This window comes from Neopsephotus bourkii, unplaced genomic scaffold, assembly GCF_033783945.1.
Source record: "Neopsephotus bourkii isolate Nb327-2 ecotype Australia unplaced genomic scaffold, CSIRO-AGI_Nbou_v1 NB_768, whole genome shotgun sequence".
Taxonomy (NCBI): domain Eukaryota; kingdom Metazoa; phylum Chordata; class Aves; order Psittaciformes; family Psittacidae; genus Neopsephotus; species Neopsephotus bourkii.
Genome location: NW_026901264.1, coordinates 1,845,001 through 1,975,027, shown reverse-complemented (window position 1 = coordinate 1,975,027; position 130,027 = coordinate 1,845,001). Strand labels below are relative to the sequence as shown.

Below are 130,027 nucleotides of genomic sequence, written 5' to 3'. Positions count from 1 at the left end.
AAATGAATCTATGCACCGAGCGGGAGGTTTCTTCTCTCCCCCTCTTCTTGTTCCCCCCCCCCCCCCCCCCCTTTTTTTTTTTCCTTTTTTTCTGGCAAGGAGCATCCCCACAGATCCAGAGAAAGCCGATTTGGTGGGAGCTCTCCGCAGAAGACGGCCATTTAAATTCTTTTCTCCCCTTAAAGCTAAAAGGCGAATATAATGGTAAGGGTGAGGAAGGGTGTGAAGACCTAGGGGCTGCCTTTAAATGCCCAGTTACAGTTGCAGCTGAATGGGTTTTTTGTTAAAGGTCATAAGATTAGAGAGGTGTTAACCTTTAGGTGCGAAATGCACAGATTCCATCAGTACCAAGTACATTGTGGGTCTGACTTGCAGTCAAACGCGGTTTTAACCTGATCATTAGATTTATGGGTAGGTTACGCCCAGCCAGGGTAAGTCCCTGGGGACTGCCAAGAGCTCTTCCTGTAGCCCGGGACAGTCCTAGCCCCATGGCCAGGTCCCCACCGGTTCTCCAAGGATGCAGAACCACAGAGTGGTTTGGGGTAGAAGGGACCTTAAAGCTCCAACTCCCTGCCATGGGGAGGGACACCTTCCACTAGACCAGCCTGCTAAAAGCCCCGTCCAATCTGGCCTTAAACACTGCTAGGGATGGGGCAGCCACAGCTTCTCTGGGCAACCTGAGCTAGTGCCTCACCACCCTCACAGGGAAGAGCTTCTGCCTGAGATCTCATCTCAATCTCCCCTCTGTCAGGTTAAAGCCCCTTTTTCTGTCCTTACAGGCACTTGTCAAAAGTCCCTCTCCAGATTTCTTGTCATCCCTTTTAGGCACTGGAAGCTGCTCTAAGGTCTCCATGTAGGAGCAAACCTCAAGCTGCTCCCTGGTGGCTAAACCAGCTCTCAACCCAGGGCTTTGAGATCTTGCAGAGGAAAGCCAGTTTTTGGTAGCACTGAAATACATGTTAAAAAAAAATAATCCAAAACCAAATAAGTATGGGGTTTCTTATAGCCAACGATAGTTTTAAACCACTACAATAATTTAACTCCAGCAAAACATAATACAAAGCCAGGAATAACATTGTGTTCACTCAGCTTAGTTGGAAATCAAAGCAAGCAAAACTAGGTATCACTAAACCAAACCTTGCAAAGTGATACTTCACCTTCCATTTCTTGTATTTCCCTTTTTGTTCCATCTATGCGCATAAATCTGCATAGCCTCCATTCAACTGAACAGTTTTCCCCTGCAAAGAGCAGGGACTCTAAGGCAAAGATTCACCTCATCATACTTTGCCTCTCTCAGTTAATTAAGTCCAAATAATGAAGAGGCTGTAAAATCTTTCGAGTGGTAATTACCTGTTATCTTCCTCCTGTGAGATGCCTCAGGCTCATCCTGCTATTTATTAGCTCTACTGTACACTTTTTGATGAGCTTGCTTTCAATTGCCTTAACCCATGTAAGGCACAGGATGGCCCTTGTATTTTCCGATCATTGTCAAAGTCTGGTATCCTCATTGTAAGAAGTAGTCGGTTCCCAGAGAGATTTAACTCTTTCAGTGGAGACCACTGTCAATAACAGAGAATTAAAAGAAATGGGGATCAGGTGGGGGGAAAACAGAAGCATCTGGAGGAAATTTCTGCACCACTGGTCAGGCATTCATGCTCCTAACAGCTATTTAACCCATACATACATGTTTCTTCATTTGTCCGGACATTTGCCTTAACCACAGGGCATCATTTCAATACAGGGCATAACCACCACAGGTTTGAACCTCCACTTCACAATGGGACAGGCCTTAAAACAAAACCCAAACCACATGGGTGTTGGAACAAGATGATCTTAAAGGCCTTTCCAAACCTACACATTCTATGATTCTATGATTCCATATTTAATGAAAAATAAGTAGGTGCTATTTATAGCTCTAAAAATATTTCCATTATTTACCCATGTGCAATCAAGTCCAGGATGTTTTTTTCTGGTGCCACAGTAAGCAACAGACTTAGCCTAGCCCAGTCACTAAACACCTTTCTGTTCATTTAAGACTATACCTGTCCTTACACTGCAAATAAAATAAAAATATCTTTTTGAACTAGTGGTGCTCAAAAGTGGATTAAGAGCAGTAGTTTATTCTAACTGTACAAATACATAATAAGTAGGGTTAGCACTGAGAACAAATAAGCCTCCTTAAATCCATGCTGGCTCTGTGCAAGGAGAGCTGCAGGAACAGCACAGAATCGTTCTTTAGAGAAATCCAAGCACTTCTGGGGTTAGCAACCTTTATCTCAGTCTTGGAACAAAGCTAAGACGGGTGATGGGCAGTGGCTGTGGGACACAGAGGCAGGAACAGCAGCAGATCCTGACTGTGAGCAGAATGTGCCAGCAGCGCTGATACCAGGTAGAGCAGGTCATGGAGATGGACAAAGACCCACATATGGAGGGACATTGAATCACAGCACATTCTGAGGGGAGGTTCACCTGTACAATGGTGCAAAGTTGTTTACCTTGAAAAGTGGGGAAGTTTTGGAGCGCACAGTCTCATTGTTCATCCATAATGCATCAACTCAGTGAAATTTGAATATCATAGAATCCTAGAATGGTTTATGTTGGAAGGCATCTCAAAGCTCACCCAGTTCCAACCCCCTGCCATGGGCAGGGACACCTTCCACTAAGACCAAATTGCTCAAAGCCCCATCCAACCTGGCTTTGATATTCTATATTAGAAAGATTAACAGTCTAAACAACACTATCTGAAAAGGGTAATTCTCCCAACTGTGGTACCTTGGTCACTTGTTAGTATGTGAACATACCACACTAAGGTTTGAACTCCTGATCAGAACTTTGGAAAGAAACTGTCACAACTATCACAGAGAGAAAGCTGATTTTCTAGGCAGATGCTCTCTGGGAGGAGACTGTAAGCATCACACAGAAAATGCTCCAGATTGTAGCAGATAATCAGTCCAGTTCAACACTCACTGCCTTATTCACTTTCGACTGTTAGGTCAAAACAAGCAAGAATGAAAACTTGTGACATGCACCTCTGTGAGGCCAGGAGTCAGCAACACTGACTACATGGTCCCATTTTAAGAACAAATCCCCCCACATAGTAAAAAGACTAATGTAACTACTTCAGTATTTCACAAGGAGTCGTGATAGTCATCGGATTTCAGATTGAGAAAAATAATAAATAAAAAAAAAAAGCCTTAAACTGTTTTTTCACAATAAATTCTTGGTTCATTTAAGCCAGAGTGCTTCACATTTAATTTCTTTTCCCCTCTTTCACTATGAAAGGGGAAATCTCCCAGTACATAGTGAATTGGGTATGGTGATTGTTATACAGAGATACAAAAACTGTGACCACTCTGTCAGCATCAGCAAATCCCACACTTTACCTTGCAGAATGCCAGATAAAGAAATCCACCTGTTCAGTGTTGGTAAGTCAACCCAGTGTTCGAGCACAAACCTAAATCAGCAAGGGCATTGCAGGACATTCATAGGAGCAGTGAACTTTTAAGGTCATAGGTGAAATCTAACATTATTTTGGATGAAGAATAAGTGCAAATTTCCAGCTACAGCTTCTCTCACTGAGACACTCATTTGGAAGACATCAGTAGCAACTCCCTTTTATGAACCCAAACTGGTCCTGGTGTACTTGAAACAGCACTGTGGGAATATACTGGTGGAAACACTTCAACTAATCACATCCTCCTTAGCAGACTTACACCACAGGCCCAGACAGAGTCCCTATTCTGGAATTTAAGCCTTGGGTACGAGAGAGCAGGGTATGCCAATGTTCTGGCAGCTGGGAACCGCACTGTGTTTGAGAAGCAGAAGATAGAGATATATTACATAGCCACTTTTCAGCTCCATTACACCATCAGATGGCTCAAAGGGGCTGGCATCACAGCGGAGAATCTGGTTTACAGCTTGTACACATGTGGCTGCTATTCAAAGCCTTCTCAGCTGTTAGACAAAGCTACATAATCTTGTAATGTCTGCACTTTATACGAAGCACAGACCTACAATCTGGAATCCCACAGTGCTTTTTCTGGTCATCCTGAGCTAGACTTGAATCGTAGCATACTTGCAACTTGAATCCTGAGGAGAACTCCACAATATTTGCAATAAACCCCCCTTACATTACAAGTACTATGTACTCCCCAGGACAATCTGTGTGTTCCGTTTAGGGTATTTGATTTAAAACAAAGACACTGAATTTCTAAAAAATAGTTAGAAAAGTCAAGAAAACTTCTAGCAGTTTATCTATTGAATATTCCAGGTTTAAGCATTCCCTTGGGCATAAATCTCCAAGTAATTATGGTAACACTGCTCTCCTATGGTACAAGACTGATTGTTTAAATGACCATTTTGTTAAATCCTATGGTTTACCTTATGAAATTCTGGGTATTTCCAACACTGAGATCCACATAATAACTTGGTCATATGAGAAGTGATGGAAAGTGATCCTCTATCTAATGTGATGGAAAACTGAAGCCAGATTTCAGTGTCAAGATCATTTCTTAGCAAGCTTCCCAGCTCACTCCTGCACTTGTCAGCAACATGCTAAAAGATGCAAAAAAAAGATCACTAGAGGTATTTCAATAGCCAGTGTCTCCTGAGTACATTTTCCATTTAATTGCTCTTTACCCTTTCCTAATAAAACCACATTCATCTTGGACACTCATGTTCTCTCATCACATGGCAAAGAACCTGCTAAAAGACAGCTAAATATCATCGTTCCTCTTCTGCAGCTAAAGAAGCAGACAGATCCAGCACAGACAGACAGTGGATGGAACTGGAGGAGAGAGGAACCTACTGAGGTTCTCTTAGTCTGGGCTAAAAGAATTTATGTAGGTAACTTTAAAAGCTATTAGCCATCTCAATTGCATGGGTATAAAGTATTGTAATGCTAGCAGCCAAGGTTTCAACACATTTAAGGAATTAAATGCTCCCCACCCCTCCAAAAAACTCTGTTAGGCTTAACCAAAAGAAAAACTGGTACAAACCCCTGCCTATGAATCAGTCCTTATTATGTATTTTCATGGTCTCTATAAACATGACGCTGCAATAGAACTATGCCACAAGGTCACCATTCCATCCTATGCTCTCCAAATTGCATCATACTGCTATAAAACCTTCCTCAAACCCCTAGCATTTTCACCACCTTGGCATTAAACGTCTCCTTTCCAAAGCAGCAATTCATTTTTCTTTGTCCTTTGCACAGAACATACCACACAGACACCAGTGATTAGCTCTACGTCCAAAAATAGCTGGTTGTTATCAAGGAGCAATGTGAATCAACATAACAGGAGTATTCAGAAAAAAAAACAAACCAACAACTGAATCTATTCCAGCAGCAAATTCAGCCCTTAATAACATGTTTTAACTTGGTCAGCCCTGAATTCATCAGGCAGTTGGACTAGGTGATCACTGTAGGTCCCTTTCAAGTGAAATAGTCCATTCTATTCTATACAGATCCTGAGATCAGGTAATAAATCACCTTGAATTCAAAACACAAGACCAAAGCAGTCTCACCTTTGTCCGAGGTAACAGCTGACTAACTAGGCTGGTTATATACAAAGAAGTCAGTAATATTCTACAGTTGAAAGACAGAATTCATCCCAGAAAGGGATATGAAGCCACCTAAAAGCAGTTTCAAAGTCATGCTTTGGGCAGGCAAGAGGGACTATAAATTTCCCCCAACAGATGAATGCTTCAAAATCCAGTATGGAAAACAGGTGAGCCTTAACAAAAGAACAGATGAACAAAGAGACCAGATCCTCAGGGCTGTGGAAACCAGGAGTGGAAACACACACAGTGTAGATTTCACAGCTCCTAGAGGTGATCAGACCCTTTCCCCTACGAGGCTCCCTGCCTAAGCAACTCACCATGGATTCACCTCAGATTCTCTGGATTTGGGCAAAGCCCATTCTTGCTGCTCTATGCATCACAGGCATGGAAGATAAATTGTTCCTTTCCTTCTCTTTGGAGGTTTGTGAGCTTTTTTTCGAGTAATATTTAACGCTTCACTTCCCTTATTCTTGCCTACTTTGAGATAAATAACCTCAGTCTGTTAATTGCTTCCTTAGCAATCAGCTTTTCTAGGTCTCTAAACACATTTATCCACACTCACTGCAGTTGTTCCACCTTTTCCCAAAATATCATGTCCCATGACACACATCTCTAGCTACACAGAATGGTGGATGGTATGTATATACTACATAGTTAAGTTATATAAACAAGCTCATCCCCTAATTCTTTTAGAGACTTGCCTTTTAAAAACTCATGTATGAAGAACAAGTCAGAAAACTAAGGTGTATATTTTCAGTTAGAACTTAGCAGATTCACAAGCAAATCATTTACTGTGTTTTGGGTCCATGCCAGCCATGTGCATTGCAGCTACCAGTTCACATATTATACACACACAAAAAAAAAAAAAATTGAAATATCACATATTTGAAGCATAGTTCTCATAGTTTATCAATATGGTTGCCCTTGTTATTGCATTCTTCATTTTACTATAGCTATATCTTATGAGCTTTACTTTTTCTATGAGGTTTTATTCTAAAGGCAGAAGAATCTTGCTTGGTACCATGTGTGTGACTGGCACCACTGGATCAGTGTGTAATACAGTGACAGATTACATCTTTTTCATCTTTTGCATACCTCTGCGTATGTGTTCTCTTTTTCAGGTGCTGTAAAAGCTAAAGAAACTTGTGAAACACAGTCAAATATTCATAACCAGCGATCTTTATACACAATACTTTCAAAAGTAGTTATGGTATTTCAGTCCCAACTTCCAATTACTCTTATGGGAGATACTTCTAACATTTGAATAAATGTCTCAACTCAAAAAGCATCATTTAATACACTTCTGTTCCATGGCAAGATAAAATGAAGGGGCTGTAATTACTTTCAGTCCCCCTTGCACAGTTTCTTCTAAGAAAACAAGATTATCACACCAAATTCTGCTTTGTTGAAGACTGCACATTAAGGACTTTGCTGAAACATAGCATCTGAGCATCTCCAGATATCCTTACTGCAGAACAGTAGCTTTTTGGATAACAGGCTTCAAGCAGAGTGGCTCATCAAGAGACACTACAAGCATTTCTCTCCTCCCCTCATCCCCTTAAATTGTTTTGCTCTGCTGCTTTGAGACTAACCTCTCAGTTCTCTTCCAGTTGACCACAAAATCTGAGGGAAACCTGTAATTCACACACCTGCATTGTGACAGTAACATTTCTCTTGCAACCCTAAACACATCCCTCTCTAATTGTAATTGGGCAAGTGGATAGAAAAGACATTTAGTAAGATGATAAGGCCTGGAAGAGACTTTTTGACAGTGGAAATGTTTGGTTTTCAGTTCTGCCATCTCCCCATGGGTGAGGGATATGGCCAGGTGAGGAGATGAGGTGGGTAGCCTCACTTGAGCTGTCACCATTCCTGTCCCCAGAGAAGAAATGAACATGGGGCCATTCAAAATAGCCTCTTGCATGGTATAGCAACCTACATGGTCAACCAGCAGAGACAGTTTATGCCTGCACAAATGTATGCAATATATCCACCTGGACAAACCAATTACTTTAGTGTCAGCATTCTCATCTATCCTATGTCAGAGGAAATTTTTCAGAGCAGCGGTCGTTACTTTGCCAGAATTGTTACAAACCAGATGACACAGACATCTTCGATCTAGAGAATGGCCTCTGCCTCTTGCTATCCAATTTGCTCGTCTTTGAGGAAGACATCATTACTCAACTTGGAGCAATAACATTTAGACAGACAAATGAAACTGATTTTGAAAGCTGGAGACTTTAACCTGGAGAATTCCATAGAACTTGGCCAGACATTCCTTTCTCCAACTTCCTGCTGGGACTGACAATTCTGAGTGCTTTCACTTCAGATGAAGTAAACAACTCTGCTTGGACTGTAGCACAGGCAAATTCCAAGTATCACACGGCCCTCATCCTGAGGAAAAGCAAGAACCCCCAGAGAAAGTGAAGGAGCACACAAACACATACACATCAATGCAGTTTTGATCAAGACAAATACAATTTAGGAACACGTGTCAGATACAGGAAAAACCAAAACCAAAACAGACTGGAAAAGAACATACAGTCCAAGGAGGTGTAGCAAAAAGGTCTGTGGGATAGAACTGATTCTTCTGCAGAGACAATGATTTAGATTAGACATTAGGCAGAAGTTCTTGCCTGTGAGGGTGCTGAGGCGCTGGCACAGGTTGCCCAGAGAAGCTGTGGCTGCCCCATCCCTGGCAGTGTTCAAGGCCAGGTTGGATGTGGCTTGGAGCAACCTGGTCTAGTGGAAGGTGTCCCTGCCCGTGGTAGGGGTTGGAACTGGATGAGCTTTAAGGTCCCTTCTAACCCAAACCATTCTGTGATTCTATGATCTGAAAACTACCAGCAGCTCATGATATCAGCTAACAGAGCTAGTGCTCAAACGGGGCTGACCCAGGATCTTTTGACCCAGCAATATCATCAAGAACTACTGCAAATCTCAGATTTAGATAACAACAAGCAAGAGGACCTCACATATGGCTTCCCCTCAGACACCCCCAGGCAAGAGAGAGAGGCATATGTGCATACATAGTATTTACTTTTGCTGCGGTTACCACTGAACATACTGAGCCTAGAAGCTTGTATGTGGAACCAGAATGCTAACAACACCTATGGCAAGTTTTTAGATTCCTTTCTAATCCCACACAATCAGAGGAAAGAAAGCAAGTGCAAACTGCAATCCGGAAGATGTTCTACAGAAGATGAAGTGTCATCTGCACGATCTGTCTGGCCTTTCATCAGATCCACGCGTAACCCTCTGTAAAAATACTCCAGGTAATGGCTCATCCTCTCCCTTCTGTTTCCACGCTGCTGAACATGAAAAATAGCTTTGCAGTGTAAGCTGCAACAGGCTGGCAGGGAGTGGAGAGGAAAAAGAAATGAGACTTGAAGAGGTATCTGTTAAGTACAGGAAAACATTATAAGATCTGGTGGTGTTTTCCTAAACCACACAGAATTCTAAGTTAAGATAAATACTCCACCAAGCACCAGGTAGGTATTTTATTACCTTTTATTAACTTTCCCTACAATCTGCATTTCATTACCAGCTAGGCTTATGCATCTCCTTCCTTAATTCTGCTGAAGTTCCAGAGCAAAGGTAAATTACACTTGGCTAACTCCATCTAAGATTTTATTCTGTATAGGAGGCAGGGAATAGCATGTAGAGCTGAGGCAATTTGGGTAGATACTGCGTATTTAAAGTACTTTATGCAAAAAAGGACATGATAGATCTTCATGCCATACCCTCTCTGGTTCTCCATAGTAATGCATAGTAAACGTCAAACAATAATCAAACAGTTTGACTCCAGACCACTTCTCTTCTTCCCCCAAATAATTAAAGCTGCACGTCTAATCAAGCAAATGCAGATGGGCAATCTGAAAATACATATTTGTCTTCTTTCAAAGGATCAGTACACTTCAGTGTTTTAAGAATACAGCTGTCAACAACAGGATTTGCTGAAAACCATGCTGACCAGCAACAACCTACTAAACCCAAGATCTACAGGACTGGTAATATATTAGCTGGGCTTCTGTTTTGCTTGCACTGATACTACAAGATGCACAAACATGTGCAGTTATGAAAACATTCAAGACAATGGTCCCAGAGAAGCAATTGCAAAACTGAGGAAAACCAATCATTTTCTGGCAGGCATATCAAAGAGTAATGTTGTAGCAAAACCCCATTAAACTCAAGTATATTAAATGCGTTTTCCTAACTCTGTAGACTATCCAGACAATTCCTTGCTAGGAATAAACCACGTTCACAGAGAAACAAGGAGACTGTCGTAACAGCTCAGCCATTTCTTGCTTATTCCACTGACTGAAGCGAGGGTTTCAAATAGCAACTGCAAAAGCACACTACAAGATGATCTTACAGTGTTGTTTTTGCTAAGGTTTTTCTGTTGACAGCTCTCTTACCCACTTCCTTCAATAATGTCTCAATTACTTTAGAAGTAATTAACTGTCACACGGATGAATAAGTCAAGCATGAAACATCTGACTGAAAACAATAGTTGTGTGTGAAAAACATAAAATTCCATTAAGGGATGGGCTGAGCCACAACCGTAACTCCATGATATAGTCCTTAGCCAGATGTTGCACCAACGTTTTAACTTTAGGGTTGACTAAACCAATGGGTTAAAAGATAATCTGAAAGCTATGAAAAACCAAGACTTTACTACCACCCTTATAGCACACTCATCTACCTGTAGTTTTCGTTGGCTTTTTTCTTTTATAATATAGGAAGAAGAGAAAAAGCATGACATCCTTCAAATATTAAAACATAAATCAAGTTATTGGAAAGAAATAATATTCAGGAAGTCTGTTTTAGAGAAAACAATCTCAAACTATCTTTCACCTAAGACACTACAAAGGGGCCTTCACTTAGGCTTTTCAGAAAGGCAAACTCTTGTAAAAAATAAAACTGTTTCATCAGAGCAATAATCAAAAAATAAAATTAGAATCACTAGTTACTTCAGAAAATGTTTATCAGAGCTGAATAATTTGACAGCTAAAGAAAGAGCTTGCCATTTTTACCTCAACACCATCTGTTTCTGACAGCATTATCCCTCCTTGACATGTGCCTATTTGCACAAACCCATTCTCCTTCCACTTTCCTCAGATAGCAGTGTGTTCCCTGCTGCTCTCTGTTGCTGTTTCCAAGAGATGTTGGTTTCTTCTAAGTGACAAGTAAAAAAGATTTGGGCTACTCATCTCGAGCTAGGTTGCGCAATCCAGGGTCATCGCCATATGGTACCCTAAATGTGGTCAAAATGACATGCAAACCCATTGCAAGGACATTATTCCTACTAGGGATGCTGCACAATATTTGTTACTCTCTAAGCTAAATCTCTCTGGGGGGTCTACTTAGGTATAAACAGCTCTCAATGCTCTAAACACACAATGCTTAGTAAATTAACATGAATGCCTATATAAATATGAGGCAAGAAACCTGAGTTTCCTACTGTATCTTCTCTGTGTATGCCTTTGCATTAATTCACAAGCAGCTATAACATCCAAGTTGCAGAGAAGTCCTCCCCTTCACATCCAATTTTCCAGTTGAATAGATTTTCTTCCAAGAACGTCCAGTGCTGTGACAGTAGTCAATATTATTAAGAAATTCCCTCCCTTCAGTGCTTGTCTCTTTGCATAACCCATCAGAAGGTTTAATCAAAGTTCAATTCTACTTACTGAATCCTACTTGTATTTCAGGCTTAATTACCCAAACCATTATTACCCAAACAGGATCAACGCTCCTTCAGTGGAGCTTTCTTTTGCGGTATGTGCCAGCTGGGACCTGCAGTTCTCTGCCATGTCCCCCATCAGCTTACCTTTCTTTCCTGCCGCCCTGGAGCATCTTTTATCCAGACAGACTGCAACACTCAGGAAAATAGAAGGCAGTTCAACTTAGTAATTCTTTACAAGATTGACTTTTTAATGAAAACTACTGCTAACAGCAGTACTGGAGATGACAGTACAGAAGAGCTAAGCAACTGTATATTAATTTGTTTGGATAGTACTGGACTAACTGCATGAAGAGTTTTTTATTGTTAAAAAATATAGGTCATTAAATATATACTGTGAATACCACCTGCTAAAGTAGAAAAATATTTAAGCCAGGTGTGATGATACAGAGAGCATACATTGAATCATAAAACCCCAGACTGGTTTGAGTTGGAAGGGACCTTAAAGCTCATCCAGTCCCAGCCCCTTGCCATGGGCAGGGACACCTTCCACTGGACCAGGTTGCTCCAAGGCCCGTCCAACTTGGCCTTGAGCACTGCCAGGGATGGGGAAGCCACAGCTTCTCTGGGCAACCTGTGCCAGCGCCTCAGCACCCTCACAGGGAAGAACTTATGCCTAAGATCTTATCTCCATGTTCTCTCTGTCAGTTTAAAACTATTTTCCTTTGTCCTCAGCACAGATTATATTCTGGTAACATCGCATCATGTCCTGAGATGGATTTTTACCAGTGGAAATTTCCCAAGAGTGGATATCTTTTAAATACTTGAATCACCCACATCCTTGTTACTCAATTCACATTACTATTGTGTACAGATGCAATCTCCCCCAGTAAGTCACTTGGGATAAATGTGTTTCTTCTATAGACGATAACATGCCTCAAGACGATAGAGTGGTAAAAAAACAAAAACATGAGAAAATGGGCATCCTCAGCTTCACCTGGCTCTTTGGAAGGAAAACAAATAATTTGAAATGCCTCCCAGCCACCATGTAAAGCAGGATTATTTTAGCATCTGCCAACTGAATCCGAGGAGAACAATTCTGTTTTGGTTGTGGCTCTCACTTGTGATACGCTAACTTCAGTTCCTTTGTTTTCCATGGGACGTATTTGCTCTCCCTCTCTTTCCACTCATGTTTTTAGTAGTACCCAAGTGGAAAATGGAATTACCGTGTTGAGTAAGCTTTATTCCTCTTTAATTTGTTATGGCTGTCATTAAGAGCCTTTTATTTTACTTTGGCTAACTGTTAGAGGAACAATATCAATCTATAAATTGATTGTTCCATGGTGCAGTTCTTCCATGGAGCAAGTCTTTTTCATTTATCCCGGAGGAGTCCAGAGAGTGCTGGAACCCAAAGGCATTAGTAAGTAAAAAAAGGAGTAACACTCTTGCCATTCAAAAAGGGATATAAGTGAAGTTTGTCTCTATTTCAATACATATAAAGTAGCAAAGTAGATAAAAATTCAGAATCAGTTGATAGACATTAGGGAGCAGATTATTACTTACAGATTCATGTATTGAGAAAACATATAATGGAGCCTTTGGAAACATTCCACTAACAAAACTCAATTTCTACATGCACAGTACCTCACTAGCATGAAGAAGGAGAAACCAGGGTTTCTCCTTGTCCTTTCTGTCTTTGCTGCTCAACAATACCATTAGAAATACTGCTTTTAACTGTGAAGTTAATTATCTACTTATGAATTTTATAAAAGGTAAAAAATATATCAAGCAGTAGGTGTTTAAACTCTTACTAACCTGGAAAACTGAACCATCTTCAGGGTCTCTGTCCAGCTATATAAATGGAACTCAAACTAACTGCTTTTTAAACTGATTTAAAACACATAAGCTCTTCTGCAGATTTATCTGCAGTGATCATACTATAAAATGCTAGGGTTTCTCTGTGTGTTCCCTTGTTTTCTTATGTAATTCAGTATTTGTCTTTTAACTGGTCGTCACTCTTAGACCAGCATTAACATCTGGCAATACCTGTACAAACAGAACAGCATCAAATCTGTCATTTCTTTCAGAGTTTGCATATTAACAGATATGCCCATGATTTTATTTATAGTTGCCTTGAAAAACTCTTAGATGCCATTATTGTGCTGCTAATCAATGTTGTAAAAGCAGTAGCAAACTGTACCTCCAATTTGGTTTCTAAAAATAAAATCATCATCATTTTAGTCTTCCACAAGTCTTTGGTTTCAACTCTTCAGCTTCCAACTCCCCTTCTAGTAAGGGTATATATGGGCTCTTTCTACTTCTTTCAGGAAGTCAGTCCTAGCTAGGCTGTGACATTCTACTGACCTTGGTAAATATAGATCTCTGCATTTTTTTTCTTCTTCAAATAATTTAAATCAGGGATAGAAAATGTTAAGAGTCATTACTACAGGGAACTCCAGGTGCTATTAAACAGATAGAAGAGAAACATCCTTGAAAATAAATAATACAAAGTTTAAAAAACTTACTGGCAGCCTACCTGTTTTAGTTAGATGCTCTATCTCCCCAGCCAGCCTTCCGAACCCTCTGTAGAGCTTTATCTATTTGAATTTGAGATTTTGCTTTTACCTGTATCACAGAAGCTGAATCTATCTCACTAAAGCACACCCCACAGGTCAGATTTTAGAGAATTTACAGGGTCAAATTAAGGTGCACACAAAAAAATCCTATCAGAGACCCTATCATGATGCACAGCAAAGAGACATTCAGTAATGGAGGACAAGGAGCTTCTAGGTTTGCCCTCACTTAGCTGCTCTCTGATGGGCAGAACCAGGAAAACAGTTGTACAGCTTCACTAGCTAAACATTTAAAAGCTCTGCAGAAGACAAGGAAGATTCATGTAAGTACCAGATCACAGAAAGGGGAAAACTCCTGTAGTTTGGCATCTAATAGGTGCGGCTGTTAACATCTCAACTCTTTTCAGGTGGGGCTAACAATCTTCAAGTAGGCATTGGGCACAGATTTGCAAGCAGGAGGAGGCAGGGTCAACCTTCAGTTTTATCTGAATATTAAAAGAACTTTTACGAATCACTAGTCAATCTTAACACCTTCAACCTTGGCCTACGTATAATGTAAATTACTTCAGCTGAATAAAGATTGATAACTGATAGTTTAGAATATTCCTTGCAAAGAAGGTTAACTATTGGATTAAACATTAAAAACTTCTGCACATTCAACCCTCTTCAGAACTCTAGGACTTGATTATTAAGCATGACAAAAACATACTTTCATGCCAAAAAATCATTTATAGCCAAACCAGCATTTTTTTCTTAATGATTTCTTGTTCAAGAGAGTAAGGTAGAAATGATTACAGGATATTAAAGATAATTCAAGAGGATCACAACTACAGTGATTAATCTATACTTGTATTTTTCTAGAAAAAACTAGTTTAACTACAAAACATTCAGTGAATACAATGTGCATTCATAACCAGTGTCATTAGTATACAGTATTTTGGAAATGCAGGGTGCAAACTGGAAAATTTCAGTTTGCCCCCAGTATGGGTGTATGATCATATATGGGTATATAAGACATATATGTATACACACTTCCATGACACTGCTAGTATCTACCATGCACATTCCTTGGTTTTGCAAATAAAGACTCTTTCTCATTACATGTATAGTTGCCATCTACAATTTAGGGCAGGCAAATTTTTATCCTTTTGGAAACCAGACATGCTACAACCACCATGTATTCGTTTGCCTTTTACTGCATGCAAAAGTTTCACAAAATTAATGTATAAAATGAATTAAAGGTCCTAAATTAAAGGATATTTTCTTTCTGCACATGAAATTACACACCTTAAGCAAGGTACTTCAACATTTCGTATTACTTCATGCATCTGACTACAGACCTGAAATTACCAATCTGTGTATTAATTTTTTCTTGATACAAAGAAACACATCATAGGCACATCCTAGAAACACATCATAGACCAAATCAGATTTTTCAGTGTGCTTTAGTAGTTCTCCATTCGCAACAACCCTTTTATGTACCTGTCTTACTGCATCTGCCTCCCTGTTTCTGCCGTGCCTGCAAATCAAGCACACTCCGGGCACTGCCGATTGCTGAAGCAAAGCTTTAACTTGTACACAGTCTGTTGCACCTCTCAAGAATAATCTGCACAGTCAATATTTAGAACAGAAGAAGCAGCAGTGAGAAGAGGAGCAGTTTAACATGGGAGGGAGAGACTTCAGATAACAGGAGTAAGGGTCACCAGAAATAAGGGAAGGCTGTCAGGGCACATGAGAAGTTCACGTAAAATAAAAGCCAACAAAAAACCTAGAAGAGGCAAAACCCCAAGGCCAGGGACAAGAGATATGTGCTCTGAAATACAGCCAACAGCAAAAAGCTCTGCATATCATGTCAGACAAGAAACAGGAGGGGAAGAATGAGTCATGTAAGCAAACAGCAGCCAACCACCAGCCGTAGGGGATGGCATCTGCATTGAAAACTCTATCTACACATACCAGTACAGAGAGGAAAGAGAGTTAGGAGAAGAAAGACCTCAAGGAGAGAGAGGAAGGAAATAAATGCCATATTTTAATTTCAAAGCTAGTGAAAAACCTAACGTATAGGATATACCAATTTGGTATTTCTTACGGGAAACAATCACAGATTTTGTCACATAAAGAGTTGCTACTGAGATACATGCTGTGAGGTAGATCAGCTCAATTTATATGAGCTGGTGTAGCAGACACATAGGATCAGATGATAAGTGAAAATCAGACTCTGTACAATTTACGCCTTTCTGCTATGAACACAGAGGCAGACACTAAGTACCATGCAGCCACTCACTCACTCTCGTCTTCCTCATCAGACTAAAGCCAAACCAGCATCTACCAGCTCCTAGGAAGAAAATTAACTCTATCCCAGCCTAAACCAGAATAAAGTAATAAATGTGGGTCTGAAACGATGACTTTCCCAGTTGTTAAAAACTATTAAAAAACCTGATACACAAATAACTGACAAACAGCCGTGTTTCTACAACTGGGTTGTATCATCATATAATAAAAGGAATTTAAAGAGAATGTGTAGGGAGCAAATGTCCTTGAAGGTACAGAAGTGGGTTAGGGTATTGTAACTGCAGGTAAGAGGATAGGGAAGTTGAAGACGGGTTAGCAGAAGGGATAGAACACCCAGTACAGATAAACCTGCATGATTCTCCTCACCCTCCCTAGGAGGAAAACACCCAAGAATAGCAGAGTTTGCTTTTCCGCAGCAACGAGTTGTAGCTGTTTCATTAAACAGGTCAGACATTAAGTATCTGCACAAGTACTTGATGACATCACCTGGAGTCTGCATGCACCAGAGGTAGCTGGAAGAGAATTTATCACTACCATCTGGAAAGAGAAACGTTCTCCTAACATTACCTGTTGGAGCCAAGCCAGGGGGGGCCACGAAGGTGATCCAAGGGCTGGAGCAGCTCTGATGGAGACAGGCTGAGAGGGCTAGGCTTGTTCAGCCTGGAGAAGAGAAGGCTCCAGGGGCACCTAAGAGCAGCTTCCAGTGCCTAAAAGGGCTGACAAGAAATGTGGAGAGGGGCTTTTGACAAGGGCCTGTAGGGACAGGACAAGGGGGAATGGCTTTAACCTGACAGAGGGGAGACTGAGATGAGCTCTTAGGCAGAAGTTCTTCCCTGTGAGGGTGCTGAGGCGCTGGCACAGGTTGTCCAGAGAAGCTGTGGCTGCCCCATCCCTGGCAGTGTTCAAGGCCAGGTTGGATGGGGCTTGAAGCAACCTGGTCTACTGGAAGGTGTCCCTGCCCATGGCAAGGGGTTGGAACTGGATGAGCATTAAGGTCCCTTCCAAGCCAAACCAGTCTAGGATTATATGAACTATGCAGAATGCACAACTGTATTTACAGCGATTGTCACACTATTGTTTTTTGTTTATTTGGGTTTTTTTTATTGTTGCTTTTGTTTGGGTTTTTTTTATTGTTGTTGTTGGTTTTGTCTTTTTTTTTTTTTTTTTAACATTAGTTTCAGGTTATTTGCACCTTTGTCCACATGCTTTAGAATAAGGGATCACTTTTTGCATGAAGTACTGCTCTCTCTCACAGGAGAAATTCAGGGGTATTTCTAGTCAAAGCATTTACTTTCCACTTTTCTGCCTCTGATTCAGTATTAGAGTCCCTTTAAAAGAGTATTGATTGATCACATTTCCTACAACATTTAATTCTCAGAATTACCATTAGGAATCATAAATAACTGATTGTGCTGTCAGATAAGCCTCATACTATTCAACTGCTAGGGTGAGAAACGCCACTTAGAATTGATGGGCTATTTCTACAGGCTGCTGTGTGATGCTGCCTATTAGATCAATTCCCACTCATGTATTTTAAAGTTCTTTGAAACTACAATGCCTTTATCAAAAGCCCCTCCTCAGGCTTTACACCACTTGAGGTCTTCTCAGGACATTGTCTTTTGATTAAATGATACCAAATCCTCTCTTCTGATGCAGTTTGGGGGGGGTGTTCTTCATTTAACTCTTTTACAAAATAAAAGCTAGCATTCACAGTTTTCTTTTACACATTTTCAACCTTTTTTCCATTTTATGCCCTCTTACTGAAGGCTATACAAAATCTGTAGAAGCACTGAAAAACTGAAGTTAGAAGGGACCTTGACAAGACCATCTAGTCCAAGACTAGTATGTCAGAGCATTAGTGACACTAAACAGACATGAAGCTCCCACAGTCAACTACCCATCAGATGATCAAAACCAGATGCAGATTCTTCCAGCTTTTGGCTCTTATAGTACTGATAACACCATAAGAGAATTTCATTTTGTCAATATCCTGTGATTTTACAGGCAATAGACAAAATTATCAGTCCAACCCCTAGCCTGAATATTTATTGTCCAGTGACAATAACTCCATCGCAAACTCCATTTTTAGCCCAATGGTAACTGCTGCCACTTCATCTGCAAGGTCAATTTTTATAGAGTTGAACAGTCTGAGTTTCAAGATAACCACACTCAAGCATTTTAAGAAGTGAAGATGCTCAATGTATTTTCAAAAGGAACAGATGTCACCGAGACAGAAAAATGTTAGCAGACCACCAAGCCTAAAACACATCATCTCTATCACTGTGTTCCTATTAAGCTCCATATGTGAGTTGAGCTCTTGAGTATCTAGGTGTTAACCAGGACATTTAAGCACCTATAGGTAATTCCGTAGTTTTCCCTCAGGAAAGAATCCCCACCTCACCTCCCAAAATAAGGAAATTATTTGGATGCAAATGAGGAAACCACATGTTTACACAAGGGAGGATAAAAGCAGTGTAAGATGAAATACAAATCCACAACTCTTTCCAGTTAAAAATACAGTAGCACTGTAGCAACTGTCACTTCCCTGTTCAACGCTGGCTTCACTGTATGAAATTAAGTGCTGCTTTGCAGAAGAATTTCAGCTTTCAGAATACAAGGTTCCAATTTTCTGTCAAATTGCTATTAATATAGCTAACACTCCTCTTTAGCTAGGCAAAAAAATATTTCACCCCATTATACAATATACAATTAGCTAAGCTTTGTTTAGCAGGTTTCCGTCTCAACTTCACCCTTCAAAAAAGGCCCTAACAATTTTAACAGCAGTTCAAAGTTCACTAGTGAAATGCTGCTGTTTCTGCTTCTTGAAATAACTTTTGAAACCACTTTTCACACAAATATACAATACAAGCACATAAACTGCAAAGTGTTACACTTACTTCCAACTCTTCTGCAGTTTCAAATGTAGAAACATCACAACACATGCATCAATCCTTGGTTGTTCTTAGTCTGTTTCTGGAAGCAGCTAAATCAAATCCACCATTTCAGCAACTCCTTCACACTACTTATCCTAAAGCTAATACATATTTCCATGCTCCGGTAGGCTAGTACATGAAAAACTAGCCACAAATAAATGAGCCATCAGTGGAGAGAGAGAATAATTTCCAATTACAAAGAAAACAAGGAAACTGGCAACTGTGTTATACCACATACTCGGTTCATTTATTTAGATAAATGTAACTGAAGAGTGATACAACTTTTTAATTATAGAAGTGTAATAAAAATAAAGTTTTTGTTCCTGCAATCCTGCAGTTGGAATTCCACACTTATTCTCACTGGGACCTTCTGGCTACTGTTGACGTGCACTGGCATCTCAACTTAGGTTCTTCTCAAAAATAAAATAAATCACAAAAGGATTTCGCCAGCTGAAGAAAAAAGAATATTGAGATACTGTATTTATTATTCCTCACAGCAAGACTTTAACCCAATTTTTGTCACCTAGTAGACTCGTGTAAACAAAACCATCTTTCTTGCCTTCTCCACATCATGTGAAACACAGCAGAATCTGATTCTGTAGTCTCCACATCTACATTGGATGCAAAAGCATCCAAACATTTCTCCCTACATTCTAGATAAGCTTTGCATATTCTTGTGTGTGTGTGTACATACACAAACCCTTGAGTTTATAATTTTGGGATAGTTAGAACTCTAACATTTAAATTTAACATTGATATCTGAACATAATTTTCACTGAAGGCTGTAGGTCTGCTGTGTGTCCTTCATGGAGAGGGTTATAAAGAGGGACCGTGGATCCTTTCTGTTCTTGCGGACTGTTATTTTTCCTCTCAGGGCTTCTCCTGCAGAAGTAAAAAGGAAATATTTAGGCTATGCTTACATTACTGAACCATGCACAGCAACAGTAAAGATGCATTACATTCCCTTATGTTGCATGAGACACTGCTCCCAATTAATCAGAATTAAACTACTCTATAAAGGTTTCCTTGATATTTTCTAAGCTCTATATCGAGTTTCCCTTGATATTTTCTAAGCTCTAAGGTCCTGACAGCAAATGTAAGTCTAACTAACTGCAGTTAAATCTGGTGAGGTGCTGAGTTACATCTGATGCTTTACTTCTCAGATGACCTACCCAAAGCACACCAGTTATTTTATTTGTGACTGGGGAAAACCTCTGTATTCCTCGGGTACATTAACCTCTCTTCAAATCTGGTTGTGCTGGATCTGCACATCACTACACACCCAGCTAGACAGGTACTAAGGGCTGTTGTACTATTTCCCTCCACCTTCTGATCATCAAATATCAATTAATTTTCTCATGAAATGATATAGAATATCTTTAAGTTGTTCAACTTCAGATTTCCACCCACAAAATAAGCAAATTAGCAATAAGGAAACAGTATAGAAAAAGCAAAATTGCTACTCTGTGATACTTAATACTGCACTCTTCCTTTGCTGAGCTCCTTAATTTAAATGGATCACTACTACTGAGCAAAACTAAGTAACCACAAAAACCTATTCCAAAATACATGAGGAGAAAAATCAAACCTACCATGCTGGCTTAAGAGAACTTGTGTATGATCTCTAAGAAGAGATGTTTTACTTCTCACACAGAAGACAGGAGACTATTTGTGGATCTCCAAGTCCAATTTAATGAACTAGCAGTATATTTTATTGTCATGCTAACATACTCAATGAGGAAGATGTGAAAAGCCTTTACAGCCATGCAACCTTCTGTAACTTTATACAGGACTAAACAAAGGGATAAAGAACCCATTTCTCCACAGGCACAGCAGTTACTAATTTCTCTCTCCCCCTGCATCTAAAAAACCTTATAAGAAGAAGATAGCAGAAAACTAGATTTCCAGATATTAGGAGCTCCAGGAACTGATTCATGCTGTATACATTTAAGGCAAACTTGTAAGTTTGCATCTGTCATGTAAAAGTGACACAAACTGAAATCCATTAGGAATTCCAACGAGTCGTAAGAGTTTACTATTTGCATATTTGAAAACCTGATCTAAAAAGCAGTTTTGAGACACCAAGTTTTCAACAAGGCTCTTGATTTCCAGATATTGAAGGAGCTACTTAAATTAACAATATTCATATTTTTGAGTATTAAGCACAAGTTTACTGAGAAGGCTGAACAGGAGGACATGAAAGAGAATTTTTTTTTATTTTTTTTTTTCCAGCTTTCATCTGCTTCTCTTAACCCCCTTTCCCACTGGGTTCAAATTTCATAAATTTCCTAAACCATCTACAACTGACATCCTTGCCTCTAAACTGCAGAGACATCAATTTCACAGATGGACCATTCGGTGGATAAAGAACTGGCTGGATGGTCGCACACAAAGAGTTGTGGTCAATGGCTCCATGTCCAGCTGGAGACCAGTAACGAGTGGTGTCCCTCTGTTGGGACCGATCTTGTTTAACACCTTCGTCGCTGACATGGACAGTGGGATTGAGTGCGCCCTCAGCAAGTTTGCCGATGACACCAAGCTGTGTGGTTCGGTTGATACGCTGGAGGGAAGGAATGCCATCCAGAGGGACCTTGAAATGCTTGTGAGGTGGGCTGATGCCAACCTCATGAAGTTTGACCATGACAAGTGCAAGGTCCAACACCTGGGTCGGAGCAATCCCAGGCACAGCTACAGCCTGGGCAGAGAAGAGATTCAGAGCAGCCCTGCAGAGAAGGACTTGGGGGTGTTGGTCAAGGAGAAACTTAACGTGAGCTGGCAGCGTGCACTCACAGCCCAGAAAGCCAACCGTATCCTGGGCTGCATCAAAAGGAGCGTGACCAGCAGGTTGAAGGAGGTGATCCTGCCCCTTTATTCTCCTTCTCGTGAGACCTCACTTCGAGTACTGTGTGCAGTTCTGGTGCCCTCAACATAAAAAGGACATGGAACTGTTGGAACAAGTCCAGAGAAGGGCCATGAGGACGATCAGGGGACTGGAGCACCTCCCATATGAAGACAGGCTGAGAAAGTTGGGGCTGTTCAGCCTGGAAAAGAGAAGGCTGCATGGAGACCTCATAGCAGCCTTCCAGTATCTGAAGGGGGCTTATAAGGATGCTGGGAAGGGACTCTTAATTAGGGACTGTAGTGATAGGACAAGGGGTAATGGGTTAAAACTTAAACAGGGGAAGTTTAGATTGGATATAAGGAAGAAATTATTTACTGTAAGGGTGGTGAGGCACTGGAATGGGTTGCCCAGGGAAGTTGTGAATGCTTCATCCCTCTGGCAGTGTTCAAGGCCAGGCTGGACAGAGCCTTGGGGACATGGTCTAGTGTGAGGAGTTCCTGCCCATGACAGCGGGGGTTGGAACTAGATGATCTTAAGGTCCTTTCCAACCCTAACTATTCTATGATTCTATATTGCAAGGAAATATTACCTATAGAGGCTTTTCAGTCTTGTTTTTAATGAGCCTGCCAAGTGGTATCTCTTATTTTCACAATGCTTTTTGTGAAGATTGATGCTTGTAGTTACTAGTGAAAAATAATCTCAATTTATTTTCAGTCCTTAATAAGAGCTGCACATTAAGTTATATTTGCAAATATGTAGGAAGCCCCACTGCTGAGCCTTTTCATACCGTCATTTTAAAACCACAAGAATTACATCTCAACAGATGATTTTACTAAACAAATTATAGGACATGATCTCCATCTATAGTTCTAAGTTCTCTGCTACTCTTCCCTTACGCCTCGCTTGCCTCAGTCATCTGTGTCCCACACACTAGCCACATCCACTATTACTACTTTTCCATCTCACTGGATCCAAAGTATTTCCCAGTTGTTCATTACTTACCATGATTTTAAAAACCACTGTTATGTTCTGTTAAAAAGCTGAAACTTTTTCAACATTCTTATTGCAAAAATGAAAACAAACAGCAATTTGTAACCTTGCTGGTTTCAAATTCTCTAAGAATTTTAGAATTCTCCATCTACAAACAGTAAACTGACAGATTATAAGTAACGCATGCAGGACTTTTTGTCTGAGGCTGAAGTCTAAACATTGAAAAAAGCTTTTCAACAAAAATAGCTGGTACGAATACTGTATTAAAAAAACCCAAACATTTTCTTTGATTTTTTTTCCCCTCATGATTTAACCATTAGCTGGAGATTCTGCTTCAATTCCTGTGCAGCTTGATTATTTGAACACAATAAATTGCATAAGAATTGCAAAAAATGGTCTCACAGGTTATTTAAACAGAGATTTGACAGACAGAAGGATGAGGTATGGAAAAAAAGGCATTATAGCTTCTGCGTAGCTGGGAAGTTTAACCTAGTTTTAACATACAGATTTTCAGAACTGCTACAAGAAGTACTATTTGATCTCTTAACCTCCTATGATAATAATTTCTAAACTTTTTTTTTTGTTGTTGTTTTTTTTAAAATGTTAACTCAGTAAGACTAAAGAGCCTCTGAGAACTAAAATTCCATGACTTAAATTAATCCATACTTCAATCTTAGCATTTAAAACATTAACAATAAATGAAGTAAAAATCTACTTGCAGAAATTATAGTTGACTTTATAGAACAGAACCCTCAGATGCTGTTTGAAAAGGCAGCCAATGAAACAAAGCATTCAATTTTTCTCAGCTTTTTTTTCTTTTTTCCTGGAACCCCATTAACTCTGCCTTTCTAAACCATCTTTTCTGAGGGCCGAAGCAAACAACAGCAGTGCAATCAAGGCACAGAAAGGCAGTTCAGAACAATTAATCAATGTCACGTAGATAGAAAATGACTGATGTTTTTTCACCACTGCTGTCCTGTGAGCTGCCTGGAGGAAGCTGGTGCTGGGACTCAGCTGCATCACCTTGCTCTTATCACGCTCAGTTGAATGCAAGTAAACCACACATTGCCACTGCAGTTTGATTAGGACAAAACTGAATCCATTACAATCCCCTTCCTGCATTTTGATTATCCCTTAGGGAGACCTGAAATTTGTCCCCCAAAAGAGAAAAAGACAAAAAGGTTTAGCAGAACTGCTGCTCAAGCTTTCTAGCACAGGAAAAAATGCATCTCTGTGTCTGGACTGACCCACTGCAAATACTGCATGGCTAATGACATGCTCTACAGTACACCCTATACAACTGCTCTGGACAATATAGTTTATTTTGGTTCCTTTACCATCAGTAAAACTGCAAGCAATTGCACCTTTCACTATGCTTGTGCAGTATGCAGGGCAAGCCTGCGGTCTGTGAGCTAAGACACCCCTCATTGCAAGACCCTATCACTAAGATGCTGTTTAGGCCAAACTGATCGTATTTTTTCAGTCTTTAACTTGATTCATCTGGAAGGATTTGACCAAACCCAAAGATTTCATGCAGTCTCCTTGCACACGTATCCACAATGTCTACTTACAGCTCAAAATGATTCATGGCAACAAACTTGCGATGTGAAGAACTACCCTGCCTTTCAATACAACTTGCTGTCTCCTCCCTCTTTGATTATGAAAAGGACTGAAAGAGCTACTGAAGGAGGCCAGCATTCAAGATCTTCCAAGGTTTCCTTCTTTTCCTGTGGAAGAGCTTTATGAAGCTGAGACAAGTAGTAACATGGTACTCAAAGAATTCTTTATGCTGAACCGTGTTGAAATTTAAGAACCTTACGAAAGATCTCACTGGAATTATTCCCAAGGGACCTGCTAGAAAACTGCAGTGGATTTGAGGCTAAAGACACCTTAACTACTGACTACTGGTAAGAGATATCTTTACAAATGCTTCAGAATGTACTGTGATAGTCTTCCATGCCTTCAGTTACACATCAGTAAGCTCTGACACCGCTCTTTACAATAAGGTTGTCCTCATTTGAGGCTGACAATTTAAACACTATCTACATCTCCAGTCTCGTTTAAACTAACTGGACCCCCTAACTTTATGCAACACTGAGGTCCAGCATGCAACTGTAAAAAATCCCAAGTCTCAAAAGCATTACTCTGGAAGAGTTAGCTAGAAAGTAGTTTTCCTATACCATCTACTGAAAAAGAAAAATGAAAGATAGAAATTATCTGTGATGGGATCATGGGCATTTCCCTTAAACTCAATAATTTATTCTTAATCCTCCCATTCATCTTCTTAAACTATAAGCACCTGCAGTTGTACACAGACTGCCACCTTCCTATTTGGCCACTTCTAACTGAATCCCCAACACAATGAAATCCAATGAGCAGTTTCCTTATGAAGCTGTAATCACTGCCTTTTGGTATTATCCACCTGATCTGTGACATCCTTCTTCCATCGGCTGCCTACTTTCATAAATTAGGCATCTCCCTGCCAACTCCCTACTGTTGCATCAGTCTTCACCCTCTTTGAAACTACGCTGGGGTTCTACCTTTTCCTTTCATGCTCTGAGTACTGGCATGTTTCAACACCCCAAGACAAACTCTGAATTAGGCTGCTGCAGAGTCTATAGAGCCAGCTGAGTAAGGTAGGAGAGCTAGCTAAGATAATGTGCACACACTGCAAATGACCAAGATTCCCAGCCTAGCTCAGGTACGAGAAATAGCTGCCACAGGGAATGGTGAAGGCCATAGTCCTCCACGTATAGCTGCAACAGCCCAGCTCACTCACCTTGAACTAATCTTAATTCACTACTTTTTGCAGTAGAAATCCTAAACTGTATAGTCTTGTCCCAATCTTCCTCTCTGCAGCTGTGACAGAATACTGACAAAACTAGATTGTTGCTGCTGTATGATTTGTATTTCCCTTTCAGTTGCAGAACTTGCAAAGGGGGCACAGAGAATGGCATAAGAAGTTCTCCTGTCAGATACAGAACGTCTTTTATCTTTCAATGCAATAGAACAGCCATGGGAAGAGATTCTCTCAATTTAGTGTCTGAAATACATACTGTTTCCGAAAAGTCATCAGGATGATTTTAAGGTGCAGATTTCAAAAGATACACTTTAAAACATGGAAGATTTAGTGTGATCTCAAAATCCAAGTTTTAACAACTATTAGATTTTAAAATCGAGCATCACTTTCGGAGGTATCGTTTGTAAATAAACAAGTGACAGCATTTTATAGACACCATGTCACAGCTGTAGACAGGCAAAACAAGACACTAAAATCTCAATCTGGAAACAAATTACTCAACTGGGATGCACAATACTGAAGTATTTCAGTATAAGATCAAAACATTCAGACAGAGTAGCTGTTATCCTACTTTTAACAATGCTTTCTAGGTAGACAAATTAACATTTTACGTTTTGCAAATTCACAAACAGCTCTATTATGGAGACTGGGGAGTTAAAAGATAATGAAGGATTTTACAGGGGCTTAGTCATGTGAGCTCTACCTCAGTTTTGCTGTGCAAGCACCTTTTAGCATCATAGAAAATAAAATCAAGGTTTTATTTCCACTGCAAGGCAGTATCAAGAATACAAAATGCTGACAATATGCTGTTTTACTGCTAGCAGAATCTGCTTGCATAAAGATCTGGGTTTTAACTTAATTCACTGTTACTGAAAAGATTCTGTAGGCCCTTTAAAATAATTTCGGAAAGCATTTCATTTATTCAGCAAATGCTTGAGACTATCAAATGAGAATGCTATTCTGTATATAGTTTTTCATCTATCTAACTTAGCAGGAATATTTCAACAAACAACAAAAGGAAAATACATGTTTGGACCATTAATAAGAAAAAGATAATGCTTTGGCATCTCAGCTTCAATTTTCAAAACAAAGACATATTCAAGCTATTAAAAAGGCTGCTTAAGTAAAGTCTTGTACTCTGCAGAAAGTCTACAATTCAAAACTCATGTCTGAGAAAACAATTTTTATGGCAATAAAGTATCACCTTCCTTCCTTCTCCAGTTTCTTCATTTTTACTGCTTGCTAAGCAGTTAAGAGCATATCCAACATGCTGATGCTATTTTGTTCCACTTCACTGTACACCAGCTTCAAGTCTCTCTTCCGTGAGAAAGAAAACCAATTTTGCAGAATACATGAGTAGAAACAGACTATCTCCTCCTCCCCCTACAAAATCTAAACTAAACCAACAGAAATTATCCATTAAAACATATATATGTTTTAATATACAAATATATAAATTTTAATATAGAAAACTGTCTACCATAGCTGGGCATCAAGCTGATATTCAGCGGCAAATTAAGAAGTATTAATTAGGTGAAACTTCCATTGCCTCTCTCCAGATCTTTGGACCTAGATTAAATCTTTCCTATTGCAACCCACTGAATTTGCAAACATTGCACATCCAGTGCAGGCTGCGGAAGGAATGGTAAAGGAGGGAAGATAACTTGCAAATCCCATCCTTTGGCTTCTAACAGCTTCATTTTATTGTTAGAATAGAGATCAGAACATTCACTCTTTTTTATGGCTGAGAAAACAGATCTATTTTTACAACAAGTAACCTGGCATCAAGCAGCTGAGAAAATTAGCTAGTTCACAATGCAGCATAAAATCATTTTGACATGCATAAAGGAGTCAGGTTTGGATATCTGTAAGCTCAACCTCTTCAACAGAGCAAATCCAAATTCAATCAGTGTTTTAGCACCACTGCAGGCATATCCCCCAAAGCTATAAAGCATCTGATAGAGACTTTGAAGTCAGCCTTACTATTTTACTCAGAATTAGAAATCCAAGGGAGTAATTTTTCTTTACTGGGGAAAAACCCAGGGCCATGTCTGAAAGATGCTTTCAAGATAAGAAAACATTTCAAATGCATTTCATAGCAACAAATTCCACTTTCACAACCCATTAAAATACTGAAAACAAATGCCACCATGGGGACACCAGTCAGATTACTTTAAGGGCAATGTCAAATTACCCAGATGAATATTGAAGTCACTATTTTTACAGAGAAAAAAGTGGGAAAAATGGAAGACGGGGAAATCTGTACTTATAGGAACATGTCCTGAGGAAAAAAAGATTTTGGAACCCATGAAGGAGAAGGATCAAAGTCTGAGAGAATGATGTTTTTAGTGTTCACCTACATTAAGAAACATTGTTATGTAAGTATTTGTAAGTATATGCAAGTATAAACTTGCTCAGCAAGTTTGCCGATGACGCCAAGCTGTGTGGTTCGGTTGATACGCTGGAGGGAAGGAATGCCATCCAGAGGGACCTTGACACGCTTGTGAGGTGGGCTGATGCCAACCTCATGAAGTTTAACCATGCCAAGTGCAAGGTCCTACACCTGGGTCGGATCAATCCCAGGCACAGCTACAGGCTGGGCAGAGAAGAGATTTAGAGCAGCCCTGTGGAGAAGGACTTGGGGGTGTTGATTAATGAGAAACTTAACAGCAGCGTGCGCTCACAGCCCAGAAAGCCAACCGTATCCTGGGCTGCATCAAAAGAAGCGTGACCAGCAGGTCGAAGGAGGTGATCCTGCCCCTCTACTCTTCTCTCGTGAGACCTCACTTGGAGTATTGTGTGCAGTTCTGGTGTCCTCAACATAAAAAGGACATGGAACTGTTGGAACAAGTCCAGAGGAGGGCCACGAGGATGATCACGGGACTGAAGCACCTCCGATATGAAAACAGGTTGAGAAAGTTGGGGCTGTTCAGCCTGGAAAAGAGAAGGCTGCGTGGAGACCTCATAGCAGCCTTCCAGTATCTGAAGGGGGCCTATAGGGATGCTGGTGGTGGACTCTTCATTAGAGACTGTAGTGATAGGACAAGGGGTAATGGGTTAAAACTTAAACAGGGGAAGTTTAGATTGGATATAAGGAGGAAATTCTTTCCTGTTAGGATGGTGAGGCACTGGAATGAGTTGCCCAGTGTGGTTGTGAATACTCCATCCCTGCCAGTGTTCAAGGCCAGGTTGGATGAGGCCTTGGGTGATATGGTTTAGAGCGAGGTGTCCCTGCCCATGGCAGGGGGTTGGAACTTGGTGATCTTAAGGTCCTTTCCAACCCTAATTATTCTGTGATTCTATGATTCTAAGTATCAATAAACACCTACTGCCCTGATGGGCTTGTGTCATCCGTGAACAACAAATATCCCACAAAGGATTACAAAGGAAAATGAAATTACATCAAGAGTTTCTCTCAGAACCTTCTCTAACACTGGAAATAACAGATAAAGAATCCTAGATTAAAGTGGCAATTTTATATAACATATAGAAACAGAGAGAATGTGTAAAAGCCTGGAATGGTGAACTTTAATGATGGAGAGAAGGAGACAGAAGAAAAAAAAACACAGCTGTAACAAGATTTGTTATGGGGATAATGTTAGGAAATATGAGCTAATAAAGAGAAAGGAAGGAAGGGGTTACAGCAAAAGTGATCTTGAAGGTCAACCAGGTTGTGTTCACTGCTTCAAAGCACATAGTTTCTGCAGTTGTCTTCAAAAAGTCATTGCACCTAGACTAGAATTCTCAAGCCAGGCACACCTTCCAGTCATTTCACACATTTGGCAAATGTCAAATGATCGAGGTAATATTAAATAATGTGCATATTCTAACAAATGTCATCGCATTTATTTCACTTCACACTCTATGACATTGAAATTTAATGAGTTGCAGCAAGGAGACCTTAGCCAGCCTTGTCTAGAAAGAGAAGCTGAACAGAATGCAAGCCAAGTACATATGCACCAATGCATATGTACCAAGAAGTGACAAAACCTAAGAATAGGCAAATAAAACTTATTTAAGGACATAAACCCAAAGCATGAAGGAGAGAGATTATTTGTCAGATAACACTGACCATAGTGCCTTTAGGAAAGAAGCTCCTGCTCAAAAGCTGTCATGGCTGATGGCTGGAAGATGAAAATGTAAAAGCAATGTAACTGAGCGCAGATACTGCTTTCATATTCATAATTAGGTCTGGTAAGAGAGAGAATATTCCATCTACATCAATATTTCTCTATAGCTTCTCTAAGCCTCTTGACCTCATCTTTTTTCCAACATCCACATAAACTTCTGTACACAATTGTTCAGGTCAGCGCCAGGTATTACCATGAGTTTATTAACTGACCAGCAGAAACGAACCTCATTTCTGAGGTTCCTCTCCCTTGGTCCTGCCAGTCTGTGAAGAAAAATGGTCTTCAAAGACAACAGATTCACCATCAAGTAAGAGCTGAACGATGGTGAGTAAATACTTCGTGGTTAAGTTAACAAGGTAATAAATAATAAAACCATACAAATGTAATTATTTAATCTCCTTTGATTAAAAAAAAAAAAAAAAAAGGACTGGGAGTGTCTGAAAGAAAGTGCAGTTCTACAGGAACAAGAGGGCAAGACTTGTAATTCATCACCAGTTTTATGTTCATCCTCTTGCATGACTATCCCATGACAGTCATGGACATAATTCTGTCTATAAATCAAGAAATGTTTGATTACTGCAAAGAAATGTATTTTCAAGACTTACCAAACAGAACTAACTGAAACTACTAATAAGCACCATTTCAGTCTTCAAAACCTCGCTTGAACCATTTATCATCTGATTTTGGGTTATCCCTGATGACAACTAAAGCCTTCTCACATGTATCAAATTCAAGGTGAAACTTATAACACCTATACTTATAACACCTAGTACTTACCAATTTTATCTAAATTTACAGTGTACCAAAATAGCATCTTCCATACTTCAATGGATTAAGTTCATGGCTGTTTCAAGTTCATGATCTTTGAAACTATTTGCAATTTACAGAGCAATCCCCACACTGCCAGCTACAACATCCACGCATATATTCACGATTCATTTCAAAAATATAGCACAGTTCAGGAGGGCTACAAAAAAATTTACGCAAACACTTGACAAATATGATACTTCAGAACATTACTTCTGTTAAAATTAAGAGAATGTTAATAGCATTGTTCTGGTCTTAAATTCTAGTGCCTCAGAAATGCTTTGATACAGAAGTTCTCACCAAATTTACAACATGAAGCTACACAAGACAGATGGCCACTTACAATACACCTATGCAGACATTAACATGCATTTTTAACATGAATTTTGCGTAGATAGGTATTTCCCAGTGTTCTGCAGACACAGAAAAATTCTTTAGAGCAGCTGACAGATTTGTTTACTATTTTTTTAACATTTATGTCATTTTTAAGGTATTTTAGATTTCAATTTAATGATAACAGCAGTGTAACACAACCACTGCTGCACCACAACTGCATTTAAATATACCTTCTTCTACAGGAATTGGTTTCTCCAGGAGAAAAACTGTCTGTTTCCAGTGCGTTTTGGTACACTGGGGACCAGTTGAAAACAAGACCTGCAGCGGAAGAGTTCAAGAGTTTGATTAAGAACAGCATTTTTGATATCACACAACATCAATCAATTACCAAACACGCATGCAAATGAAGTGTTTGCTACAGCAAAAGAGACTCCCTGCCAAACACCTTGAAGTAGAATAAAACACAAAACCACCCTCATCTCCCAAAGATGCTTAAAATGCACAACCCCAAATACTCACCTTATTTTGACAGTTCTTCTCAAAAAAGATATCAAAATATCCAGCAATTGCCTATAAAAAGGAGTAAATGCAAATATAATAAAGGAATAGTAGTTACACTTAAGAAAAAGTCTATCAATATATACATTTATTGGGATTTCTATTCCATTTCATGCCTTCACTGAGAGAAACAAGATTAGATTTATGCTAGAAATCCTAAATAAAAAAAATAAGCAGTCATCACATATTTGTCGTACTTGAGACTATTCAGCCTACTGAAAATGCACTTTATTACATGCCAACTTTTAGTCTGATTTTCCACAATAACCCACACATTAACTGCAACCAGAATTTCACAGAACACAGACTTTCATATGTACAGACTCCAAAAAAGCATCAAATTCCATCCTTGTCCCCTACAGCTACCACAGCCATCACTAAATTAACACACAGCATGAGGAATTCTGCATGACATGCTCACTCTTTGCATAGCTAAACACTATTTTCCGTAAAAGCTCCCTGTGAACTGAGGCAGAGCATGAACAGGCAGGGAATATTTCTCCTTCCTCTACTACACATACAGATAAGACAAAAGATTTCCAAATACTTCATGCTGGCCTTTCCAGCAGTTGGCTGTTTCTAATAGTAACTCTCCATAGGATTCCTTGGAACACTTATTCTGTCCCTCCTGCCATCCCATTCCTAACCTCAAAAAGAGCCTCTCTCTTCAGTACATAGCTCATTAGTGGAAGAAGAGGCACAAAATGCCTGCACACAAAACAGTATACCAATGCTATTGGTTAAGCAATCTTTTAGTACTAGCCTGTTTTATTGACAGAACAGCCTTATGAGTCCCAGAAATTCAAAGAACTCAAAGTTCTTTGATGCTACTAAAAGGCATTTCTATGCCACAGTTTCACCTCTGAAATCCTGTCCATGCTCACCTTTATTTGCTTTCTACTATCTTCTATGAAAAGCAAATCAGACCAAGGCATTTATGCTTTTCTGTTATGCCAGCCTTAAGAAATGACCTAGAATAGAGCTTTTGAGTAACCTAAACTACAGCAGGTGAGGACTTCATCCCAGCGACAGCAGGAAGGGACCCTCACATCACCTATAGTATATTCAAACAAGATATATACCAATTCCATGATGGCAGGCTCGTTGCATGAAAACTAACTGCAAACAACTGATTATAACCTTCCTCTCACAGCACAAAAGTATTTTTCTCCTACTCTAGGAAACTGGTCTTTCTCAAGGGTTACAAAAGACAGTTTCTGGAGCATGGACTTCATATTCACTCAGAGACAGACTATGAAAGGAAGACAAAAAGACAAACATGCTTACAAATCCAGGTAATCTGAATGGCACAAGGCTTTATCATTATGAAATATGTAAACTGAATGAGAGCTAAACCACTCTGGTATTCTTCCTCTCTGGTCTAAATGCAGAACAGATTTCACCAACATTGCGGAGAACAGAGGGTGCTAAAGCACCTGCGTTTGCTCTTCAGCTAAGGGCACTTCAGAGAAACCTGGCAAGTTCCGAATTCGGATGTGGGCAAATATTCTTAAGTGTAAGAAGCAAGGAGACATTAAGGGAGTTTCATGACAAATGAGCACCAGATGGTGGAAATGGTGACTCTTCCATCCATATCACTCATTGAGTCCTAACACTCAATGCTGAGAAACTCGTTGCCAAGTGAATCACAGCCTTGTCTCTAATACGCCTTTTTGGGTAAAGATTGAGAAGGTTTTGACAAAGTTTTATTGACCCGTCAGACCACTTTTATCAAGGCACAATCTCTTCTGGATATTAGTCAGAGATCTACTAAGTCATAAAAATACTTTTCAGTCACCAGGTCAATACAGTTGATATGCTTACAAATCAGATGTAGGATATGACTACTGGAGAAAGGAGAACAAGGTGGCAACAACAAAAACATACTAATAATTCAGAGAAAAAAAACTGGCTTCCAGAGAAAGCAAAACAATCAAGCTACATTTTGGACAGAAAGCTAAAAGCTCCGTACAGACACACCATAACTAAGGTGTATGGTTTTATCTATATATTTGGTAGAAGAAGTAATAAAAACACACTGAGAAAACATCCTCACATTGGCATTTTTATTTTGGGAGGATGAGGTTCAGACTGGAAAGAAACCGTGGGTACAAGGAAACTGTCCTCTGCTAGCTGTTGCCTGTTGTGCTCAGGGAAACAAGATTTGTGCGACTTCTGTAAATGAGTAGGATAAATATCAACCTTATTTCATATATAATCAATGGTTTCCCTAATAGAAACAACCTGAAACACTGAACTTTAACTATCTAAATCAAGAGGTAGCAAACAGTAATTATTATACATCACAAAGACTACCTCATGCAGAGCTTCAGGGATTACAGATTTCAAGTGACTACAGAGAACAGGAGTTCTACGCTGATCCATTAAATTCTTTTTCTTACATTCTAAAACGGACAGATGTCCTTCAGTATTGCTACTGAAACAATTATTGAGCCAAAAGTAAAAAAAAAAAATAATAATAAAAATAAATGCAGACAAATATTCCAACAAAACAAATTCCACAAGTCCCAAAGGATAAACTCTTGTTAACAGCTTCAAGCACACCAAAACCAAAACACACATTCTGGTGAGCCATCTCAACAGGCAGCCCCAATCCTGCATAGCTGAATAGAAAGTATATGCTTATAGTTAAATACATCCAGGGGAAAGTTTGAAAGATGTTTTGAAAACTCTTAAGAGCATATATTGCAATTTCAAAATCCAATGGGTATCTTTACTAATAGATTTTCAAACCAGTTTTGAAACAACTAATAGAAACAAAACACACACATGGCTTGACCATTTTTCTTTGCAAAATTGGTTTCAACTATGTAATTTGTTTTTAATAAACATTTTAAGGCAACCTGCCGTAATTTACCAAAGCTGCATTTAATATCCAGATACAAATCTCTTCCATGTGTTTTACATATTTGGGAAAACAAGACTAAGCTGTAAAATTTGTTCAATTATGGCAGCTATTCCACAAGCCAATTACAGCTGAGGAAATCTAGAAAGTGAAACTGTACAGATTCTGTTGCTTATGATGTAAAACAATAAACCAAACCAGAAGTTTATACCTGCTATTAAACAGAAGTAGTTATTTGTCTATACCTAGGTAATAAACATAAGCTCAAGTGTATTCTAAAGCATTCCAGTAACTTCAGCCTAAATTAACTGCCTTCTTCCTTTCCTCTTCTTGATTTTACATGGAAGATTTCAGTGATACAATTTAGTGGTGGTCTAGGCAGTCCTGGGCTAATGGTTGGACTTGACGATCTTAAAGGTCTTTTCCAATCTAGTTGATTCTAGACTGCATATGTTCCCCTACCAATAACATAATCCTTAAAAAGGCATTCAACCAAATTATGCATTATTTTCATGAGTATACTCCATTTTATTTAATTTAACAATTCATTCCACCCACTCCGATACATCTGTGTATGAAACTGATGGTTCAAATAAAAGTTTAATGAAAAGAAAAAGGCTGGTGGTCTTCAATGCTAAAATAAAGGGGGGCATGAAGGATCCCAATGTAGCTCTAAGACCTTTCTGTAGAAAGCAAGCATGTAAGGAAAGAACCCAAGCGAAAGGGCGGCCTCAGATTTACACTTAATCTAGAAAACCTCAGTCTAAAGATGAGGTAGGTCTATGTCAAAGAGCAACCTTTTTTTTTTTTTTTTTTAACCCAATTTTATGATTGCTTTGTACCAGGAAACTTGAGAACTTCTTACAAGCTCCCAAGCTTTGCTTTAAGCAACATAGGAATTCAAAGGCTAGACTTTTATAGCTTTATTATGACAGTCTGGTTTTATTCATGTAGCACAGACTAAGCACAAATGCTAAAAATTAATGCCCACCACAGTATTTTAAATCCAGGGTGTACCTTTTTTCATTACAGCTCAGTTTTATAGATTTGTACTCAAACTAGTCTGCTATTCTGGAAGCCACAAAACAACTGATTTTCCAAAAATCAGTCAGTGACACTGAATCTTTAATACAGAAAGAGTTATGCTGGTTTGGGTTTTTTGCCACGTGAAAGGCTATAGTAAAATCTCTGACACCATTTCCCGGGTCCAGAGAATAGCAATAAAGCAAAAAAGGGTCTAGATAAAAGTCTGATGAGGAATGGCTGAGGGAACTGAGGGCATTTAGTCTGGAGAAGGCTCAGGGGGGACCTTATCTCACTCTCTACAACTACCTCAAAGGAGGATGGAGCCAGGAGGTGGCTGGTCTCTGCTCCCGAGTAACAAGTGACAGGACAAGATGAAACAGCCTCAAGCTGCGCCAGGGGAGGTTAAGGGCTGGGTATTTGGAACAATTTCTTCACTGAAAGGGTGGTCAGGCATTGGAACAGGCTGCCGAGGCTAGTGGTGGAGTCACCATCCCTGGAACTGTTTAAGATGTGTAGACGTGGTACTTACAGCATCATAGAATAGTTAGGGTTGGAAAGGACCTGAAGATCGAGTTCCAACCCCCTTGCCATGGGCAGGGATGCCTCACACAAAACCATGTCACCCAAGCCTTTGTCCAACCTGGCCTTGAACACTGCCAGGGATGGAGCATTCACAACCTCCCTGGGCAACCTATTCCAGTGCCTCACCCCCCTAACAGGAAAGAATTTCTTCCTTATATCCAGTCTAAACTTCCCCTGTTTAAGTCTGAACCCATTACCCCTTGTCCTGTCACTACAGTCCCTAATGAAGAGTCCATCCCCAGCATCCCTATAGGCCCCCTTCAGATACTGGAAGGCTGCTATGAGGTCTCCATGCAGCCTTCTCTTCTCCAGGCTGAACAGCCCCAACTTTCTCAGGCTATCTTCTACAGGAGGTGCTCCAGACCCCTGATCATCCTCATGGCCCGCCTCTGGACTTGTTCCAACAGTTCCATGTCCTTTTTATGTTGAGGACACCAGAACTGCACACAATACTCCAGGTGAGGTCTCACAAGAGCAGAGTAGAGGGGCAGGATCACCTCCTTCGACCTGCTGGTCACGCTCCTTTTGATGCAGCCCAGGATACGGTTGGCTTTCTGGGCTGCGAGCTCCCAGAATCATTTGGGTTGCAAAAGACCTGTCTCAGTGTCACTGGCAAAGTATTGGAGGATACAAAGCTGCAATACAGTTCTAGTTATTTCTCCTACCAATTTTTTATGAAACGTTTTACAGAAACATTAAAATTCCTGCTTCTTGATAAGGCAGCAGGAAGTTTTCCTCAAAAGAGCTACTAAAACCTAAAATCTCTGACTGCATTACAGAAGCCTACTTCAGTACTCCCAAACAGAACAGCTAAAACCCCCTAACCTAAATCATGTCCCCACCATTACCCTAAGGTATGTTAGTGTAAGCCTTGCACCACTACATAAATGATCTGGTACCCCACATAAATAGCTTGGGAAAAGAAAAAAAATACTAAACATCTACACAAATCAATGTTGAAATACCTGATGATACAAAACTAGCTTTAACACTGTGGGGTTGGTTAATATTTTCTTTTGAGGAATTTATAGCTTCCCTTACCCTCTTAGTTTTTTTTTTTAAATTTCTATTACTTGGTGGTGGTTTTATCCTGAAACTCACAACACACATCTTCTATATTTAAGCACATTCCAGTGGAATAAAGTGAAGCTCAAAGCATTTTCCTTTCATTTCACTTTTGAGCACCACCACAAACTGCAGTAGCTGTAACAATCACATATTTCTATTAACGATGCAATACTACAAAGAAAGTAATTTCCAGTGTTTACAGCTTGAAGGAAGATTAAGTCCTCCCTCTTGTAAAATTTAATACATGCAGCTAAGCAGGAAAATATAAGGGGAAAAAAAAAACAACATTTACAAGTGGCATACTAGAAGCAATCACAGACACAATCATATTAAAATGGAATACAGGGCTGGCCAGATTTTTATTAAAGGTGGCATCTTCCTTACAAAGAGTCAAACCTAAGAAAAGGAAGAAGCAAACAACACCCCCATAAAGTCTATACAATGTTTTATAACTATTGCTTTAGGTGCCGTTTTTTTGTGGTTTTGCCGTTGTTGTTGGTTTTTTTTACATAAACATTCCAATAACAGTTATTTCTTCCACAGCAGTTTTTCTCATCTTTTTGCTCCACCTTTGACAGCTCATTTACAACTTCCCCAATGACTAATCAGCAAGAACTTGAGCCTTCTCTGGAAGAATCTTTCAAGTGCCAGTTTCCTGAATACCACGAAGCAGCAAAACAAAAATAATGACTTCTAAAATGCTAATAAATAACTGCAGCTCTAGCCTGACATACGCTCTAGCCTCAAAGGATGTTAAATATTGGGAAACACCACAGAAATATTACCCTTCCTATTCCCTTATAAATTGCCAGGAGAAAAGCAGAGTTATAAGGACAAAATCTTCAATCCCCAAACAAAGTCTCCATATTTCCCCAGGGAACTAAGAGGGTTAAATAAAGAACTAAGGAAATATTTAGGAATAGACGTACACTACAGAGACTGCAAAGCATTATCCTATATAGGTCAACAAAGAGTTTGCTCAACTAAGAAGAAAATATTTCCAAAATTACAATAGAAGCTGCTAGTTTCGATGAGGAGCTCACAGAACAGCTTAAGGTTTTCATCCATCACTGAGGGTTTCTAAGGTGTTAATGCAAACACCTCTTGTAAATAAAGTATGTCCTCCCAGTAAGTCACTTGTCTTTGACGTATTTTCTTCCCTCACACACAAATTATCTTGAGCCTATTTTTCCACCATTTATTTATGTAACATGCACCAAACATATTAAGATCACAAAAAGCTTTAACATATGTAATAGATGCATATTAGTGCATATTATTTCAACCCTTCCACTTACAGCCCTTACTGAAATTGGAAGAGGAGCCTATATTTTATTTCAAATATATCTGAATACTAAGGTTTTTTTCTGAAGAAAATGTTTGGCTGTATATGCAGTATTTTAACGCGGTAAAACAAATGAGACTGCTCGACTCCTTGTGAGAACTCGTAAGGGCAACCTTACCAATTCACTTAGGAACAAGGAAATTAAAAATTATCACTACCGCTATCACCTACACTGAGCCATTTATCATTCTTGCTCTTCACTAGTATCATGTTCCAACAGTGAGTGGCTACAACAAATACAATTAGCCAGCTGGCCACAGAAGTAGGAGATAATGTGCTTTTGATGGAGTTTATCCAAGCATGGAGATGGAATGTTTGTCATCCACGCAGCAGAGTTGCTGCATTTTTATCCCAAGGAAAAGAAACCCCTCACTATTAAAACACAATCATTTTGTGTTTTAAAGAGACCAAGAATCTGGAGATCTCTGTAGAAGAGGCTACCAACAACTAAACAGATCAGAAAGACAAATCCTGTGTTCTAACATGATAAAGTAGTATTTCATTTAAACAGAAATCATGCATTTAAGGTGTGTTTAACCATGGTACTCAAAGCCAGATTTCCTATTAGCTTACAAAATCTAGTTTCTCACTTAATGTTGGAATTAAAGACTTGTATTCTAATGCTTACTGATGGCTCCCAAATGGAAAATTTGGTATTAAGAAATTAAACTAACATTTATGAAAATTCTAACAAGCAAAGATTTTGCTTAGTCAAAATATTTTTTTCCAGTCAACTCAACTTCCTTTTTCCTCCTAAAGGTTTTAATACATCAGTCACGTCCTCTGGTTCATTATCCTTCTTTCACCCGCTTCCTCCCTCCCACTTTTTATACACATCCACTGCTCTTTGACAACATCTCCTGGGAGCAATGAAGAGATACTGCCATTTTCCTCCCAGGGGATGTTTTTATTCAGCTAGGAAAGATCAACCTTGATGGACTCAGGGGAAATGCTCACAGACAAAAGAGGAAGTTTGTCAATTGATTTCTACACTGAGGGTAATCATCATTATACGTTATCTCAAAAGCTCACACAGTGATCAAACTCAGAATACAATTAATGGAATATTTTCCTAGCAGCATCTACTAACTGATATTAGCCAGATGTCTCATTAAAATCAGCAGTGACAAACCCTAGCTCTTTCTTAGGAAAATGTACTTTTGCAGGCTAATTAAATTTATTTTTGGCCGTTATCTTTTGCAAGACTGAAATCAAGGCAACTTGCCCTAGAAGTGCTTTGAAACAATTTCACGTAATGATTCTGTGCAACCATTTCATGGTTTGAAAACCTTCAGTCTTTGAAAGATAAAATAATGATAAATCAATTTACTGGTAAAAATACTGGTTTGTGATGTACCACAAGAGGAATAAAGGAAAAGTCAGTAGGAAGACCCTATGCTCTACAAAAAGCCTTGACACCCCTCACCAGTAAGTCCTAAGCACGACGTAAGGTCACACTTAAAATGTTTATTTTCACTCAATCTATCCATATTTCTCAGGTTTGATCCTAATTTTTTTCTTGAAGACCTATTTAATTGAACACCTGGAAGAAAACCCCTGTTTGGAGTATTAAGCTGCTTTTTTTTTTTTTTAAGGATATGACTCAATAAATGCATTACAGGATCACCTGTAATACCCTTAGGATACACCTACAGAGAGACATCAGGCTGATCTGTTATGAGAATGACTTAATTACTTTGCTAGGATAGGCTTTTTTGATCATATAAAAGTATAAGAGTAATTTAAAATATTTTACAGATGGAAGGACAGACATCTCAGGTATGAGTCAATTAACACTATGATCTTACATTTGGGGAATTGCATAGTTCTGTTTCGTGCAAGCTCATTGCTAATTCTAGGCATTTATGTCCTTAGTCCATTTATCTAAAACCAGAAAACAGTTATCCTGTTGCCTTCTGAACTGCATGGTTTTTGAACAACTTGTACAATTAAATGCCACCATCACACAACCAGACAATTAGCCAAGAGGTCAGAATAGCAATAATTGTGATATCTAGAAAGAAGCACCTATTTCAGCACTTGCAGTATCAATTTTCAGGAAGTAAAACGTTTGTACTACAAACAGACAAAACAAAATGGGAGAGGGGAAAAAAAATAATCCAAAGATGAGAAAAAGGTGGGTGACAAGGCCCAAAGGTCAGCCTTGAGATTAGGCTAGTCTTTCTGTGCTCCTTTCAGACAAGGAACAGAAAAAAACCCTGTTCCTATCTGCCAGGTGAAGCTTTCCCAGAGTCTTCATGAAACCCTCTCAGAAATGTTCACCAGAACAATTTACAAGAACAGAAATAATGTATGGGGAAGATCAAGAAGAGGTCAACTTCTCTGCTGAGACTAATTTGAAAAGTCAACTGAAAGTCATGGCTCCTTTGTTTTCTAATGCTGCTATCAAAATAACTTTAGATGCAGCAGCAAAGAAGCACTGGGAGTTGGACTTGATGATTTTTATGGGTCCCTTCCAACTTCAAATATTCTATGATTCTAAAGGAAAAAATCAAACACCAAACCAAAACAAAATCCCAAAGTGACCAAGGCTAAAATAATGTCAGATTTTAGTTATTTAACATCTTAACACAGAAGTAAGTGCAGCTTCTCCTGCCTGAGAGATCCTGACGGTGTTCCAAGCCATAATCAAGGCAAATGTGGTAATGAGTTGGTAAAAAGACTGCATTATGGCTCCAATTCCTGTCAGCTTTTACAACAAACCACGCTGTCACCACAGATGTGCAAACGGGTTGATGGGAGGAAGCAACAGACCCCAACATGGCTAATGCCTCCAGAGCTGTCAGCTAAATGTTCAGCTCTTCAACAATTACACTGCATACTCCAGCTAGATGAGGCCACAACTCTTTTGTCCCACCACCACCACGCACCTAAGTTTTCCACTTCCTTGGGTTTGATATACAGACCACTTAACAGAAGGAGTGCTACTCCTGATAGTAGCACGTCTCTGAAGTTGGCTTTGTTATTAATGGCAACACTAGGAATGAGACAATCAAATCTGTTTCCACACTGTTATGGTACAAAAAGGGCTGAGAAAAATTTTTGGTTGCAAGCTAAAAAAGCCTGATATGTACAAGTATAACATGTCAATTTTATTTTTTTTTTTATAAAATACTTTGTAAATAAAGCAAAAATATTTTAAAATGTTCATTTTTTAAAAAAGGAAAAACTCAGCAGAGACATGTATCAAAAGCTAGAACTTTGGGAAATAAAACCAGCTTTCTCTTTCTGTGCCAACAGAACAACAAACCATGGATGCAGACAAGAAGTACATCAAATGTTATTTTCAAAGGACAAATTGCAATCCTAAAGCATCTCCTAAAAATCTCAATATAAATAATGGGCTCTTATTGTTCATTTACTGCAAGGTTAGGCAGCCTGATATGATGAATGAACTGTCAACTCCCAACTGAACTTCTCCAATCCATCAAAGAAAAAGTAGAAATTTCACTCAAAGTGTCAATAAACCTAAATCATGAAGTGCAAAATACTTCACAGAGTTCTGACCATTTTTTAGGACCTGCATTAACTGCAAAATTGCAGAAACATTGTTTTTTCCCCACTTCCCTCCCCTTCTCCCTGTAAGGTGCACATCTTGAAATCAATGATACCACAGATTAATAGAACAGAAATGAAGTTTTTTTGCAAAGTTTTAATGCTAAGGAAAATGATGTTCACAAAAGAAGCTATTTTACTCTACCTAAGAGCCAAAAAGATCACCAAGTTTTTGTAAAGATTCCTGTTTAACTAATCAGATATTCAAAAGTGGCTGCATTAAGAAAATTAACCCAGGGCTGCAACTGGAGCTTGATCTGCAATCAAAGCTGACCCTGCCCTGAGGCAACTAGAATGATTCTATGACAACTAAAACCAGGAGATACACAGCAGCGTGAAGCAGCACACAGACCCATCAAAAAACAGGTATTACATTGTTTTATGTAGATATCCAAGACTGCAATACTTAACTAATTACATCATACAGCAACGTGGTGTCCCTGCCCATGGCAGGGGGGTTGGAACTAGATAATCTTAACGTCCTTTCCAACCCTAACTATTCTATGATTCTATGCTCTTTGTGTCCATATCAGAGGAGGCCTGTGTTTCTTCTTCGTATACATACAAAAGCCAAATAAAACAGCTGTAGCAGACTTATCACAATATATTAAAAATCAGCTACCCCTTTGGACTTGGTTCTGTGACATGCTGCAGCATTAGAACTAAGCATGAAGCTCTCAGCTGAAGTATCACAAAAACCTAGACTACAAAAATTTGAGTTTCTACTGCAGATCTCAAAGCCTAACACCTTTTGTCAAATTTGATGAGGATAGTTGAATGAATTGGTAGAAAGAATTTATAATCGAATGCATATTAGCGCAATCATAGTCATCCTGCCTTTGCTTATCATTTAGCATATAAAAACTGATGCATTACTTAAATCTAAACACCCAGACTCTCTCATCTGTACCTCACCTTTATCACAACTGCCCTGCCTTATGGTAGCAATACAAAAATCCTTCTATTTGCGTCTTTTCTACCCTATTCCAACAAAGAAAGCAAGCTGTGCATCTTAAATCAAAAAGGAATCCTCACATAGGTACCCACCTGTACACTCCTAAACACACATCTACAACAAATACACATCTAAAAACTTATAGGTATTTATGTTGGAATATCCGATTTGTTTTTGCTTTAGAGACATTCATGTCATTTTTATTTCAAAAGTCACTCCCCCTCCCCTACATGAAGTATGCCAAGTAAAAATATTTAGGTATATTCATCGACTTAAGCCTGGAACCTACGCCACACAACATAAATTGCATGGGCCTTCCCAGAAAAAACAGCAGGGGACATTTTTCATTAATCCAAAACCCAGTGTTACTCTATTTTGTCTTAAGCACCAGATACTGAAAGACCAAAAAAAAAAAAAAAAAAAAAAAAAGCTGCAAAATGTGCGTTTATGTAAATTCAGACTGAACAACATAGGCACAACTTCTCTGAAGTGTTTGAAAGATGCCCTTGTACTGAGTTTTCATTTAATTCTAATGCCCAGACTGAAAACTTTTTCCTTTTCTTCCATTTCATATTGACTAGCGTTTGATAAACAAATAATTGATCAGTCTCAGATTTGTTCCAGATTCTATACTTAATTTAACGCAATGCTCTAATACTTGCCTTGAAACCTTCATTTCCATGGTACAGAGGTATACTGTAATACTGTCAGTAATACTAAGAATAAGCTTGTGTATGCTGCAACTAGAACTCCCCTCCCACCAAATTTCACAGCCTTTCTAGACTTGGTGCTCTTTTGAACATAAGTCACATCAACTGCCATCAAGCAAAAATACTAACTTGCATAAAATAAATAAAATAGATGCAGTAAACCCTCTGGTTATCAGATTCAGATTCTAATGCTCTCTTTGCTCCCCCTCAGTCTTCACACGTAAAGTTCATCAACTTTCCTGTTTGAAAGACTGAGTTTGCGACAGTAGCTGCTAAATGTTTATTGTATGACCTGTAGTCTACTTTGCCCTTATGTTGTTCTTCACTTTTTACCAAACACAGAAAAGCTCTTCTGAGAATAGTGCCTGTGTCATTCTTGAGCACAGTGGTAACAAGATGTCTGAACAGAAACCTCTTATTTCAGAAAATGGACTAGATAACAAAACAGAATGACCCCAGTACTAAGGCTCCTCATCTTTCCCTTTCCTCAGCTACCTGTATTATCCTGTAACTGGAGTTTTACATTTATCTCTCTTTACAAGAAGAGCTCATTTGACACCTCTGTACCATGGAAATGAAGGTTTCAAGGCAAGGATTGATCATAAATGAAGCATAATTAATGTGCTATTAGTCCAATGTGATATGGACCATACATGAAGAAACTAAAATTGTCTTACCGTACACTTTGTGCTCGTTGTGATGGTCAGGGTGAAATCTGAAGAGAATTCTAAGTCTGGAGTGCATGCAGTATTACAGTCAATACGCTGTTGAAAGAAGTAATACAATTCTGTCAGTGCTAAATTTAAGATTTTCCTTTGGATGAAGGTTGCTCACATAATGAGACAACTTCTTGAGGGCAATACTAATTCAGCTCTCCAAAAATGGGAAGAGGCTTAAAACACACTTAATCCTGTCTGCACACTGACAACCTAAAACACCCCTTCTCAAAATGCCAGGACTAACAGACACTTGGACTAGTAGCACTACGGAGCCAAGTGTAGCAGCTACTTCTTTCAAGACAATTGCTTGATGACAGCTGCCTACTGGTAAAATTAAGTCGTTTTCACAGGCACCTTCACCTGTTTTACTCCTTGTTCATACAGCCACATGGCAGAATATGGTATCAAAAGTGATACAGGCTCAATCTGGGCTTTTATGATTTGTCAGGTTAATGCAGTATTGATCATGGAATAACTGAAAGGGAACTCTGGATATCACAGTCTACAGCAGGGTCAACTAGAGCAGGTTGCTCAGAACCATGTCCAAATAGCTCCTGAACATCTCTAAGGCCAGATTCCACAACTGTGGGTAACCTGTGCCACACTGTTCAATTGCCCTCACAGTAAAATATCATTTCCTGATCTTTCAAGACAACTGCCTGTAGTTCAACTTGTGCCACTTGTTTCTTGTCCTGCCACTGAGAATCACTAAGAAGAATCTGGCTCCACCTTCTTCACTTTCCACCACCATGAGGCATTTATACGCACTGATAAGGTCCTTCCACTAGACCAGGTTGCTCAAAGCCCTCTCCAACCTGGCCTTGAGCACTGCCAAGGGTGGGGCAGCCACAGCTTTGCAACCTGTGCCAGTGCGTCACCAGCCTCACAGGGAAGAACTTCTTCCTGTTATCTAAATCTCTGCTTTGCCAGTTTAAAGCCATTCCCCCCTGTCCTGTCATTACATGCTCCTGTCAAACCTCCTCTTCAGGTTTCCTGTCAGCCCCTTTTGGCACTAGAAGCTGCTCTCAGATCTTCTTGGAGCCATCTCTTCTCCAGGCTGAACAAGCCCAGCTCCCTCAGCCTGTCAGTGAAGCTGCTTTCCAGCCAGTAGACCTTCAGCCCCTGTTGATGTGTGGGGTTATTCTTCCCTCCCCTCAGCAGGATTGTGCATTGCCCTTTGGCTACTGCGAGCTTTTTGCACAGGACAACCACTGGCCCATTTCTCCAGCCTCTGGATGCCCTCCTGAATAACAGCACAACCATGAGGTGTATGAGTATGTGAAACATCAAAGTGATGCAACTGAGCAGAAAAGCACAAGAGGGAGAGAACTGCTTTGCTATTCTGAATTTAACACAAAACACAGCATATCCAGGATAACAACTGTAACGTTGCAATGTGCATTTCAATATAAAAATCAGAGTTTGTAAAGTGCAATAAGCTTCCATTTTCAGTTGTTCATAAAAATTACACCACAATTTTTTTCCCACTGTATGAAGCTCTTTAGCTTATGTACTCAGTTAAAATCATAGCATCATAGAATAGTTAGGGTTGGAAAGGACATTAAGATCATCTAGCTCCCCTCTGCCATGGGCAGAGATGCCTCACCCTATACCATGTCACCCAAGGCTCCATCCAACCTGGCCTTGAACACTGTCAGGGATGGAGCATTTACCACTTCCTTGCGCAGCCTGTTCCAGTGCCTCATCACCTTCACAGTAAAGACCTTCTTCCTTGTATCTAACCTGAACCCATTCACCCTTGTCCTATCGCTACAGTCCCTGGTGAAGAGTTCCTCTCCAGCACCCCTGTAGGCTCCCCTCACATGTTGGAAGGCTGATGCTTTATTCAAGAATGCCATATAATGCTGAATATAATACCACAACCATTATTAATAAGTATTTCTTGATGCTGCTTTGTCTTTCCTTAAGCCAAGTTTTGCTTCCTGAGAAGTTACATTATAAACTATATAAAACAAGCAGCAGCTAATCAGAGCAAACACACTAAAATATCTTCTGTAATAATCATATGATAAATTGGAACCTTTTAAAACTTTTGCTTAAGAATATAATCCATTTGCTTTGTGGAATGGCTACTGATTAAAACAGTTTACCTGTAATGCTGCTTTGCTCAACTCATTAATTTTACTACTTTGTATTGTAACTTCAGCAAACAAGCTCATACATTGACTTTAGGCCACTTTAAACACTGTGACTGCTATCCAAGTACAAAAAGAGTATAAAAGCATTAAGAAACAAAGTGATGGAAACTGCTGCACGATTACACAATTTGCAAATCACATACACCTGAGCTGGACACTGACTGCTCATGATGGCACATATTAGAAAGGGGCGTGTATTAGCTTATAGACCTCATTTGGCACATTAAACTAGTTATCAACATTTTCCAGGTTAAGATGTTGTTTATTTGTTTGCCTAACAAACAGAGCTTAGCTCATCCCTGCAGCTGTTTATTTTCAGTACCATATATGTTCTTCATTTTCTGTATATCAAACTTGACCTATTTGCAGTAAGTATTCAACTACACTTCCACTTGAATTAGAACATGGAAAATGTTATTAAAATGGCAGGTGAGAAAGCCTATGCCTCACTCATTGCACAAACCTGTCATATGGCTAATGAATTAACAATTCAAGGAGGCTTTAAACTAGATGTGTTGGGGGAGGGGGGCATCATTCCATCCCAACACACCCAGTCAGTTGCCAGCACCTGTAGTAAATGCTCAGAGCAATGCAGAGATATTCCAGATGCTCCAACCAATGACCTGGTTTCATTTGGAGCTCAGCTCAGATGCCTCTATACAAATGGCCATAGCATGGGGAGCAAACACGAGGAATTAGAGATGTGTGCATGTCTAAGGGGCTATGATATAATAGGCATCAAAGAAACATGGTAGGATGGCTCCTATGACTGGAGTGTTGGAATGGAAGGTTACAGACTCTTTAGAAAAGACAGGCCTGGCAGGTGGGGAGGGGGAGTTGCCCTTTATGTTAGGGATAGGCTGGAGAGTATGGAACTCTGTCTAGGGACTGGTGAGCAGTTAACAGAGAGTTTGTGGGTCAGGGTTAAAGGGAAAACAACAATGGGAGACATTACTGTGGGGATCTGTTATAGACAGCCTGATCAAGAGGACTCTGCGGATGAAGCACTCTATAGAGAGATAGGAAAGGCCTCACATTCACAGGCCCTCATTCTCATGGGTGACTTTAAGCACCCTGACATCTGTTGGAGAGACGGTACAGCCCGACATAAGCAATCCAGGAGGTTCCTTGATCGTGTGGAAGACAACTTCCTTCTGCAAGTAACAGAGGAGCCGACAAGGAGAGGTGCCATGCTTGACCTTGTGCTCACCAACAGGGAAGGACTTGTTGGAAATGTGATGCTCCAGGGCAGCCTTGGTTGTAGCGATCATGAGGTGGTCGATTTGAGATCCTCAGGACAGTGAGAAGAGCGTGCAGCAAGGTCACTGCCCTGGACTTCAAGAGAGCAGATTTTGGTCTCTTCAGGAACCTGCTTAGTAAAGGTCCATGGGATAGAGCCCTAGAGGGCAGGGGAGCCCAAGACTCTTGGTTGATATTCAAGGATCAACTGCTACAAGCTCAGGAGTGCTGCATCCCAACCAGAAGGAAGTGCAGCAGGAGGGCCAGGAGACCTCCTTGGATGGATAAGGAGCTCCTGAGAAAAATTCAAATGAAAAAAGAGGCTTATAGAAAGTGGAAGGAAGGACAGGCAGCCTGGGAAGAGTACAGGGATGTTGTCCGGGAAGGTAGGGACCAGGTTAGGAAAGCTAACGCCCAGTTAGAATTAAACATTGCTAAGGATATTAAGGATAACAGGAAGGGATTCTACAGGTACGTAGCAAATAAAAAAACAGACTAGGGACAACGTAGGCCCCCTCTGGATGCTCTGGGGAGAACTGGCTACACAGGAATTGAAGAAGGCTGAGGTTCTGAATGACTTCTCTACCTCAGTCTTCACTGGCAAATGCTCCGACCACACCACCCAAGCCTTGGAAGGCAGACGCAGGGACTGTGAGAATGAAGACCTTGGGCCCACTGTAGGAGAGGAACTGGTTCAAGACCATCTTAAGAATCTGAACGTGCACAAGTCCATGGGTCCTGATGAAATCCATCCACGGGTCCTGAAGGAGCTGGCGAATGAAGTTGCTAAGCCACTGGCCATCATATTTGAAAAATCATGGCAGTCAGGTGAAGTTCCTGATGACTGGGAAAAGGGAAATATAACCCCCATTTTTAAGAAGGGGAAAATGGATGACCCGTGGAATTACAGAGCAGTCAGTCTCACCTCTGTGTCTGGCAAAATCTTGGAGCAGATTCTCCTGGAAGGCATGCTAAGGCACATGAAAAACAACAAGGTGCTTGGTGACAGCCAGCACGGCTTCACTAACGGGAAATCCTGCCTGACCAATTTGGTGGCCTTCTATGATGGGTCTGCGGAACTGATGGACAGGAGTACAGCAGTTGATGTCATCTACCTGGAATTGTGCAAAGCGTTCGACACTGTCCCACATGACATCCTTGTCTCTGAATTGGAGAGACATCAATTTGATGGATGGACCACTTGGTGGATATAGAACGGGCTGGATGATCGCACACAAAGAGTTGTGGTCAATGGCTCAATGTCCAGCTGGAGACCAGTAACGAGTGGTGTCCCTCAGGGATTGGGACCGGTCTTGTTCCACATCTTTGTCAGTGACATGGACAGTGGGATTGAGTATGCCCTCAGCAAGTTTGCCGATGACACCAAGCTGTGTGGTTCGGTTGATACGCTGGAGGGAAGGAATGCCATCCAGAGGGACCCAGACACGCTTGTGAGGTGGGCTGATGCCAGCCTCATAAAGTTTTAACCATGACACGTGCAAGGTCCTACACCTGGGTCGGAGCAATCCCAGGCACAGCTACAGCCTGGGCAGAGAAGAGATTCAGAGCAGCCCTGCGGGGAAGCACTTGGGGGTGCTGGTCGATGAGAAAATGAACATGAGCTGGCTTCATTGTGCACTTGCAGCCCAGAAAGCCAACCGTATCCTGGGCTGCATCAAAAGGAGCGTGACCAGCAGGTCGAAGGAGGTGATCCTGCCCCTTTATTCTCCTTCTCATGAGACCTCGCTTCGAGTACTGTGTGCAGTTCTGGTGTCCTCAACATAAAAAGGACATGGAACTGTTGGAACAAGTCCAGAGGAGGGCCACGAGGATGATCAGGGGACTGGAGCACCTCCAATATGAAAACAGGTTGAGAAAGTTGGGGCTGTTCAGCCTGGAAAAGAGAAGGCTGTGTGGAGACCTCATAGCAGCCTTCCAGTATCTGAAGGGGGCTTATAAGGTTGCTGGGGATGGACTCTTCATTAGGGACCTTAGTGATAGGACAAGGGGTAATGGGTTCAAACTTAAACAGGGGAAGTTTAGATTGGAAATAAGGAGGAAATTCTTTCCTGTTAGGGTGGTGAGGCACTGGAATAGGTTGCCCAGGGAGGTTGTGAATTCTTCATCCCTGGCTGTGTTCAAGGCGAGGCTGGACAAGGCCTCTGGTGATATGGTTTAGAGCGAGGTGTCCCTGCCCATGGCGGGGGGGTTGAAACTTGATGATCTTAAGGTCCTTTCCAACCCTAACTATTCTATGATTCTATGATTCTTCTATGAGCTACAGCCTCAGACTCTTCACAGAGTCATGGAATGGTTTGGGGTGGATGGGATGTTAAGGATTGTCTAGCTCCAACCCCCTGCCACAGGCAGGGTCACCTTCCACTAGACCAGGTTGCTCCGAGCCCCATCCAACCTGGCCTTGAACACTGCCAGAGATGGGGCAGCCACAGCTTCTCTGGGCAACCTGTGCCAGTGCCTCACCACCCTCACAGGGAAGAACTTTTTCCTTATATCTCCTTAAATCTCTCCTGTCAGGTTAAAGCCATTCCCCCTTGTCCCGTCACTACTTGCTCTTCTTAATCTGTGTTTTGTCTGCGTCTCTGTTTTGTGCACATTCATTCACTAATGATGGAATTCACCTTCACTATAATGACAGGTCTACCAAATATATTCCAACAACTGATCACTCGACCCTCTTCTTACACTTAAGGAAAACAGATGCTTGTAAGCCTTAAGCCACAGAACCTATTAGAGGTGTCCTGTAAAAAAAGGAAGTAGAGATGAATAAGGAGGCCAAAGTAGTTACTCAAGTTAAAGAAGTATTAGTCTCAGCACTTCCTATGTTTGAATGCCCAATTTAAAAAAAAGAAAAAGAAAAAAGGAAATTTAAACTTTAAAATCTTCTCTGTAATCAAATTACAGACAAGAAAAGCTTAAACAATAACTTACACCAGAACTGTACTTGACCTGTTACTGCTTTTGTGGGCAGGACTGACAACTGACCACACCAAGTAGTTTCTACACTGGAAGAAACCTCAGTAATGGTTTCAAGTTCAGTGATAAATTACACGAATCTATTTTCTTCTATATCAAAGTAACATAGGAATGCATTTAAACAGAAATTATCTCTTTACGCAAGTGGTAACTCCCATTGAAGGAAGGGCAGTAATAGTACTGCTTTAAGTGTATTACAATAGAAAAGTAACTGTATGAACAATAATTAGAATACCATTGTGGCAGAAAATCTTGATTTATAATAGTCCTTCTTTCAATTTTATCTGACCTGTTCCAAAGTTCATCAGAATTGCAAACTAGTCAGTGTTTTTGGAACTGGTTGCATCTTATGATGTAGTGTTCTCTCATATGAAGTACTATCAACTTCGCTGCTATTCCCCATGACAAAGCTGCTATAAAAAAAGGACACCAAAGAAAAGCAAGCATAAAATTAATTCAGTTAGTATTGCACAAACTAATACTCCATTTTCAGACACGGTTGCTCTATTAGATGAAGTTATGCAACTCAGTACATGGACTGAACTGAAAAGGGAAGCAAAGTAGAAGAAAATTCTACATTCCAAGTTGTGGAGTTTTTTTTGGTATAGTTTAAATTTCAGTGACGCAACTTGTAACTTAAATGCAAGCTTGGGTTTGGATAGAAGAAAATTTAAAACAGCAATCTAAATGTGGGAATACTACTTTATTAAGAGCTCAAACTTGCTAAAACAAAGGCAATTAATGAGTCTTCCAGTCTTAACACCAAGAACCTTACTGCACTTGTAGCATTTTGAAGATGCCGAAGTTTGTGTGCATGCGTATTTTTTATCCTCTCCCCTGTAAAAAGAGAAAACTTCTAATCTGCCTTCTACACATTTAAGAAGTATGGTACCTTAATGACACTGGCTGTAGATATCACTGTGTTTGGATCCAGCACTTCCACAACAGCTTCTGGAATTACAGCCTTCTTCATGCAAGACATGTCAAAGCCATATACATCTTCCCAGAAAAGTAGCTTGTCTGCATGTTTCTTCATGTCTCCAACAGCTACCAGACTAATGGTGCACATGTCAGGATAAACTGCAACAAAAGAAACAGATTAGTGATTTTTTTTATTTTATGTACACATAAAGAGGACTTTTTCTTCTTTTTCTTTTCTCTAAGTGAGCAACATCTTGAAAGAACAAATAACCTCTCTCAGCTCTTGGACAAGATACTTTCTACTACTTTATTTTCTGGAGTCCCACATGTCCACAGAAGAGACTGGAGATTGAAACTTAGTTTTCCCACATTACTCAAGTATTTCCTGTTCATGACAAAAGATCTTTGTAGCTGAATCCCTCTGTTAGGAAACTACTGGAAACTTGATGTCTGAAGAAAGTAACTTAGAACATACTATTCTGGCTTATATAGAGACTGACCTAAAATGTGTTTAATAACTGTAGATCCAAAGGAAAATTCAGATGAGAGCTTTGCAATAACAAGAAACCTCTGTGAAAATGCCCTATTTCCAGAAAAGCACAAGTATACTCAACTCAAGAATTTTATTCCTTTCTTATCAGCTCTGGCTGGTACTTGCCTTACAACTTAAAAAATTATTTTTGAGTACTGGAACAGATTAACAATTCTTCTATCTGCATCTGAAGAATATGGAAGTGACCCAACAGAGAATAACTTTGTTGATCCCCCCCCCAGCTTTAGGATGACAGATACCATTCTCACACTATCTTCACACTTCTCCCAATAATACCTTCAGAACAAGTACTCTTTACAGCTTTTCCAAATGGCAATGCAAGATTGCCATTTGCCTTTTTGACTGCTGCCTAAAGCAAAGCCAGTTGATCCCTTAGCAATCTCTATCCACTGCTAACTGGAAAAGACGCAAAGAACAGCTGCTATGAACATGGCTGTCTACAGCACTATCAAACAGTAAGAGAAGCCCGATTTATATTCAGATAGTTTCTTTCCACAAAGAAATTCCAATGTTTTGGGTTTAGAGTTTTAAAGCCTCTAAAAGCCACATACACTGAATTCTTGAGCTGGCTTCAGAGCAAAATGCCTCCTAATAAGCACTTTATTTTTTTTTATTGATACACAAATGTGTCTTGTGTTGATAAAATTGAAGCCAAGTTTCTCTTTTTTCTCCCCCAAATCTGATGAACTGTAAAATTAATCTTGTCTTCAGCACTGCTTGAAATTGTAGTTTATCAAAATGACTATGGAGGAATCATTGGTATAGCATGGTAAGTCAGAAAAATGGTATTTTTTTCCCCTTGTAAAATACTGAAGATAGAAGCAGAAAATTGAAATTAGAACTTTCATCTAGTGAGAGTAGATTTAGGAAACAAGATCACACATATTAATGATAGAGTTGTCTAAAAAAGCTTTTTTCTTTTTATGTGAAGACATTAAAGTAAGCAATCTACATTCAGCATGACTAGTTTATGCAAAATATGAACACACTGTCATTTTTCTCACCTCTGTTTAAAACAGACTAAAGAAAGAAATACCAGCAAGCTTAAACTGGAATCCCATTGGTAATCTATCATAACCCTTACTTTACAGGCAAGGGATTCAGACGAGGTTTCTCCAGGAACAGCCTACAATTAACTTGGCAATAAAAAGGCAGTCTGATGAAGATGGAAACAGGAAGGTGTTCAAACTGCCTTGTCCGAAACAAGTAATTTAGTTCCAGCACTCCTGAGAGTTGCTACACACAGAGAGATTCAACATCTGATGGCAGGAGTATTTGCAAGTGATTTCTGGAGCCATCAATAAGGAATTTCCATTTCTTGAAGATCTGATGTTGCTGTTCACCAGTGTGACAACTGCATTCAATCTGGCTTTACCTCCCAGCATCTCAGACCTCCAAGAGCCACCACTGATGCTGCAAAAATTCAAACACAGTGTGAATCAAGCCAACAAAAGCCAAGAATACAAGCCTTTGAGGGAGTATTTTTCGGGGAAATGCTCTTCAAAAGGATGCCAGGCGTTTGGCAAGAACAGCAATGCAAAGAGACTGGAAGTCTCTAGTTATAGAATACACTTACAGGAGCATGCTGGCAAAAAGTAATCAATTAGTTTATAACCTTCCCTCCTCTGAGTAGCCCACATTTCTGGGACATTTTGTTAACAGGGAAAAGTTTACCACGTCTATCAACCATTAAATGTTTCAGTAGTACAATAATTTTTAATTAACTCTCTTGGTCCACACAGCAAATCCTTAAATTAGTAGTGGAACTTATGGTTGATTACATATTAAATACCATTATACATATTATATACACAGTGCTTAACAGGAAGCAAAAACGTAAACACTAATGCTCTAATCTAAGCTGCAATTTTAGTTTAGCCCATCAAAATAACAACAAAGAAGTAGACAATGCGTGTTCAGAATCCACAAGAAGAAATCTGTGTTCCATCAACAGTGCACAGGCAAGAGACTACAGTGATACGTTAACTTCCAAATTTACCTAACTTATGTACAGAAGCTATGCTATACTGAGGTTTGACTGGAAACATAAGCATGTTATCTAAATATCAGGCTAAATCATCTAACACTGTAGATTTTTGAAAATGTTTAAATGCATCTGCTTAAAAAACTGCATTTGCCATCTCACCCACTATCCTCAATCCCCTGCTCTTTCTGCAACCCTGCAGTATTTGCCTGTACAACCTGACAGACTTACTATTTTTTTAATCTCATTAAGCCTATAATTTAATAATTATTCCTTCTCACAACTGAAATGAACAAAATGCTGATTGGACAAAAAGCACACAGTCCTCAATGCTCTCACAGATTCATCATTTTGACCATCTGTGTCCTTCTCGACTCAGTGCCCAGAAGTCATCTGTCACTGGGAACAGCTCACGTGGTGAATGAACAGAATACAATGGGAAATCCTTTATCCCTTAGCAATGCCTCACAAACTTCACGATGCTGAAGGGTAAGGCAGCAATCCTACAGGGATATGGAAATGATTCCAAGTGAATACCATCATCATTTCAATGTGACCGAGCAAACAGCATTACGTTTTTAATTACACCCTCCTTACCTATGTCACCCCTCACTAACCTGCACTGCACTCAAGTATATGCAAAAACCTATACTCAAGCAAGTAACAGCTCTAAAGAACAAACAGATGGGTCCTGGACAGCAAGAATTTTGTTCCCAAATAAAGCTATTATGTACTGTATACATCACCCTAGACAGTTTGGCACAATTCACTTCAGCTGGCCAATAGGCTAAATTGAAGTAATGACGATATGACTGACTGAACACAAAGTTACACATTTGGATTCTATTCCTAGCTCAATCACTCAAAGATCTGGCCAAATCACAGCTGCTCCTATTGCTATTTTTTAGCTTTCAAACAGTCCCTGTAATAATGATCTTGATTTCAACAGTACAAAGCAGCTCAAGGCAAAGTTAAGCCTTATGGAAGACTCAGGAGTTTCGCTGGTAAGGCTTCACCTGGGAATGAGTCTTAGTTTTGGATCACCTCAATGTGGATATGCCCCCGGTCCTGCTGCTATTCATCCACACTGCAGAAGTGTCTGCCTTGCTAAGCTGATTGCTGAGCAACTTTCTCAGTAACCTTAGGCACAGCCATTTACCTGCTTTACAAGCTGGCAGGGGAGCAGTAATTGTGGGCTTCTTAAGGAAAGAGCATTCCATTTAAAATCTGGCCATACCAACCTGTGACTGTACAACACTGTATCCTTTGAAGAGTCAAATAAGGTCCCAACATATTCCCAAAGCACAAAGGATATGTGTACTGCAGAATCAGCATTCCCTGTCTTTCAAAGGAAACTGTGGGAGGTACGAGCCACTAGCGAGTTTACCAACAATACAACTAGAAAGAAAGATACTATAGCAGTTTCAATAGAGGTCACAAGCCTCTGGCCGTTTTCAGAAGCTTTGGAAATAGTAGGAAAACATAAGAAGATTCCTTACAATTTTAGGCAATGTGTCCCAGACTTAATCATATTGCAACGTAAAATTATCAGCATATATCTGTAACAAAGCATAGAACAACCGTATTCCAGATCTGCTGACAATTCAAAATTGCTAAAAACAAAAACAGCTCTTACTCTGTCATGTTGTTCAAGTGGCTTCTAAATATTTCACCACATGAACAGTAATCTCTTGCTGGTATAGTCAGCTTTGTGACCAAACGCTGAACCATTGCATAATGCCCCTTTTTTTCTACTGCACTCTGTAGCATACAAAAGCTCGCTGCAATCAGAGAAGCACTGCAGTGAGCACTGTTAAACAGTCATTAATCCAATCATTAAGTCAGCGTAGTGAAACTAACTATGTGCATGGTTAGCACAAAAGGCAGGGAAAAATCCAAACCCAGACTGATGACTACAATTGAAAAGGTCAATATGAAATACAATACTGACATAGGAATAGAGCACAAAGAACAAAGCATATGCAGAACTGGTGCAGAAAATGGCACCATATGAGGAATAAATATTTACAGGCACTTAAACACTCCTTAAGATGACACTACTTAAGCTACTTAAAAAGATAAAAGAAAATCTACTTAAAAATAAAACCTCTATATTCTGTCCCTTCCCTACCATCCAATCACAAAGAAAATTCGTATATTCCCAGCAGGATAAAATATGCTGAAAAAAACCCAATGTAATTCCATTAGTTATTTCATGTGGCTTCTGTTGTTTGAAACTATGTTCTCCCCGTGCAACCTCCCTCCTCCAAAAAAACCCAGCATCCTATCCATTCTTCCTATAATTCACAACAGCTTACTCAAACAGTGCCACATCCTACAGAATAGAACTTATTTTCCTCTGTTTAGAGTTATGCAGAAACTATAATCCCAGAAACATGGGATTTTGAGAGGTGAAAACAAATGCCCCCATGTGTGGGAAGAAGTAGGGAAGAAAAATTTAGACTGTACTCAAGAATAAATAACTCCTTCTATTCTTAAAAACACCATTAACTTGAGATCTTGATACCCCATCTAACGTTCTTCTATTATCCATACAGTAAATTAATGCCTTGAAGCTCCTACTAATGGAAACGTTTTTCATTTAGACTGGCAACTTTCTCATCCATGCATAGCTTACTCTAACTCTCAGAGTTCATTTAGTTTCCCCCCAGAGCTAAATTTATTAAAAGAATTATGCACACCAACCTGAGCCTCCCTCAGCCAGGTACTTGTCCTTTGCATAGATGACAGAATCCAGCATTGACTCAAAGAGAAGGAAATAACCCTGTTTACAGAAAAGGGAGAGATTTCAGAAATCATCATGCTTCTTCTGTAGCCTATTTAATCAACCTACATAGAGACTTTATTAACATATTTTAAGACCTTCATACTGCCCATGTACCTCAAAAAGAGCCAGCACCCAGAGAATTTCTCAATGGCAGTACTTTCACCTCGAAACTTATGTTACACAAAGTACCATCTTTAATTTCCCAAACTACAAGTATCTAGCACCTAACTAAATTAATAAACTATAGGCAACACACCAACAATTACCCTATAGTCCTACAACATCAAAAGACATCAAATTCAATTCAAAGTGAAAAGCTGTATGGGCTGATTTTTTCATAACTTGGAGGCACCATACAAAGAAAATACCCAAACCCCAAGAAAATCCCTTCCCACTTCAAACTTCCAGTAACATTAAAATTGTCAGAGAAACACCAAGTGGAATGCATCTTTTTTGCTTCACGTTTGCAATCTCGTGGTGCCCTGTGGCAGCTTGGGTAATGCTCACTAAGACAGGCAGAAATAAATCATACACCAAAGACAATAGGTTCTCTGGATGTTCTGCATCATTTACCAGCGACTGAACTTAAAAGAATTCTCAGGATAAAAATGGCCAGAACTAGATTTACATAGTTTTTTTTTGTGTTAATTTTACAGCAGTTTAATCATACTGCTATGCATGCTTAGAAAAACTTATTTTATTCAGTCAGCTATTTTCTGAAACAGAAAATATTTCTTAATTCAACATCTCCAAGACATAAAACACCCCCATGTAGCAGTATTAGATACAAGTGACATCTTATATAGAACATACTTTTTCTCAACTATTTTTAAGTAAACTGCAGATTTCCAAGAGATATATAAACCCTTTGTTTTTCACTTGATTTACTTACTTTACACCCTTTCTATCTTCCACGTTTGAGAACAATCCTCATACTTACCAAATACACCACCACATTCTTATGACATGAAATCAATTAAGACAAATTAAACTGGCACAGGTTTTGGATTTTCACATAGCATCCAAATCCTCATTTTGCTTAAAAACCAGCCTAGCCATATGGTTTGATTTATACACTCACTGCCAGTAAGAAAGAAGAAAAAAAAGACAACTGCAAGTCCAGAATTTGGACCTGCAGTCCTACAAGCCCAGTCAGCAGTAACAAAACATATTTTTACAATCAAAGAGATTATTTTTTATTTTTGAAGGGAGACCTTATTGCAGCCTTTCAGTACCTAAAAGGGGCAAAAAGAAACATGGAGAGGGGCTTATTAGAAGGGCAGGTAGTGACAGAACAAGGGGAATGGCTTTAACCTGACAGAGGGGAGACTGAGATGAGCTCTTAGGCAGAAGTTCTTCCCTGTGAGGGTGTTGAGGCACTGGCACAGGTTGCCCAGAGAAGCTGTGGCTGCCCCATCCCTGGCAGTGTTCAAGGCCAGGCTGGATGGGGCTCGGAGCAACCTGGTCTAGTGGAAGGTGTCCCTGCCCATGGCAGGGGGTTGGAAGTGGATGAGCTTTAAGGTCCATTCCAACCAAAACCATTCTGTGATTTTATAATCATGCCTCTTTATTGAAGATAGACAGCACTGCATAGGAACTGTACAGCTAAGAATACCAAGTTCACTCCAAGTTCATGACATCTTGAATGTTTATTTTGTCTAAAGCTCTTAGAACAAAATATTCCGCAAGTTCAGAATTACTTACAAATGTCACCATTCATTAGGTTAGTTAGAAAACTAACCTAAACCCAAAATTAGCACACAAGAAACTTGAAGCACAATGTATATGCATTCAACAAGAACACAGTTTGAAGAAAACAGAAATGCCCTCTTCTCAACCTGTTTCTTCCAGTAACAGGACAGCGCACTACTGGACATTCTTCTTCCAAATGTTTGTTCTTCCACTTTACTGCCTATTTTTTTGCATGTCCTTAGAACAGGACCCAGAACAAAGACTACTGCTTTCTGAGCCGTACTTTTAGCAAGCATTTGCAAAACAGTTGCAAAGACCAGGAGCTCCAATTGCACGAGGCAGACTTTATGCTTACGGCATAGAGCACAGAATAGGCCCAGACTTTTATTTTTCTACTCTTATTCTTACAGTTTTAGAAATAGATTATTAAAAAAATCTTTTCAGATGTCTTTAACTGAAAATGAGTTGTTTTCACAGTATTTTAAATGTAACCTTCAGGGCACATCTTAAGACCAGTTGTCATCAAGAGCCATTAAGTTACAAATCAACATTTTTACGGATCAGCTCTTCAGTTATTTCTTCCTGGCTAAAATGCCCATCACCTGTGTCTGCCAAGAAAAGTGCAAGAAGTGCAGCTGCAAAACACACTTTTTCATGAGAAATGCAGGAAATTGTCACTGTCCTTTCCCTGACCTTTCCAATCCCAGTTCTATCTTCCCCCCCAACTCATTACAGCATTCCTGTAAATTACAATAAGCCATCAATGGCAGTGAATTAATTCATTTATCACTTATACCAAAGCCTTTTGCTCAGTGTGCTGTGCTCATCTGTAGTGTAATTTAGAACATAATTTCACAGCCTGCTGCCTCACCTGTAGGGGTGCCATCTGGAAAAAGAATTATACCTGACGTCTCTTTCCCGTGATGCTGTGGGGCACTCTTGCTTCTACCCCAGTAACGTTCAGGGGTTTGTTTTTTCTTAAGTGTGTATGAGCATCCTCAAAATTAATTACAGCAAAGATATCTCTGTGAGCAGCGTATTAATATTTCAGTCTTGGTAGTGGCTAAACTAAGCCACAGAAAAGCTGACCTGTTCTCTGTTTAAAGGCAAACTGAATACAGAGCACATCTTAAAGTGTTACACTGTCATACGTGTTTTCTACTAAAAAGCTGGCCATTTCTTTCTCAAAATGAAGTTCCTTATTTTTATATTTTCACAGCTCAAAAGAAATGTTTTTTCTCCACCCAACAACGAACATACATATAAAGTGATTTGGACAGAACAGAAACATAGAGCACCGTGGAGTTACTCTGTTCAAGCATACGTCTGTCCTACATCATGTCCAGCCAAGAAGTCAGCTATCAAAATGCATGAGCCCACTGACAAGCTGAATGCAGAGGAGTATGAATATCCTTTATATTTGTATTTTGAGTTTAACAGAATTATAAAAGGCTCACAAGACCTTAGTGGCTTAATATCTCCCATTGTTATATTTTCCTCTTAGTCAAATACACTACACCACTAACATTTATTTTCAAAACTACATAAAAATCTTTTACCAATTAATCAAAATATAAGTATACCAAGTTCTTTTTACATTAGTGCTTCAGTATTCATGATGATATTCTTCACGGAGAAAAGCGATTAAGCTCTTTAAAAGCATCAAGACACAAGAACAACACTGAATATACCACGCTGTGTGGAGAATACTACAGAAAAATGTTTTTTTTTAAAACATGAATTATTTGAGATTAAATTTGCTCTTCACATACAGCTCACTTACCTGTTCGCTTATTGGTGAAAGCCATATATATTTCAAAAAGTGGTATTAGCATGCTTACAATAGCAAGAAATAACAGAATTTTTGGTACAATGGAGAAAATTTGTAAAGATAGAACTAAGAAGCAGTATTTACTTGGATAAGCATTGGGCTTCCCCCTGCCTTTTATTAAAGATCCACTTACAATTTGCTGTACCATAAGTGAACCTAGTCTGGTACACCAGATTCAGTAAGGCCCAACACATGAATATTTAAAGAGGTAAAAGGCAGCTATCAAATCTCTGATCCAGAGAATGGACTAGTTTTGTTTTCAGTCCCTATCAATACAAAAAAAAATATAAACACAAAAAAGTGCATTATTTTCTTAAACCAAAGATCCTAACTGCAAGGTTTTCATTGGACTACAGAGCAAAACACATTACAGAGGGTATTGTAAAACAGACTGGACAATGCATTCTGATATAAAATATAAAAATCTACTAACAGATGCACAAGACTGATGCTGCAAACTCAGTTCTGTGAAAAATTACTTTTTATTTGACAAAATCCCCCCCCAAACCTGTCGCACATTTAAATGAGAAGCGGCACCTACATGTAAACTTCTGCGTGCTGTGGTGCAGCACCACTTCCCTCATGACAAGCCAGCCTTCCTGCTGATCTCTCATGTATGATTTAATTAAAAAAGAAAAAAATGGAAATAATTCATTACCAACAGAGCAAGCCCACACATTTCAAAACCACAGCTTGACTTTATTGTTATGCACACCCTGTTGTGTTCTTAACTATGAGTGAGAACACCAAATGGGAACACCTGAAGAACAGAAAAGTGATATCCATTACTGGTGTTGGGAAAAAAATAATTCATGCAAGGAAACAATTCCTTCATAAAACCCATTCTGAAGTAAAGAAAATAAAGCATTCAGCTACGTCATATGCTTTTTACAGAGCTTTGTTAAAAACACAAAAAAGCAAAGCCCCATTTTTACACATAGAATTGTAAATTATTGCTGTGTTACAGAACACTTATTAATGCACCTCCAAATACTAACAGAAACAATAGAGAATATTAGGACTACAGAAAGATTAATAAGTGTTCAAAGAAAGCCAGCACTGTGTATCTGTCATAGAAACAGGGAAAAGGAGGAAGAAAAGATTGTTGCAGTGTTTCAGACATGCTCACTTCCTAGTCCTTTTCTCTAGATCCCGAATAACTTGCATTCACAGCCCATCCTGGTATCACTTCAGAATTATCTAACAAAAAAAAAAAAAAAAAAAAAGGAAGGAAAAAGAAATAAATTAGCTGCCTGAGCAATGATACCCTTCAGAGACAAGAGTACTGGATTCTAACATTGGTTTATTTTAACTTGGAGTCCACCTCTTTTCCTTTTGTAAAACTTCACTGAATATTCAGTATCATACAGCACTGCATGAAACAGCAATTTATGAGTATGCACAGTACTCAAAAAACGTATTTGAGACAATTATCTCAGACAATTGCTTCTCAAAGTAATCCTCCTTAGAAGCAAGAAATGGAGATAATTTTCAAGTGAATTAACCTCTAGCTTTACAGTTGTAACTAGAGAAAGGAAGGGAAAGCATACAGAGAAAAAAACCTGCAACACAGATGCAGCTGGGTAAGCACATTCCAGAAAAGCATTACATCCACTTGTTTTTTTTCTGCAGTCACCCTTTCAAGCAGTCCACAAAGTTTACAATTACATTACCAAAATCCATGTGCAATAACACAGCCACCTTGGCATGTTTATAGCAGATGTTTTGCTGCCCAGTATTCAATTTAATCAAAAACTAGCTTCAGGACTTGCACAGCAGTTCTCATTTCAAACTTACATGATGTATGTAAAATTACTCTAAATACAGTAAGCCATTATTGTTTCTTAAAATTTACTGTTTCTAAGTAGAATGTGTAAATGTGATTCTAACTGAGAGCAAGTCTATGGTGTATACATCTTCTCAGGACTTTCCCACCACCTGTAAAAACAGCAGCACACCTGAGTCAAAATATTAAACCCCTTATGAAACCTCAGAATTTGCAAACTGTTTTCAGGTCAAGTCACTTGACAAGGGATTTCATCCCTTACACCAAGGTGCAAAGAAATCACTGATTTGAGTTCAGAAATGATTCACAGCTAAGATTGCCATGAGGCAGTGGACGCAAATAACTGTACCTTTGCTTAGAAACATCATTCATGTTAAGTCTGCAGTCTAAGAAAATAAGATATTTGCTTGTAAATGCTCTACAAGCAGACAAGCAGAAAAACATTCAGGCTGGTACCTGTAACCACTAACAATAATTTGAAGTTCCACAAACTAAGGCTTTCAAAAGTTTCACACAGAGCTAAAGGCAACCCAAGCAGGATGGTGCATCAGAAGCTTACAGCCCTGCTGTAGAGTATCAAATGACCTTGGAGAGGGAAACCTCTACAAGACAAGGCCAGAAGTGAGATCTTACATAAAATTCACCCATTCTTGCATTCAAACAACCTTTCTCAAAGAATTGGAAGACATTCTACTTATAGAATCAGTTTGGTTAGAACGGCCTATTACTTGGCCATTCTTATGTTCTTTCTGAAGTCAATGTGATTCACTGGGTGAAGCTGCCCTTTGGTCCACCTGCTCTACTGTGTGCTGCTGGTTCACAGCACACAAGAAGCTCTTGTGCCAGGCTGTGCACTTCACCAATATTTTACTGTAGGGAGTGCACAGATGTCTTTGGGGAGAAAAAGTCTAAACAGGTGGCTTTACCTGGGTCTTCAGTAGTCCAACAGGCCCTCAAACTTCAGCAATCTACCTTTTGGATATCAAAAGAACAGCTCATCACACCTTCCACTGTCTTTCTCAATAGCTTAAACCACAACATTCTCATACTGGTTTTACCCATACACAATCACACAGATATCCTGCTTATCGTCTCATTTTAACAGTGTCAAACACACATACTTCAGTTGTTTCAAACAATGCATTTAGGTCTTTATATTAAAAGATCACTGCTAGTTTCTTTCATAGGCTTTAATAAAGTCACTTGAAGGAAGAGCTGCTCATCACTCAGTCACTAAACCTGGAACATGACAAATCCATATCCAGATGAATTTAAAATGGAAATATATTATTTTGGAAGGTGACAAGTACACATACAAAATATAATTTGACTCCATGTATACAAACAAACTCATACTGCCCTATCTGCCGTGTAATATTTAAGATGCTTCTCCCATTTGCACATTTAGAAGGAACAAATTAAAAAAAGTGAAAGAAGCAGGCACAACAAAGCACTCTGTGCAAGTCACAGATCACACTATTAAGAGAATGGGTCAGAAACCATTACACTGGAGAGGCTCTTAATGCAATGCTGTACCTTTCACAACACTCTGTTCTATGTGCCGTCTTCCTCAAAAGGCCTGTTCTAGAAACATTTGTGGGGGATGCAGTATGTGTCCTCTCTGTTGATTCACACTTGCTTTTAATTTTCTGATGTTCCAGGCACAGCCCTAAAGGACAAAAAAAAAAAGCAGCAGCCTATAGTGCACTGGTCTTAAATGTTGCTCTGCACCAAGCAAAACAAAGCTGTGGCTCCACAAAAGGGTTTGATGTTTACTAATCGAAATGCAGTTTGTTTTCTGAACTGCAACTTTTCATATTTTTGTTAGAAAGAAAGAACACTGTTCCCATTAGAATTTTCCTACTAATCCATGTAGATTCTTTAAATAAAGAGCTAAAATCTGACATACTCTTTTTTGTTCTCATGCTTCACATTTGCAACATTTTCAAGCACTTAGATTCAGATATTAACAAAACATTCCAACCTGGTCTGTATCATGTAGGGAAGGGAAAGAAAAAAGCAAATTCACACAAGAAAGACAGACAAAGAGGAATCTTCATTTGCATCTAGGCAATATAATGTTCTGTCTGGACAGTGCTGGAACAGTGTGTACACTGTCTGGCTATCAATCTTACTTCCACAGCATTGTTCGTTCTCTTTATCTCTGTATTGCAGCAACCTATAAAAGTGCTAACAGTCCTAAATATTTAGAATAACTAGTTAAGTGAAATGCACGTCTGTATAATTATGACATTACAAGGTAAATTAGCACACAAATGGCAAACATGGAATACTCAATACTTCATTTCTAAAAAGAGCTGCTTCTGAAATCCTTTACTTCACCTCAGAGGCACCGACTTAAAACACGACATAAGCTCTTCAGCACCCAAGCTGCTTTTAAAAGCAAATCTTGGGCTGCAGAATGAGAAATAACATTTTTGGAAACGTTATTCTTGGTGCACAACTGATTAGAAGTTGCCCTGAAAGAACTACAATTACATTTCTAGTGAAGTCACTATCCTGTCAGAAATCACCAACTATAACAAACTATTTTTAAACCCACAGTTCAAGCCAACGGCTTAAGCCTTCCTTGAAACTAGTGACCTCAACACTAAATGAAGCACATGTTTCAAATAAGGTTTCATTACAGTAGTGGACGAAAAACTTTTGCAGCTTTCCACCTCACTGAAATACGTAATATTAAAAACCCAGAGAAAAAAAAAAAACCCAACCAATTCATTTCCACCTTTACCTGGAAGCTAGTTAAGATAGATATGGATCCTGGAACTAGACGATCTTTAAGGTCCCTTCCAACCCAAACCATTCTATTATTCTGTGATCCACAGTGACATGTGACCACTCTCCAAAAGGCTGCTGTATATAGTAGAAGAGACACAGTTTGTAAAACAACTACAAAAAACCAAGTGATTTAGAATGTAAGTTTCCATCACTGATCTTCAACTTGAAGGACAAAAGAATTCTTCATTAAGTCCAAACAGTGGGAACCAGCATGAAAAAAAAAAACACGTTTTGAAGTGTTTTTTGAAGGTCTGCAACATGAGGAGACTATCAGGAGGAATATCAGAAGTCCTCAAAAAACATCACAAGGGGTGTATCCTACTATATTTTTGATAGGAAACAGGCTTGATCAGTCACTACAAACTTCAGCCTGGCACTGGGTCTTGTCACACAGATTTCTTCCTTAGAATGAATGGCAGGTAGCAAGCACAACTGTCTTAACAGTCACAGAATCATAGAATCAACTAGGTTGGAAAAGACCTTTTATGATCATCAAGTCCAACCTTTACCCCAGCACAGCCAAGTCCACCATTAAACCATGCCACAATTTGTGAACACCTCCAGGGACGGTGACTCCACCACTACACTGGGCAGCCAGTTCCAATGCCTAAACACTCTCTCGGTGAAGAAATTGTTCCCAATATCCAGTCTAAACCTCCCCGGTGCAGCTTGAGATAGTTTCTTCTTGTTGTATCACTTGTTACTTGGAAGAAGAGCCCAGCCACCTCCTGGCTCCATCATCTTTTCACGTAGTTGTACAGAGCGATAAGGTCCTCCCTGAGCCTTCTCTTCTCCAGACTAACCTCCCCCAGTTCCCTCAGCCATTCAGAATATGAAAGAAAACTAACAGGCAAATAGCTGAAATCCAATGGATTCCAGGAAATGGCCCATTTACACACTACATTTCCTGTTGGCCACCTCTTCATTATGTGCTTTTAAAATCAGTTACTCCATTCTAATACTAAAAAACCCTGCATTGAATAGCAATGCTGTTTTCAAGCTCTAGATTTGCACATTTTGCAGTGCGTATGCTCCTCACCTCCTTATTCCATTATCCACAGTCACGATAGTCTTTAGCTGTCTTTTGCAGACTAAAGGTATTTTACTCATCAGAATGATCAAGCTAGATGACTACCACAATATTTCTCCATTACTTTCACCTGAGCAGCTACAATAGTATTACTGAGGCATACAGTACTGTGTAGACAGGCATACTAACTACTAAACAGAAACTTACTGCTGTACCCAAAAGAGCTCAACTGTACTTAGAGACCCTTGAGTTGGAAGAGCATGAACAAAAGAGATCAAGAATTGTACCCCAGTACCACATAATCCATACCATTACCCCTTCTCACATGCTGTCAAGGACACTGTTGCAAGCATGATATATTTCTGGTTAAAAAAATCTCATCACTTAAAGAATCATTTTTACATGAAGAAAAAAAAATTAAAATAAATAAATTACAAGTTTTCCTGAAAATAATTATGCCCTGAAAGGAATATTCATGCACCTTACCATCCATTCAGATATTATCACATCCACTTTTTCCAATGGCAGATCTACTTCTTCGACTCTTCCTTTGACTAACGTAATGATATTTTCAAGCTTATTTAATCTGCAAGTCACAACATCAACAAATTAGTTTCCATTTCGAAGTCATCCTGTCAAGAGCGAGAGAATGATGTCTATATTTTGCTTTTTTCCCTCCAATAACTTTTTAAAATCTTCTCAGTTACATTTCAGAGGGAATGATTCCAAGTAGCCAAAAAACTGCAGATTTAGTGCCAGGCAGAGGTGTCAGACAGTAGACCTCCATACCTCCAACATGCTGCATGTGGAAATGTGTAAGCTTCAGAAATCAAGAAAATAGAGAAAAAGGCAACTTAAAATTACACTTCTGTTCAGAGTCCCGTGTTCCCAGTTCTCCATCTTTGACCCTTGTAGTCTATAGTAATTAGAGACTACTTATCACACTAGGACAGCAATGGAAATTAACTTCCTTGCAAAGCTGTTTTGCACAACTTTTTTTTTTATTTAAAACTAGCTGCAAATTCCCTCTAGATCAGTATTACAGCTATTCCACAACAAAGGCATCCTTCCCACTGTGATTGTGGCCAAAATCACCTGCAATGTTTAGTAACTGCAGTCATCAGGTATAACACCTCATTTGCAAGTAAGGGTACCACCATCCTGTGTAAAGAAGGAAGGTACTGTGATATGACTACACCTTTTTAAACAAAAACTGCATGACAGTGAAATTACTAAATATGTAAATGCTTGAAATATAGTATTTTTTTCTTGGCAAACCATATTAGTCTGTCTTGCACATATGTGTCTTGCACATACACAACATCACAATAGCTGTTCTTAGTGACGGCAGTAATGTATTTCCACCCAATAAATTTATTTTTCTATGGCAGTTCTTATCTCTGCCCCTTCCCTCCCTATCCTGATATCTTACTCTCACATTCTGTCTGGCTTTCAACAGAATGTTGAATGTGCAGACTGGTAATCACATTAAAAATTCAATCTAGAAGACAATGGGAAAACAACCAAAATGAAGGGAGGCAAAGGAAAGGGTCAAAGGGCTACTTGAACATGTGGGCTGTTGGAAAGATCAATTAACCCCTCTACATGAGACAGTTTTCTGATAGAAGAGTAGCACTTTATCACTAATATCATATTTAATGCAGTAAACAGAAGTAAACCCTGAAGTTCTAAGTGAGAAATAAAATGCTAAAGAGCTATCCCCCACAACCATATTTCAAGGACAAAAAGAGATTCCAGGATAACTTCCTAGAAGACCAAACAACAAGGACATAATTTAAAACAAAAGAGGAAACAAATTCATTACATACTTGTTTTCAATTGTAAGGTATTAAAAATCCCCAAACAAACCTATGTAATTTACACACTGCAGGAAAAACTGATCAGATGCTATTTAGGAAGTATAATTCAACTTTCAATTCTAGCGTAACAGTGATGAATGACAAAAATCAACTCATTCAGTGTGCTGGAAATTTTATGGGCAGCCATTCACAGTAAGGAAAAGGCAAGTATTTAGCTACAGGTAAGTTTATTGTGTAACTTTGGGAAATAATCATGTCACTCAGGCACTTACTCCACTTTATTTATACACATGGGCTGCTCAGTTTCTAGTCATGAACATGCTAGGAATGATTCTGAATTCTGGAAGGCACGAAAGCTCTTTTGGGCACATGCTGGAATCACTGCTGAAGCATACCTCAATAGAGAGTTTTACGCTACACAGCTGTTTAGTATTCCAATAAATATTTGTTACTCTATTACAGGTTTGTCAGCTTTATTCCTTTGGAAAAGGAGATTTAACAAAACAAATATAAATAATTTTGATATGAACAGAAGACTTTAATGTGAATTGAATCTTTTAAAGCAGAAGGCATCTATCAAGGTGTACCTTACACCAATGGTTCACTGTGTACTTCACATGGCAATTCATCACTCTTAATAGTTTAAGAGTTTGGATTTGTTGCTTTTCTTAAAGGCCTGCGTTTCTCCTCACCAAATGTAATACATGTTGGCTGATACTTCTATCCTCCTCTACGTAATAACACATACAGGACTTTCTGTGCACTTGTTTGAAGGAATGAACAATCCTAAGTGTCATCTAGTACATTAGAAATAAAACACTATTTCACATTTGTGACTGTTCTAGAGATGTCACGGATTCCTGAGAAAAGTTCTCTTTAGAGAACAAGTTATTGTGCAAAAAGCATTTGAGTCTAAGTTGCAGCTAATACTTAACATGGTACTTTTCTTAAACAGGCATTTATTTAATAGTACAAGTTTACAGCATCCAAGCATGTGGTGTTGCATCTCTACTGTGAATTGGTATCTAACCCAAAAATTCTACCAAGACGTTATTTCTGTACAACATCAGCTTGGATAAAAACTGTCACTTCCAAATTCTTCAGTATTTACCTGGACTTTCTTTTCTACAGTTGCTCTTACAAAAAAGAACCACAACAAAAAGCTGTACATGCCTCAGATATCAACAGTACACATTTACATTTACCTTTCTCCTAACTCATGCTAGGAAATACTTTCTAAGTTTTCAGGTGCCATTGCTTCATTTTTACATATACTCACAGTCACCCTTAACATCCTCTATAGGATGATTAGTGAAATGCAGAGTGCATCCCAACCATCAGATGGGAAGAAAGCTGCCTAGACCATAAGGATTACAAGAAGTGAGCAAAGGAGTCCAAAGTCTAACTGGTAGCCAAGTACCAGAGGTGTCCCTCAGGGTTCAGTGCTGTTTCTGATACCAACTAACACTCTTACCAGTGACCTAACAGGACAGAACACACCCTCAGCAAGTCTGTGGATAATGCTGAATTAGCAGAGAGCACCTGATATGCTAGAGGGTAGGGCTGCTATTTAGAGGGACCTCAGACTGTAGATAAGGGAATGACAGGAACCTCAGAGATCCAAAGGCAAAGGTGCAGACCTGCACCTCAGTGGGAATAACCCTGTGAAACAGTACAGATGGGTTCCTGCTGATCAGAAATCAGCTGTGCTAACTGTTCCTGCTCTGATAAGGGGCCTGGTAAATAAATTGAACGTAAGTCAGCAGTGGACCCTTATAGTAAGAGGAGTCTACTGTCAGATATGCAAAAGGGCAGAAGCATGTCAGGGAAAGTGAGCTTTCACCTCACCTCATTTTGATACTTGCAAAACTGCACCTGGAAGCACAGTGGCCAGCTGTGGGCTTCCAACTACAAGAAAGACATTGACATATCAAAGCAAGTCCAGTGAAGGACATCAAGATGATGGGATGCTGGAGCACATGATACACAGGGAGAAGCTGAGAGAACTAGCTTTGTTCAGCCTGAAGAATGGATGGTTAAGGGATGGCATTATGATGCCTGCCTCTGTTTAGAAGGGTGAAGAGAAGACAGAGCCAACCTCTTTTATCACAGGGGCTGGATGAGAGGTAACACAGACTGAAAAAAACAGAAGTTATGATTAGTTTAAAACAAAGAGTGAGGCTAGTCAAATGAGACACTTCCCACAGAAGTTTAGACAGAAGAGGCAGCTATCTTCTGAAGCTGAATCTGGGCCACCTATGAGACTCACTCTGACACAGGACAGACCAGACACACTCCCCACACTTCCACAGGGCTCCTTTCCACCCTATACTACTCCAAGACAGTTCACATGGCACTCAACATCTTTGATGGAAACAAACTTTTCTGAGTGACTCTGCAGGCTACGTGCATGTGCATGTGTGCATGCTCTTAAAATGGGTTTGTATTTGGTTGGGTTTTTTTTTTGTTTTGTTTGGTTTTAATAACTTTCTACAGCATTATTTACCATCCTTTTCTTGGAACTTTTCCTACCTAATGATGTCCATAGCCTGATAGATGATTTCAGATTGGTCAACTCCAATAACTTTCTTTGCACCTGCTTTGGCAGCAAACATGGAGAGTATTCCAGTTCCACAGCCAACATCCAAGACCACCTGAAGCAAATAAACAGAGGTAAAAATAAACATCTTATTTCATGTCTTCCTACATCAGTGAGATACCATACACTTAACAGAAGGAACACAAGGTAGCATCAACTCTTATTACATTCAAATGAAAAGATCTTTAAAGGTCCCTTCCAACCCGAACCATTCCATGATTCTATGATTCAGAGATATCCAAATGAAACTGCAGTTCTAACTCCACACCCTCCACTACCTTTTACAGATGGACAGTCCTAGTCTAGCAGACTAGTTCCAGTCGCAGATTCAGTCACACGGGAAACTAGCACAAGCAATTATTTGGGTAGTAACTGAAAAGTTACATGACAGGAAAAAAAGGAAATTATAACCTGAGCACTTTTAATCAGTGAATCACTAACAATCATCAACTTTCTTACTGCTGGGCTTCTACTTAATATAGTTACACACTACTAGTGTGTTAAAAAATTCTAAGCACTAAACCCCAAAACGTTCTGAAATATGAAAATCAGTTTCCTGAATACAATGTAGTCACTCATACTATGCATAGCATTTAAGCATTAACAGAATCAGAACTGGGAAGACAGACTTTTCCTATACAAGAGACCTAAACTGGAATATTGTGTCCAGTTCTGGGCCCCTCAGTTTAAGAAGGACAGGGACCTGCTGGAGAGAGTCCAGCGCAGGGCAACTAAGATGATTAAGGGAGTGGAGCATCTCCCTTATGAGGAAAGACTGAGGGAGCTGTGTCTCTATAGTTTGGAGGAGATTGAGGGGTGACCTTATTAGTGTATATAAATATATAAAGGGGGAGTGTCACGAGGATGGAGCCAGGCTCTTCTCAGTGGCAAACAATGAAAGGACAAGGGGAAACGGGTACAAATTGGAACACAAGAGGTTCCACTTAAACTTGAGAAGAAACTTCTTCTCAGTGAGGGTGACAGAACACTGGAACAGGCTGCCCAGGGAGGTTGTGGAGTCTCCTTCTTTGGAGACATTCAAAACCCGCCTGGACACGTTCCTGTGTAACCTTATCTAGGTGTTCCTGCTCCGGCAGGGGGATTGGACTAGATGATCTTTTGAGGTCCCTTCCAATCTCTAACATACTGTGATACTGTGATACTGTAAACAAGAGAGTAAGCAAAACTTACTAGAAGACTTCTAAGATTAAAACATTGAGTCAGAATTACTAGTCATAAAAATAGTTCATTGGAAACAAAAACTTATTTCACTGCCTCTCCTTAGCACAGCACCCAGTAAAAGGTGCCCTCACAGCTTACCTTTTTTTTCCAAAGAACTCATCAAATCATTCCCACTCTTGATAATAACCCCATTTTACAAAATATATAAATGCAGTAATACACCCTTCTGACAAACTTTCTATGAGCTATTGAGCGTTTGCTTGTTTTGGCACAACAAAAACATGCATATGCACTTTTAAATTCCACCTGACAAATAATATCGAAGGCTCTACACACAAGGTCTGCTTACCTTCCCTTGTGTACAAGTCTCTATGCTCTGATGCTGGATACAGAACAATGATTCTAAAGCCAACATGAATAAAAATAGCTGTTTATCCTTGGCAGCACAGTATAAGTAAGCTTCTGCAGTGGTGTCCTGGGAAGCAATGACCTAAGAGTTGACCATCACTTGCCTTGACAGAGCAACTTACAATTTGGAATCAGACTAAAAAAGCATTAAGATTTTTTTTATAGCCCCTTGTGTAGGGGCTGGCCATGAAAGTTGCGGACAGATTTCCACTTTGCAGCCACATTCCAATAGGAGTCAATTTTACAACTCATTCACAAGTTACATATGCATATGTAATGGCTACAGAAATCCTTAGGCTGAAGTCTCCTGTAGCCAGGAATAGAAGGTAAAAATTAATGTTTCAGCAGCTGCTGAAATCTCACACCCTTTAGCATCATCTATTCTAACACTTTACCCATGGCAGTTAAAAAAAATGCTGAGCCACGAAAGATGGAAACCAGAGCCAAATATAAACCTAGGTTAAAGAATGATCTTGATGTACAGTTGCATGAAGAGAGCAATCACCACAAATTGGAAAAAAACCAAAACAGACACCACTTTGGACAGCTGCCCTGGTCACTTAAAAACCCAGATAGAACTCATCTGGCCTTAGGCAGGGGACAGGAGTGGAGAAAAAGGCACAGGAGAGAAAATACACAACCTGGAACACATCTGAGGCACGGAAAGACAAGCAGAATGATCACCAATTAGCCTGAGGACAAGGGTCTATGGCTAATGGATTCTTGCAGTGATCACATATGGCCTCCCACCAGAGATCTGGAGCAGCCTGGACTGGCCATTTGACTGTACTGTAGCTCACTACAGCACTACACCCTTTCCTGCAGTCTAACCAAAGCTTATATTCTACTTTTAGTTAAAGAAAAAAAATTATTTCAAATTCAGAAAAAAGGAGGTTGGGTATTTTCACCAATTAAATTAATTCCAGCTACGAACTTTTAGTAGGAACAATGTATAAAAACTGGCTCCTTCCCCATCAATAGGGCATTGTTGCCTGCCTAGACTTCTATATCAAAAAATAAGCACAGCAGTAGTGCTTTTCTAACCAATTCTTTTTTCCAGTAAAAAATAGTCTTGCTTTAAAATGGATCACATTTCCTTTTATTGAGTAAGGCCATCTCAACCACTCCTGCTAGGCAGGTAACCTGAATTGTCCTATTCTCATCTCAAGTACATTTGAAAGGTAGAAAATAAAGACAGCAAGCAAGATTTATTCAAGGTTTGGTAATCATTTTTGAAAACTGAGAGAACAAACTGGCTGGTTCTGAATAAAGTATGCATAATAAGCAGCCCTAGATATTCTGTTATCATGTGTCACCATGCAATTACACCTCTTTGGGATACTGCAGATTTGTTTCCAAAGCTAGTATGACCAACGGAGCGCTTTGAACAAGCTCTTCCCAACCCACCAGACAAGTGTCCTTTCAGAAAGACAAAAAACATTGTTTTCTAGGGAGGAATACCACATGGAACTTCTAGGAATTACAGTATCAGACTTTTCCCCATTTTTTTTTTCTTTTTAATTGACATCAAATGTTAAGGGAAGAGAGACAATTTCCTCAAGTTGGAAGCTTCACTCATTAATACAGTTCTGAGAACATTGTACAATACATAAATTAAGCAAACCACCTTAACAGTTCCTTCAGAAGTCTGTAACAACTCTCACTTCAAAGGCAGATCTCTGAAAAAATATCCCATATATTCTCCATTATAACATATCAAGTTGGAGCAACTCCAGAGGAGGCCATGAGGATGATAAGGGGCTGGTGCACCTCTTAGACAGGCTGAGAAAGTTGGAGCTGCTCAGCCTGCAGAAGAGAAGCTGTGTAGAGACCACGTAACAGCCTTCCAGTATCTGAAGCAGGTCTACACGGATGCTGTAGAGGGACTCTTCATCAGGGACTGTAGCGATAGGACAAGTGTTAAAGGGTTTAAAATTGAACAGGTGAAGTTCAGGTTAGATTAAGGAAGTTCTTCCTTGTGAGGGTGGTGAAGCGCTGGCACAGGTTGCCCAGAGAAGTGTTAAATGCTCCATCCTGGAACTAGATGATCTTAAGAAATTAAGTGGGTCACTGGTCACGTACATGGAAGCTGTTGGGAACTCTAAGCAATTGCGAATCTTTTTTTTTTTTTATTCAGCCTCAACACACTAATACATTATGAATTTGAGGTGGTGTTGATCAAAATAAGTGTAAAAGCGCCAAGTTCAGAAATCAGTTTCCATGGGTTTCCACACGTTCCATGTAACTTGAGATCAGCCTCACTGTAAAAGCCTGCGTTTACCAATTTTAGGGGCATCTGAAACTGAATTTCTCCCACAAAAAATTTCTTTCTTTTATTGATCTTTCTGCTGTGTTGGATGCGCTTCCAACCTGTGCTGTCACCTTCATCTTTTAAGTAGCTGACAGCATAACGTTTTTCCACCACTTTTGGTTGTTCTGTCATTATAACCAAAGAGAAATGTTTAGTAGAAAAAGGCTTGTGACATGGATTGAAGCAAAAAAGGAAGAAAACTATTTTCCTTATAATTTTTCTGCTGGAACTGCCGACAGAAATCTGAGGTAAGACAAAGAGCATGCACTATCTACCTATCCCATACAAAGAGTATGCACTATCTACCCTGAAATATCTCCCTTCTAGGACAAAACCGTATCTAGCACTATTCACAGATAATTCCTGAGGATTATCAGATGGGTGCACTCTTATTACTTCCACAACTACTCTGAAGCCTTATGACTTACTAATAAAGTCTCAATCAACACCAAAATAAAAATCAAAAATGACTGTCTTCCATAAACCTAGACATCCTGGTTTCACATTAAGAAATATCCATATGCAGTTTAAGAATGCTAAACATCAAGTAGAGGAAAGCTAATCCAGAAGAGAAGGTTGCTCGCTGTAACTCAAATCACAACAAACTCAAGTTCTAATTACACAGTGCTTCTAAAATGTTTGTACTATATCAGGCGCAAATTTGTGCTTTACTACTAGTAAAGAGGCCCTCTAAGGTAGATCCCACTTAATATACTGGACAGGAAAGGCTCAGCTTAACCCCACCAACATAATTAATGAACACCTCGACATGGCACACAGAGCAATGACAACAGTGATCAGCACTTCTGTTATCAGCACTTTGCACCCTCCAGCAGCTGAATAGCACTCTGCCACCTCATAAAGCCAGAGGACATTAAATTAAATCTTGTCAACGCAATATTTCATTCCCAAAGCTAAGAAGTAGCCAAACTGAGGGATTTCTACCACTTAAAAAATAATAAGGAGCAGAAATTATTGTATTCGCAGAGCTATTCCACCTACCTTGTCCTTGAAGATATGTGGGTTCTGGTAGATGAAGTCACGATAACTTTCTGTACGCACTTTATCCTATAATTTAAAGAATAAAAAAGGGTTCACTTTTTCTACCTAGGCACAGCATGTTGTTCAAAAATGCTGAAAATCTTGCTTTCCAACTTGGCCTAAAGCTGTTTTGTGGCTACTCTACTTACAAGGGCTCTGCAATCACACTTGCCATACAATGTTTTTCCAGAGTTTATTTTCCTTGCAAATAAGCCATCTGAGCCTCTGGGGGGAAAATAAGAAATTGATTTACAGTTTCCCAAGCTGGTGTGTTTGATTTTGTTTCAAAGTTACTAATACCTCACCACTTTCCAGGAAGAGCAGTAATAAGAGTGGCAATACTGCATCAACTTTACGTAACCACCTTCTATACAATGGTAAAAACTGGAGTTGTGAGCTCATAATGATTTGTTTCATTTTATTTTTGACAATCCTACAACACACAGATTCCTTAAGAAGTTCTGGATCAGATTAACCTTTTTTATTTCTGAACAAACTGTAAATTAGCAAACCTTATGCCAGCTGGTAATTGAAACTGTACATTCTATGAAAGCCCAGTACAATAAATAAATAAATTTAACTGTAATGCAAGCCAAGAAACTGGAATGTTTTCAAGCATAGAACTAAACATTTACAGTACCTTCGTATATGAAAGCTAGCAGCATAGCTCAATGCAAGGTAATCTATTAAAACATTGATCTAATATGCATCAGCAGGTACACAAATTGACAGCCAACTATAGGGTTTGAAATTGTTCAACAGTTCAACTGTTACAGCTAAGAAAAATTTTAAGCTATTTTCACCTAGTAGAGACACATCTATAAATAATACTGAAGTGTAAAATCTATCTGCTTATACTTAATATTTTTTCTACTATAGCAGGTAAGAATTTTTACAAGCAATACAGAAACTAAAGGAATTTCCTCCAGTAAGAAAGAACAAAGTCTATTTCAGTAGAAAAACAAGATCCAAAACAGAGACTAAGAACAAAGGAAATGTTCATGAAAAATCTGGAGACGAACCAAATTATTCTAAGGCTTGAAAAGCCTAAAATCCAGTCTTATGTTTGGGAGGAATATCCTACATACATACATAGGCTAAAGAAACACTTAGGGATTATTTTAGAAACAGTACTTGAAAATTATACATAATTAACATCAATAAAAAATTGTGATCCTTGAAACTAGTTTCCTATGACAATATATTTGGAGCAACTATTTTTAGCTGTTCACCTCTACTGCAGTATGTAACAGGATTTACTGAAGCAACCAAAAAAAATCTAGGGAAAATAAAATAAAATCACAACATTCAGCATCAATTCAGAATACAGCCAGCTGGAAAGCTTTCAGCCTTACAACCTGCCCACTCCCACTGCCTCAGCACTGCCCCGACTTAATCAATACAATTCTAGATGCTGTTTCTACTCTATGCACTGCTGCTCCAGTAAGCCACTGTCATTCAGGTGTTTCTATTCCCCATTCTCTCACTCAGTGTAATGCCTTTTTTTTGGTTTGCTTCTAAAAACACATTAAGGAAAATCATTAAGATCATAGTCAAGAAATTACTGAACAAAAGAATACAGCAAGGGAAACACTAGCCATTTGGCCAGTGTAAAGTAACGCTACTCTTCCCCTTTCTCTGAAGTACTTCCAGAAAAAAACCCACTCAAATTGAAATTTCACGCTATCACTACCAGTGCTGGGGGGGGGGGGGGGGTGAAGAACTGAACAGTGTCAGAAACAGGCTTAAAATTCTTACAGCAAGATTCTTTAATAATTTCAATATAGCAAGCTTCTGTATTCATATAATGTCGACAAATAAATAAATCAAATTCCGTATATAGCCATAGGAAAAAATGCAATGCATCGATGATAAAAAGCAACTGTTTCCATATGTTTAGGAAAGCCAAAAGTCTTAAAAGCATTCAGAAAAACATTCCTGAAAACCACTAAAATACAATTTTGTCCCAATCTCCTTGTGCAGACATGCAGAATTATAAAATTTATTAGCAAATGGAAAGGCTGCCTCATCCTATAGCCTATAACATCTCAAATGACACCTTTATACCACTGCAAAACCAAGCTTCTGTAATTCTTGTTTATCTTTAAGACAAATTATATTTCTCTAGACTATACATTTGGGAATATATCAACTTTGGCAGAAATGTGTGAGCTTCAGTAAAACACTATCCCTCCCCTCCTCCCCCCCCCCCAAATTAACCTCATGCTGTTCTTAAAAGATGCATGTGTATTGCCAGTAAATTTTTTACAAAGCAGAAAACTTTATATGCTACTTGCATGAACAAAGTCACTTCACAACTCCCTATTTTATCTCTACATTAGGCAGGAATTTAATTATTTCTGCATTAAAATGATAAAACTGTTCATGATTTGCACAAATATGATACTTTTTCTGAAAGGAAGCATTAAGGGATTTTGATTTACAAGTCAAGTATAAGTTGTTGGGCTTTGTGTTTGGTTGTTTTGTTGGGTTTTTAAGTTAAAAGGGAATACACAGGCTTGACTTTGAAGAGTTTTAAGCATTAATTGTCTATATTTATCACATAAAAGGAGCATACAGTTTTTTCAGCTGTTCAGTGTCATGTTACCAATATACTGAAATGTGTACAAATACCTACAATTTCTGTTTATGTACCACAATAGGAAACCCCAATATTTGGGAAATGGTTTTTCCTAACAAATTTCAATTGTTAGGAGAATATAAACTACAGAAAAATATTCACTGACTGTACCATGTTTTATCCTTTATATTTTAAGCATCCTAGAAAAAGCTGCTTTTGGCAAGGTAAGGCTGTGCTATACATATTCTATCTTCAAGCATATCTGTAAATGATTTTATGTTCCTAATGTTTCATGTAAACAGAATTTACATAAAGGAAATAGAACTGAAAAATTTTCACAACCCAACTACTAGGAAAAATCTTATCATGAATAGCAAGGGTTAAAAATGCAGCTGCTCTGCAGTATATTTATGGGCACACAGCCCACTTCATCCCATCTTTCCTCTTTAGTCTTACTAAGATGCAGTTGAGATGACTTTCTAACCTTTAGCATCTCTTCGTGTATCCCATAATGCCCATATGAGCTGAAGTAAACGCCATCCTCATCCTCCTGAAGGTCTGCAATGGCACTGGATGACAAGCTGCTCCCAGCATCTGCATTCATCACAAAATCCTGCGCAAATCGCCTGCAATCAGTTTGAAATAGACCCTTGAGACATCATTTACGGGATCATGGCAAAGAGGCAAGGGTGAGAGGGGGGAGAAGGGGCTTCAACGAGGCAAAAGACCAGGCTTCGGAGGGGCTGTGACAACAATGGGCCCCTCTTTGAGCAGGCACAACCTCCCTCTGCCGACTCCTCTGGGCTGCTGCATGCGGATCTCTGTCCATCATCCCTCCTGCAGTGATGCTTTCTGCTTCCAACCAGCAAAAACCAGCAGTGAAACAGTCAGGCTTCATTTCTGGTTTTAAGGAGGAATTGTCTTGTACCACAGTGGTCAAAATGACATGTGGTTTAGGCTGTCTATGCAGATACGGACTCCATACTAAGAACACAAGAACTACAAACCATACAACACCATACAACTAGCAGAAGGTAGAACAAAGTGCTTTAAAACTGAAGCATTTGGGTGGAAACAAACCACAGCTTAAAATCCCATGTACTACTTCAATTTCATGCAGCTTATTTTTGCTCCTTCACAGCCTTGCATTCCTAACACACATGTTCTCTTCCCATTTCCCAAAGTTGTTTTGCTGACAAAATACACAAATCAAGAGGTATGACAGCTTTTCTGTTTTCACAATAAGCAAACAGCTCATATTAACCCACAATGAAGTGAGAAAAAGCAAACGTGCTCCAGCCAGACAGTATTCCTGCAAGGTATACAGTCCAACATCAACAGAACTTGCATGCCAGATGACTCCAAAGCAGCCAAAGCTCAGCTTTAGCAGGGGTCATATTTGCTTAAATAGGAACTTAATGTATAGAAGATGCAAGTAACATCTCATTACAGCACCATCCTTACAGAACAACAGGAAGACCAAACAAAACCACTGTTTCAGTCCTGACATGTCAAATACTTCTCTGCTTAACTAGTCTGGACAGGAAAAAGACAGTGGTAAGGAAATCCACACTAAAAGTTCGTCAATATCAGAAACCTCCTGGTTTTGCTGACATACAGGTAAGGTCTGGATCTTATTTTTAATATTGCTCTTTACCAATACAGCTTGCTTTTTCCTTACTTATAGATAACTATCACAATGATAAAAATGTAAACTTACAAAGAACAGATTCTATGACATACAATTAAGTATAATTATCCCTTTGTAAGATTTAAACCCAATTTTAAATTTCAAATTATTTAAAATGGATTCAGCCAATACTTTCTCCAGCCTATGCACACCACACAAGTACCAAACTCTGGAGACAGAGTTTTATTAAAAAAGAACAAAAACCAAAACCAAACAAAAAAAAGAGGATATATAAACCATGCTCTTAAATCTCTAAGTTACATCAAATGCTAAAGGTGACATGATTTATAGCACTGTTACCATTTGGAGGGGGAGAGTGGGGAGAAACAAGAGGTCACTAGGGCTTCACCTGCATGTCTCTGCTTTGTGCCCTTTTTAATTCTCAGCATTCTAGAAGTCTATTCAAAGCTCCTGGATCTAGATTTATTTTTCTTTAAACTCTAGAAGTTGAAGACAGACAACCAGCTTGCTTCATACCCGTATAAACCTATTTCCATGACTGTTGTGGTTTAAGCCATAGTACTGTTCTCAGACGAAAGCTGAAAACACAGCACTGCACCAGCTAGTAAGAAAAATAACTGTTAGAGCTGAACCCAGGACAGCGACAGAATATAAATACATGTTACTGTACATTAAGGTTCTGTAAACTATTCTTGCTCCACATCAGACTTCCAAGACATATTTTGCAGAGGTTTACCTCAAAGGAAACATTCTTTGATGGTCTCTTTCAGTGGAGTAACCTCCAGCATGAATCAGTATCACTACAAATCACAGCACATACAACTACTACAATCGAACAGGTTTATCTATCTAAAATTAAAATCTGTGCTGCTTCATCACATCTACATCCGGCTATTTTTACTGCCGGCCAATCCCTGCTGAACTGAAGAGCCTGTGTTGACAAAGAAAAATTAAAGGCTGCCTTTTACAAAGCAGATAATTTGATATACTAACCTCGAAAAGAAATCTATGTAAGCCTGATTGAAGTTCAGAGCTGAAGAGAAATTGCAACTGCTTACTTGAAAAAGTTTTTCTTTCTTTTAAATGAAAGAGGGAACAAGAGTACAAGACAACACACAGATGAAAACTTAGTTTTCCAAGGACAGCAACAAATTTCTTTCATTCTTATTGTTTATGATTAATTAATGCATAATGTACTCAGATATCAAAAAACTGCTGTCAGCTACAAAGCATTATTTACAAAAGTTAAACCCAGCAGAAGACAAAACTTCATTTTTTACAAGCATAATTGTTCACAGCTGATAGGATCTGAATACATGAATTTATTTTGGTAAATCTGGTTTCTAGTAACATCAAGCGTTTATTCTCAAAACATTCAAGGAACATTCAAGTGTCTTTTACAAAACAAGGGTTTTGCCACTTCTCCACAAAAGAGCATGAATTATTTATTATTCCAAGTCTCTTAAACACAATTTCAGTTCTACAGTGCTCAATCAGTGTGATCTTGAAATGACAAGTTTGTACATGACTTAATCCTATATGACCCTAAAAGAAGTTTATACTCCCATTTTATCCATGAGCATCACCAATCCATATTTTGAAGACCTCAAGATTTAGAAGTAGCATGTACAGCTATGGAGATCTCCCAACTCCTGACTGCAGTGCACAAAATTACTAACAGAATCCACACCTGATACTGAAAATACAAGTAGCTGAAAACTTGGTTTATTAATTTCACTAAGGTTTTCTCCAAATTGTAACTGGATTCTGTGACTAACAATCATTGTTTGAAGCCATTTCTGAAAATGTTGAGAGTCATGTATTTAATTTGTCAATACCTCCCTTTTCTCTGTGGTATACATCTTCAGTGTTTAAATTTGCATCTAAAATACTAATGGAAAAGAGAAAAACAGAGTGGTCTGAAGCAAAATACATGTTTCTGGGCCATGTGGTTATTTAGCTTTCCTAAGAATACTTTGCTCTTTCGATCTGTGCAGGTTTTGTGCAGTTTTAACTAATCGCCTACAAGATGTTTACTAATAATCCACAAGATAAGTCAAAAAATACTGTCCCAACAGAAGTCATGAGTTCTATTCTACAATTACATTCTATCACTGCTTTGAATTTCTATTGGTCTTCAAACGTAAGCATCTCACACAGAACACATCAAATTAAATCACAAAAACTTCAGTTCCAACACTTACCTCATTTTTTGAAGATCCTCTTGTGCTCCATCCAAGGCTGCTTCTGCAAGTCTTGCTCTGTGTTCTGCATGTTTTAATTGTTCAAGGAGCATTGTGTTATTGTTTAAGCCATTACAAGGCAATGCGTTTTCAGGTTCACAAAGATCTTCTATATCTGATGACATGAGGAGAAAAAAAAATCATCTACCAGTCGTGCTACTTCACAGCAGCTCATAAAGATACAATGTTTTCAGTGTTGCTATTTCTATATTTCGATGATTTGTAAAATTAGTCTGGTTTACAAGAGGCAACACTGAATTTGATAGGAATGAACCACACACCACAGTACTACCCAGTAAGAGCAAGTATGCTAGAAGCAACCTCTAAATTCACAAAGAATTCAGAATAAAATCCAGAATTCAAGCTTCTTCAAATACCAGTGTTTGATTACTGATAAAAGAGATATTAGGTTTAGACTGTAATTTAGTTAATTACAGTCCTATCCTCTATTTTTGCAGTTACATTATTCTGAGACGAAAAAGACTGTTAAGGGTAATAGCAAAAGGTAGGAAAGTATATCCATTTTAAATTTCTTAATAATTCATTATTAAATTTTAAGCAAATTCCTTGGTGTTTTATAAAGCTTATGAACACAAAGAACTCAAAAGAGCATAAGCAGAGTGAATCTGGATGAAACGCTGCTTTTTAGCTACCAAAACCCAGGCTCAGCATTAGGTCCCATTCATCTTCTGCTAAATTCAGCTGGTGATTTTAACAGATGTCAGTGCATAAGAAATGGTGCTAGTGTGGTTTTGGATGTAGTAAGAAATTACTGACAGCTTACTGGGCAAAAGACTTCTTAAAAACAAAACAAAACAAAACAACAAACCCACATATTCTGTGATTCTATATTAATTCCTTTCAGTAGTAAAAGACTATTTGTCCCGTGGGACTGAAACAAAGCACAGACACTTAAGATTTCTGAGGTTCATATCTCCCCATAATCCTTTAGCAACTGAAACAGCATCTCCAAAGTATGCAAGCTTGAGCAGGAGCTGATATAGTAGAACATGAAATCCCTAAATAACCAACCAGTGTCCTCTACCACATATTATCTCAGTGATCATGCAGCAAGGCTTGCTTAGAAGAGTGTAAAACTCATTCCAGATTGTAGAGAGAATAAAATAGCCTTAAGTACCTTATGGTTTAGGTAAAAGAAAGATGCACAATCAGACATGAGATAGGAAGAAGGTGAGAGAAATGTGGGCAGCTAAAGTAAGTTCAAAAGTCAAACTGAACTCTCTCAAGACCATCTGATGAACTGTCATGAGAGAAAAACTAAGGCTTCTTCTATTTTGCTAGAACCACTAAAGAAGCAGAACTCTTCTATGCAACTACGTATTTTTCACTGAGTTGGACCTGTGTAAGAGATTAAGATATTTTCAAAAGGAATCTCTCCTTACTTAGAGCATACATTTTTTAACAAACTACTTTAAAAACCTACATTTAGAAGTTTTGAGGTGAGATACTGGCACAGGTTGCCCAAAGAAGCTGTGGCTGCCCCATCCCTGGCAGTGCCCAAGGCCAGGTTGTACGGGGCTTGGAGCAACCTGCTCTAGTGCAAGGTGTCCCTGCCCATAGCAGGGAGTTGGGACTGGATGAGCTTTAAGGTCCCTTCCAACCCAAACCATTCTATGATTCTATAACAATCTTCCAATTAGGTTTGGATGGAGTGCTTCGCTACTTAATTATTACATACAGCATCTTCACTATGAACACCTTATCTAGAATAAGTGAATACAGGTAACAGGAGATGGCTATGGAAATCTCAATCACTAAAAGCCAACATATGATGTGGTAACATTTTTAGAGTGTGACTTAATGTCATGACTTCAGCTGGTATGTGGACTTTCTCATGGTTGTAAGTCAGTAACACTGACGACGCTTATATGACATGAACTCTGCCAACACCACGTTTACCCTACAAAGCAGTACAGTCATACCAAAACATATTTATTTACCAAACTGAAGGAGGAGATCATCGTCTAGCTCTGGTTTCAAATATTCCTCTCCTTCCCAGGGCAGTGGACTGCTGAGAGAACTCAAATATGGTCCTGTTGGTTTCTAGACAAAAATAGAAGAGAATGCAAGCTGTTTCTTTGAAAACACCTTAAATTTCATTCAATAAAATAAGGCAAAGATCTGTTCTTCCACACATTAAAATAAGCAAGGCATTATTAAGCAGCTTTGTAGCAAAGGCTGAGAAAGATACTACTTTCAAGCATGGCTAGTGGGAACAGTAAATAAATAGTTCTTGCTTCCATCCCGCCTCTGACAGCCAGTAGGACACTGCTGTGAGAGACTGAACTAAAATCAGACTCCACTGTTTGCTGTCTCAAAGATTGGTATGAGAGGCTGAGACGGGACTCCATTCTCCATTGTCGGTGAGATGGGTGGGAAGAGCCAAGATAAGACTCCACAGTCCATTATCTTAAGGACTGGTGTGAGGAATTGCTGTCCCATTATCTCAAGGATTGCTGACAGATGTGTGCAGTTGAAGAGCTGGCTGCAAGATCAGCAAAACTGGATGCACATGATCCACCAGGAATGTGCAGTACATCACATTAAGAATAGAGATACTCCCCCCAACACAAAATAAAAGGGGGAAAAGGTAACTGCTGATCTGATGACAACTATGGACCTAGGAAGAGATCCACCACCAAAGACAATGACTACGGACCCTTGGGATGCCACTGGATCCATGGTGCCAACTATCTTTCTGCACTCCGAATTCTTGCTTTATTTCTATCCTTTTCTTCTGACCTATCCTATCCCTATCTTTTTTATAATATTTTATAACAAACAAACAGATCAATTACAGTACTTAACCTCACTTGTGCCTTCATTTCACTCTGGGAATCACAAACGAAGTATTTCTGACACTGGGTTTTTCTCCAGTTGGACCCTGATAACTGCCACTACAACCACAATAACCAGAGAATAGTGTAAAACTACACCTATGAGCTAGTCCCAAAGCCCAGGAAACTACAGGGTCAAGGAGTTCAGTATGAGCAGTAAGGCACAACAGACTGACAGACATTGAAGGATACTTGCAGGATTAAACTGGTATCAGGAACCAAGTTCACTCAGGTGCTTGCCTGCATCAGACTTACAGTAGCCAGCTTACAGTAGGGTTAACCAATAAAGCCAAGATACTCATCATGCCAAGCGTTTTCACGCAAACAGCACTGTAGGGACAAGCATCAGAAATTGTGCATTCTCTCCTTCTTGCATCCAGCCAGTTAATACTTTGCCAGGAAAGGAGAGGTGACATTCTGGACTTCAGTTTTTCCATTTTTGTGCTTAAATCTCCACAGCTAGTGATGTCTTAAATAACTATTTGAGGATTTAAGGTTTGAAGATTCAAGTAAAAAAATGATTAATTAGGTAAGATGATTATTAAGTCTAAACCTAAACTTTCAGGGAACAACTAAGGAACATACTTCAAAGTGAGAGACTACACAAAATATACCCAGGCCTAACTTGAAACTGTAGGTTCTCATAGGCTTTCCTGTTTCTGGTATCATTTTAGCAGAGATCAATTTTAGGTTCTGTGATTTAAGGTGTTGACCTTACTAACAGAGCAGTAGGGGTCTGGACAGCTCATGTCCCCAGAAGGTACTCTTTTATACCAATACACAGAAGCACTGAGAAACTTCACTTATTAAGAAGCGAATCCATTACTGGGGCAAGACAGCAGAGTCAAAGGCTGAGATAAATTAACAAAACAACATGATACTCTATAGCCTGGGGTTTTTGCAAGTCTGAAGATCCTCTTCTGGAAACAACAAAACTCACATTAATTAAACATATTGTAAAATAACTTTAAATAAGCCAATTCATTTTGTTTAATTCCTGTGATTTCTTATTTCTAGAAATACTAAATTCTATACAGTTATTAAAAAAGGACAAACTGAAAGACAGGCATCTTAATTTCCCTTTCTCCAGACTTAAGTGACAGTAGTAGTATGTGGCACACCTACCTTTAATCTAACAAAGTTTATTAGTTTAATGTATCCATAAAAATCAAGTCCTGAAAAGAAAGAAAGGAGGGCATGAAGAAAAGAGAAACAGTTTGTTACAGAAAACCACACACATCTTACAATGATAGGAATACAATTACTTGATCAGTTGGACAGTTTCCCCTTGAGTTGTATGTCATTAACTAGTGCAATCTTCCTATCTGAAGTTTGCCATTTGTGTTTTTCTTCTCCTTAGGACTAAACGGAAACTGTCACCCTCGGGACAAATACATTTGCAACAAATTAAGAATGGAACGCACGAAAATGTGGACTATGAACAGGGACTTAATTCATTTGGCAGGCAACTACATTAGGACAAGCTCATTTATCCCCTACAAGACACCCTACTGATATTTTAGGATATTAAGCTCATTTGTTTGTGTTTTTAGCTTTCTCCTTAATAAGATGTAAAGTGATCCTACTCATCAGGAATACAGACCAATACTGACTTAAAACCTTGCTCAGAAATAACAGTAGTTTAAATAGTAATGCCCTGCACATACATCCTCCTATTTGCACCTTCCTCCTTCAGTCACTACGTTGGCCTAAATATATGACAGCTTCAATTCAAAGCCAACGTTAAACGTCATTTGTAAAGAATTAAACAGAGATTGGAGGATATACCTTCCTGTTATGACCTGAAAGAACATAAGCCAAGACTGCAAACAGCTTAAAAGACATCAGCAGTATCAAGTAGACAGTGGGGACTCAGTACAAGCCAGCAGAGATCAATCTTATTTTTGTTACTAGTTGAGAGCTTTACCAGAAGATAAAGCACACGGGAAACTGCCAACGTAAAGATTACACATAATACAAGATACATAATATCTTGATCAATCATGGAATCTCCAGCTACAACCAGGAAATCAGTTAGGAACAAACTAATCTTTGCAACTTATTTTAAGTGACACGGTGGTATATGGGAGGAAATGATGAGTCATGAAAAATCTTACCATGTTTCTGGATCACATCACAAACATTGAATTCATGCTCTGCTTTGCAGTGGGAAAACACACCTTCAGCAGAAGTAAACAACCTGTAAATAACAAGTTATTAAACATGCAGTATTAGCACACTGAGAAGTTGGAACACACTTAGAAACATTTGCTGTGCTCTGCTCTGACCTGCAATGTGTTCAGAACATACAATTTCTGCCTTTGAGAAACGATCAACAGGCACCTGCTTACAGAAAAGCTTTTACCTTGTTTGCAAAACATTTTACACCAAAAGGTAATAAATGCAAAACCTCTGTTTGACAAAACCACAAGCACTATTAACTTTCAAAACCTCCTTGCGTGCAGAGACAGCGTTTAACCCCAAATTTAAGAACTGCACACAGAGTTGACCGGTGAGGTTTGCTGCATCACAATAAAAGTTCACATCTATTTACTGACGATGGCAAAAGATGATAAAGAGAATTCAGAAGACAAGCTTTCATGCTGCTTCAGAGGGAGGAGACGGGGATACCCTTCGCATATCTCTCCCTCGTTTTGCTTGTATTTAACAGCCCTCTGACTCTAGAGAGGCCACAGAGAGCACCAGCAGGCTACAGCGCCCCGATATAAACACCGTATTATGCATGACCGTGACACGGCTGCCCCCGAGGGCCGGCTGTGGACACTCACCCTCCGCACTCCCTTCCTCAGGCGCTGCATGGGTACCACCACGCCTCAGGACCACCCCCCCTCGTCCCAGCGTAGGGATAACGAGCGCACACCGCGGCCCCGGAGTGGCTGCCAAACCTGTCGCAGAAAAGGCAGCGGGTCCGCAGGCCCTCAGTGGTGCCTTCCTCCTCCTGCTCTTCCTCCTCCCAGGCTTCCTCACCGTCGGACAGCTCAGGCATCTCCTCGTCGGCGGGCCGCACGGCGGTCCCTGTGGAGCCGACAGCAGCGGATAGTCACCGACCGGTGCGAAGCGGGTAGTAGGGGTGGGAAGGGAAACGGGAAGGGAAAGGAAGAGAATCCGCAGTACCCACCCGGTATCCACTGGGTCCCCATGGCCCCGCCACCGCCCCACGTGCGCCGCTTCCGGACAGCAGCCCCGCCCGCCTCCCGACGTCAGCGCGGGAGGGTAGGCTAAGGGATGCTAGCGCGCCCCCTGGCGGTGAAAGACATCACCAGCGCTGCCGGCCCCAACCGTTACGTTTCAAATGCCCTCAGTGAGGGGAGGGAGAGCCGGGGGCGACGCCATTTTGTGGGGCCGGGCTGCGGAGGAGGGCGGGAAGGTAGCTTCTGCGGCAGCGCTGACCTTGCGGAGGTGACAGCTGCTGTGGTAATGCCTGATAGCGAGGAAAGTCGCAGGACGGATAAAGGGTCACCCCTCGGCCAGCCTAAAATACAAGAGATTATTTCTGGCCGGAGGTGGAATCGTACCTTAAGCGGTTGAGAGGCAACTGGCAGATGGGTTTCTTATTTTCCCCAAGTAGTGGGGCTGTGATGGGGAAGTTAAAGAACACTTGACTACCAGCTTTTAAACAAGGTTCAGCAACAGGCTTTTGCAACTGAGGGAAATGCAGAAGTTAAAAAGTGGTTTAAAAAACTTACACAGCAAAACAAAGCTTAAGTGTCATCTGAAAAACCTGCTTTGTTTCCTCTCTTCATAGAATCCTAGACTGATTTTCAGTTGGAAGTGAGCTTAAAGCTCATTGTAGTTCCAACCCACTGCCATGGGCAGGGACCCCTTCCACTAGAGCAGGCTGTGCCAAGTCCCATCCAGCCTGGCCTTGAACACTGCCAGGTATGGGGCAGCCACAGCTTCTCTGGGCAACCTGTGCCAGCTTCCTCACAGGGAAGAACTTCTGCCTAAGAGCTCATCTCAGTCTCCCCTCTGTCAGGTTAAAGCCATTCCCCCTTGTCCTGTCCCTACAGGCCCTTGTCCAAAGCCCCTCTCCAGCTTTCTTGTAGCCCCTTTAGGCAGTGGAAGCTGCTCTAAGTTCTCCCCTTAAGGAGCCTTCTCTTCTCCAGGCTGGACAAGCCCAGCTCTCTCAGCCTGTCTCCAGAGCAGAGCTGCTCCAGCCCTCACAGCACCTCCATGGCCTCCTCTGGACTCGCTCCAACACCTCTGTGTCCCTCCTGTGTTGTTGCCCCAGAGCTGGATGCAGGACTGCAGGGGGGTCTTCCCAGAGCACAGTAGAGGGGCAGAATCTCCTCCCTCTATCTGCTGCTCACGCTGCTTTTGGTCAGATCACATATAGAATCATATAACAGTTTGGGTTGGAAAGACCTTACAACCATTCAGTTCCAACCCCCCTGCCATGGGCAGGGACACCTCCCACTCTTTGTCCACTCAGTTAGCAAAGTTAGAGTGCCTCTGCCTCGGCACTTCAAGAGATGTATCCTTTAAAAGCTGATTTGCCAAACTTCCCCACAATACAGCGTGGTCTGAGAATGCATCAAACAGGTTTCTTTTTCAAAGGAAACCTCCAGGCTGCTCCAGGACTGTAGGCTATGGGACCAAGGTACAAGCTACTAGCCCCAAATTAAAATCTTGGAGCATCCAGGCACCATGCTTTCTGCACCAGGGCAGACATGGCAATAATCTCTTCCCTTGTCATCTCCAATATTATGTTTTATAAGAAGTTATTCTACATTATATTTATTGTAGAAAGGCTTGGTTCGCAGCAGCAATTAATCGCAATAGGTAGCACTCAGCATAAGCGTAGGTACCATGTGCTGGTTAGTACATGGTAGTTATTGTTCAGCAGAGGGACCACCACCATTATCATTATCACAGGTTGTGGTCATTTCTAGAGCGGTGAAACCAAGGGAGAGATTCTAGTCTCTGTTTCAGTGTGCAAAGGATCTGTTTTAGTGTGCAAATTCAGTGGTCTTTGCTGACTGTAAAATCCCAGAGATTTGAATTGATGGTAAGAAAAAAAAAAAAGGAGTGGGAATGCAGAATTCAAGAAGAAAACCCCAAAGTCTGAATTTACTTGTATGGTTTACAGTCTGATTTCTGATCTCTATTTGTCAATCTGTACCATGTATCTTCATTTTCCCTTTAGCTTACCCTCCTATCTCTCACAGCTAGCAAAGGAGGCTTTTAAGTATGGTACTAATTAACCAGATTAGTCATGGTTAGTAATAGGCAAATCCAAAGGGAGGCAAAAAATCTCATTATGAAGACTGATATTAGATAAGACTAGAGTGACAGGTTTGCAAAAGGATCTAAGAGCTACTAAATCAGAATCCTTCATAAATTCTGCTTTGTGTTTCATTTTTAAATTCCGTATCCATTCAGAATTACTTCTAGAATTATGACAAGATAACACCAACTCTGCAAACCCTGCTCACTAGTGTAAACCAATGCTCCTCATGGAATTGTTTCCTTAGACAGCAACTCAGTCCTACTCACTGAATTGGAATTAGTGCAAAATACTGGCCAAATGCTGTGTACCTTGAATGTACAGAAGAAATTGAGGCAAGACAGATGCTTCTGTCTTCATGAAAGGAATGAAAGTGACACAGAACAATTATACCTATTTTTTCTCTGCTCTTGCTCAAGCAGCTAATCACACAAATAGATTTAACAGCCACTGCTCTCGTTAGGAATGCTGGACTGATAGCAGCAAAAGCAGAAACAGCAGCTTCTTTGTGTTTTACTAGAATTCTCCCCCACCAAAGGGGCAAAGGGTCACTGATTGCGTACTCTTTGCTCCACTGCACACCCTCAGCTATTGTTGAGTCCACTCAAGAGACTGAATGTGCTGCACAGCCTTGTAACCAAACTTTCTTCTTTATTATGCTGTGAATTAAGATTCTTCATAAATGCAAAGCACCTGCTCGTTTGGGTCAGTGTATACAACGTGTTGGGTGAAGACTATGAAACCCTGCAGGAGAAGAGGTTAACTTACACTGGTACTGCTTGAAATATTATCATCTTTGTTACAATCTCCTAATCCTTGTAAATGGATTTGCATGGTACAGAAAGATTTACAATGTAATGGATTACTATTTCATAATCCACACCAAGGAGAAGGAACTACAAATATTTACCATTTTTTACTGCATTTCAAACTTTTTTTTCCTCTGATCTGGAAGCACAACACTGGGGAGGCTGTTAGTGTTTGCACACAAAATACATTGTCAACATGTCGCTCATGGGCTTTGTTTCATCGGGATTTCCAAGCATGTGTAACTTCATTCTCCACCTGCATCACTCCTTTTTGTGATCACAGTGCTTGTCATTATTCAAAAGCAAAGACAGAATGTTAATAGTAATTACACAGGAAACAATTGAAACATTTTTTAGCATGCTATTATTAAATAGCTATGACTTTACCTTGTGTAATCAATCGGAAAATAACACAGAAAACAGTTCAAGTTTAACATTAAATAGCCAAATTACTTCTTAGTCACTGATGTGGTCAGTTATATTTGTTCAATTTTAACTACTCAAGGTCATCAACAGACAAATGCATAAAACCAAACTCAAGACTGAAGACTACTTTTCAAAAGCATTCTCTATCTAAAAAGTCCAAACTGTCTCAGATTTTACACTACGCTCCTTGGATACTAAACCCAGCCTGCTACATACAAGTGCCAAGAATGATGCTTCCCAAAGCACAGAGTATGATCGCAAACACTCTCTTACACTCAGTCCTCCCATCACAATGTGTTGCTTTATTAAATTAATGATGGAAGCTATACCAAGCAGTCTTAACAGCAGAGAGTGGTTGTTTCATTAAGACTTTAGGATGTGTAGCCATGAGGAGGTTCTCAAAGCTCTTACTTCCCTACATTGCACAGCAATGAAGAGTGTAGCTGCAGCAGTAAGAAGTACAGAAACTTCACATTTTGCAAGTAAAATATCGTTAATGCCAGTGACTCCTTGCACCTTTATTACCCTCTCGCTGAAGGGGGAATTCAGACATTTTCCCCTTAATAAAAATCGGAATGAAAATAACTGACAGAGATATTTCTTACCTGGGCAGAGCTCAGGGAACCCTGTGTAGGGCTAACCCTGAAGGTAGGGTTAGGTTTAAACCTAAGAGAGAAAGCCTAGATCTCTACCTGAAGTGAGTCTGGGAGAGGCTGCCAAGGCAAAGAGAAGGCTGCAACGAAATGTGAGAGTCAGGATGTTATAGAGGTGATTTTTAGTCCCCTTCATTCTTTCTCTCTTTCCTTTAACATTAAAGCAGCATTTCTCAACCTGTCAGCAAGGCAAAGGAAATACAAACATCACCTTCTCCCCTACTTTCTTGCATTAGATCAGCAAACTGATTACATGGGCTGTTATCTTTCTTCTGATGTTTAATCCCTGACAGACAGGCTGGTTAAATCAGTACACTTCAGCATTTATTCAGTCAGCATCTTGGAGGAACAGCAAGCAGCAGGAATATACAGCCAGAAGTGTAGCACTGTTGGTAGAAATACTGCAAGTGTCCATTTTCAGTGAAGGATTGAGCAAAACCAGTCTCTGCCATTAGAACAAATCCACGGTGTAGAAAAAGAAGTGATACTACCTTGAGATAAAATACATTAATGCACCTGCAGAAATGCGTAAGAAGTGCGTTGTGCAGCAGCTTGAGGAAGGCAGGACAATTTCAGGCGCTACAGACCTCTGGAATCCAACTAAGGTAACTCCTCAGATAATGTTAAAAGAATAATAAAATAGAGGTTTAGAAAAATCAGTCATCTTCAGAGTTACTTTCACTGTTTAATGTCCAAAGGGTAAATGAAAAGAAAAAAGTAATCCGAAGTATCTTAAGGTTAAACCAGTGTTCAAAGAGGAAGTATTGTAAGGAATTCAGACTTTTCTATCTGTTAATACCTGTGTTTCAACAGTAGAATATATCTGGATATAAATGGCTGTAAAGATAAACTACAAAAGAAATCCTGTCCCCTTTTGTAGTAAAAGGAAATGTTAACCTTAGATCACGTTTTAACCATAAAAATGTGGTTGCTATTAATTCCCAGTAAGAAAGCAAGTGAGGACAGGTAGCAGTTTATACCAGTTAATAGGCCAAACGCATGAAACTCTGAGGGCTGTGTGCACTGAAAACAAACCCCCAAAAGCAAATATTTGGCACTTAATGGTTTGTAAATATCCACAGGATACTTAGTGTCATATCAACATTGGATATTAAACATTTAGTGAAACGTGGATGTAAATACCCAGATGGGTTACTTTGAACCAAAAGCCCCTTTTGTGAGGGGCTGAGCGTCTAAGAGTGTTAAGTTCACCAGAACCAGCTCTGCTCTATGTTCATGAGTAACAGATCAAAGATGGGAATCTTGTATTGTGCCAGAACATAAAGGCTTTAATCGTTTGAGCTCTAAACAGCAATATTAGAGCTGAAGAAAAATTTAGGAATCCTAAATAAAAAGAACATTAGTGCAAGTTTTCATCAATATTTCAGGAATCTCCTGCTTAGTGCCTAGATTTCCAAAGGCATGATAAGAATGCCTTGAAGAGCAAAACTAAAATGCAAGTAGAGGAAGAGTGTGATATTTTGGAGGGTCTACTTTTCCTGAGCTGTGACTCCCCAGCAGAATGAGGAGCAGTATTGGTGATTACAGGCAGAGAAAACCAAGTTAGAAGTAATAGAATCCCAGACTGGTCTGGGTTGGAACGGAGCTTAAAGCTCATCCAGTTTGAACCCTCTGCCATGAACAGGGACACCTTCCAGTGAACCAGGTTGCTCCAAGCCCCATCCAGCCTAGCCTTGAACACTGCAAGGGATGGGGCAGCCACAGCTTCTCTGAGCAACCTGTGTCAGGGCCTCACCACCCTCACAGGGAAGAACTTCTGCCTAAGAGCTCATCTCAGTCTCCCCTCTGTCAGGTTAAAGCCATTCCCCCTTGTCTTGTCACGACCTGCCCTTCTAAGAAGTCCATTAAATCAGGGATAAATCCACATCCACTGACAGTGTTTTTCTTGTAAAATTACTTTTCCAAGAAAGATGGGAGGGAGTACCCATCACATTGCATGTTTCAAAGATAAACTTCATAGTTTACTGGAATTAAATCAGTTGCTTGCAGCAAAGGATGTGCTATTTTACTTTTGTTTCTATATCTAGAAAACTGGAGAAACTTATACCATGATTCTGACAACACACACATTGGGAGTATGTCGTGAGTTTAAGGTTTCAAAAGATTCACTGCAACAAGTCAGTTAAATCTTTGTAGAGGACCTATAAACACATAATTTCTTTATGTTACTAGTATCAAAAAGAAAGTTACTATCTCTTTGTGTAAATTAGATACCAGACAGCTTGGAAAAACTTTTTTTCAGAAACAATCTAACTACCTCAGAGACTTCTCCCAGAGGTCTAAAGAATGTAGGAAGGAGGAAAAAAATGACTTACCCTGCACAAATAATGCAAGTAAAAAAAAGCTAAATGTAAATGTGCAATCAGATGATTTTTAAGGTAAGAAAGCTATCCATTGTGAATCAAACAAGATGTCATTAGATAAGATTTTTGAGCCCGTTTCTTACAAGTTCTCTTGCTTTAGCTTTTTTGTTAACAGATTTTTTTTTGTCTCATTTTCAGTTCATTTCTGAAAACTAAAACTGCACAAAACTAACATAAAAGTGGAAATATCCTTTGGTAAAACTGCAAATTCTCCTGATAAATATTAATTCCCACTTCTTTAAAAGTTGCTTGCTTGAGGTATAATAAGTAGTAGCTATATGTGTTAAATCTCCCATTCTTTGGAGCAGCTTCTTTAAAGAAAAATAAACCAGCCAATGAGAAGTGCCTAGACGGACGCTGTCTCCCTTGGTTAATCCAAGGCCAGTAGAAGGATAATTTGATTAAACTGAGACCCTAATTTATTTAGCTTTAGTTCTGGATCAACCTCTTCTTAATAGAGTGCTGTCGTCTGCAATTGTTTGATGAAAATTAAAGTGACATAAATACCATGAGACTTTTTCAATCTGATTAGTCAGCTAACTTGCATCAATACTACCACAGCCATCAGGCGCTGGCGTCCTTCCTTTCACCAGCCTTACTAACAACTGACAAGTTCTCCTTGAAGACCAGGCACCCACGCTGCCACTCAGACCCCCACACTTAACCCATCATCTGCCCTCAATGGGTCTTGTTTGACAAGGTGCCCACACCTTTTTCCATTGCTGTTCGTCAGACAAAGCTAAATATTGTTTTATTAGCAATCAATAGCCTGTTAATCCCAAACGATTTCACAAATCCACTGAGCCCTCAAGCTGATTATAAACGTTTGGGTTTGTTGTGTTTTTTCTTTTTTAAGCTGCTAAATTTCTGATGGATTTTTCTCCTCTCCTCCCAGCCCTCCTGCTTCAATATGGGACACTGTAGCTGGTAAGCAAAGCCACAAAAGCAAAATAGCTCTGTTGTCTTTAATGTTGCCTTTAACTGCACATTTACAAATGTCAAAGTTTCGCAGTTTAGACATCATCAAACCTATGCCATCAAACCCCATCAGGTTTACTAGCTCCTCCACTTTCAATCCGTCAGTTTAAAATCTCTTAAAGAATAAGAGAGCTTCTCAGCCTCCCCTTTTCTTTTTATAGCAAGATGGTAAATTCTTGCTTAGTCTGTGGGCTGGGGGACTAAGGAGTGAGAGAAAGAGATGTAAGCTGCTTTTATTTCCAATATATGAAATACTAACAAAGCAAGCTCTTGCACTATTGAACAGGCTACCATTCATGTCCAAAGCGCAGGTGCAAGCATGAGCATGCCTGGTACACTCTGATGATCCCTTTGTTTGCACTTTGGGTCATGGCTATGTCTTCTGTGAGGCACAAGGAGAACAGTATTATAAACGCACTTCCTCTCAGATTTACTCATCCTTGCCTATGCCTGTCTGCCTGCTTTTGCCCTGGAGTCGCCAATCATGATAGCTGCTAATAAAATGGTAGTTCACTTATGTGGTGCAATATAAATCACTGGGTGAAGGCAAATAGGCAGTATTGGTAGGCACACACTGAAGCTCCCAGGAGCAGGATGCTGATTTTCAAGGCATGGTGAGCTGGCTTTGCAAGTCTGGGCTCTTCTCTGTATGTCCTTACTGAAGTGAGTTTCTGTATAACCTGCTCCCCTGCAATAACAGGAAAGAAGGGTTGTAGGCCAGGTGATGCCTCAGGAACATTGCACATACTCTGAATCAAATCTTAAAATTGGCCTTGACTCTTCACTACAAGACAGTTAACTCTAGTAAAGTCCTTGTTGACACTGCAGGAGTTAACTAAAAAACAAAATGGGCTAAAAGCACATTTGTGGGGGGACTTAACACACCCAAATTGTGTTTTAAGTAGAAGGGGAAAAGTTATTTCAGCTGATATAATCCTCTGAGAGGTCTATTGAAACAAAACAGATTTTCTTATCATTAACAGCAGAGTACCACTTCTGAAACAGGTGATAAATGTAGTTTCAAAGGTAACATTTCAAACCAGTAACTTCCAGAATTTGATGCAACTGCTGTGAAAGCATCTGCTTTGAGTGTAATGATAAAATAGCTCCAAATTTGTCTGTTCAGTATCTACTTTGAATGGCTCTTCCATATAAGCTTAGGTCTTTTATGGGTTTATCTCAAACTCTTCTTTCAACAGATTTTTCTGTTAGGAGAAATATCTATCCTACTGAAAATATTCATCAAAACACTGGAACATACTGACAAAAAATATGCATATTTATAAGTTTTATAAATGATTGACATCTTAAATATAAGACATTTTTGTGTAATAGTGGGGTGAAAAAAGTGCTACTGATATCTTAATCTTCACCTAGTCATTCTGGAAGGAATATTTGAACATCCAAAAACACATAGGGAATGAAATCTCAAAGAGTTTCTTTGACAACACAGTAAGAAATGCACCATCATCTTAAAGAGTGCTAAAGGCTGAAAATCAGAAAGAGTTCTTGCTGCACTGTGAGATCTGGGTATGTCCAGACTGCAGTAGCCTCTACAAACTGACTCAGGAATTGAAAGGAGTCTATCCACTTTTTATCCACTCTATCATCTTTTAGCTTTATCCATTCTAATGCTGCACTTTTTAATGTACCCCAATGCCCCATGGACAGAGAGCTTTGCAGTTCTCACCCAGAATACTCATCTTTAAAGTTCTTCAATGTTCTGCTTTTAACGCCATGGGAAAACATAAGAAATACAGGAAAACGTAAGACAGTGGATGCAGTGGCTGCATCTACCAAAGCATGTTTTGGTTTTGGTTTATGGTTTTGAAGTGATTCCCATTTCTGATTTGTCACTTGGATCTGCAGAGCACTTTTGCTGGACACACTTCAGATTCTTTTCAGAAGATGCTAAACCAGAGGCTCGACTCCAAGTGCACACCAAATATGCTCTGCAATAGAACTAAGGGTCTGAACAAACAACTGTCTGTTCAGACAGCTCCAAACAAGTGTAGTGCAGACAGAGCATTAAAGGGACCAGACTAAATCCAATCCAGCCTATGAACTTCTTGAATTTATACTCATAGAATAGTTTGTGTCTGAATGAACCTTGAAGGATTATCGAAGTCCAATCCCCTTGCAATGAGCAGGGACATCTTCAACTAGATGAAGTTCCTCAGAACCCCATGCAACATGACCTTGAATGTTTTTAGGTACAGGACATTACCACCTTTCTGTGCAACCTCTTCCAGTGCCTCACCACCCTTCATATGAAAGAATTTCTTCCTAATATCTAGTCTGAAACTACTCTTTTTAGTTTAAAACCATCAGCTCTTGTCCTGTCACAGCAGGCCCTATTAAAAAGTTTGTCACCATCTTTCTTGTAAAGCCCCTTTAAGTACTGAAAAGCTGAACTCAGTGTGGTTTGGATGTAAAAGCTTCTGCATCTCTTGCTTCTGTTTATTGATTAAACATCCCTGGCAATGTTCAAGGCCAGGTTGAACAGGGCTCGGAGCAACCTGGTCTAGTGGAAGGTGTCCCTGCCTGTGGCAGGGGGTTGGGACTGGATGAGCTTTAAGGTCCCTTTGAACCCAAACTGGTCTGTGATTCTATGATCTCTTTCTAAGAAACCATTGACTAATATAAACATAACAATCTTTGCTGTCAAGCAGAGCACACTGTGTCCTGGGTTCAGCAGTAGCAGTCATTTTTTCTCCTTCTTAGTAGCTGATGCAGCGCTGTGTTTTTGACTTTCAGCCTGGGAACAGTGCTGATAATACCGATATTTTAGTTGTTGCTCAGTAATGTTTACTCTGACCAAGGACTTTCTGAGTCTCATGCTCTGCCAGGGAGGAGGGGAAGCCAGGAATAAGCAGAGACAGGACACCTGACCCAAACTGACCAAAGATGTATTCCATACCATAGCACGCCACGCCCGGGATGTAACTGGGAGTTATCTGGAAGGGCACTCACTGCTCGGTTGGGCTCAGTTGGCAGGTGGTGTTGTATTCTCTTCCCTTGTTATTTCCCTTATCATTATTACTATTGGTGGTAGCAGTAGTGATTTGTGTTATACCTTAGTTACTGGACTGTTCTTATCTCAACCCGTGGGAGTTGCATTCTTTCGATTCTCCTCCCCAACCCTCCAGAGCGGGGGGGGGGGGGGGGGGGGGAAAGGGGAGGGGTGGGTAGTAGACTGTGTGGCTGACTTGCCAATAGGGTTTAAACCACGACACACTGTTATTCCAGAGTTCTTCCCAGAGGAATAATCCCTGTGATTCATGACAAATTGTCACGAATTAGAGCAATTCGTCCTATGTTTCACTTGGTGCTAGGGGTCACCTGCCTCTGCAAACTGAGTGGTAGTGTTCATACATGCTTCTGCACTGGTACAAGATTTAGGTCACCCAGCATGTTTACTGGAACTGTTTGACTGGTAGCCAGATCATGCGGCTGGGAGCTGAGGCAGATGCTCAGACGCTGTTATCCAAGTTACATGAGCAGGAAGGAGATTTACTGCTTTGCTCAAGTACCCCAAACCAGTGGCTCATTTCTTTGGTAACTGGAACACACTGGAGATGGTAGTTATACAGTTTTGCTATTAATTGATTAGGCATTTTTGTTTCTTAACTGTGGGTTTGGGTGAATATGACTTGATTTCTTTAATGGCCATATCATTTGTATGCTGAGGTTTTGTCATCTGAACTTTAAGTCCCCAGAACCGAATAACATGACACTCAGAGAAAATTGAGACCAAATTCCAGACCCAGATTCATAGAACTTAATTCCCTGTCAGATCTCATCTGGATATACAGTGATTCGATAAAATCAAAATTGAGGCTCAGGGGCTTTAAAGATAGTGGTTTATTTTGACTTTCAGCTTCCATGCTTAGAAATATCTGACAATAAATAATTTTTCTGTTAATATTATTTTCACTTTTGTCCCCGAGAAGAAATCCAGGATTTCTTGACACTATGCAAGGTTCTGTCTTCAAAACACTCCAAGGAATAAGAATTACCACTTTTATGTTATCATTGCAGTAAACCTGGTTCAACTCCCTGCAATTAATCCTTTGCTGGTTTATTCCAAATCTGTCCTCTCCAGGATCTGTCCCGTTTATCCCTTACCAGCAACACTGAATCAAGTTTGGGGTTCAGTCTCCCATTTCCTGCTTTCACTGATGGCGTGCTTTATTGCTGTTCTGTTAGATACAGGTCTCCGCACTTGCCTTCCAGGAGCCAACTCATTTTGAAGAGATATTACTCAGATGTACTGTCATAAGAGGGAGGAAAGCCCTACTCAGTGCATGGCTTGGATTACTTCAGTGAGGAAGTTCAAGATCCTCCTGATTTGTGTACAGCACCAGAGGGCACTCCTTAACAAGCAACAGCTCTATATATTCACATAGGTTTTCCTATACCACTTGCTTACTCTTGCAGGCCGTTTCTTTTTAAGTGCATGAAATCTCATTTTAAAATGCGTTGCTCTTCTTATTCCTAGGCTTTCATGAAAAGATTGGTCTAGCCCTGAGTTTTTCTGATGCTCAGGAACTATTTTATTTCTAGGCTAGTAGGTGGATGGAGCCACTGTGCAGGTACAGAGATGGGAGGGCAGAACCATTCACTGCTCAGGACCCTGCAAGCCCACTCTGCTGCAAGCTGGACAAGGCAAAGGGACCTCTGGGAAACTCTTTTTTACCCGCCATTTCATGTCCCTGCAAAGCCCTTTGAATTAGCCTCCAGGCTGTTCAATGTAGCTGTACCTGACAGAGCCAACACCGCTGGAGTGTGCTGGCTAAACCCCACAGGCTTATTGCTGGCTCCAGCAGTGGTTAGACGAGGGCTGCAGGGAGATCTTGGTCTTGTACATCCTGGTTTTCAGAGGTTTCAGCCTGAACCCTTCCTTTCTGTTTTCCAGAAATCCCTGAATTTGCTGAACTCAGCATTTGGGGTGGTAAAAATAACTAACTGAGCAACCTCACATCTGCAGCAGGGCTTTTTACTCCTGGATATATTGACAGTGATGGCTTTCAAATCCAGTTATGAAATGGTCAGGATCCCTGAAGTTTTTACGTGAAGCTTCAGTGGAGCCTGAACTCATTGCGTGTGAAATCAGAACATCTTGCAAAGCTTCCAAAATGTCTGGGCAGTGAATGCATAGTTGGAAAAAAACACTCCACTTTGGACAATACACTTTTTCTGTATGTTTTGGGTGAAGCTGACAGCAAAATCTGCCCTAAGCAGGCAGAGTTGGAATTTTGTATAAATATATCTATATCTATATGTAACCTGGCTTCTCTAAGTAGTTAGGCACAGGAATAATTTTGTTCTTTTTCTTAACATACATGGCACAAAACTACACTTCCCCGGTAACGGAGCTGTACTTCTCTAAGCCTTTCGCTTTCTACATGCGATTTCGCTGCTGTGGACGCAGGAGGGCAGTGCAGTTCTAATTTGGACTCAAACCTCTATGCAGCAGGTGGTCTTCAACATAAAGCAAGCTTAGCCCAAATTCAAGCAATGCCTCTGCTCCTGTTAAAGGGTAGCTTCTACTCTTTTCTTCATTATTATACTTGGCAACCCACATGTAGTTGCACTTTTTAAAAGAACTCTATCTTCCTCACGCTCTGCATGTGCAGCAAATAGCTGTACTGCCAAAGAAGGGGGGGATGGGACGGGGGGGGGGGACGGGACGGACAGGAAAAAAGCAGGGGTGTGAAAGAAAGGAAGAAGGGGGAGAAAGAAGGGAAGAAGGGGGTGGGGGAAGAAGCAGAGAAATAAAAGAGAAAAAGAAGGGAGAGAAAAGGGGAGCAAAGGGAAAAGGGTGGGGGGAAGATGGCAAATATTCCCTAAATGTAAGGAAGTGGCTCTATCAGTGCTCCAGGGAACCAGATCCTGGCAGGTGCTCATCACCCATAATGGCTCTGCAGTCATGGCCATTTGTACATGCTGTGGCCTCTCTAGGCTGAGATCAAAAGCAGACCCAGCATGTCTGAAATTGAGCTTCCTAAAGGCACCAGGTAAGGGCTCTGCAAGACAAAGCTTTTCAAATTTCTTCCAGACTGCCATCAGTATTACCATGTAACTAGTAGGCTGTATACCCATTTCAGCTAAGTGGGTGGTTAGTGCAGCAGCCTTTCACCCACAGCGAAAGGAGCCCATACTCAGTCTGAGATGTATATCAAAGTATATACAATGTATATAAAATGATAAATTATATAAATGATGTATATAAAATCAAATAGTCTTGCTTTCTTACATCTCTTTTTCAGCATCTTAACAGCTGTTTTATCAATGATAAGCAGAGCCTATCAAGAGAATTCAAGGCTGTAATAAAAAGGAAATGCTAGAGAATGCAAGTATACTGAATTTGTGTGTGTGTGTGTGTGTGTGTGCAAATGTCATTGCTAATCACATTGCTTACTGGCAAAAACATGTGAAATAGGTAAGGGAAATGAACACTTTTAAAACCTATTCTTTTTTCCTGGTAACCCATTCAGCAGATTTGTTCTGATCCCTTCTAATGGGTCAGCCTCCTGCTCCTCCAGATTTTGTCCTTAAAATGGATTTCAGCTGTCACATTCTGCTTATTTTAGTGCATTTGTTTCTCAGCAGTTCTTCCAAACAGCAACCCTAGTGAAAAGGCATCTTAAAAAGTAAATAACTAACACCACCCAAACAAAATAGTCACTGAAGTAAACGATCAGTTTGGGGAAATAAAAGTTGACCTGTTCGGTGCCATAATTTAAGTACAGTTTTCTTAAGCAGTTACTTTTCCCAGCATGCTGAGGCAAAGTCAGCTAGTTAGCATGAATAAAGGTGTGTTGTTAGCTGTATATTTTCTTTAACCAGGCTCCTATCTTGTGCAGAATCTGTGGAGTGGGGTGTTTGTGAAACCTCCTCAGTCCCACTCAAGGTTGGGATCCCATCACATCCCACAATGTCGAGAAACCTTTAGAGTACATGATTACTTAAGATGGGTGATATTTTACCAACAGCACCATGTAGCACGCAGATCATATGGTAGAAAAATCTCACCAAATCTGTTGTAGCCACAGCAGTGGAGAAGATTTTGTGCTGAAATACTTCTTAATCAGGAAAATGTTTTCGTTAAATTCTGTACATCATCCATTTGTGGCACTTCCTAAATGTTTTGTTTAGTTCTCCTCATTTTTCCTTGGGAATACACATTCTCATAGAGAGATACACAGAAATTGTAGAAATCTTTGGTAATATCCATCATCGTTATTTTATACTGTTATTTTAATGAGCATTTCTAGCTAACATTTCTGTGAGATGCATTCTATTTTGATATACATGTGCATTTATTTTTCTGTATTTCAAATTTTAGCTTTACTATTAAGATTGAAGAATTGTCAAGAAATCCCACCGTCATGCAACACATTTCATTTTGACACCTACGTTCATCTGCAGCATGAAGCCACATTATGATTCTTTAAAGGCAGCTAAAAAAATAAATGGAGTAGTTTCAAGTAGTTATTCCAGTCAGGTAAAAAAAAGAAATAGAAGACATTCTAGTAGAATAATCACATTTTAAAACACCTTATAAGATATAATAATAATGAAGATAATCATAATAATGGAAACAACTGTAACAATAACAATAATACTACTTGTTTCTGACAAGAAAAGGAGGTACCCTGCTTCTGTTTCTGTTTCACGTCCGTACCATACCCTAACCTGCTCCTAAATGAATGAAAAACAAATTCATCTGAAAACTAAACCTGCAAAAATGGATCATGCAGGTTGGTGTCTGCACTGTCCCAACATGTGGCTAAAACCATCCTGGTAAAGGGGGAGAGGTGAGATAGAAGGACTTAGCACAGCAAAAAGCACACAGGAAAACATTTGAAATTCATTTACACCACTATTGTATTTTATCAGCAAATTAAGTTTTCATATTTTCTCAGAAAGAAAAATAATGATCCCTTTGAGCTTTTTTAGTTTTCACCACAGAAAGCATAAAAGTAATGAATATCTGATCAAATTCACACAGAAAATTGATGCACATTAACTTCAGCTGCGATTACCTACTAAAAGATTGCAGCTGACTGCATAAAAAAAAATATTTTTTCCTTATCATTGGGTTGGGTTTGGAAAACTTTAAAGATAGCAGGGTGTCAGGAGCATATTTCGGGTTAGTTCATCCTTATGAATTATCTACTTTTACTGTGGCAATTTTTGTTTTTTGAAAACCCCACTTATTCATGGGATCAAGTAGCAAAAATCTTCATTAGGATGCAATGAGCAACCAGTTATTGCAAATAATTGTCCCCAAGAGGGTTACTGAACTGTAGAAAACATTCAGAAAATAAAGTGGTACTAAACTAGAGAAAATTGAGTTTTTACAGAGAAGCTACATTAATTCACACTAGGGTTTTGTTTGGGCTTCTTTTTTTTTTGTTGTTTTCTCTTACAGTAATCATAACATTTTTAATTGTTAATCAAATTTGGAGAGACAGTTGTTTTTGTACAAAAAAAAAAACAACTTTTTCCCCTCGTTTCCTATCTCACTGGCCTAATTCTGCTTTCATAATCTCTGTGAAACTCCTCCTGATACATAGAACATGTCAGAAAACACCCAATTTTTTTAAGCAATCTTAAGAGATGATTCAAAATGTCAGGGTGGTATTTTAATTTTGGGATTTCTGGCAGAGCATTCCTGAAACATCCATGCCCTCCCACCATTTTGAGGAAGCTGTTTGGACAAGTGCAAAGGTTAACAAATTATAAATGTCAAGAATATTAAAATAATGTGATCATTGCCTGGCAGCCAAACTGTTTTGAAATCTAAGATCCAAGACACATCTCCTGCACAGCCAGGGGATATGACTGAGATAAAGGGATGACTGGACAGAAATATATCCGAAAATCCTACAACCCTTTTCTCTATAACTATTTCCAGCCACTGGAATCAAGAACAAACAAACAAAGCAATCTGACCTCAGCAAAAAAAAGATAAAGTGAACTGCAAACACATCTCAAATTCCATCTCCCTCATCAACATGCTCCAAATGCCCTCTGCAGCTTGCACTGGAGGGGAACAGGAGAACACAGCTCACAAAAACCCTCTTGGGACCAAAACCAGCTTCAGCAATGGGATGAAAGAAAGTGCCATATCCATTTCATTTCCATTCAGCATTGTTAAGCTTCAAGTTTAAGAAAGTTTCATTGCCCAGAAATACTCTGATCATAAGCAGCTGCACATTATATCATTTAGAGCCTGTCTGCATAACCCGTATTTCCCCTGAGCTTTGTCCCTAAGCTGCAGCCTGACAGGCATCAGCCAGATCCAACTTGCTTTCTTCAAAAAGCCTGTGCAGCATTTTTACGTTTAGCAGCTGAACCAAACTTCACAAAAGCAGCTGAAAAGAATTGGTAAAAGGTTAGGGTAGATTGACTGTTTCCAAATTGGAATACTAATGATGATCTTTAATGAAGCCTGACAGTACAATCTGTTTCTTATTGTTCCCTAAGTGCTGGCTACTGATCATATTCACTGGCTTTAGGTGATGGGGGACAGACAGGGACAAATGGGCCCCTCTGGTGAGCAGGACTGTGCACAGCTGATCTTTCAACAAGGATTAAATTAATTAAAATGATTCTCCCATCAGAAGAATAAATCTTTTGCTTTGTTATCATCATAGTGGTTATTAATTTTGAATGATGTCTAATTGGTGCCACTGCTGTTTGGGTCATCTGGCTTAGTAATCTTAGAAAGCAGTGAAGAATATGTAATTTTAGGAACTCTGGGGAGGCTGAAGGAGGGGAAAAAAAAATCCCCATCTTGATTTGATACTTCTCATAATGTGGAAGAAAAATGGAAGCAAAATACCTGCAAGACCCAACCAGAGAAAACTGACTTGTCTTGATTCATCTCACTGCTTTTAATACGATGCTCTTTGTCATAAGGATAGCCTTAAAGAATTAGTTTATTATAGTGTTGATAATAAGCATGATTGGAAAACTTCATTCTCTGGATAAAGACAAGATGTTCAGGGCTGCACAGGACTCGGGGGAATCCCAGGAGGTCAGAGACAGGACAGAGACAAACACTAGACCTTAGAGACAGAACTTGGACAGGTTACATGGTGTCTGGCTTAACTGTTTCAGAATTTGGCCCTAGCTCCACAAACAACATCTACCATTTCTCTTCACAACCAGTCTTTTGAAACCAATGTCCATGACCACAAGATTAGGACCTGGAGGACCTGGTCTCCTGCTCAAATTTGTAAGGTATTTGCACTTTAAAACATCAGAGGGAGTTTAGAAGAAATAACAGAAGCACCTCTGCATGTCATGCAAGGTTGCCCACCTGTGTGGTTTTGAAGTCTGCACTGGACATGTTATCTCCAAAGCTATTTATCTCCACAAATATATGCTCCAGGAATGCCCAAATCATCCCTGCCAATGGATGTCAGGCTTCTTGTTTGTTATTTGGATTAAAGTGACAGAGAAAGAGAAAGGCCATGTTCTCTGCCTTATAGTAACAGACGTCTTAATGAGGTGAGGACAAAACTGCTCCTGACAGAGCTGGAATGCTGCAGGCTTTCTTCCTATTCACTACTGAAACATAAATGTGTGGCTGCCATGGAGGATCTGAAGGAGAGCTAAATCCTGAATCTTCGATGGTATTCACCCAAATTAAAGCCCTGGAAATTTCTATTGAAGCAAGTGATACCTGAATCTCAGTCTGTTGAGAATGGGGACATAATTTTTACTTTTTGTTAGTTTGTCTTCTACACATAGGAAAATGTTTCTGTCTATCCTCATTTCATATTTCATAAATATCCAGCAGCAGTAGCATTACCTTGTGAACAGAGCACTTCATCCATGAAGACATCTTGTTTCATCAGTGGAATAGGTGTTTAGATGACATATCCATCTAATTGAACGTATTTGGGAGCTAAATATGTTACCTGCCTCTTCCCCGCAGCCGGCAACAGGAGGCGTCCCTCTCTTTGCAAATCCAGCTTCCGCCCACCTTTCTCCAGCTGCGCTCTCCAGCTTCACAGCTAGCTGTCTTGTAGGACGACGAAGTAAACTGTGGGACAAATGATTTCTCTTGGGACAAGCTTTTCTCCTCTAGGAGGATGGCATAACTGGTGTAATTCACATATTTTATGCAAAACGTTAGTCTGGCTGTAATAATAACACTGGAGTAAAAATTGACATGCACATTAGCTCTTTGAAGTGAACAGCAAAACCATCAATCCAAGAGCATCTGTGCATGACATTAGATGCAAAACAGAGCTTTTACTGTCTTAGCTACATTCTGTAAGAAATTCTGCCTCACCTGATCTTGTCAGGCTTTACTGTAAGCAACAACTCCCACCAAAGTCTTCATAATTCAAGTAGTAAAAAGGGATTAAAAAAACCACTTGTTTCTGATTTGTCATCCTCCAGATGATCATTCTTCAGCTGTAAGAAAGCAGGATAAACTTCAACCAAATTACAAATCAACATAACCAAAGGCTGCTGGTTAATGTCCAGCGGGATACCACCAGCTCCTAAATGTTTTCTCTATAGGGATAGATTGTTATCTATCCATTTTTTCACATTTACAGTCAGAAGAGACAAGGAAGTTAACAGAGTCTCATTGAAATATTTACTGGGAATTTCATTTCCACAATGAGTCTGAGAAAACAACAATGACAAAAAAAAAAAAAGATTAAACTATTTTGAAAGCTACTCAAAGCTGTTGCTGTTTAGTTAGGATTTGAATCATGCTTAAGCTCAAATCTTCTTTTTATATTCTGTTTAGAGAAACAGATGTTTTGACTATGGATTCGAAATTCCTCTAAGCATGAAAGTATATATTAAAGCAAGAACACTGAAGAATCCACTTAATTCTAAGTTCAGTTCTCAAAAATGTGTTGCATTGCTATCTGATATTGCTTTCTGTCCAAATATATGCAAAATATAAAACTTCCTATTCTTCCCTATAAACACGATGCCTGTAATTGAAGCCTTGGAATTGCCTTGTAGCTAAAAGGTATTTATCCATTGGGAGGTTACAGCATACAACTGCCACAGAAAAGCCAAAATGCAACCAATAGGACACCAGCTGCTTCTCACCAGAGTAAAAAAACAGTGATTGAGCAGAAGGTGGAATGAACATCTTCCCCTCATGACAGTGTTGGAATCCAGTATTTATATTTTGATAAACATATTCCTGAATCCAGTATGTTTGCTTATGACATACACACACACACAGAGTTTTAATCCTGAGAACCATATTAGTCCTTTAAGGCTGCATACGTGCCTGTCTTGTCTTCCCTACATCTTGCTCAAAACCACTGTGGACATTTTTGTAGCCAACAAAGACAACAACCCTGTTGTCCATAACAGCCAACCACTCCAAAACCCGGAAGATTCAGGAATAGCAAAGAAAAGGTAGAAAAGAAACCCTGCAACCCAGATCAGAAAGGAGACCCAACAGCTATACTCACTGCTTAAACAATACAAATGTTTCTGGCCACCTACATTATAAAGTTTTCTTCAAAACAGGACTCTATAACCTGGAGAGTTTTTATTATTCCAGGATTCTCCCAAGTGAATTCCAATTCCTGATGAGATACTGCTTTGAACAGTGCAAGCTCAGAAGCCTCCAAGAGCCTTTTCCTTTGGTTCGGATCTGACTGTAAAATTACTACTTTACAAGCTCTGAAAAGAAAAAAAAAAAAAGTCAGATAGGTCTTGAAAGGCAGAACTACATCAAAGAAGAGCAACAGGGGAAGAGAAAACTATGTGTACATTGAAAACAGAGCTTAAGTAGAGCCAAGTCAAAGTATTTGTGGAGAACGCTCTCTTTCTAGTGAACCCTGATTTCTACACAACCTATTTGGATACTATCAGATTTTTGTAAAGAAAACTCATCTTCTAAAGGTGGCTTTTAGTTTATAGGGCAACAGGCTTTCTGGAATTCCCCATCTCTGCACTCTTTTTGTTCCCCTAAATACTTTCCCTGCTGGAAAATGCACTGATTCCAAACAGCTATAATGGCTAAGTCCTCTAGCAAATGTCTTAAGTACCTGATTTTGAATAACACCTTGTCCAAGGAATTGGTCAGTTGTTAACCTTTAACCCTATGTACTGCCTTGCAGGAGGAATCCGCTTAAAACTCTCATTGTAAAGATACACAAGGAGTAGCATTAAGGCTGTTTGACCTCAGGATTTTCTGAAGGTAACTTTTGGATCTAATTTTCTCACATCCTTGGGCATTTGCAAATAACTCCTTAAACAACAACCCAAACTTACTTTTCATGGTGCCTGTTGGTTTTTTTTTTTTGTTGTTGCTTTGGTTTTTGTTTTGTTTTTTTTTTTTTTGTTTTGTTTTTTCTTTTGTTTTTTTCCCCATTTGTGATCCCATTTAGCAGGGAGGGAACTGGGAATTCTTTCCAGAAAATGCTGCAAACAATTTAGGATTCAGAAGTGACACAGAAGGAAGCTGTATTTACTTTCCCTGGGGCAGGGGACATAAAAGCTGTCCTTGACAACTGATCTTTCTCATAATAGAGTTATCCTAAGGGACCAGAAGTGGTTCACTGGGAAAGCTGAAAAGCTAGGTATATACCTGCCCTGGGCATATAACTAAAACAAAACCCATATAATGCAGACAGATGCCATAATGTTTTCATGTAAGAGAAAATGATCGCCTGGAACAAGTATGCAGACTACAACTGCTGCAGACAAATAAGGAAATCTGCCTGAAAAAGAAGGAATTATAATTCTGTGATACCACGAGGTTCACTTTGAATAAGAAGTCAGATTTATTTTGAAACTAGGTTGCAAGAGTTAAGGCATGGAAAGAAGCCGTGAAACATAAACTGAGTTACGATGTAGGATGCAGAGTTACAACTTTGGTGGTACTTATTAGAAAATACCAACATTACACCACATTTTGGTCTCACTTTCTCATCAACTGTGTTGCCAACCACTCTGTTGAAACCATAACTTGGAATGGGGACAAAGCACTGTGGAGTACCTCGAAGCATAGAAGACTGAAGAACAGTAAAGCTCCACAGACCCTCCTCTACTGCCTAACTATGGGCCACATCACAAGACCCATTTCAGGACACAGCTCAGTGTGCTCAGGCTAGTCTAGATTCATAGTCTAGATCTCCAGTGTTATTTTAACCCCATCTCTTGATTAGGCATCTCTGCTTGTCAGAAATACTTTACTGCATTAGTGAGAACATAGTATTTCTTTCAGCAACTTACAATTTCTTGCTGACGGTCCTACAAAGTAGAAGCTCTACCCAAGCCTTTGTCCAGCCTGAGCTAGAACACAGCCAGGGATGGAGCATTCACAACCTCCCTGGGCAACCCATTCCAGTGCCTCACCACCCTCACAGTAAAGAATTTCCTCCTTATATCCAATCTAAACTTCCCCTAGTTAAGTTTTAACCCATTACCCCTTGGCCTATCACTACAGTCCCTAATGAAGAGTCCATCCCCAGCATCCTTATAAGCCCCCTTCAGGTACTGGAAGGCTGCTATGAGGTCTCCACGCAGCCTTCTCTTCTCCAGGCTGAACAGCCCCAACTTTCTCAGCCTGTCTTCATATGGGAGGTGCTCCAGTCCCCTGATCATCCTCGTGGCCCTCCTCCGGACTTGTTTCAACAGTTCCATGTCCTTTTTATGTTGAGGACACCAGAACTGCACACAATACTCCAAGTGAGGTCTCACGAGAGCAGAGTAGAGGGGCAGGATCACCTCCTTCAACCTGGTGGTCACGCTCCTTTTGATGCAGCCCAGGATACAGTTGGCTTTCTGGGCTGTGAGTGCACGCGCTGGCTCACGTTAAGTTTCTCATTAATCAGCACCCCCATGTCCTTCTCCGCAGGGCTGCTCTGAATCTCTTCTCTGCCCAGCCTGTAGCTGTGCCTGGGATTGCTCCGACCCAGGGGTAGGACCTTGCACTTGGCATGGTTAAACTTCATGAGGTTGGCATCAGCCCACCTCACAAGCCTGTCAAGGTCCCTCTGGATGGCATTCCTTCCCTCCAGCATATCAACAGAACCACACAGCTTGGTGTCATCGGCAAACTGTATTCCCTTAAGTATGGTGGAGGATGCACTTCAAAGCTAAGGAGGGTAAAAATGGATCATCTTTTCTATGAATGTCTGTTTCCATGAAGTAATTTTAAAATTATTTGCAGTAAAATCAGCAGCTGATAGATCCCAGCATCTGAAACTCAAAACTGGAACAGCAATTCTAATTCATAAAGAGCTATGTGTCTTGGTTAGTTTTTTATTATTATTTGCTCTGCATATATGGGAAATACATGTTTTATAGTGGGCTCCTGAAAAAGGATGCCTGATTCATCTAACCCCCAACTTCTATTGGCAAAAAATATTACTACGAGGGCGACAAGGGAAATGCCTGTTATCTAAAGCATAAGTAAAACATAAGGCTGAAAAATTGATTTGCCTGAAATCTAAAAGAGGTTCCTAAAACAGATTTCCTGAAATCTGTTTAAACTAAAACTGCCATGAACCTTGGCAATATCATTCTGCCATTTCCATTCTAGAGCTAAAGAAGTAGAAATCAAAGAGCATTTGCAATAAGGCAAGATAAAATGGGATTCTTGAAGTTGTAGCATCATGAGTGCTTTGCTTACAACCTATGTGGAAGTCAAGGATGCTTAGCATTTGAAGGGTTCATTTCCAAAAGATAAAATGAGCATTACCTGGCAAATTACACTGCTGCTAGGCTGCCCCAGTCTTCCACAGAGGCCAGCTTTCAGCTTTCATGGCTGATGGGCCTTTGATTTGTGCCTCAGAGCTCACAAACTCAGATTGTCTGCCTTCACCAGCAGTCATCCAATGGAAATCAGCATGGGTTAGCTCATAATTTAATTTTAATTTAATATTTGCTGCCACTGTTTTATCTCTTAACATGTATACGTTCTTGTAACCCATGTGTTTTTGTCTACTGGAGCACAGACACTTTTTCACACACACATTCATTTTCAAACCATATCAGTATAATTCACCAAATGAAGGAGTAACCTTTTTCTCAGATGCAGTATGAGCTGTCCTCAGATTGCCAGAAGCAGTCATCCTCGTATGTGCATATATATATAAAAAAGGAAAGAAAGAAAAGTACAAGGTACAAATAGGCTTTTTTTCTCCCATGTCTTTTGCATTCATGAAATGCATTAAGTCCATTGCATTTCATATATTCAATAACCTTCACCTTCTCAGTTCTCAAGTAAAACAGATACCAGCACCTGGAGGTGCTGCTGTTTCACTGACATGTCCATTAAAAGATTTTTTCTTTTTCTTTGTTCTAAAGAGTTCCTTAAGCTTTCTGAGTATTTATGTTCTTTGTGAGCATTCAGGGATTTTGGTTCCTAGGCTTTTGAATAGGTACAAACTCAATAAACTTTCTTTACCTCAATATTTGAAGCAATAACATGCAGATACAAAGCATAAGGATAAATAGGCAGTGCTCCCTTTATTAAGTACAAATAGTACTCCTGCTACCAGGACCCCACTGGGCTGTAATCAATGCGATTTAAATTTTCCTTATCATTTCCTCCAGGTTTTAGAAGCGAACAAAGAGCAGGATGACAGAACAAACAAAAAATACATGCTCCATTTAAACCATTTCACTATGTCTGGCTTTCCCCCATTCGTTAGCCAGCACATTTTATCTTCTACAAGGTCCAGTAAAAATTCATGATATATAGCAACAGGTTACCCCAAGCACAACCTGAACAAGACAATGTCTGTGGGCCACCTCAGGTTCCAGTTTACAGACCAGGAGAGCAAGGCAGTGTTAAAATAAGTGCCATATATCAGCAGATGAGCCAGCCTCTTTTATCCAGAATCTTTGGGTTTAAGAGATTGACTGCTGATTGCAATGTGCAAATTTCAGACCTGTGTTTGATTTTCAAATGTTTTGGTATCAGAAAAGTTCAGATGCAGAACCTTCCTCTAAAGATACACATTTAGGTAGGATTAGTTAGAGCAAATAGCTGAACAAGAGAAATGCATGCATTAAATCAAAGAGGTTTTGCCTATTTACATTTGAGGACCCACTTCCCAATGCTTTACCCTTTAAACGTTTCTCTCAATCTCCTTATGTATAATGCTGACAACTCCAACTCGATCAGTCTGAAGATGAAATCAAAGATTTTAACTCCTTAAAGACTACTTAGGCCCCAGAATTTCTGGCTTCTTCTAGGACATAGCAACACTCTAGTGAGATCCCTGATTTTTAAGTAATATTTAAGTAAAGGAAAGAGTCATTAGAGTTTTTACTGTTGTAACAAAAACAAAACTCCACATCATCACATCTTTCTTGGCAAAATCCTCAAACAGGCCTTAAATTAAGATTTACTTTAAAGTGCCTCCTTTCCTCTGCTGGCTGGAGAAGAGAAAAGCTGTCATTGATTGGGCATTTTCTATTTAATTTTGGCACTTCTCAGAAGGTGTGCTTGTTGATTTCTACTATATTCTGTGTCCCTCATACATGGAAACAGCTATGCCTCTGTATCTCATTGTTTATAAAGCAGGGATCATAGAATCACAGATCTTTAAAATTATTTGCTAATCCTATCTTAATTTATACTGTAGGCTTGTATGAACTGGCACCAAAGTCCTTTGGAGAACAGTGCAAATTGCTGTAGACTTGGCATATTTGTTGGAATATTTGCTGTTTAGTGACATGGTTTAGTGGTGGTCTTGGCAGTCCTGGAGTAACAGTTGGACCTGATGATCTTAAAGGTCTTTTCCAATCTAGTTGATTATGTGATTCTATCCTATTCTATGATTCTAATATTTATTGTTTACAAAACGAGCATACTCAAGGAAATTTTAGACAAGCATATAGCAGTGGTTGTTCACATCACATGCTCACTGGCCTGTGAATACCTTCCTGATGTCACACCACCCTCCCTTTTCAACACTGACACAGTGAATAAATGCACTTCAGTGTAGAATTAGATGCGTAGCGAAGGAACTTTTTAAGGAAATATCACTAAAGAAGAATAATTAAGAAGCAGGAAGTTGTACTGAACCATTCAAACAGCCAAAGCCCCAGAGAGAGCCTTCATCCCCAGAAACAGTATATTTCATTCTCACTGTATACTTTTAGGCTGTGTGATCTTCATGGAAGAGAGAGTTGCCTAGTTGTGACCAAGAGAATATATAGATCAATTATACTGCTATACTCTACATTTTCTTGCAAAGTATGTGAAAAAATCATGTCAGTGTTCACTAACTGTTAATTAAACTCCCCCTTTGCCCTCTTGTGGAAATTTCCCAGGCAGCTGGGGCAAAAGAAGGGGGAAGTCCCCAGTTCAGTCTTGGTTTGCTGTATGTATGGCTAAAGACCAAACCAATCGGATTTATTAACTTCATATCTAGCAGCAATGGGTTTTTGTCAGACCCACCACAGCCCTAATAGATCTCCTACTGGGCCACAAACCCCAGTACAAATGGCAGGGCTACCAACACAATCCCAGCATGAATGGGCCTAAATTAGCTAGTGCCTAATAGCCAGTTTACTAACACCTGTATTAGTACTGTATCACTGTGAGGAGGACAGGCATAATCCCATAAGCTTGTCATTTGCATATCCCTAATTAGCTGATTAAAACCTGAAGGAGGCAGGTTTCTGCAGCCGGTGGGTCCATTCCGATGCTTCGGCTGCCTGGGTGGCTCAGTAATGAAGTAACGGTGCTGAATGTGAGGTTTATATGTATGGAAGGGATTAAGAGTGTTAGAGTTTGTGTGAACCGATGTTGCCATATTCTCTGTCCTGGATCACAGTAATTGGATGGGAGGAGCAAGAGTGGATCCATTAGTTTTGTCTGTTTGCCCAGGAGCTGGGTGCTAGAGATTCAATTTGGCTTCCCTTTACTCCTTTGCTTTTGTGAAGCATGGCTGCTTTGTCTAGGCGAGCCCTTAGCACCTCTGTACACGACCCATGCTAAGGCGATTCAACCACAAAGAAGAAATCTCAGAGACAGCCAGCAGAAAATGCAGCCTTGCCTCAAGTAGTACTTGAGGGCAGCACAATCCTGCGTAGCCCAATCCTGGGAGAGAAAGTAAGAGATAATTGAAATCTATAAACACCTCTGGAGTCTTTTTATTATTTTATTAGTTCTCCACATTTGGGCTTAACAAACCTCCTCATCAAAGAAGCCGTGAGCTCCTTACAAGAAAATTGAATGGCTTGAAATTTCACTGACTTAAGGAGCAATTGTTGAAGGTATTTGCAGGGTCTGCATAATTCTAATGCAAAAAAAAAAAAAAAATCCATTTCCTACATTATTTGGACAGCTGGAGTAATCACTCTGTGTGACCAATGATGCAAGATTGTCTCTCCCATAGTGCCAACAATGCTCCTTCAATGAGGGCAAGAATTAAAAATACTAAACAATTCAGGAAAGCCTGATGCCAAAGACAGGCTTGGCAGGATGTGAAGGCACAAGAAGAGCAGAACAGACAATAATTGGAGCCATGGTATTTAGAGATGGGGAATACTTCAGACATTCTAACATGGCCACATCAGTTCAGCAAGAATTTGAAGAATGCTTTCTTCTGTTTAGGATAGCTTATTAATTGAAAAATGACTACGTAAATGAAGCTGTGAGGCACAGAGAAGATGGGACTAATCAAATGTAATAACAACAATAGAAGCAACACCCATGGGCAGCAGATTTTTTCCAGATTTTTTAGTATTTTATCCCTAAAGCTTACCACCATTATTATATTAATTACACTTCTCTGAATTTTGGTAGTAAAGTCTCAACTTGTTTTATTATTGACTTTTTATTTTGTGGGTTTTTTTTCAGAAACAGTGGCAGTTATTTGTGAAATAAGAGAAACTAAATATTCCTTTAGTTAGAGATATGAGAAAAAGGAAAATATTCTAGTCTTTAAAGCAACCAAATGCACAGTGGCACTGCAGTGTTAAGAAAAAAATGTCATTTGTCCTTGTGCTATTCCAGGATTTCCTCATTGGAACAGTTTTAGCAGTATGAAACTACAGCGACACGGGCCCTATTTGTTACCAGTAACTGAATCTGTATTACTAACTCCATGTACAGTCAATATAGTTACGTATATTTCAGTGATGCTACGGTCATTTATAGCCTTTCACCTGAATTTTACAAAGCAAGAAGACTCTACTGTCTTTCTAATTGGATGTAAAGTGGGATGTTTAAATTAAAGACAATTCAACATTTACTCTTTAGTTCCATTCCTGAATTATATAGGCTTGATTAATGCCTACCTTAGGCTGTGAGCTGACCTGATGAGGCAGCTCAAGGATGTGAGAAGATATGCATCAAAAGTAGCTTTGCATCTTCTTTGTCTCAAGCCACTGGAAGACAAGGATGAGTGGGCTGAACCAACCTGCCTGGCTGCTGGAGCCTCCGAAATCCAGACAGGAACTACAGCTTCCATCTACAGCTTCTGTCCCCAGGAACACACCCAGTCCTAAGCCCTGGAAGGGCTCTCTGGAAGTGAACTGCATGCATTGGCTCTGTCAGCTTTGCGTTACAGCACAGAGACTGTGAAGCCTCGTATCCTAGAGCTGACATGAATCCTTGGATTCAAACCGGATGGTGTGGGATATAATGCTGACAGTTCAGCACTGAGCCCCCATCACAAGAACATAGACCTACTCAAGCATGTCCAGATGAGGCCATGGAGATGCTGCAAGGGCTGGAGCAGCTCTGCTCTGGAGACAGGCTGAGAGAGCTGGGCTTGTTCAGCCTGGAGAAGAGAAGGCTCCTTAAGGGGAGAACTTAGAGCAGCTTCCACTGCCTAAAGGGGCTACAAGAAAGCTGGAGAGGGGCTTTGGATGAGGGCCTGTAGGAACAGGATAAGGGGGAATGGCTTTAACCTGACAGAGGGAAGACTGAGATGAGCTCTTAGGCAGTTCTTCCCTGTGAAGGTGGTGAGGCACTGGCACAGGTTGCCCAGAGAAGCTGTGGCTGCCCCATCCCTGGCAGTGTTCAAGGATAGGTTGGACGTGGCTTGGAGCAACCTGGTCTAGTGGAAGGTGTCCCTGCCCATGGCAGGGAGTTGGGAATGGATGGGCTTTAAGGTCCCTTCCAACCCAAACCATTTCATAGTTACCAGAGTCCAAGGGGTTGTTTCTGTGCTTACTTGAGCTCCACTGCCTCTGTTGGGTGACACCTACAGCATGTACAATATTCTCTGTACGTGCTGTAGGCTTACACAAGGGCTCCTGTCTGCCCATTTCTCATTTAAAGCAGTGTTGATTGCAGCTGAGAGACCAAATAAAATTCTACATCCAAATTATTTATTTTACCCACAAACCAATTAATTTTGTAATTATGCTACTTAAGTGTCTGCATCTAAGTATTCTAAAAGGTGTTCTAAAGATGCCACAGTAGTGCTGTCTCTACTCCCTGTTTTAAAGTAAACCTTATCCTACCACTAGAAGCAGGCAATTCCCCATGTGTTTACCCACTTCTCATTTATGGCAGCCACACATCCCTGCTGAGAACCAAGAATGGAGAATACAGGTAGACTGTGTTTGACCTTGTGGGGTTTTCAGAAGCTACACAAAGTACCACCAGCTTGTGCAAGCAACCACTTTCCTCTCTTGATAACAAAGCCTTTCATTTCCTTCCTTTTCTCCTCCTTGCAGGAGCTGAGCCCTCTGCAGCAGCTCTGACAATGCTGGTTTTGTCTGCAGGGTAAGGCTACCTGTAACACCCAAGTTCACAGCTATAAGAAATCAGGTCCCTGCCATCCTGTATGGATGATTAATGAACCAGCAATAGTTGCCAAACCACTGCTGGAAGGACAACACACATTTGTCTAAATATTATTGTTTCCAGAAACTCAGGTTCAGCCAGGACTAGTACAAAGAGGAACAGGGCTGTAGGTGTTTCAACAGCTCCTTATGTGCTCTGCTCTGTGCCTGCACTTGGGAAATCCTCTAAGGTCCCAGCTTCAAAAGGGAAAGGGGCATCAGAAGTTCCCTTGCTACCTCTTATTCCCCCAAGAAAAGTGTACTTTTAATTCACATTATTTTCATGTTTGGGTTTATAATGTAGACCCAACAAAGAGATTAGCTACCAGAACAGGAGGGACTCTAAAATGTAAATACTTCTTCAGCCACCTGGGCTCTGAGTGCAGCCCCTTCAATGCTGGAGAGTCAGACACATGGTCTGTCTGCTGCAAAACTGTAAGAACTACAAAACAGGGTTTCCTATGGACCAGATCCTGTGGTTCAAGTTAGCCCTTCCAGACATGTTTCTGAATTGAAGTGGTAATTAATTTAGGAATTCATAGAATTCATTTGAAGCTTTTGAACAAAAATACTAATTTTTGATTGGACTCGATCTCAAAGGTCTTTTCCAACCTTAATGATTCCATGATTTTATGATTTCTTCATATAAGAGCAAACACCCAGGTATGTTTTCACCATTCACTTCAAATTAACTATCTAAACATCTCAGTGCAAGAGAACGCATGTTGTGAACAAGCCAGCCAGAACATTAGCTTTTTGAAGTACTTTTATTATTACTGATCACACACTTTATTCATAAGATACATCTTACTATCAAGCTGATTTTCTGTGGAAGAAGACCCACAGTCTTCTAAAACGACTGCAATAAGCTGTAGGAGAAGGCTGCCAAATGAGTCATGCTGGGGCTGCACTGTGGTAAATTCCAGAGCACATAATAATGATCCAAGTTATTTATTTGAATCATTTTCTGATGCTGCATGCACATTTAGCTGATGTACCAACACTAATGTACCATGTCGTTCTTGAAGTTAAAATTACAACATATTCTATAAGCAGCTTTATTGCCAGGCTCATGAATGATAAACCCACCAACTCAAATCATTAAGCAGAAAATATCAAGGTAATTATCAAAACCAGGGGTCTGCTTTATGGAGTTTGTGGTTAGATTATGTTCTTCTTTGCACAAAGAAGACAGCAGTTGCCTGCTGCTGAAATCGCTCTGCACCCGCAAGGATCAGGTCCTAATAAAACAACAGTGGTCAGTCAAGCCACATGCGTTAGAGCACTGTCACTGTACTGCCTGTATGGAATGTTTTCCTGTTGCTTTTATTTAGCATACACACAGACATCTCAACACTGCTGCTGATTTTAAAGAGAAACAAAAAAATCCTCATCACATGCTTACACTTAACAAGGCCCAGTTCTGAAATCAGAAGATCCTGACTCACAGAAGATCCTGCCTCTACTTGAACGTCTTGTTCCTTGTGAATGATGACAGAATGAAGTACAGAAGGAGGGCAGTGGGTTGTATTTCTCCTCACTTCAAATCTTTGTTCTTCCCTGTGAGGGTGCTGAGGTGCTGGCACAGGTTGCCCAGAGAAGCTGTGGCTGCCCCATCCCTGGCAGTGTTCAAGGCCAGGTTGGATGGGGCTTGGAGCAACCTGGTCTAGTGGAAGCTGTCCCTGCCTTTGTCAGGGGGTTGGAACTGGAGGAGCTTTAAGGTCCCTTCCAACCCAAACCAATCTGGGATTCTAAGACTGAAATAACTTTTAGAAACAGAAACATTTTGCATTATTTGCTAATATTTTGAATTTCTGCCAATTCTGACAATTTGCTTTGTTTCTAGTTAGTGTTGCCATCCCATTTTCAAACACTATTGTGATATGGCACTGAGTTTTAACAGCACTGCAAGAAGCCATCATATCCTCCAGTCCCACTCTATTTAAACCTTCTTCTCTCTTTACCATCATCCCCCAAAAAACCTATTAGATAAAAGTGGGAAAATACCTACAACCTCCAGCCTAGGCAGGTCTCCAAAGTATAGCTGAGCTTTGGGATTCTGGGCAGAACAAGAAACACACACTGGAAGAAAGCTTCACTGTCTCATTAAGGGGAAAGTAAAAAGTTTAGTTTCATAAGGACAAAGGATATTGGTCTAGAGCCATTAACTCCCACAGTTGTTGGAATAATTACAAATATTGGAATTGGCAGTTTCTGAATATTGGTATCTGGCTTTCAATCACTATGGTATACAACAGCCTGTGGCTTGCATCTAAAACAGGCAGAAAGCTCATTCTGTGGGTTACCTCCTTCTCCATTCTTGGAATCTTGGAATTCTCATGATCAGTAAAACCATTGTACAGCAAAAATAAAGGGATCTTGTACCAGGAAGGGCCTTTAAGCCACGAGCTCTCACTGGAGCCTATAAAACTTGATGTGGCCATCAGAGGAAGGGTACAATAGCACTTCCTGGAGCACAGGAAGGTTCCTGAGTGGAGCTAGCCAGTATTGCCACAGATCTGTGGAACAGGCAGGGCGATTGGAGGCATATGTTGCAACATGAAATGCTAGAATGGTTTGTGGAGGACACCTGCACCTTCACAGTGGTGAGAACCACCCGACCCTAACATCTGTCTGCGTGCAGCTGTGCTGGCCTTTCTTCTCTCAGGAAGTGGGTTCCCACTGCACAGGATCAGCTGTGGAGAACACTCAGTGGGAAACATTTCAGCTCTAAAAGGAAAATCAAAGTGTTAGCTCACTAGAGAGAACAGCTGAGGCTCAGCTGTGCTTACAAGGCATCACCAGATCACTGAGGCAAATTAAATTCTTCTTTTTGAGTCAACTGGTTCTCCCTCTCCCTTCAGTCTACTTGCCAATGACTTCTAGGAAGCTGCATTTTCTTCTGCCATGTGAAAAACAATAGACTTTTATATACCTTTATAACACAGAAATAGATTCTGTACCACATTACACCACTACCATTCAGTTTTTGTATCCTGGGACATTATGATGAGTGACACCTTGAAAGCTCATAACATTTTACTACTTATTGTGCAGCACCATTGTTTTAGCATTACACAAGTACACAAATAAAATAATGGAAAGGATGCGAGCTGAGGCCATGGGACCTGTATGATCTACTAGAAGAAGTATAATCAGGAGAGACTATTTAGGGTGAATCTAGCAATTATCCATTTAAACAGAATGACAATGTCTTCAATCATACCGGGACAACAAGCAGAAGAGAGTGTTAATCAGCTTAATGGACTGGAACAGGTAAGCCGTTATATTCTTTGGGCTTTGAACCATTATGTGAGAGCTGAGAGTGCCACAAGGTCCTAGTTCACTCAACATGTTGCACACTGACACTTAGGCAGTTCGATTACATGATTCTTGTAGGTCCTTTTCAACTGAACTATTCTATTCTAACATTAGTAGTACTTTGAGTGCCGTTCCCCTGAATGAGTGGGTGATACTAGTGGCCTCAACACAAGAACAAGGTGCCTTGGTGAAGTTATAAACTGACAATGCATTATATCACCTTCCTCTATGCCTACATTTACTCCAGGATTCTCTCTTGCTAAACACCAAGTAGTTTCTCCCTTGTATGCTGCTACCGCAGCGTAGTTGAGGCACAATAAGACAAATTCATTGCTGCCATATTAAGTGATGATGTAACTACCTCAACCCTGAATCTTACAGAGAGAAAAGCACCTCCTTTTGGGGGCTTTAAAAGAACGAAATAAACATGGTCATATTAAATAACAATTCTCATATGAGCTGGGTATGATCATCTACATCAACAGTTTCTTGTGTAACTCTCCACAGGTGGAGGAATCTTTGTCATGGTGCAGACTACTGGTACCTAAAGCTACACAATTTTTCTGCAGCTACTTAACTGCAGCTTTTTTTTTATACTTAACGTAAAGCAATGTGCAGTATGAAAACTTCCACAATGCTCACAGCAGGGCTAGAAGTCTAAGCCCAAAGTCAAGATCTTTGCTATGTTAGGCAGAAGGACAGAACAAAAAGAGTGCCCTTGAGATGAAGAGTGTGATAGCCAGTTAAAACAAGGCCACAGCTTTGGATCACTTAACTGTCAATCAGCTGTCAAAGCACTGTTACTTATTCTCTGTCAGAACTTCATTGGTCCTTACTGTTTTTCCCTTTGTATCACAAAGGTGGGAGGTGCAAAGAAGTCACTGGCTCAGCCCCAGCCACAGACCCTTTTCTCTACCTTTTCTTCACACTCCAGCCAAGTACTGAGCAACACAGCTGACTCTGAAGAGACTTATACTGGGGAGCTGGTACGTGCCTATGGGCACTTCACATCTACCTAAAACACAATTAACCAATGCTGGTGAAAAAAGGCTTTTGGGGGAACAATACATGGATTTAAAAGTTTGAGTTTAGCTGAACACACTTGCATTATTTAACACACGTTCACCCTTGTTCTGTCTCCTCTGTCCCCACTATTTACTGCTAAAACAGGTCCCTTATCTTTATTGATCACTTAATTTATCTTTTCTTAACTCCCCTTGCTCCGTCTGGTGCTGTGTGCCCAAGGTATTGAGGCTAAACATCCGTCTGTTCATACTGTCATGACTGGTTTGCCTTTGAAAGAATAGGGAGAGCAGGTGGTGTGACTAAGTAGACCCTTAACAGAATAGGGGCACCATTGCTGCGTCCTGTCCCAACCTGCCAGCGATTCCCCACCCTCCCAACTGTTCCACATTAAAGCAGTCAACTGTGGCTTTACAGTCCAAGTTTTACACAACTGTTTTACAAACCAGGAAGAATTTCTTTTGTTGAAAACCTTTTGTTAGACAGCACAGAATGGGGAGGGGGAAGTGGGGTAGAGGGAGTGGGAAAAGCCCGTTCTGAGGCCAAGTGCATTTTAATGTGTATGTAGATACAGACTGCGGGATGTGCCGAGCCACTGAGCAAGCAAGCTCTGTATTTCTGTGCTGCTTTTAGGCTCTCTTTGAAAGCAGTTGCACAATGTATCTTTCAAATACATCCATCTTTTTCCTTTGCTTGAGGTCTTCTAATAATATTCTTTTACTACCATTTATGGTACAACTTTAGTTTATTAGATGATCAAATAGAATTAATCTAATATGGTTTGGGCTTTTTTTCTCAGTAAGAAAGGAATATATATTTTTCAGTGTTGAAAAATTAATATAAACCCATCTAACTGGATAGACGTCCCCAGATGATGCTTCAGCCATGTTCCAGTTTCCTAGCAATCCTGCTATAGGCACCATGCTGCTCATGATCTCATAGACCATGTTACTTCATAGCCTTCAGTGGTGGGTATTTCAACCCAAATGTAGGAAAGCACTTGTACACATGGGTTATCTCTGAGATAACATACCCTGAAATGGTCTGGTCCATTCAGGAACTCACAAAATGGAACCCCAAAAGAGCAAATAATTGTTAGAGCTGTAGAACTAATCTGGTATCACCACTGAGTGCTACAAATAGTTTCATATAAAACCTGAACCTACCCAATTCTTCTCACAAGGAAGAGGGGAAAAAGACAAATGAGAATTCACAAACTAGATAATTCACAAATTTTTCAAAGCCAACCACAAAATTTGGGTATTTTCTACATTTTCAAAGGAAAACGCCAGGTTTATGTGTATGCACATTTTTGCACAGTAATCTTTTTTCACAGGCAAAAGTGTATTGCAAGTTCTATTTCAGGCAAAATTGCAATCCAAGAGACAGAGATCCTGTCCCTTTTAAAAAGGTATTGCAGTCAATCACTTAAATCTTATAACTCTACACATAAAAACAAGGTCACTTATCCTCTTCTTTCCTTCAGATATTTGTCTGTCTTCCTCCCCTCCCCATCACACCGCAGTGGAAAGACAAAAGCAGAGACCCTGCTCCTGTAGTCATCAGTGGCAAAATTCACATGAGGCCCAAATTTCACCCAAACTGCAGAGTCCTGCAGCAGCCATGGACAAAGAAGGAATGATTCCCATTTATTACTAGATCAGTGGGAAAGTACTGAGAATTAATTGTACCAAAAGCAGTTTTAGGACCCTGATCCTCTCAAACATACAAGTAATAGACTTCAGCTGATAGAATGCAGTTCGTTCATGGGGTGTTTACCTTCCTGGTTAAAAAAAAGCAGAAAAATAGCCAAAAAAAAAGAAAAAAAAAAAAAAAGTTCAGAGCTAAACTGAAATGGAATGAAGCATATGTTGGTGGGGGGGGGGGTTTGCGGTTTGGGGTCTTTTGGTTTGGTTTGGTTTTTGTGGGGGAGGGTGGTTGGGGTTTTTTGTTTGGTTTTGGGGAGTTTTGTTGTTGTTGTTATTTTTCTCAAAAAAAAGAAAAAGGAAGGAAAATAGTAAAGAGAAAGTGTGTGTTCAGAGAAATCCTGAGTGATATACATCTGCAGCCTCTTCAGGTGGAGGTCACTCAGAAGACCTGGTTTCAATCCTTGACTTTCTTGAAAGGACCTGAAGGGCTTCTACAAAAAGCACTAAAACCACCATGATATATGATGACATGGATGCTGTATGATTGCCAGTCTTTCATATTACTGCAATTCCATTGTGCACAAAGTCAGTGATCTTTGAAGCCAGCAGATGAAGTATCTTTTCTCTGAGGCCAGTGTCCTCATCATGAGGTTCTTCAAGTTTCATTTTACATTTCTTATCTCTCTGAATGTTTACTACATAGTGACATACCACCTACAAGAAACAAGGGAAGCTCACCTCACCCTCTCCATGCTTTTATGCCATGGTGCTTTGCAAAGTTGGTCTGCATGAGGGAGACAGATTTGATCTTTCCAACACTGAGAACACCAAAACTAGCACTCCAAAAGTATGAACAAATATGCAAATATGGGATAAAAAGGGATCACTATGGTGTATTTTTATTCCAAACTTTCCCAAATGCAGCAAGACTTTCAAATACTCTCTCAACAACCAAGACTATTTCCCAACCAAATTGGTAGATAGCAATACCAAGGGTTTATCCAGACCTAGAAGCAATCACCAAGGAGGTGAGGATCAGTATCAACATGAAACGTTCTCAGCAATTTCCCCCAAAATTCATATAACACTTTCACTGCAGAAAATAGAGTTCAGTATTTTAGCATTGTAGGTAAAGAAAGGAAGAGAGTATCTACAGACATCTGTACAGAGGTTATCTAGAGATCTATAGATCTAGAGTCTCTGTAACTTAAATTGTACCTAACCATTTTCTCAAGAATAGATGAAAAGCTACGTTAATAAAGCTAGAGGGAGATAAAACACGTTAGAACAACTCTTTCCCAAATGCAGCATTACCTGTAAATTTCCAAGCTGCCAACTCTAAAATCACAAAATCTACCCATAGATTAAAAAATCCTTCCTGACTCTTCACTTTAAATATTGTATGTTAACTCACTACTACCATGTTTAATAGTATCATTGTGTTCCTGCTGACTTCTTAAATGCTGAGTAAAATATAGGTGTAAAAACCAGCTGTGAAGTCCACAATAATTTTATCTTGTCTGCTCATGCTAGTTGGTATATCTAGAATCTTCTTGTCTACAGAAACACTTGGAGAATTACTGAATCAGTTATAAATTTATATTATAGAATCGTGGAATGGTTTGGTTTGAAAGGGACCTTAAAGCTCATCCAGTTCCAACCCCCTGCCATGGACAGGGACGCCTTCCACTAGACCAGGTTGCTCCAAGCCCCATCCAACCTGGCCTTGAACACTCTCAGGGATGGGGCAGTCACAGCTTCTTTGAGCTATGAATAGAGAGAGAATCAAATCCATAGATAGAAAAAAAACATGAAACTACAAAGAGGATGACATGATGCTCCTAGCGCCCTGCAATGCAGATCAATTGGCTCACAAATAATCCAATTAGACCTGAAATGAGGCTCATAGTCTTTCCAATCCTTGATGGAAGTTTGTCTACATCACAAAAGCCACCATACAGTTTGGCACAGTTGGACAGAACTGGCATTTTCAGAGGCTTATTGCTGGCAACTCATGGATACTGTAGGTCAGAATAAGTTGTGTTGGCTGATCTGCTATAGGCAAGGTTACATGGCAACTGTCAAAAACTGTTGAGAATCAAGAGCGCGTGCTTTCCAAGGTGAAATTAATTAAATTAGTAACACATCCCAGCATATGGCTGAAAGAAACACAGTTTTACAGAATAGACAGCTACATGCATCTGTAGATTCAGGGGCAAGAACAAGGTTTCTGCACTGTCCTATGCAGCTTTCAGAATATTTTATGTGGATTTTGCTGCTTCGTGAAACAATGTTATTGCTTGCTGCACAAATCAAACCTTATTTAACTTGCTTACAAGTCACATACTGTTATCCTTAATATATATAATGACTTTGTTTTGATTTTCAAATGGATGAACAAAGTTGGGGGGGGAATCATATTGCAAGTGCAATAGTTGCGTAATTGTATATAATCGTTTAAAGTATAATTTAATACATCCCTTTAACAACCCACAAATTATCACTTGACAACTAGAAATAATAGGCCTTTTTGTTAAAAACAGAAAGCATGTGAAGACTAAAGGTTAAACAGGTCTTTTCATCATGATAAATCACTGGTTAATGAGCCTGGTATTGTTGGCTATTGTACTTGCTCACTTCAATGCCATTACCTTCTGGTTGTAAAGCTGACACTACTAATGATCTTCATTCTTTGAACTTTTCCACAATATTGACTGGTTGCATAGAGCAGATGTTACTTGGATTTGACTGCAAAAGTGGCAATTCTTTTAAGGCTTGGAGCAGCCCTGAAAAGAATGATACTGAACACAAGGTAAGTCAAAAGAGGTTCTTCTCTAAGTGTCAGCTATTGCTCTTCCAGTTTCTCATTACCACACAAAAATCAACCCCACATAAGAGATACATATTTTTCATCCATTTTCCACTGTTCCTTAAAAAAATAAATAAATAAAAGTTATAACAACGTAATGAGCCAACAGAAGAAAGTTTGTATCTAGTCTCTGATGTTGTATCCATAACTTCTGCATTATGGCGTGCACAAGTATAAAAACTGTTCAGTTCTGTATTTCACAGCTTTGCTCGGTCTTGACTGAAGGATGCTGAGTTCACCAGGAGCTGCTTTAGTGATCCAAGTGATGACAAAGCAGGATGCAGAAGACCTGCACACATGGTTGTGTACCCACATCCATCACTTGTTATTCCAGAGGGAAGGAGGCACATCAGACATCCACTACTAGGCAACTGGGAGAAGCAAGTAGTTCCTTGACACCTCTTTAACATATGAGTATGGTCTTTATTTATGTGAGATGCTAGGTTCAAATAAACTTGGGAGCAAGGCGGAATACTGAAGGGTAAGAAAGCAGGGATGCTGAGTTGAATTTAAAACTGAAGCAATGTGGAAACTTTGTGTTTATCCCTATTTCTTTTCCTTCCTGGCCCTTTTCTTGTACCACTTCTGTTACTACTGGATTCTAGAAAATATGAACTGTAGGGTAAAACTCAGACCTTACGAAGGCAGAGGTAGTTTTATTTCAGTTTACATCAGGTTCTGGGCCAGAAACATTTTGATGCATCATAGAACAAAAATGACAAGTGAACTTGCCATCCTCAAAGTCAAACCTCAGATCATTACACCCTTCACACACACATGCTTTGTATATTTCCATGCAGCAACAAGCACAGAAGCTGCAGTTTAGCTTACATAAAGGCCATATTCTGTCCTCTTTGCAACACTATGTTATGCCTAAGGTTCAAGGTTTAATCCTTAGCCTGCATGGGAAACTCAAGAAACTTCTCAGTAACATTAATCTCACAGTATAAAAATCTAAACATCAGCATATTTCCTGCCTGTCACTTCTGATCCTACTGAACTCAGTTGCATTGAGAGGAACACTTTTCATATAATGTCTATCAAACCAGCAGCTGAAGGCTATCATCTGAGCTGCAAATAGAGTCTCATTTAAAGAACGTGGAGCTACTCACACAGAGGATAAAACCCTTAACAAGTCAACCAAAACATCAACAAAATAAAATTTCACTTGAGAACTAATTAGGTAGACACCAGTCATTTATTTAATAGGGAGTTAGGGGTGTGACATGGTCTTTAATAACCCCAGGCTACAACCTAAGTATTTCTCATCTGAGAGATGCCATCTCCAGTGGTATATAATAACACCCATGCCCAATACTGGTCCTGTGCTAGTGTCAAACTGTCACTAGTCCCAGCTTGCAGTCATGACAATTTTTTAAAACCATTTCCAAGGTTGCTGTTAGATACATCTGTCTGTCTGTCTGTCTATCTATCTATCTATCTATCTATCTATATTTCCTCAGTCAGAACTGTGGTCTTGAAAAACCCAGGTTGGCATACTTTATATAGATATAAATCCTCTCCTACTCAAGAGTTTATCAAATACATGGAACAAGAATTTTCATTTGAAGAATATTTCCTTGTTAGTGCAGCCAATTTGTTTCTATTTTAGTGTCTAACACAGTGTGTTTTTCATCATGTACAAATTAGTCAAAGGTACTTTGAAAGGCATGTTTTTGTTAAAATCACTGCTTAAATTAAAACATTTTTTCTTTGGGTAGTATCAACATTATTTTTTATTTCCTTTGACTATCAATTTGTTTCCTAGTTTATTGGTAAAGCAAGGAAATAAAATACTGACTACTGCCATGAAAAAAGCCCTTTCATTCTTGTGGACCACACACAAATGCTCCATGTATTTTAAGACTCTTTTTCCCCTAATTCCACTCATATTCTTTGATGCCAGTATTGCAAACTTCACTTTCACGCTCTGTGTTGTGCTCTCAGGCAGCCTTTATTTTTGCCATCAAAAGCTTTCCATTCTAAGAGCTATTTATGATTCTTTTTCTGGGATGAGCTGCAAGCCTCATGACTGAACATCTGCAGTCATTTGAACATTCAGATATAGTTTATTACTAATAATCAGAACACTTCTACAGTATTTGGGCTACTGAAAATCACCAGTGGTAAACACTTCAGCACAAGTTAATGCAAATTAGCCAAGAAAGGCTTTGTTAGACAAACCATATTTACCACAGAGGCAGACCCTGGGAGTATCAGTTTCACTTCTTTAATCAAATTTATTAGGTCGTTCCTTATTTCTGCCTCTACATCCTAAGTGACTCCATGGTTTAATTTACGTGTCTTGATATTTTAAAGCAGAACTGTACATCAGGTAATATTCCTGAAGCTATGTGGGTTCAGGGTCTGCTCTCATTCGATAAAAAACCTCTTTCACAGAATCCTCATTTTCTACCAGCATGTTCATGATTTAAAGAGCTATAAGCAACTTGTTTTCATGCTCACATTCTAATGCATCAAAGGCCCATGATTCCTGCTTACTTTGCCTCCAAAAATCATAGATCCCTATTAAAATAGTATGCTTATAAAAATTGTAACAAATAACACCTTCATTTACTTATTTCACTACTTAAAGTTTTGTTACAAGGAAGAAAGTCTGTAATATTTTGCATGTGTGTGCGTGTATCTCTAAAACACTCAATGTGCAACAATGTATAATACTCATTTAACATACTTTCACATGTGTTACCTAGGGGTTATCTATAAAAGTCCAGGAAAATCTCTGCTCTAGCAGCAGAACTGGCTGAAAAGAGTTACAGGCTATCCGATAGAAAGTTTTCCACACACTTATATTCATGCAGCGTCCTCTGCCTATCACCCCCTAGTACTTGGCCACATTCACCCCCACTGGCCCTTTGCCTTTGACCTCTCTCTGCCACTGCCGCTAATTTTGTATTTGTTTTCTGAGAAGGTATTATCAATCACTTTTAAGTACCCTTAAGCAGAACATTTAACCTAGGCATGTGAAAGTAGTAGATCCTTCCATCCAAAGAAAAAATAAGTTGTTGCAAGCAAGACATAGTTTGTACCCCTTAAAACAGTAAAGCCAGAAAGAAAAAAACAACCAAACAAGTAAGGAAAATAGAGAAGTTGCATATGTTCTAGCTGCCAAAAAGAATAAAGAAATAAATAGGAAAAATAAAGAAACACATGTTCCAGTTGCCAGAACTTGCATTAGGTTTGAAGTGCCTCACAGCGTTATCTACTTTGATAACCCAGAAATCAAAACTTCTGCTTAGAAAAGTTCAAGTGCTGGTGTCATCTAATTTCTCTTGTACTAAAATGTTGCATTTTATTTCCACTGATTAGCATAAAATTGTTCCCATTGTCTCAGCCACAGAAGCACACAATGGTGCCAAAGATCCCTACAGTGAGGAGTTTCTTCATGTTTCCAGCTCCTGGCTTTCCTTTAGAATTCATTAGCCACAGGAACACCACATGCTCTGTGTTGGATTTCCATATATGCATCAAGAAAAGTACTGTTTTTCACTGGCAGCTCCCTGAAAATTGTAATTATCTGATCTCAGCAGCAAGAGGAATAGTTTTTCATCATTGCATCCTTTGGCTGAAGCCATACTATGCCTGTGTAACAGATTTTTTCCTGTTTAGCCTTTTTTCTGACAATATCTACTTCTACCTGCCAGTATATTGCACACTTCCTACAATGTAGCTCTCACTGAATTCTCTCAGACAGAAAAAACCTGCACATATGTGCAAGAAGCACCCCCCCAAGCCAAATTTCCCCTAAAAATTCCTGTGAAACGTTCAAGTGGCTTTCAGAGTGACTGCCAATAACCATTATTTCGCTCTCTTTCTTCTCCTTTCTTTTCTTCCATTTTTCTCCTACTCTACTTCTATTTATGTACTTGGAGTTATTCTTGCTCTCATTATTATGGAAAAGCTATTGTAAATAAACGAAAAATAGCGAAGAGGGTTTCACTTCTGGCTGGGTGCAATGAGCTCTGCAGCCAGTCCTGTGTCCCCTGAGATGGAGAGAAGGAGGAGCTCCTCACATGGGATTAGTGATTGAGAAGGCCAGTTTTTCTGCCCTA

General features: G+C 39.7%; 1 protein-coding gene and 1 long non-coding RNA gene across 5 annotated transcripts; both read right to left on the bottom strand.

Annotated features, from left to right (window-relative positions):
* Window positions 1-19,268: 19,268 nt before the first annotated feature.
* Window positions 19,269-19,774, bottom strand: LOC133213074 (uncharacterized). Its single transcript, XR_009725684.1, has 2 exons — window positions 19,682-19,774; window positions 19,269-19,456 (listed from the first exon to the last, which is right to left on the bottom strand). It is a non-coding gene; the product is annotated as an uncharacterized LOC133213074 (long non-coding RNA).
* A 4-nt stretch (window positions 19,775-19,778) lies between these two features.
* On the bottom strand, window positions 19,779-88,030 carry PRMT3 (protein arginine methyltransferase 3). Of its 4 annotated transcripts, XM_061355046.1 has the most exons (16): window positions 87,963-88,030; window positions 87,730-87,859; window positions 86,941-87,023; window positions 85,949-85,998; window positions 83,927-84,029; window positions 81,927-82,080; window positions 78,556-78,697; window positions 75,452-75,517; window positions 70,482-70,603; window positions 66,616-66,715; window positions 56,910-56,988; window positions 51,638-51,825; window positions 44,312-44,398; window positions 31,468-31,518; window positions 31,179-31,266; window positions 19,779-19,925 (listed from the first exon to the last, which is right to left on the bottom strand). In XM_061355046.1, exons 1-16 carry the CDS (start codon window positions 87,982-87,984, stop codon window positions 19,816-19,818), a joined length of 1,575 nt encoding a protein of 524 aa, XP_061211030.1. In that variant the 5' UTR covers window positions 87,985-88,030; the 3' UTR covers window positions 19,779-19,815. The 4 variants fall into 4 exon arrangements, with proteins under 4 accessions (XP_061211030.1, XP_061211031.1, XP_061211032.1 ...); XM_061355047.1 differs by lacking the exon at window positions 44,312-44,398; XM_061355048.1 differs by lacking the exons at window positions 31,179-31,266; window positions 31,468-31,518.
* Window positions 88,031-130,027: the final 41,997 nt, after the last annotated feature.

Coding starts and splice junctions, on each gene's coding strand:
- PRMT3 (XM_061355046.1), bottom strand. CDS start 87,984: ATGGGGACCCAGTGGATACCGG. Junction 66,716..70,481: donor CAGGCTATGGACATCATTAG/GTAGGAAAAGTT, acceptor TGTGACTTGCAG/ATTAAATAAGCTTGAAAATA. Junction 56,989..66,615: donor TGATAATATCTGAATGGATG/GTAAGGTGCATG, acceptor TTCTGTAAACAG/GGTTATTTCCTTCTCTTTGA.